Here is a 144,179-nt window from a genome sequence, read left to right as displayed (position 1 = left end):
AGGAAACCATGCTTCCATTTAAATGGTCTATGCATGAATGAATGAAATGCACTAGTGTCAAATAAAACCTTTGCAAGAAAAGAATGAACCATGAAATTACCCATAATAACATTCGAGGAATTTTCTGCTTCAGCTCCATTGACCATCTTCACCATTACTGACTTGGGATTATGCTTCACCATTGCATTTCCTGGGGTTCTGATTGGAGGAGGAGGTGGAAGACGCTTCTGGCTGGTACACTTGTTGGAGTAGTGGCCCTTCTGACCACACTTGTGACAAGTCGCCTCTGATAGTGGACGTAAGTGAGCATGAGGAGCTCCTAACTTAGGCGGCTGGGACTTCTGCTGGAAACCTAGGTTGGGTGGGTGGTAAGATCCATGACCACCAGACTGCTTGAAATGTTGAGGCTTACGAGGCAGAGGAGGAACCTAGAACTTTTGATCCTTTGGAACAATCTAAGCTGAGGACAAAGAAGAATGAGAGTCCCTGAGGCGCTTCCTTGAATTCTCGACCCTGAGAAAAGCCTACTCAGCCCTGAGAGCTAAGTTATAGGACTGATCAAACTCAGGATTGTCGTGTAGAGCAAGAGAAAGCTGCAAATCTACCTTGAGACCGCCTCTAAACAAATAGATCTTGCTCTTCTCATCTGGAACATCCTTCTTGGCATAGCGTCCAAGGTTCTGGAAGTCGATGTTGTATTGATAAAAAGACGAGCTTCCTTGCTTCAGACTCCAGACGGTCGCCTCTAGAATCCTTGAGGTGCTCCCACCATTCCGCTCCTTGACCTTTCAGCTAGAAAGTAGCAAATCTGACATAGTCCTCAGGCGTTACATTGCTGCACTCAACATTCTTACTCATGTTACATAGCCAATCACCCGCATCAAACGGCTGTTCACAACAAGTGAAGGAGTTGGGATGATTTTCTAGGAATTAATTGAGAGACGCAAACTGGTGCTGGTTGTTGAAATCCCTTGTTGGCCTTGATTCCATTGTTGTATAATTTGAAGCAGCATGTGAGTGTTTGCATTGGCCGCAACCATAAAAGCTTTCCACGCTTCTTTATGAGGAGTGGGTTGTGGAGGGACTACCTGCTCTCCGTCACGACCCTGATTTTGGCGAGTTGTTGGACCCATCCTGGAGACGGAAAACAACTTTAGACTACAGATGAAAGATGAAGGTGATATGCTGAATCAAAGGCTTGAAATATTGCAACATAAACTCTTAGCAATTTGCATTCAAACTAGAATTCGTAAGAATTCTTCCACAAAATTAGTGACGACATCGTATGATTCGAAAATCACTTGTAATTGTCAAGTTTGATCTAGAATTCCTCGGAACAAATGTATATCTCACATACATCCGACGAAAGAATTTCCTAGGTGACTAATGGCATTCCCACATGAGAATTTATGAAATCTTTTTGGTTATGCTATCTGGTTGCGGGGCGAGGAACCTACTCAGTGTACTCAACTACATCCTTCCTGCAACTACCAACACACATTCGAGAAGTTCCGCAAATTCATCTACCTTAGACCTTCAAACGCACAACGATACCAAGCCCGGTAGATCATCTGCGCTATCTCCACCAGTATTGGGGAAAAGTAACGACACTATTTGGCACCAAGCAAAGTATATATATGTTTCGATGTCCGCGTCGTGAGATATTAAGAAATCTGAATGATAATGATGTGTTCAAGAATCCCATGGAGCTCAACTGCCATGAAGAAATCAAGTCAGACAGGAGGCACCAAGTCACAACTCCGTTACATCGGTATCATCTAGATTCCAAAATATCCGTGAGATCCAAAAAAAATTGTGAGCGAGAAGAGGATTAGTATTAAAATTCCTAAGTCGTGAACCTCACCAGAGTAGGGAAGAGGAGTAAAAATAATCCTACTCTCCGATAAAACTAGGACTCAAAATATTTTTTCACTAGAGTCGACTCAGCCAAGTCCGATCAGTCAAAGGCTCCTATGGTCGTATGGCTCCGATTACCAACTTGTAATGTCCACAATGCGACACTATCCATATTTGCAGACGAGGCCTTAATATGGATAGAGGCGGATCTTAGCATTTCGCAAGTACATAAATCATCGCAAATACATTTATGAAGAGATGAGTATATGGTTTGGCATACACTCGCCAATTACTTAATTACAAGTCAGACAACATTATTTCAATCATCCATAAGACAGGGTCCGTCTACGGACAAGATAAATAATAAAATGAAATGATCTATCTCGCTAGCCTAGGAGATGACCAAGGTCCTCTACTCATCGCGGTACATCACGTACATGCGCCCACTACCTTGATCAAACTCCCACTGAAGCTGAAAAGCGTCAAATACCTCTAGATCTGCGCCACCTGAACCTGTGGTGTTCTAGTAATATGTGAGCCACAGGGACTCAACAATCTTGCCACCATGATACTGGAACTAATCAAGTTATTGTGTGTGTCCGAATTCTTGCTCCGCAAAACCCTAAAGATTCAAACTCAGGGGAGTGCCCGAAGATCTCTCGCGGGCTCACCTCACCTAACTCGCTACTCGCTGGGGATGGCAGAGAACTCACCTGATGGTGAGGAAGACACAGAACACGACAGTTTACCCAGGTTCGGGCTGCTAAGAAGCGTAATACCCTAATCCTGCTTTGGTGGATTGCCTCTCGTGGAGTTTGGTTGATGAACTAGTACAGTGTTCGAGGGCCTCCGGATGCTGGCTAGCCTTTGTGTGGTGCCAGTGGGCGAATGAATGAATCCCGTCCCCTCTACGAAGTAACCTATTCTCTCTATATATAGTGGCGGCCCCGGTCCTCTTCCCTTATCATTTCAGCGGGAAGGGATCCCACAACGGCCAATTTTGAAAGGGGACACGGGGAACATGCTCCCCTGCCCAAAGGTAGTCTTCGCCTGAAAAGTGGCTGCCAGCACTGCACGGACTGGTCCAGGGGTGACGTCTGTCCTTCTGGCAGGCGGCGATGACCTTGTTGCACCAGAAAGGAAACCTTTGGAAGATGCCTTGGGAACCCCGGTACGTCCTTGTCCCCCTTTGCACTAAAGGGGAAACTGCCCCGTCCTGCTCTCTGCTGCTCGTCTGTCCTTCCTACGCGTCACCCTTGACTCCTAAGGCCGGGTCTGGCCTCCGAATATCCACCGCTCTTGAGGGGTCATGATGAGGCCCCGTGCGAGTCTTGATGTTGTTCCTCCTCGTGAGGCTTGGCCCCTCGCGAGGACCTTGCCTTGAGTGGTGCCGTGCCTGGTTGTGCTTGCCTGATGAAGTGGGCCAGCCCTAGGCCACAGGCAGGCAGGTCTGGGTATCCCCATTCCCAAAACGCCGACAGTAGCCCCTGGGCCCAAGGCGTGCTCCTGTCGGCCTCTAGGTGAAGCCTTGGCGGGCGGCCTGAGGCGCCGCGGGCCCTAAATGCCTGTGGGCCAGGCCGCTGCATGTAACCGAGCTATTAGGAACCTGCCTCGTTGCGTTGGTCCATTATTGCTTTTCCTTATCCCGCACTTGCTCTTCCTCCTTGGTCTCCAACTCCAACCTGCATCTCCCAGATCCAGCACCGGACCATTCCCTTGTTGGTTCAGCGATGGCGCCCGCCGACAAGCATAAACTGGAGACACAAGGTCTTGCCATGGCTCCTCCGCTCGTGGAGTGTGTCCTCTCCAAGGATGTGGATCTTACCCCCGTGCTCCCATGGATTGCGGCAGAGTCCAACGAGCATGGACGAACCCTGATCTGGCCCAGCGCCACTTCAAAGTGACCCGTATCAAAGGTGGTATACCCTTTCTTCCTCCATAGCATCTTCCCCGGGCTGGTGCCTCCTTTCTTCTTGTTCTTCACCGCCATCCCGAACCACTATGGGATCTAGGCCATTCACCGCCGGAAGCACGAGGCTGGGTCGCCCTTGGCGCATCATTCCTCCGTCGGCAGGAGGTCTGAGGCGTCGGACTCGCCCCCCTCTGTGAGGGGCCCTGTTGCCCCTGCCGTCGCCGGGGCGGAGAGGGAGAGAAGATGGGTCAACGTCGAACAGTAAGTGACTCGTCTTGGCATGCCCCGCGCTTCCATCTTCCACGCATGGCTGATTCCCTTTTTTCTTGACGTCCAAGGGCACTGCCTTGCGGGGGCCAAAAAAGAAGAAGGTTGGCATCAAGCCGAAGGCGACTCCTGATGCACCATCAGCCCTCCCCAACGCGTCGCCGCCTACCGAGGAAGATGGGAAGGCTCACGAGGCAACCTCTCAGGCCTTCGTTGCAGAGCCCCCAAGCCCTCGAAGCGTCCCGAGGCGGTCGTGGCGGCACCGTTGCCCGAGGGGCCGGCTCTTGAGGGGCTTCAGTCCACTGATGCGCCAATGCTCGCAATCTCCGAGCAGCCTTTGGAGCCCCCTATCCCTCGTGACGCTGCCTCCCTGACGGCACCGCCCGCGACAGCACTAGAGGCTCCTTAGGAGGAGATCAAGAGGACTTCGGTATACGTCCAGGTCGTCCTGAACAAGGCCTTCGCTGCCCTAGGCATTGTCATGGTCGTGATGGCAGAGGGCTAGAAGGAGGCCAAGTGTGCTCGTGCTGCGCCCGAGGAGGCGCTGGAGTAAGCCAAATCCGCTTGCACTGCACGTGAGGAGGCGATGAAAGGAGCCGCGACGGCGGCCTAACGCAGCGAAGAGGCGGAGTCTCACTCGAAGGCCTTTCAAGAAGAACAAGCCAAGCTATCCAAGGAGCTTCGCCTGCGGGAGGAAGAACTCGAGGCCCGCAAGACCAAGCTCGCCGCCCGGGAATAAGAGTTGTCCCAGGAGGATACTCGCTGGGCGCGAAGCAGGTGTGCTTGAACGAGCAGGAGAAGGAGATCACCTCAAAGAAGACCCTTCTCGATGCCAAGGGGGAATCCCTCACCGCGGCTGAGAAGAACAAGGCCGCGGAGCTGGTCGGCTTCCGTGACGTTCAGCTCAGGATTTACACGACGGTCCACGCCCTCTGCCGGGATGGGTCCGACAAGCCTATGGACACCTCACAGGGTGGCTTCGCCGTGGTGTTGGAGGACACCGTCATCCAGGTGGACAAGATCTTGGACAGTGAGTGTCGCGACCTCTTTTCTGAGGCCGCGATACGCATTTTCAATCACCTTCATCTTCCTGAGCCGGGGTTTGACTTCGTCTCCGTGATCCTGCTGGTCCCTACGTAGGCCCGCGACAGTGCTGCAGAGGCGGTGAAGGGCCCCATGGAGGCGTTGGTGAAGAGATCCGCCCGCGTCGCAGTTCCCCCATCTCCAAATGCCGCTGAAGCCAACGGCAGGGAAGATGACGCCACTAACACCGACGACATGCCCCCTAAAGATGGAGCGACCGATGACGGCGGTTCCTTCTGATTTCTTCCCCCTTTTTTTTGTGCAATGCACACCGTGCCTCGTGGAGGCGTCAAACAAATTTGCGTTTTCAAGAACTTGTTAAGGTCTGTAATAACTGGATGACTGCTTGAATGTTTTCTTCGCCTCGTTGCTTTCATGTTTGTTGTGATACTCTGCGTGGGCAGGGCTCGGCCCATGCATACCTTAGCCGCCATTGAACCGACCCGATTCCAGGACAGCCCAAGTGGTGAGGGGCTATGGGTCCAGTTAGGTTCCTGAGAACATGCTTAGGAGTCCCCCTTTACGTGCGAGCAACACTCATGAGGGGGAACGCGGCAAGGATTTTGATATTTCAGAACACCTTCAGCACACTGCATCGACAGAGCCCGCCCCGCACATACCTCTCCCACCATTGTACTAACCGGATACTAGGACGACCCATGGGGGAAGGGGCTATGAGCAAAGTTAGGCCCTTGAGTCACGATGCTCAGGGGTCCCCCTTGATGTACTAGCGACTCCAATGCCCCTCCCAAGAAACTACAATTTGGGACTCCCGAACTCCTTCAGCACTCTGCATCGACACGGCCCGCCCCCCGTACCTCCGTCGCCGTTGGACCTCCTAGGCGGCCCAAGAGGGAAGGGGCTACGGGCGCAGATGAGGCTCTTGAGTCACGATGCTCAGGAGCCCCCCTTGATGTACGAGTGACTCCAGCGTTGTCCCTAAGAGATTTTAAGTGGCTTATTAAGCACAATAGTCTTTGCGTCGGCAGGGCCCACCCCACGCATACCTCCAAGGTCGTTGAATCGACTGGATTCCAGGACGACCCAAGGGGAAAGGGGCTACTGGCGTAGTTAGGCCCCCCAGTCGTGATGCTCAGGGGTCCCCCTTGACATACGAGCGGCTCCATACCTCCAGTTGTATGTCCCCCGCACTGGGCATGGGCGTAGTCATAGGCGGACTGGGTTGACTTCCTGGCCAACTGTGGGCATAGTCATTGGTGGACTGTGTTGATTTCCTGGCCAATTATGGGCATAGTCAATGGTGGACTATGCTGATTTCCTTGCCAGCTGCGGGCATAGTCATTGGTGGACTGTGTTGATTTCCTTGCTAGCTGCGGGCATAGTCATTGGTGGACTGTGTTGATTGCCTCCGTCTCGCGGAGCATAGGGCTGCCACTAGGCGTGGGGAGACCCCTCCGCGTCCTCGTGGGGGCCCGGGCGTATACAGCCGCAGCTCGTTATTACATGAGAGTGTCACGGTGGGGGTGTATCTAGGAGGTCGCGAGGGCGCTTTGGCCTTGCGAGTGTCCCTACCCCTAAGGCATGGGCGCCTGATTCCTTCTGGGTCTTCACCCAACACGGAGCATAGGTCATCCACTCGGTGTGGGAGTGACCCCTCCGCATCCTCGGGGGTCCCCGGGCGTATACAACTGCAACTCATTATTACGTGAGAGTGTCACGGGGGAGGGGGTGTATCCGGGCGGTCGCACGGACGCTTTGGCCTCACGAGTGTACCTACCCCCAAGGAATAGGCGCCTGATTCCTTTTGGGTGATTGGTAAACCCTGCTGACTTCTTCTTCTTCGGGAGTGAGGTCGGGTGTCTGCTGCTGAGGAAGCCTGCAAGGATAAGCTTCGGCCGGAGCCCCCAAGCGGGCGGTTGACCGCCCAAATATGCAAGCAAGGTAGAACGTTAGGGTTCGAAGTGTGTGCGACAGAAAGAACTGATGGATGCGTAAATGAAAGTGGCGGCTGGGGAGTGCCCTGAACTCCTAGAGGCCACATGGCCCTATGGGCGCCCTCAAATAGAGTGTGTCACAAAGTTACCTGGCAGCAGCCAACAAAATTCACCTGGTGGCTATGCCGCTGAAGTGCCGAGGGTGCTGTCGTTGCCCGATGTCCTGCTTCCACGGTCCGCCGTCTCCCAAGGCTTGGGACCTTCGCTCGGCCCAAGCATCTACTCCTCTTCCTCACCATGCCCCTATAGGCAAGGCATGAGCATGGCTTGCTGTAGCCGCCGGTAGGTAGCAGGCACGTTCCCCAACCCAAAGGGCATGAGGGTGCCGGCGCTCGGGCACACCCTCCGATGGTCAGCTCTTGCAGGCCAGAAGGGGACTTGAGCCGCGACTTTGTCGATTGTGAGCGCATTGCTGTAGATGTGGGGCCGATCGACCGTACCGACTACGATTGGTAATGCAGGGCAGTCCCCGCCTCGCACGACCTGGGCCTCTCCAAAGTTGTTTGACTGCTCTGATGACTTACTCGCGTGAGCTGGGCGGACGAGTGCCGGAGTGCGCCTCGGGTTGTGCTCGAGCGCCACCCTCGCCTCACTGGTCAGGCCGGGAACCTCCACAGCGGGGAGCCCCAAGTCCGGAACCAGGGGGGCGCCGAGTGCGCCTTCCTATGCGATGGGAGGCATGACCCCACTACTGGAATCCAGTTCTTTGCCGTCAGCCAGGACTTTGCCATCTGCTGGCTGATGGCAAAGAACCTCTTTGCCATCAGTTGACACAAGGCAGAAGGCAAAGGGCTGACTGATGGCAAACATATTGTTTGCCTTGTGTCGGCCCTTTGCCGTGTGCCAGCGGACGGCAAAGAGACCCGGGGAAGACGGCAAAGAGGACGAGTGGGTCCCATGCCTGCCGTGTCCGACGGAAGGCTAACTCTGCCATCAGGGGGCCTTTGCCTTCCGCCATGGGGCCCTTTGCCGTCAGGGGACGGACGGGAAAGGGGCCAACCGTGTAACGGCCGTCTACTCCCCCTCGCGCTCACTGTTTCTCTCTCCCCCCATAGTGTCTCTCTCTCCCCCTCACCTCACTCGCCCCGCCGCCGCCCCGCCTCGCTCCAGCACAACCGGCGACCCCCTCCCCACGGCGACCCCCTCCCCGCAGCCACCCCCTCCCCGCGGCCATCCCCTCCCTGCGGCTACCCCCTTCCCATGGCCACCCCCTCCCCGCGGCCACCCCCTCCCGGCGACCCCCTCCCCGCGGCGAACCCCTCCCCGCGGCCCTCCTCCCCCACCACCACACCTCCTCCCTCTGTCATTGGTGAGTTCATTTTTTTGTTGAGTTCATTTTCTTTCATTTTTTTCATTTTTTCATTTCATTGCTTCTGTTAGTTTAGGTTACTGTCAGTGTTAATTAGGTTAATGTTAGTTTAGGTTAATTAGGTTACTATTAGTTTAGTGTTAATTAGGTTATTGTTAGTTAGGTTAATTAGGTTACTATTAGTTTAGTGTTAATTAAGTTACTGTTAGAAGAGGAGGAGGAGGAGGAGGAGAAAAAAGAATAATAATAATAGTAATAAGATGATAAAGAAGAAGAAGAAGAAGAAAAAGAAGAAGAAGAAGAAGAAAAAGAGGAGAGAGGAGAAGAAGAAAGAAGAGGACCCCGACCCCGACACCCCCCCCCACGACCCCCGACGCCCGACGCCACCAACCCCCGACCCTCGACGCCACTGACACCCGACTCCCGACCCCTGATGCCCGACGCCACTGACACCCGACCCCCGACCCCCGACTCCCGACCCCCGACGCCCGACACCACCAACCCCCGACGCCCGACGCCACCAACCCCCGACCCTCGACCCCCGACCCCCGACGCCACTGACACCCGACTCCCGACCCTCGACGCCCGACACCACTGACCCCCGACCACCGACACCCGACTCCCGACCCCCGACGCCCAACACCACTGACCCCCGACCCCCGACACCCGACTCCCGACCCCCGACGCCCAGCGCCACCAAGATTCGACGCCCGATGCCACCAACCCCGACCCTTGGCCCCCGACCCCCGACGCCACTAACACCCGACTCCCGACCCCCGACCCCCGACACCACTGACCGCTGACCCCCGACTCCCGACGCCCGACACCACTAACCCCCGACCCCCGACCCTGACTCCCGACCCCCGATGCCCGACACCCCCGACCGCTGACCCCCGTGGCCACTGACCCTCGACCCCCGACCCCCTACCCCCGACGCCACTAACCCCCAACCCCGGGCTCCTGACACCTCTTTGGCCTCTTGTTGATCGAAAAGACCCCAACCCCCGATGGTAGTGACCCTCGACCCCTCACGACACTGACCCCCGACCATCGATGCATTTAACCTGACCCCGCCCACCGACACCCGACACCTCTTCTACTTACTGTTGAACGGGAAGGTGCTTTTTTGCCTTCTAGAGGCCCACGGGGTCATAGTTTTGTAAATTATGAGTTAGGTCACATATTTTCCGATTATGTTAATTATAAGAACATCATATTTGTGTTGATCGTGTGAATTTCAATGTGCAGTTGTTCGACGACCTCCACGTGCGTTGGACGAGCTCCGCCCTTGCGTTTGTTGGTGAGCACAAATGACTTCTCCTCCTACCCCCTTAATATGCTCTGTCCCGGTCTTCGTGCCGATGAAACTTGCTAGCTATAGGTTTCTTCAATCATGAGTATGTGTGACCAGTATGCGTCTCCCGTTCGAAAGGGCGACATCTACAAATATGCATTTCTTTGCATATTTATAACCGCCATCCTTTCGAATTGTCCAACATTATCCATGGACATCCCGAGTATGTGTAGATTGGGTTCGTTTTCCCGTATTATGTGCTCTGGATCCGATGCAGAATTTCGTCAGTGCGTCCCTGTTGTTCTCCGGGTACACATCCTCTCTGCTTATTGCCGAGACGTGTATCAGGAGAACATCGGGGAGGTGCTGCCGAAATTCTGCGTCGCATCTGGTGTAGAGAATGGGAAAATGAACCCAATCTACACATACTCGGGTGGGATTAGGACCTATCATTACCTATTAGCGTGTAGGTTGCATGGACGTAATAAAACTGACAAACTTTATTAGCGTATGAATATAGATGATGAATTATATATGTATTTCTTGTGCGCCCATAGGTAGTTAGGCAACATGAGTGATCATGCTTGGATGTACACTGGTCACCCTAGTCATAAAGACATGACCCATGAATGGTTAACAAAAACCAGGGAGTTTGTGAGAGACGCATTTGCAAATGGCAAGCAAAAAATATGGTGCCCCTGTCCCAACTCCGACAACTGGAAAAAGCAGAGAGAGTTTGAAATGGGTAAACACCTGCAGAAGTGGGGTTTTACGCCTAATTATACGGTGTGGACTTTTCATGGTGAGTCTGACCAACGTGCCAGAGCTGAGGTGATTCTTCGTTGCACCGACGAGCATGGTACCGGGATTGAAGACATGGTGCAAGACTTTGATGATGCTCGGGATTCGGACGATGAGATGGAGGAATCTGCGAAGGCCTTCTATGAAATGTTGGAGTCTTCACAACATCCTCTCCACGAGCAGACTGAGCTTTGTCAGCTGGATGCCATCGTGCAAGTAATGGCTCTGAAGGCTCAATTCAACCTAGGCAGAGAATGCTACGATGCGATGATGACGGTATTTGGATGCTTTCTACCCAAAGGCCATGTACAGCCTGCAAACCTGTACCAGTCAGAGAAAATCCTCCGTGTACTTAAGATGCCCTATGAGAAGATACATGCCTATGAGAATGGATGTGCCTTATTTAGGCTTGAGTATGCGGCCTTGAACTATTGCCCCATTTGCAATTCTTCCAGGTATATTGTGGTAGACAATGGTATGGGTGAGAAGAATCAGACCAAAATCCCCATTAGTGTACTTCGGTATCTGCCAATCGTACCAAGACTTCAACGTCTTTTCATGGTCGAAGAGACGGCCAGATAGATGACATGGCACAAATTGGGCAAAAGAACCGAACTAGATGCAGATGGGAAAAAGATGCTGGTAAACACTTGAGATGGTTTTGTGTGGAGGCATTTCGATGCATTACATAAGGATAAATCGGAGGATCCAAGGCAACCTTGAGTTTCCATCAGCATGGATGGGTTCAATGTGTATGGTATGATGGCAACACAATACACTTGTTGGCCTGTTTTTGTCATTCCACTCAATTTGCCACCCGGAGAGATTATGAAAAGAAAGAACATTTTCCTGACATTGATAATTCCAGGGCCCAACTATCCGGGGAAGAATATGAATGTGTACATGCAGCCGCTAAAGGATGAGTTGCAAGAAGCCTGGGATCATGGGATCAAGACCTACTATGCGGCTACCAAAACAAATTTCAAAATGCATGTGTGGTACATGTACTCGACGCATGATTATTCGGCGTTTGCGCTATTCACTAGCTGGTGTGTGCATGGAAGGTTCCCGTGCACCACTTGCAAGGCAGCTCTTCCGTTCCATTGGTTGTAGGATGGTCGCAATTTTTCTTGCTTCGACATGCATAGACAATTCATGGATCCTGACAGAAAGTTCACAAAAGACAAGAAGTATTTCATCAAAGGTAGAGTTGTCAAAAACACTGCACCACCTGCGTTGACAGGCCAACAAACCCTTGATTAGTTAAATGCTCTCGAGCCTGATCCTTGCGTCCAGGATACTTCAAAGGGTATAATACGGAACACGTCCGGACTCACAAGTCATGCTTATGGGATCTGCCTTACTTCAAAGACCTCCTTTGCCCACACAACATCGACGTGATGCACACTGAAAAGAATACTGCGGAGGCCATTTTTGGTACATTGTTTAGCATAGAGGGGAAGTCAAAAGATAATCCTAAGGCTAGAATCGACCTGGAGGCTCTATGTGATAGACCGTTGCAAAACTTGCGACAACGGAAAGGAAAGCAAAGCATAGCGAAGCCAAAGGCATGGTTCAATCTTGAAAGGTCAGCTATGAGGGAAATGCTATTGTGGGTGAAAATGCGGTTGATGTTCCCCGATGGGAATGCTGCGAATCTATAGAGGGGAGCGAGTCTTGAGAAATTGAAAATATTTGGTCTCAAGAGTCATGATTGGCACATATGGATTGAGCGGGTAATGCAGGTGATGTTGCGTGGTTTTATCCCTGAGGATGAATGTCTAGTACTGGCAGAGCTGAGCTATTTCTTCAGTTCTCTTTGTGCGAAATAACTATCGCCTAGCGTGGTAGATGAAATGGAAGAGTTGGCGCGGAGTTGATCTACCAATTAGAAAAGAACTTTCCACCGGGCTTCTTTAATCCAATGCAACATTTGATTTTGCATCTCCCGACCGAGGAAAGAATGGGGGGGCCCGTTCAAAATCGATGGTGCTACTCAACTGAGAGGAGGAAGAAGACGCTTCGAGCTAAGTGTAAAACTAAACATATAATTGAAGCATCGATGGCCGAGGCTTTCATTACTAAGGAGGCGGCAAACTTCGTGACAGCACACTACGAAGCCAAAAATCATCATTTTCATAACCCAAAGCCTCGGTACAATGATGGCGATCGAAAAAAAGTTCGATCCAACCTCAGCCTATTCAAAGATAAGCTCGCACCATCCGGTGCTTCGAAAGGGAAATCGTTGGATGTCGAAGAATGGCGGACCATTTCATTGTATATCTTCACCAACCTAATAGAAGTGCGGCCGTACATCAAGTAAGTTATCGGTAAATTATTGTTCCGCAACTTCTAATTGCTTTGAATTACTCTTATTCCCGGATATTTGATATAGTCGATACGTCATCGAAATCTCGGATCAATCGGTCATCGAAAAGGATTCCGTCGAAGAGTATGAGCTTCTCGCAAAGCATGGAGGCGACTATCCCGGTTTCATCTCTTGGTTCAAACAAAGGGTAATTAATTACCATTAAGGGCCCATTTGAGTTCTTGATCTAATTTGCGGCTAATGCATCCATTCTTTCGTATTAAACTTGTAGGATGATGCAGAGTCTATGGACGCCGAGTTGAAACAAGTCGCAAATGGTTTTTACTATAAGGTCCATTCATTTGACAAATACAACATCAACGGGTATCCCTTTCGTACCTTTCGCAAAGAGCTATCTATGTACAACCTAAAGACTACAAATTGTTCTGTCTCTGCTATCGGCGAAGGAGGCACCGAGTATTATGGAAGAGTTGAAGCAATTTATGAACTTCTATTCTATGGTGAAAACCCACCGACCGTCGTAGTCTTCAAATGTTATTGGTTTGAGCCGAGGGAGAGTAGAAGGACTCATGAACATATAGGACTAGTCGAAATCAACCAAAACACCCACTTAGATGTTCCCAATGTCTATATTACGGCTCAACAAGCGATACAAGTTTTCTATCTACCGTGGGCCTACCAAACTGATCCAAATCTCAAAGGATGGGATGTCGTTTATGATGTGCGACCACATTTTAGACCACCTACCCTCAATGAAGAGGATTACGAACCTCACATTAACCCACACACATATGAAGGAGAATTCTTCCATGAAACACGTATGTCCAAGAAACGTTTCAAGAACCGCTGTACTTCACCCCAGAACATTGAAGTAGACAGTGACAGTGAATCCTTCTACGAGCACGACTGTTATTAGTTCATGTCAGGTATTCTACGAACAGATTTATTTTTCTAAAATATATATATATATATATATATCCTAATTATTGTGAAAATTGCTGGATATAATAAGAAATAAAATAAAATGGGGCTGGTTCCCCTCTTTGCCATCTGCCCCCACATCGCAAAGGGGGGAGGGCAGACGGCAAAGAGGGGAGAGAGGGGCTGGTTCCCCCCTTTGCCGTCTGCCCCCACATGGCAAAGGGGGCAGGGCAGATGGCAAAGAGGGGAGAGAGAGGGGCTGGTTCCCCCCTTTGCCGTCTGCCCCACATGGCAAAGGTAGGAGGGCTGACGACAAAGAGGGGAGAAAGAGGGGCTTAGTTCCCCCCTTTGCCGTCAGCCCCCTCATGGAAAACGGGAGAGGGCAGAAGGCAAAGAGGGGAGAGAGAGGGGCTGGTTCCCCCCTTTGCCCCCCTCTTGGCAAAGGGGGGGAGGGGAGACGACAAAGAGAGGAGGCCTGCCGTTACCACTTAACGGGACATTTGGTGTATCTGTCGTCCCATTTAATTTGCCGTGTGCCCCCTCATGGCAAAGAATCTTTGTCGTCCACTTTACAAAAGCAGACGGCAAAGAACCTCTTCATCGGATTTTTTTTGTTGTCTAGTTTGCCATCTGCTGACCGACGGCAAAGCCTTTGCTGTCTGTGGTTCCCTCCAGTAGTGCCTCATCCCTGGGCACGAAGCCCGAAGGCCCAGGGTGCTCCATGGGGAGGAGCTCCTTCTTCTTCTTGCGTGGGCCTCCGCGAGGTGGCTTGTTGTAACAACCGCAAATTTTTGCCAAGATTTTTCTTTAATAAATTTTGCCTGAATTGTTTTCAAATTCTATTCTGGGTTTTCTGTTGATTTCAAAACCTCTCTTATTCTTGGTTTTGTGAATAACTCTTCTATGAGCTAGAGCTTTTTGAAAATTTAATTGTATCTTGAGTGTTGACTCAAATATTTTCTCCACTGAATATTGCAAATAAGACTTTTTCTTTAAATATCATCTTCCAATTCTATTTATTTAAAACTAGTTTTTATTTTCCTAAGGGTCCAGTTTCGAACTACAGCCACCTGTTAACCTCTTCTCAAAACTCCACAATAAGCTTGGCAATTACCTACTATGTTTCTAGATCAATTTTATATAATAATATAGCCAAGTGTTTTGGTAGGATTAAGCAAATTGATTAATTGTACTTTCCCGTCCAATTGTAGATTTGTACTACAACCCCCTAAATAAAGTCTCCAAAAATTCTATCAAAAATTTTAGTACCCAAAGGGTTAATAAAAATGAGTTTTATGCAAAAACCCAACCGATTAATTTTGGTAAAATATTGCTCATTGATATCTTTTCTCTTTTGGTCCTGGAAGGTACTTTGCACTACAACCTCTTCATTAAAGTCTCTAATAATTCTGTCAAAATTTGTAGAGATAAAGGGGTTTATATGAATGAGTTTTCTGCAAAAATATACATTGGCCTTTTGAAATATTTGAGCACCACTTCTTGTTTTATGTTCTCGACCAGATTGATATTTTGAACTACAACCATACTTTTTCCTTTCCCAATGCTCTTGATATTTTTTGTGCTTGTAGTCCATCCTATAAAACCCTTAAGTATCAAATTTCATCCCCATTGGAGTAGTTTTTACTTCTTTTGCATCTTCATTTTGTTTCTCTCCAGAAAGATTTTTACTATAATTGCATCATGAAGTTGTTGAGTTGCTAAATCAAACCTTGACATCTTTGTGCCCGTCCAATGAGGCTTGTACGTGGTAATTTTTGTGGCTAGCAAGTGCCCCTAGATGCCCTTGGCATTCTGTCAAACAACTGTTGTCCCTGACCAGAATTGACATGGAGTTTTTGTTTGTGTGGTGAAGTTGCACCTAGGAGTGAACCAGCATGTCGTGCAGATCCCTAGTAGAGCCATTAGTCACTTTGGAGTGTTTCACCACCAGCCCAAGCCTCTAGCTAGCCGTGGAAATTCGTCGAGCACCTGGCAGGCATGCTAGATCATACTCTGGAGCGTGTTTTTTGCAGCCAGTAGAGCTAGCCGCCGCGTCGCAGCCCCTGCCGCCCCCTCGTTGCCCGTAACAACCTCAGCGTGTGGGCACACTCGCACGAGCTCCTCGTGAGCCCCTATTACCCCTGCTGCCCTTGCCACCCCTGCAGCGCCGCAGCCGCGCTGCAGCCGCACCGATCATCGTCAAGCAGCAGTAGCAGCGCAGCGATGTAGCACCACCCAAGCCCTCCTCGAGTGCCACCTGCCTCCTGGACTACCTCCCTACGACGAGCCACTTCTTCCCTGCCCCTTGGCCGCATCGAGCCGCGCCGGTGCCCTCGCCACTCGCTGTCCCCGATGATCTCATCCATCCCCGTCGTGGCACCGACACTCCGAGGCTATAAATAGGACCCCCGGCACGCTCAGAGTAGCGCAAGTCCTCCCTGGTAGCCGTAGCCACCCCGTCTAGCTCCAATTTGAGGCCAAGACCCCTTCGTTCCCAACTCCGGTGACCTTCGTCCACCACAGACCTCGGTTCGATTCGGTGTTGTTAGCGTGCCTCCTCCCTGCCTGAGCCTACCACTCGAACCCCCTGGACACATCGAAGCTGCCCCACCCCTCGCCATGCACCTAGGACCCCTCCTAGCTTGCGCCTCGTCGGAGCCGAAGCTCCCTCCGGTGTGGAGGGAGAGCCGCTCGCCCTCGACCTCTGCCGCAGCCCCAAGTCTGTGAAATGGATGCGCCTCGGTCCCCTGAGCACGCATGTGCCCTCCACTCCTCGATTGGAGGATCATGTCGCCGGTGTCCCTCCTTCCTTCGGCCAGAGGAGGAAGAAGGAGACACGAGTCAAACCTGCGCGTGGGCCCCGGGCGTCAGCGTCTCTCCCAGCCAGAGCTCGCGCTAGTGGAGACGCCTTCTACCGAGTATGTCTTCTCTCTTGCGCTAGCGTATTTCGTCTGAAGCGTTTTCTTTTCTTTTTGATTATTAACACATATTTTTGACCAAACTTTGACTGGCTATAACTTTTTATAGAAAACTCCAAATGAGTTGATTGTTTTTCGCACCTCTTTCAAATTCTATGTAGTTTATTTTAGTACTTACTTGAAAATTTTCGAAGACAACTTTATGTTCTGTTTTTATATTGTGTTTTAATTAGCATATATTTTTAAATAGGCTTTGAAGAGAGGAGTTAAAACTCGCAAAAGTTTTGTGGTGCACCCTGCTAACGGCAGTCCTCGGCAACGACACTAGAAGAATGTTGTTGTCGTGTCCCTAGCATGATGCCTTTCCGACAACACAGCCAGAACTGCTCCCAGTTGCTCACCAATTAGCAATTGTCTCGCAATGGCCCACCAGCGCGTTGGTTCGCGGCAGTTTTCGAGGGTAGAGTATTGAAGCCAAATTTGTTGGTTCGCCAGGCAGGATGTGAGAGGATACTCTCGAGTATTAGCAGCTGAATGTATCAGATTCAACCACACCTGAAAGATTAATATCTGCAAGCAAAGTATCAGCAGCAAAGTAGTATGATAACAACGGTGTGAGAAACGATCTGGTGACAAGGCAGACTATTCCTAACTGTCGTATCAACGACGCTAGAAGTTGCCCGTAGGCGAGAAATATTCTTCCCCGTCAACGTCGTGCGAACCAGTATTGTAGCAGGTAGTAGCAGTGTAACGAGTAGCAGCAGTGGAAAGGAACGGGAGTAGTGACAACAGTAGCAAGTAGCAATAGTAGCAAGTAACAGCAGTAGCAAGTATCAATAGCAGCAACAGTAGTAACAGCGCTAGCAGCAGAGCAAGTAACAGCAGTAACAGCAGTAAGCAAAACAAGTGACAAGAGCAGTGGGACCAACTCGTAGGCAATGTGTCGGTGATTCGGTTGGATGACATTCATCATGCAACAGCTATAACACGAGAGATATTTGGCTAGCTCCCGTTCGTCAATGTGATGTAGGCATGCATTCCGTGTGTAGTCGTACGTGCTTAGGGAAAAGAACTTGCATGACATCTATTGTCCATCCCTCCCGTGGCAGCGGGGTCCAAAAGGATACTACAGGATATTAAGGTTCTCCTTTTAATAAAGAACCGGAACAACGATTAGCACTTGGTGAACACATGAACTCCTCAAACTATGGTCATTACCGGGAGTGGTTCCGGTTATTGTCACTCCGGGGGTGCTGGGTCATAACACATAGTAGGTAACTACGACTTGCAAGATCGGATCTAAAACACACATATATTGGTGACAACATAATAATTTCAGATCTAAAATCATGGCACTCGGGCCCTAGTGACAAGCATTAAGCATGGCAAAGTAGTAGCAACATCAATCTCAAAACATAGTGGATACTAGGGATCAATCCCCGTCAAAACTAACTCGATTACATGACAGATCTCATCCTACTCATCACCGCCCAGCGAGCCTATGAATAGATTACTCACGAACAACGAAGAGCTTCATGGAATTGGAGAGGGAAGAAGGTTGATGATAACGATGGCGACGATTTCCCCTCTCCGGATCCCAAAACAGACTCCAGATCTGTCCTCTAGATGAAGAATAGGATGTGGCGGGGCCTCCGTATCGCAAACGCGATGAAATCTTCTCTTCTGATTTTTTTCGCGATGAAAGTGAATTTATAGAGCTGAGTTTGGGGGCGGCAGAGACACGTGGGCCCCACAAGCTTGGTTGCCGCGTCCAGGGGGCGAGGCCGCGGCAAAAGGGCTTGTGGACCTTTGCGCAGGTATTTTTCATATTTTCCGGAAAAATTCTCCGTAAATTTTCTGGACGTTCCGAGAACTTTCATTTCTGCACAAAAAGAACACCATGGCAATTCTGCTGAAAACAGCGTTACTCCGGGTTAGTTCCATTCAAATCATGCAAATTAGAGTCCAAAACAAGGGCCCCCTGTCAACACATGAGCAGTTCGGGTATGCAAAACAGATTATTTCTAGAAGGTTTAGAGAATGTCACATGCAAATTTACTTGGAACGGCAGGTAAATACCCTAAATAGGTAGGTATGGTGGACTCTCATGGAAAAACTTTTGGGTTTATGGAAGTGGATGCACAAGCAGTATTCCGCTTAGTACAAGTGAAGGCTAGCAAAAGACTGGGAAGCGACCAACTAGAGAGTGACAACAGTCATCAAGATGCACTGAGTTTGACTAACATGGAGTGCAAGCATGAACAGGATATAAATCACCATGAACACGAACATCATAGAGGCTATGTTGATTTTGTTTCAACTACATGCATGAACATGTGCCAAGTCAAGCCAATTGAATCATTCAAAGGAGAATACCATCCTATCATACTACATCATAGTCATCTCAAAATCTATGTTGGCATTCAAGACAACCATTATAAGCTCCTAGCTAAATAAGCATGGCATCAGAAACTATGATCTCTAAGTTGTCATTGCAAACATGGTTCTCTCACAACAAAGCTTAATGTGGGACAACAAGCTAGTCATAATTACAAAAACAAAATTGATAGAGTTCATACCAGCTTTTCTAGTCTCAATCACTTCATCATATATCATCATTATTGCTTTTCACTTGCACGGTCGAACCTTGTGAACAATAATAAGCGTGCTCATGCAATGGACTAAGCTGAATCTGCAGGTAAACACAAAGTAGAAGACAAAGTAATATGGCTCTTTGAAAGCTAAACAGGTATGCATGCAAGAGCCACTAAACATTGTAACCAATATCTTCTACCTTGACCCAAAGAAAAACAAAACTATTTACATGGGAAAGCTCCCAACAAGCAAAAGAAGAAAGGAAAATATTTTTGGGTTTTCTCAAAAGGACACAAAACAAGAAAATAAGAAAACGAAAATAAACTAGCATGGATAATATAGTGGCAAAGTGTAAACACCGACTAACAAAGTGAAAGCATAAGCATGAATGTAAAGTTGGTGCAAACACGTACTCCCCCAAGCTTAGGCTTTTGGGCTAGCTTGGTCTACTCCCAAGGAGGGAAATAACCAGCTCCGGGATACTCCGGAGCGCACTGTGGATGCCACTGCTGTGCGAGCTCCTCTGGCTCCCACTGATAAACTGGCATGTGGTACTCGACTGGCAGCTCGGGCATGGGCACCTGTGGTTGGGCCAAGCCCCAATACGCGTAGATGTCTGAGGGCATAATAATGTACCTGCCTGCATAAAGGTTGAACAAAGAAGGAGCAGGCAAAGTAATAGTCTGTCGAGTTCACTGACTATATACTAGGTTATAAATCATCCGTCTCCTAGCATCTCTATCCAGAAAATCATGGCGAACCATGCTGTCATAATCCAGATATTTCTCAGGAAGAAGGATCTCTTCTTCCTCGCAAAGTCTAATGGGTATCTCAAAGTGTCTAGCAAGACGAGTAGAATATATACCTCCATAGACGACACCTTTGGAACGGTTTGTGTTCAAGCGCTGAGCTACTATAGCACCTATGCTATAAGTCTTAGTGCTACAAAGGCCTTCGTGAAAAACCGCAAGGTCTGGAGAGCTACGTGATCCAGCCTCCCCACGGCCAATCAAACATTTTCCCACAAATATTGACTAGTACCGAAGCATAGGAAAATGTATGCTAGCAATTCTAGCACGAGACACTCCTCTCTCCTCTCCAACAGCAATAGTACCTATGAAATCCTCTAGGTCCCGTGGACGAGGATCATGAATATCCCCAACATAAGGTAATTTGCATGCATTGCAAATGTCCTGTAGTGTCATGCACTGGGGATATCGTACTACATGACCTCAACCATGGGAGGATTCTTCCTCAGATAAAAGTTGAAGCTTTGAACGAAAATACTGGTGATGAGGAGGTATTGTGAGCACTTATCTTGAATGAACGCGGTAAGACATGCGTTCTCCACCAAGTAATAAAAGTCTTCATAAAGCTTGGCAGCGCGCAAAAATTCATCACTTGGCCACTCGCACGCTCGAACTTCTGTGACTCGAGGAACCACGTACTTGGGGCTGTTCTTCTCATCCTCCCTGGGGTTACGCCTGGAAGAGGCTCTCAAGAACCTCCTCATCTTGATCCTTTTCTAGCTCTGGAAAATTCTGAAATTTTTAGAGATTTCAAAAGAAAAGTGAATAAATATTAACCCAACTCGTAGCAACTACTCCTACTAGTTCTTAGAGACCGTATCACGCGCTAAAACTACTTGGGACCAGCTAAAATCAACATTTCAAGCTCAAGAACACGGTCAGCAAGGTAGCAAGAATATGCGAAGGATAAAGCACTAGAGCAAAAACTAACTGGACCAATGGAGGAGTCACTTACTAAGGAGCAATTTCCCCAAAACGGTTCGGAGAATGATGCTTTGAGAAAGGAGATCGAAAATCACAGCCAAATGAACAAGAACACGAGTTTGAGCTGCGAATTTTTTTTTCTGGAGGAAGAAGAAGAGGATGGGAGCTGGAATGAGTGGAGGGGGCCCGTGTGGGCCCCAAAAGCTTGCTTGCCGCGGACAGGGGGGGGGGTGGTCGCGGTGACACGGCTTGTGGCCCACTGGGGTGGCCCCCAGGACAGCTCTCAGTCCCAATATTTTTCAAATATTCCAGAAAAAATCATACTAGATTTTCAGGACCATCGGAGAACTTTTACTTTCGGGGTATTTTTCTCCGGGACGCTAAAACAGAAAACAGGAAAAACAAAACTAAACCTATCATTGTTCTTCTTAGCAAAAGAAAGTGAAAGCTTAAAACAGAGGTATCACTACAGGAATCAGCTTCTTTGCCGTTTGCCATCACAGACGGCAAAGACTAAATCCCGTAGGGCAAAGAGAATACCACAGATGGCAAAGAATCTCACGACGGGCAACGTTTCTGCGTCAGCCTACGACGGCATCGTACCTTCTTTGTCGTTTGTCCCCCCAAAGCGGACGGCAAAGCTCTTTGCCGTCAGTTTTCCATAGGAGGAGTCAACAAAGTGCTCGAGATGGCAGCCGACAGGCTTTGCCTCCGTTAGGGGTTAACGGAGGCTTTGCCGTCTGCCTCCCCCTTATTCCTTGCCATCTGCCTCCCCTTATTCTTTGCCGCCTGCCTCCCCCTTATACTTTGTCGTCTGCCTCCTTCTCCTCCCCCCTCCACTCTTTGTTGTCTGCCTCCTCCTCCCCCCTCCTCTGTGCCCTCTTCTTTGCCGTCTGCCCACCCTGGAGGCAGATGGCAAAGAGCCTATATAGACACCCCAGGATGCACAGCTGGGTGCCATGTGGCACCTTTGCCATCTGCCAGCTGAGGGCACAAGTCTTTGCGATCAGCTGGCAGACGGCAAAGAGCCCATATATTACCTGTTTTTTTGTTTTATATTATTTCATAGCACACACACACACACACACACACAACACACACACACACATATATATATATATATATTTGACAGCACATTTATATAATTCACCACACATATATGATATATAGTTCACCACACATATACTTGCCAACACATATATATAATTCACCACACATATATGATATACATATAAATCAATGTACATCCCCATATATCGAAAGAACCAACATACAAATTATTGCACTGTTTATCCATATATACATATACATATAGTTCGACATTGTTCATCAACTCAAATGAAAACTAGATGATATACATATAAAGTTCATCCATCGACATTGTTCAACTCCATGAATGCCAGCTTCCATGCATGTAGTATATCCAATCTGCAAAAATGTGAATAAGAAAGTCAGAAGAAGAACAAAATATGATGCTTTTGAGCTAATTATGTCATTTTAGCGGAAAACAAGCTAAGAATATAATATTCATGAGCTAACCAAGGTTCTTATGCCATTTTTAGCTTATTATGGCATTTTGGAGCTAAATGGGTTAATTATGTCATTGTTGGGGAAATTAAAGCAAGGATAATTTGAAGGAGGAGAAGAAAGTAAAGGAGGAGGAGAATAAGAAGAAATCAAGAAGAAGGAGGAGAAGGAGGAGAAGGAGGAGGAGTAGAAGGACTAGAAGGTCCTTGGCCTTCTCCTCCTCCTCCTCCTCCTTCTCCTTCTTCTCTTCTTCTACTTCTTATTTCTTTTCATTTTTCCTCTTTCTTCTCCTCTTCTCCTCTTGTTGGAGCTAAATTACCTAATTATGTCTTTTTGGAGCTATATGGGCTAATTATCCCATTTTAGAGGAAAACAAGCTAAGAATATAATATTCACGAGCTAACCAAGGTTCTTATGCCATTTTGAGCTTACTATGGCATTTTGGAGCTAAATGGGATAATTATGTCATTGTTGGGGAAATTAAAGCATGGATAATATGAAAGAGGAGAAGAAAGAGGAGGAGGAGGAGAAGAAGAAGAAATCAAGAAGAAGGAGGAGAAGTAGGAGAAGGAGGAGAAGAGAAGGACTAGAAGGTCCTTGGCCTTCTCCTCGTCCTCGTCCTTGTCCTCCTCCTCCTTCTTCTTCTTCTCTTCTTCTTCTTTTTTCTTTCCATTGTTCCTATTTCTTCTCCTCTTCTCCTCTTGTTGGAGCTAAATTACCTAATTATGTCTTTTTGGAGCTAGATGGGTTAATTATCCCATTTTAGAGGAAAACAAGCTAAGTTACAATATTCATGAGCTAACCAAGTTTCTTATGCAACTCTGAGGTTATTATGGTATTTTGGAGCTAAATGGGCTAATTATGTCATTGTTGGGGAAATTAAAGCAAGGATAATATTAAAGAGGAGAAGAAAGAGGAGGAGGAGGAGAAGAAGAAGAAATCAAGAAGAAGGAGGAGAAGGAGGAGAAGGACTAGAAGGTCCTTGGCCTTCTCCTTCTCCTCCTCCTCCTCCACCACCTTCTCCTTCTCTTCTTCTTCTTCTTCTTCTTTTTCTTCTTCTTCTTTCTTTTGATTTTTCCTAGTTCTTCTCCTCTTCTCCTCCTATTGGAGCTAAATTACCTATCATGTCTTTTTGGAGCTAAATGGGCTAATTATCCCATTTCAGAGGAAAACAAGCTAACTATATAATATTCATGAGCTAACCAAGGTTCTTATGCCATTTTGAGCTTATTATGGTATTTTGGAGCTAAATTGGCTAATTATTTCATTGTTGGGGAAATTAAAGCTAGGATAATATGAAAGAGGAGTTGAGAGAGGAGGAGGAGGAGAAGAAGAAGAAATCAAGAAGAAGGAGGAGAAGGAGGAGGAGGAGAAGGACTAGAAGGTCCTTGGCCTTCTCCTCCCCCTGCTCCTCCTTCTCCTTCTCTTCTTCTTCTTCTTCTTCTTTCTTTCATTTTTCCTATTTATTCTCCTCTTCTCCTCTTGTTGGAGCTAAATTACCTAATTATGTCTTTTTGGAGCTAAATGGGCTAATTATCCCATTTTAGAGGAAAACAAGCTAAGTGTATAATATTCATGAGCTACCAAGGTTCTTATGCCATTTTGAGCTTATTATGGCATTTTGGAGCTAAATGGGCTAATTATGTCATTGTTGGGGAAATTAAAGCAAGGATAATATGAAAGAGGAGAAGAAAGAGGAGGAGGAGGAGAAGAAGAAGAAATCAAGAAGAAGGAGGAGAAGGAGGAGAAGGAGGAGGAGGAGAAGGACTAGAAGGTCCTTGGCCTTCTCCTCCTCCTCCTCTTTCTCCTTCTTCTCCTCTTCTTCTTCTTCTTCTTCTTCTTCTTTATTTTCATATTTCATATTTCTTCTCCTCTTCTCCTCTTGTTGGAGAAGAATTACCTAATTATGTCTTTTTGGAACTAAATGGGTTAATTATCCCATTTTAGAGGAAAACAAGCTATGTATATAATATTCATGAGCTAACCAAGGTTCTTATGCCATTTTGAGGTTATTATGGTATTTTCGAGCTAAATGGGCTAATTATGTCATTTATGGGGAAATTAAAGCAAGGATAATTTGAAAGGGGAGAAGAAAGAGGAGGAGGAGGAGACGAAGAAGAAATCCAGAATAAGGAGGAGAAGGAGGAGGAGAAGGACTAGAAGGTCCTTGGCCATCTCCTCCTCCTCCTTCTCCTTCTTCTCTTCTTCTTCTTCTTCTTCATCTTCTTCTTCTTCTTCTTCTTTCTTTTCATTTTTCCTATTTCTTCTCGTCTTCTCCTCTTGTTGGAGCTAAATTACCTAATTATTTCTTTTTGGAGCTAAATGGGATAATTATCCCGTTTTAGAGGAAAACAAGCTAAGTATATAATATATATGAGCTAACCAAGGTTCTTATGCCATTTTGAGCTTATTATGGCATTTTGGAGCTAAATGGGCTAATTATGTCATTGTTGGGGAAATTAAAGCAATGATAATATGAAAGAGGAGAAGAAAGAGTAGGACGAGGAGAAGAAGAAGAAATCAAGAAGAAGGAGGAGAAGAAGGAGGAGGAGGAGGAGAACGACTAGAAGGTCCTTGGCCTTCTCCTCCTCCTCCTCCTCCTCCTCCTCCTTCTCCTTCTTCTCTTCTTCTTCTTCTTTCTTTTCATTTTTTATATTTCTTCTCCTCTTCTTGGAGCTAAATTACCTAATTATGTCTTTTTGGAGCTAAATGGGCTAATTATCCCATTTTAGAGGAAAACAAGCTAAGTATATAATATTCATGAGCTAACCAAGGTTCTTATGCCATTTTGAGCTTATTATGACATTTTGGAGCTAAATGGGCTAATTATGTGTTTTGGGGGAAATTAAAGCAAGGATAATATGAAAGAGGAGAAGAAATAGGAGGAGGAGGAGAAGAAGAAGAAATCAAGAAGAAGGAGGAGAAGGAGGAGGAGAAGGACTAGAAGGTCCTTGGCCTTCTCCTCCTCCTCCTTCTCCTTCTTCTCTTCTTCTTCTTCTTCTTCTTTCTTTTCATTTTTCCTATTTCTTCTCCTCTTCTTCTCTTCTTGGAGCTAAATTAGCTAACTATGTCTTTTTGGAGCTAAATGGGCTAATTATCTCAGTTTAGAGGAAAACAAGCTAAGTGTACAATATTAATGAGGTAACCAAGGTTCTTATGCCATTTTGAGGTTATTTTGGCATTTTGGAACTAAATGGGCTAATTATGTCTTTTTGGAGCTAAATGGGCTAACTATGTCATTGTTGGGGAAATTAAGGCAAGGAAAATATGAAAGAGGAGAAGAGAAACTTACCGTAGTGGTCATCAAGGAGGAGAAACACCTAGAGAAGGGTCGTGCGATGCCGCTCGGGAGTTATTCTGTAGAATAGATATTTTGCAATGTCTCAGTTAGCATGATGACACTCAATTATTAATACTAGTTTATAATGAAAATCATCGTGCCAATCGAAGAGAAGACGGGCATCGGCGGAGGGACTTGACCGCTCTTCTCGCACACACTCTCAAGAGTGGGTCGTATTAGTTAGTAATGAAACAGACATTACACACATGATTTGGCTAATGTGAAAACAACTTACCACAAAAAGCTCATACAGGGCCCGTTGACCCGCCTCATTCCGGGACCTCTCCTCCTCAATCAATCGTGCCGTGGTCTGGTCCCTCTCATCAAGAGCAGCCTAACTTGCCAATCTCTCTTACTCAAGAGCAGACTCAAGAGTAGCCTGGCTTGCCAATCTCTCTTTCTCAAGAGTGGCCTAGTTTGCCAATCTCTCTTTCTAAAGAGCAGCCTAAAACACCATTCCTCATTACTACATTAATGATCTATGGTGACACACATAATGAAATGGATGAAAGTGTTCTTAGTCCGTACAACTAACCTCGATGGCAAGTTCGACTGGCCGTGGACGACGCATTATCTCAGGACAGCTGCTCGACTGGCGCGCCTTGATCTCCGGGACAGTGAGTGGACAACGTATTATCCCATCTCCAATGGCTATCGAGCCATGGGGCCTCCCGCCACCAGATATCATCACGAGCTCTGGATACGAAGGTTCCTGGCTAGGGTTAAAGTCATCCCCTTTCGTAGCCTTCCTCGCGTCCCTGTATGCCACGAGCTTCTGGTGGGATGATATGTTGGTTAAGTTATTGGGATCATCCAGGTCAGACTCAGAGAATGCCTTCTCCTTCTTGTACGAGGCAGTATGGCCATACCATAAAGGTCGTATAAGTGTGGCATCTCCGTCTTATTGTGATGCGCCTAAAAGAAAGGAACAAAATATTAGCATCAAGAATAAATTGCATGAATGATGACGCAAATCACATACCCAGTTTCGTCCAAACTGAAGTAAGTTGGCGCTGCCTTGATGGTGTGGCACACCAACCATTTGCCTACACCAATCCTTCGCATTCTCGTGGATGGCTCGACAACTTCATGTGCACCACTCATCAACCAACGCCTCCCAACAATCCATCTTATCCGCACACCATCTCGGGGGCACCTGAGTTATTAGAAAAAAAATTTAGCGCTACGCCTATGAATGAAATCAAGAAAACTACGTAGAAGGACTTAAGAATAGGTAATTTCCTTCATTTATTGCTCCTTCTTCAGAAACTTTCTACGGCAATCCTTCTTCCGCGTCTTAATACCACGCGTGGCATAGTAATCTCGAATAGCCTGCGGCCGAGCCTCGTGGCGCAAGTTCTGTAGTAACCGCCTACACTCGGCCTGAGAACCCTGGCCGCCTCCTCCTCATATCCATCCTCACACCTATAGAATATCTGCAATCAAACGTGAAAACACCGATTAGTACAATAATTAGCTATATTGTTAATTTTAGATTCTGTAAAAGAATAATTTACCCAAAAGCTCGTGATCACCATCTCGGCCCTCGTGTGGCACAAGACACCATCTATAATCTCCTCCGGCGGGGCCTGCGCAGCTTGGTAGTGCTCCCAGGAAAATCCTAGTGTAGGAACCTGACCCTCACCAGGCAACGTGACAAACCCCGGGAAATTTGTCCGGCAAAGCACACCAAGGACGGAGTTCGGCCTGTGGACTCCAAGAGGGTGTACCCATCCCCTGCAGTATGATAAGGTCAACGCATTAGATATTTGAATAAACTTGAAGGCAAAAGCTAAAAAAAGAGTAAATGTACTTACCTATCTCCTTCAGGTTTAATCACCGGCCTCTGCTCGCGGGTAGCCGGCGCGACCGGGAGACGTGTACTACCACGCTTGTACATGGTGGCCCCATCCACCTACACATCACCCTCACTATCCATAAGCTCATCCCCGCCATCCCCGCCCCCTGAGCTACCCGGACCCTCGGTCCAATCCGGCAACTCGGTACGATCCGGCCAGGTCTCCCATCCGGGACTCTCCACGTCGGGTGAAGCCTCCGGAACCGTAGTCTCCTCCGGCTGCTTCTGGGCCGAATGCACCTCGACCCGAGGCTGCTCCTGGACCGGAGACTCATGGGACCAATGCCCGTCAACAACAGGCTCCTAGAACGGAGTCCCCGTAGCCTCCTCCGCAAACGGGTCGACCATAGTAGTCCTATGCTCGGGTGAATGAGCTGCTGGTGGTGGCGAAGACGGCTCAACCGTCCTCCTGGATCTTCCGCGGCCACCACCTCTCCCTGTACGCTTCCCCTTCTTCCCTACCCGACCAGCACCTCTCCCAGTGGGTAAAGCCGCCGACGAAGAAGAACCCACGGGTGGTGTCGACAGACTGTCTGCCAAGGCTCTACAGAGAGATAGGGGTGGAAGGGAAGTACCACCCCTCGTGTGGGGCGCGTGGGAAGAATCCGTCGAGCGATCTGGACCAGTGCCCACCATCTTTCCACACCTGGTGACCTGCCATGATAAAGATTAAAACAAATTAGTACAACATAAAAAAATTGAATAAATGACATGAATAATAATACGTACATGAATAATAAAGATTAAAATATATATAATTTAAGTTGTGAATCTTACAAACTAATAATCATCATCAATAAATGCATCATCATCATCACTATCACGCATGTCTTCATGAATGACGTGCTCGTCGGGTTCAACGGCGTGAAGTTGTGAAAGGTCTTCCTTTAATCGTTGAAGCATTGACAGGTCATCCGCATCAGTAACCTCTACGAGTTCCAGGTCTTCTGGTTCTGGCTCAGGGCTGGAGTCGGATTCATTGTCGCTGTATACTTCCATGTTCTTGGGTGAAGCACGACGGTTGTTGAAATGTTTCTTGGAAAGACGTGTTTCTTGGAAGAATTCTCCATCATATGTGTCTGGGTTAATGTGAGGTTCATAATCCTGTTCATTTGGGAGAGGTGGTCTAACATGTGGCGGCACTTCATAAACAACATACAAACCTTCCAGATTCTTATCCGTTTGGCATGCCCACGGTAGATAGAAAACTTGGTTCGCCTGTTGAGCCGTAATATAGACATCGGGAACATCTAAATGGCTGTTTGGATTGATTTCGACTAGTCCTATATGTTCATGAGTCCTTCTAGTCTTCTTTGGCTGGAACCAATAACATTTGAAGACTACGACGTTTGGTGGGTTTTCACCATAGAATTGAAGTTCATAAATTTCTTCAACTCTTCCATAATACTCGATAACACCTTCGCCGATAGCAGAGACACCACAATTTGTAGATTTCCGGTCGGGCATAGATAGCTCTTTGCCAAAGGTACGAAAGAGATACCCGTTGATGTTGTATTTCTCAAATGAACGGACCTTATAGTCCAAACCATCAGCGACATGTCTCAGTTCGGCGTCCACAGACTCTAAATTACCCTACAAGTTTAATACGAAACGATTGTTGCATTAGCCACAAGTTAGTCCAAGAATGAAATGGTCCATTATTGATAATTACCGTTTGTTTAAACCAAGAGATTAAACCGGGATAGTCGCCTCCTGTCTCTGAGAGAACCTCATACTCTTCGACGGAATCATTTTCGATCACCGCTCCATCCGAGAATTTGGCGACGTAACGGCTGTTTGAAATATCCAGGAATAAGAGCATTTTAAATGAATTAGAAGTTATGGGAAAATGTGCCGAGAACTCACTTGATGTACGGCCGCACTTCTGTTAGGTTGTTGAAGATATACAACGAAATGTTCCTCCATTCTTCGACATGCAATGTTATTGGTTTCAAAGCGCCGGCCGGTGCGAGCTTCCCTTTGAATAGGCTGAGGTTGGACCCACCTTTTTAGGGTCTACATCATTGTGCCGAGGCTTCGGATTATGCAAATGATGATTTTTGGCTTCGTAGTGTGCTGTCACAAAGTTTGCCACCTCCTCAGTAATGAATGCCTTAGCCATCGATACTTCAATTCTACGCTTATTTTACATTTATCTCGAAGGGTCTTCTGCATCCTCTCAGTTTCATAGCACCAACAATCTTGCACGGGCCCACCCAATCTTGCCTCAGTCGGTAGATGTAAAATCAAATGCTGCATTGGATTAAAGAAGCCCGGTGGAAAGATCTTCTCTAACTTGCACAACAACTCTGGTGCAAACTCCTCCATGTCTTCTACCATGCCAGGCGACAATTCTTTCACACAAAGAACATGGAAGATATAGCTCAGCTCCGCCAGCACTAGCCATTCATCCTCAGGAATAAAGCCACGTAACATCACCGACATTACCCGCTCTAGCCATATGTGCCAATCTTGACTCTTGAGACCAAAGATTTTTAATTTTCAAGACTCGCTCCCCTCTTTAGATTCGATGCATACCCATCGGGAACATCAAGTGCATTTTGATCCACAAGATAATTTCCCTCATAGCTGGCCTTCCAAGATTGAACCAGGCCTTTGGCTTCGACCACTTCTGCTTTCCTTTGCCTTCTCACATGTTTTGTAACGGTCTATGACATAGTGTCTCTTGATCGACTCCAGCCTTAATATTATCCTTTGTCTTCCCATCTATGTCGAACAATGTACCAAAAATAGCCTCTCCGATATTCTTTTTAGTGTGCATCATGTCGATATTGTGTGGAAGAAGGAGGTCTTTGAAGTAAGGTAGATCCCAGAAGCATGGCTTGTGAGTCCAGGCGTGTTTTGAATTATACCCCTTGAAATACCCTGGACGCTCTGGATCAGGCTCGAGGGCATTTAATTGATCCAGGATCTGTTGGCCTGTGAACGCAGGTGGTGTCAAGTTTTTGACAACTTTACCTTTGGTAAAGTTCTTCTTGTCTTTTCTGAACTGATGGTCAGGATCCAAGAATTGTCTATGCAAGTCAAAGCAAGAATACTTCCGACCCTCCTGCAACCAATGAAACTGAAGAGCTGCCTTGCATTGGGGGCATGGGAACCTTCCATGCACACACCATCCAGAGAATAGCGCATACGCTGGCAAGTCATGCATAGAGTACATGTACCACACATGAATTTTGAAGTTTTCTTTTCTAGCGGCATCGTATGTCTTGACCCCATTATCCCAAGCTTCTTCCAATTCATCCTTAAGCGGTTGCAGGTACACATTCATCTTCTTCCCTGGATAATTGGGCCCTGGAATTATCAACGTCAGAAATATGTTCTTTCTTTGCATAATCTGCCCGGGGGGGATATTGAGTGGAATGACAAATACAGACCAACAACTGTATTGGGTTGTCGTCATGCCGAAGGGATTAAAACCATGTGTGGCGGCGCAGACTCGAGGATTCCTTGGATCTGCCGCTTTATCCTGATGCAATCCATCGAAATGTTTCCACGCTTCCCCATCCTATGTGTGTACCATCATCTTATTCCCATCCGCATCTAGTTCGGTTATTTTGCCCAATTTGTGCCATGTCATCTGTCTGGCTATCTCTTCGACCATGAAAAGACGTTGAAGTCTTGGTACGATTGACATATACCGAAGAACACTAACTGCGATTTTGGTCTGCCTCTTCTCACCCATACCATTGTCTACCACAAAATACCTGCAAGACTCGCAATTGGGACAATAGTCCAAGTGTGCATACTCCTTCCTAAATAAGACACATCCTTTCTCACATGCATCTATCTTCTCATAGGGCATCTTAAGTACACGAAGTATTTTGTCCGAATGGTACAGGTTTGCAGGCATGACATGGCCTTTGGGTAGGAAGCGTCAATAGTGCCATCATCGTGTCGTAGCATTCTCTTCCCAAGTTGAACTGAGCCTTCAGAGCCATTACTTGTGCAATTGCATCCAGCTGACAGAGCTCAGTGTGCTCATGGAGAGGACGTTTTGAAGACTCCAACATTTCATAAAAGGCCTTTGCAGATTCCTCCATCTCATCTCCGAATCCCGAGCATCATCAAAGTATTGCACCATGTCTTCGATCCCGGTACCATGCTCGTCCGTGCGACGACGGACCACCTCGGCTCTTGTGCATTGTATAGACTCACCATGAAATGTCCACACCGTATAATTAGGCTAAAAACCCTTCTCTGCAGGTGTTTAATCATTACAGCCTCTGTTGTCTTTTTATAGTTGTCGCATCCACGACAGTGTCAATAGGTTCTTTCCTGGCCATTTGCAAATGCGGCTTTCACAAATTCCTTTGTTTTTACAAACCATTCTTTCGTCATCTCTTTCCGACTAGGGTGACCGGTATACATCTACGCACGATCACTCATCTTGCGTAGCTACTAAAGATAGAAGAAATATATTTATATATATTTTAGTATTTATATTCATCGATTAATCAGGTTCGCCATTTTTATTACGTCCATGCAACCTACACGCTAATAGGTAAAGATAGGTCCTAATCCCACCCGAGTATGTGTAAATTGGGTTCGTTTTCCCATGCTCTGCTCCGGATCCAACGCCAAATTTCGGCAGCACCTCCCTGCTGTTCTCCTGATACACGTCTCCGCAATAAGAGGATGTGCATCCGGAGAACAACAGGGAGGCATTGACGAAATTCCGCATCGGATCCAGAGCACAGCATACGGGAAAACGAACCCAATCTACACATACTCGGGCTATCCATGGATAATGTTGGACAATTCGAAAGGATGGCCGTTATAAATATGCAAAGACATGCATATTTATAGATGTCGCCCTTTCGAAAGGGAGACGCATACTGGTCACGCACACTCTTGATTGAAGAAACCTATATATAGCTAGCAAGTTTCATCAGCACGAAGACCGGGACAGAGCAAATTAAGGGGGTAGGAGGAGAAGTCATTTGTGCTCACCAACAAACGTAGGGGCAGAGCTCGTCCAACGCACGTGGAGTTCATCGAACAACTGCACATTGAAATTCACGAGATCAACACAAATATGATGTTTTTATAAGATAATCAAAAAATATGTGACCTAACTCTTATTTTTTTTTGTTTTTTCCTCTTCTTCTTCTTCTTCTTCTTCTTATTTTCTTGTTTCTTTTTTCCTCTTATTCTTCTTCTCCTTCTTCTTCTTTTCTTCTCTTCTTCTTCTTCTTCTTCTTCTTCTTCTTCTTATTCTTATTTTCTTTTTCTTTTTTCCTCTTATTCTTCTTCTCCTTCTTCATCTTTTCTTCTTCCCTTCTTCTTCTTCTTCTTCTTCTTCTTATTCTTCTTCTTATTATTATTATTTTCTTTTTTCTTTTTTCCTCTTATTCTTCTTCTCCTTCTTCTTGTTTTCTTCTTCTCTTCTTCTTCTTCTTCTTATTATTATTATTATTTTCTTTTTTTCCTCTTATTCTTCTCTTCCTCTCCTATTTTTCTTCTTATTCTTCTTCTTTCTTTCTTCTCCTTCCCTTCCTTTTCCTTCTTCTTCTTTTCCCTCTTCTTCTTTTTTTTTCATCTCCTTTCTCCTTCTTCTTCTTCTCCTTTCTCCTTCTTCTTATTCTCCTTTCTCCTTCTTCTTCTCCTTTCTCCTTCTTCTTCTTCTCCTTTTCTCCTTTACTAAACAGGAAACTAACCTAACTAAACCTAAACCAAAACTGAACCTAAACAAAACTAAAACAAAGCCAAAACCTCACTAAAACATATAAATAATTGAAAAAACTATTAAAAAAAGAAGAAAAAACTATCTGAATGCCGTAGGGGCCCCCAGGGGGAGGAGGGCCGCAGGGGGAGGAGAGGCCGCAGGGGGAGGAGGGCAGCAGGGGGAGGAGGGGCATGGTGAGGGGAGCGAGGAGGACGGTGGCGGTGGGCTGGGGCGCTCGGGTGGGGGTGGCGTTGGCGGCAGTGGCGGTGGGCAGGGAGGCCGGAGGAGGGCGCGCCAGCGGTGGTGGTGTCGGGGTGAGAGAGAGGGGTGTCGGGGTGGAGGAGTGGGTGCAGGGCGGCGGTGGAGGAGGGTGCAGGGCGGCCGGGGAGGAGGAGGGGGCACAAGGCGGTGGTGGAGGAGGGGGTGCAGGGCGGCGGTGGAGGAGGGTGCAGGGCGGCCGGGGAGGAGGAGGGGGCGCAAGGCCGTGGTGGAGGAGGGTGCAGGGCGGCCAGGGTGGAGGAGGGGGCGTAGGGCGGCGGTGGAGGAGCGTGCAGGGCGGCCGGGGGCGAGGATGGCGCAGGGCGGCCGGGGAGGAGGAGCGCGCAGGGAGCTGGGGAGGAGGAGGGTGCAGGGCGGCGCAGGGAGGCCAGAGGAGGCCGCGGCGGGGGTGGTGGTGTTGGGGGTGAGAGAGAGGGGTGTCGGGGTGGCCGTTAGGGGGAGAGAGAGGCGCGTGGGGGTGGGGCTAACTGCCGTTAGGGGGCACCCTCTTTGTCGTCCGCCTCCCGTCGGCACAGAGGAGAAAAGTGGACGGCAAAGAAAGAGGCCGTTAGGGGGGAGAGAGGGGCTGCGGGGTGGGCCGCACACCCTCTTTGCCGTCTCCTTGCATGCTCTTTGCCGTGAGCTGGTAGACGGCAAAGAGCTGGCTGATGGCAAATAGTACCTTTGGCATCAGCCTGCTCTTTGCGTCTGGTTCCTGTTAGCTGATGGAAAAGAGGATCTTTGCCATCAGCCAGCAGACGGCAAAGAAGCAGCAGATGGCAAATAATTGTTTTCCACTAGTGTATGTGACTCTTTGATTCATCCATTTCATGGTCATCGAAAGAAATCCGTCAATGGGGTTGATCAAATCCTTGTGACAAAACTTTCTTGAATCGCAAGAGAGAACAGAGAATTTTCGAATAGCCACTAAGTTACCTCAATGGGGATGTGAATCTCCCCAATAAGAAAATCATACTTCATCTTGACACGAGGAATAGGGCATTCAAAGCTCCCAATAAGAATCGATGAAGTTTTTTCGATAGCATTGATGCATTGTACTTGATATCGTTTCTTTGGAAAGTGCGCGGTATGCTCATTACCGTTGACATGGAAAGTGGCATTGCCTTTGTTGCAATCTATAACAGCACCTGCAGTGTTTAAAAAGGGTCTTCCAAGGATGACAGCCATTGCATCGTCCTCGGGAATATCCAAGATAACAAAGCCTCTTAAGATAGTGGTGTTAGCAACCACAACAGGCACATCCTCGCAAATGCCAACAGGGAAAGTAGTTGATTTGTTGGCCATTTGCAGAGAGATTTCAGTGGGTGTCAACTTATCCAGTTCAAGTCTATGATAAAGAGAGAGAGGCATAAAACTAACTCCGGCTCCAAGGTCACATAAGGCAGTTCTTACGTAGTTTCCTTTAATGGAGCAAGGTATAGTGGGCACTCCGGGATCACCAAGTTTCTTAGGAGTTCCACCTTTGAAAGTGTAATTGGCAAGCATGGTGGAGATCTCAAGATCTGGTATCTTCCGTTTATTGGTCACGATATCTTTCATGTACTTGGCATATGGAGACATTTTGAGCATATCAACTAACCGCATCTGCAGAAAGACGGGTCTTATCATTTCAATAAAGCTCTCAAAATCCTCATCATCCTTTTTCTTGGATGGCTTAGGAGAAAAGGGCATAGGTCTCTGAACCCATGGCTCTCTTTCTTTACCATGCTTCCTAGTAGTGAAGTCATTCTTATCGTATCTCTTAGGTTGTGGGTTATCAAGATTAACCGTAGGTTCAATCTCCACATCCTTATCATTGCTAGGTTGAGCATCATTATGAACATCGCTATCCATAGTGTCACCAGGTTCATGTTCATCACCAGATTGCGTTTCTGCATCAGACGCAGAAATATTATTTGGTTCTTCACGTGTGAAAGTATTAGGTGAACTGACATGCAGGTTTCTCTCATCTGCATTAATTCCTTGAGAATCTTGATCGATTCTCTTAGAATCTTGTTCTTCTTAGGATGACTGGGTGCATCTGCATTAATTCCTTGAGAATCTTGATCGATTCTCTTAGGATGACCTTCAGGATACAAAGGTTCCTGAGTCATTTTGCCTCCTCTAGTAATGACTCTGACAGAGTTGTCATTTAATTCATTGAGCAGGTCATTCTAAGCTTTAAGTACTTGTTCTACCTGAGTAGTAATCATAGAGGCATGTTTACTCAGAAGCTTCAGATCATTGACATTTCTTTCAACACAAGCACTTAAATGACTAAGCATACGAGTACTTTGTTCCAAATGTCTGCTAACAGAATCATTGAAACCCTGTTGTTTGGCAACAAACTTGTCAAATTCATCAAAGCATAGGTTAGCAGGTTTATCAAAAGGAATATCACTCTCATCAAACCTACGCAGAGAATTTACTTCCACTAACTGTATCGGGTTATCGAGACCCTGGATCTCTTCGATAGGTGGCAGATTTTTGACACCTTCAGATGTAATGCCTTTCTCTTGCATAGATTTCTTGGCTTCTTGCATATCTTCGGGACTGTGGAACAGGATACCTCTTTTCTTCAGAGTTGGCTTTGGAGGTGGTTCGGGAATAGTCCAAGCATTATCATTGATCAAGATGTTATTTAGTAGATGTCTCTAAAGACCACCTAGATAGTTGTGCCGGTTGTGTTTTTAGGGAACGAACTGTAGAACAAGCAGCTTGTTCTACAGTTCGTTCCCTAAAAACACAACCGGCACAACTATCTAGGTGGTCTTTAGAGACATCGGTAAGTCCGTTATAGAAGATATCAAGTATCTCGTTCTTCTTAAGAGGGTGATCAGGCAAAGCATTCTGTAGCTGGACGAGGCTCCCCCAAGCTTGTGGGAGACTCTCTTCTTTGAGTTGAGCAAAGTTATATATTTCCTCCAAGGCAGCTTGCTTCTTATGGCCAGGGAAATATTTCTCACAGAAGTAATAGATCATATCATGGGAACTACTGACACATCCACGAGCAAGAGAAGTAAACCAGGCTTTAGCGTCATCCTTTAGAGAGAAAGGAAACAACTTAAGGATGTAGTAGTGGCGGATCTTCTCCTCACTAGTGAAAAGGGTGGCTATATCATGTAGTTTGGTAAGATGGGCTATGACCGTCTCAGACTCATAACCGTGGAAAGGATCAGATTCGACTAGAGAGATTATCTCAGGGTCGACAGAGAATTCATAATCCTTATCGATGACAAAGATAGGTGAAGTGGGAAACTTCGGGTCGTATTTCATCCTAGCTTTCAGAGATTTTTCCTTCCACTTAAGAAGTAATTTCTCAGCGTCATAGGCATACTTACACGCAAGAAAATCCTCAGCTATCTCTCCCTCCATAACGTCGCCCTCAGGTATATCAGGCAATTCATATCTAGGAGAGCTAGATCTAGCAGGAGCAAAAGCAGGTTCTATCTCAATAGTATCGGCAGTTTCAGAAGCATCACGAGCATTGGCAGTAACTCTAGCAATATGAGCATCAAGGAATACCCCTAGTGGCACATCAGGCAAACTAGTATCTCTAGCAGTATCAAGCATAGCATCATCAGGCAAAATAGCATCTCTAACATCATCAGGCAAAGCAGTATTAGGCATAGCATGTCTAGCAGTATCAGGCAAAGCATCATAAGCAGTATCAGGCATAGCATCTCTAGCAGTATCAGGCATAGCATCTCTAGAAGTATCAGGCATAGCATCTCTAGCAGTATCACGCATAGTAGCATCATAAGAATCATCAAGCACATGCGACATATCGAGATTTCTAGCAGGAGGTGATGTCGCAAACTTACTCATAACTGAAGGTGAATCAAGTGCAGAGCTAGATGGTAGTTCCTTACCTCCCTCGTAGTTGAGGGCAAGACTTTAGTTTTTGGATCTTTCAGATTCTTCATAGCAATCAGCAGATATAAATCCCAAGTGACTCGGAGAATATAGCAATACTTCCCCGGCAACGGCGCCAGAAAAATGCTGCTAACGGCAGTCCCCGGCAACGACACTAGAAGAATGTTGTTGACATGTCCCTGACTTGATGCCTTCGCGACAACAGAGCCAGAACTGCTCCCAGTTGCTCAACAATTAGCAATTGTCTTGCAATGGCCCACCAGCGCGTGGGTTCGTGGGAGTTTTCGAGGGTAGTGTATTCAACCCAAATTTGTTGGTTCGCCAGGCAGGAGCTGAGAGGGTACTCTCGAGTATTAGCAGCTGAATGTATCAGATTCAACCACACCTCAAATACTAGTATCTTCAAGCAAAGTATTAGCAGCAAACTAGTATGATAACAACAGTGTCAGAAACGATCTGGTGACAAGGCAGACTATTCCTAACTGTCGTATCAATGGCGCCAGAAGTTGCCCATAGACGGGAAATATTCTTCCCCGTCAATGTCGTGCGAACCAGTATTGTAGCAACTAGTAACAGTGTAACGAGTAGCAAAAGTGGCAAGGAACAGCAGTAGTGACAGAAGTAGCAAGTAGCAACAGTAGCAAGTAACAATAGTAGCAAGTATAAGTAGCAGCACCAGTGGTAACAGCAGTAGCAGCAGAGCAAGTAACATCAGTAACAGCAGCGGAGCAAAATAAGTGACATCAGCAGTGGGACAAACTCGTAGGCAATGGGTTGGTGATTCGGTTGGATGATATTCATCATGCAACAGTTATAACACGGAGAGATATATGGCTAGCTCCCGTTAGTCAATGTGATGTAGGCATGCATTCCGTGTGTAGTCATACGTGCTTAGGGAAAAGAACTTGCATGACATCTATTGTCCATCCCTCCCGTGGCAGCAGGGTCCAAAAGGATACTACAGGATATTAAGGTTCTCCTTTTAATGAAGAACCGGAACAACGCATTAGCACTTGGTGCACACATGAACTCCTCAAACTATGGTCATCACCGGGAGTGGTTCCTGTTATTGTCACTCCGGGGTTGCCATGACAAAACACATAGTAGGTAACTACAACTTGCAAGATCGGATCTAAAACACACATATATTGGTGACAACATAATAATTTTGGATCTGAAATCATGGCACTCGGGCCCTAGTGACAAGCACTAAGCATGGCAAAGTAGTAGCAACATCAATCTCAGAACATAGTGGATACGAGGGATCAATCCCCGTCAAAACTAACTCGATTACATGATAGATCTCATTCTACTCATCACGGCCCAGCGAGCCTATGAATAGATTCCTCACGAACGATGAAGAGCTTCATGGAATTGGAGAGGGAAGAAGGTTGATGATGACGATGGCGACGATTTCCCCTCTCCGGAGCCCAAAACGGACTCCAGATCTGTCCTCCAGATGAAGAACAGGATGTGGCGGCGCCTCCCTATCGCAAACGCGATGAAATCTTCTCTTGTGATTTTTTTTCGGGACGAAAGTGAATTTATAGAGCTGAGTTTGGGGGCGGCAGAGCCACGTGGGCCCCACAAGCTTGGTTGTCGCGGCCAGGGGGAGGCCGTGGCAACAGGGCTTGTGGCCCACTGGCCCATCCCCTCCGGTGGATCTTTGCGCAGGTATTTTTCATATTTTCCAGAAAAATTCTTCGTAAATTTTCAGGACATTCCGAGAACTTTCATTTCTGCACAAAAACAACACCATGGCAATTCTGCTGAAAACATCGTTAGTCCGGGTTAGTTCCATTCAAATCATGCAAATTAGAGTCCAAAACAAGGGAAAAGAGTATGGAAAAGTACATACGATGGAGACGTATCAACTCCCCCAAGCTTAAAACCTTGCTTGTCCTCAAGCAACTAAGTTGACAAACTGAAAGAGAAAGGAAAACTTTGACAAACTATGTTTGATCTTGTTGTTGCAACAATGTCTAACTCGTAACTTGAATTTCAGCAAGATCACAAGTTAACCACATAAACAAGTGACACAAAGGTCTCACGGTAAACTAATATCAATGGCATAATCAGCTAGCAAGCAAATAATAATGAGTTTCAGATACCAACAATTCAATCAAAACAAGCATGAAGCAATATGAATACGTGGTATCTCGCTAGCTCTTTGTGAGACCGCAAAACATAAATGCAAAGCACTTTCCAAGATCAAGGGCTGACTAAATATTGTAATTCATAGCAACGAAGATCAAGTCATGGTCATACTCAATATCAATCAAAAGCAAAACATAAAAATGACACAGGTGCTCTCTAATTGGTGCTTATACAAGAAGAGGATGACTCAATAGGAAAATAAATAGCCATGCCCTTCGCAGAGGGAAGCATTGATTTGCAGAGGTGCCAGAGCTCAAGCTTTGAAAACAGAGATAATAATTTTGGGTGGCATGCTTTCATTGTCAACGGAATGACCAAAAATTCTCAATATCTTCCAGGTTACTCATGCTATAGGCGGTTCCCAAACAGAAAAGTAAAGTTTTAACTCCCCCACCACCAATCAATCACATTCCACGGCTAGCCGAATCCTCGTGTACCGTCCATACTAACATCAATCTGGGGGAGTCTTGTTTTACAGTTATGTTTTCGATTTAAGTGTGGAACTGGCATTCCAATTACCGATCCCTTTCTCGTGAATGACAGTGAATAAACACATGTCGAGGATAACACGCCTAACATGGAAGATACCAATAGCCCCCTGTCACCACATGAGCGGTTCGGGCATGCAAAACAGATTATTTCATGAAGGTTTAGAGAATGACACATGCAAATTTAGTTGGAACAACGGGTAAATACCGCAAATAGGTAGGTATGGTGGACTCTCATGGGACAACTTTTGGGTTTATGGAAGTGGATGCACAAGCAGTACTCAGCTTAGTACAAGTGAAGGCTAGCAAAAGACTGGGAAGCGAGCCACTAGAGAGCGACAAGAGTCATCAATATGCAATGAGTTTGACTAACATGGAGTGCAAGCATGAATAGGATATAAATCACCATGAACACGAACATCATAGAGGCTATGTTGATTTTGTTTCAACTACATGCATGAACATGCGCCAAGTCAAGCCACTTGAATCATTCAAAGGAGAATACCATCCTATCATACTACATCATAGTCATCTCAAAATCCATGTTGGCATTCAAGACAAACCATTATAAGCTCCTAGCTAAATAAGAATGGCATCAGAAACTATGATCTCTAAGTTGTCATTGCAAACATGGTTCTCTCACAACAAAGCTTAATCTGGGATGACAAGCTAGTCATAATTACAAAAACAAAGTACATAGAGTTCATACCAGCTTTTCCAGTCTCAATCACTTCATCATATATCATCATTATTGCCTTTCACTTGCACGGTCGAACGATGTGCACAATAATAAGCGTGCTCGTGCAATGGACTAAGCTGAATTTGCAGGTAAACACAAAGGAGAAGACAAAGTAATATGGCTATTTGAAAGCTAAACAGGTATGCATGCAAGAGCCACTAAACATTGTAACCAATATCTTCTACCTTGACCCAAAGAAAAAGAAAAGTATTTACACGGGAAAGCTCCCAACAAGCAAAAGAAGAAAGGAAAATCTTTTTGGGTTTTCTCAGAAGGACACAAAACAAGAAAACAAGAAAATGAAAATAAACTGGCATGGATAATACAGTGGCAAAGTGTAAACACCGACTAACAAAGTGAAAGCATAAGCATGAATGTAAAGTTGGTGAAAACACGTACTCCCCAAGCTTAGGATTTTGGCCTAGCTTGGTCTACTCCCAAGGAGGGAAATAACCAGCTCCGGGATACTCCGGAGCGGACTGTGGATGCCACTGCTATGCGAGCTCCTCTGGCTCCCACTGATAAACTGGCGTCTGGTACTCGACTGGCGGCTCGGCACGGGCACCTGTGGTTGGGCCAAGCCCCAATATGCGTAGATGTCTGAGGGCATAATAATGTACCTACCTGCATAAAGGTTGAACAAAGAAGGAGCAGGCAAAGTAATAGTCTCTCGAGTTCCCTGACTATATACCAGGTTATAAATCATCCGTCTACTAGCATCTCTATCCTGAAAATCATGGCGAACCATGCTGTCATAATCCAGATATTTCTCAGGAAGAAGCATCTCTTCTTCCTCGCGAAGTCTAATGGGTATCTCAAAGTGTCTAGCAAGACGAGTAGAATATATATCTCCATAGACGACACCTTTGGAATGGTTTGTGTTCAACCGCTGAGCTACTATAGCACCTAGGCTATAAGTCTTAGTGCTATAAAGGCCTTCGTGCAAAACCGCAAGGTCTGGAGAGCTAAGTGATCCAGCCTCCCCACGGCCAATCAAACATTTTCCCACAAATAATGACAAGTACCAAAGCTCAGGAAAATATATGCTAGCAATTCTAGCGCGATACACTCCTCTCTCCTCTCCAATAGCAATAGTACTTATGAAATCCTCCAGGTCCCGTGGATGAGGATCATGAATATCCCCAACATAAGGTAATTTGCATGCATTGCAAAAGACCTGTAGTGTCATGCACTGGGGGATATCGTACAACATGAACTCAACCATGGGAGGATTCTTCCTCTGATAAAAGATGAAGCTTTGAACGAAAATATTGGTGAGCACTTATCTTCAATGAACGCGGTAAGACCTGCGTTCTCCACCAAGTAATAAAAGTCTTCATAAAGCCCGGCGGCACGCAAAAATTCATCACTTGTCCACTCGCACGCTTGAACTTCTGTGACTCGAGGAACCACATACTTGGGGTGGTTCTTCTCATCCTCCTTGGGGTTATGGCTTGAAGAGCCTCTTAAGAACCTCCTCATCTTTTTCCTTTTCTAGCTTGGAAAAATTCTGAAATTTTTAGAGACTTCTAAAGAGAAGTGAATAAAGATTAACCCAACTCGTAGCAACTACTCCTACTAGTTGTTAGAGACCGTATCACACGCTAAAACTACTTGGGACCAGCTAAAATCAACATTTCAAGCTCAAGAACAGGGTCACCAAGGTAGCAAGATTACGCGAAGGATAAAGCACTAGAGAAAAATCTAATTGGACCAATGGAGGAGTCACTTACCAAGGAGCAATTTCCCCAAAACGGTTCGGAGAATGATGCTTTGAGCAAGGAGATCGAAAATCATAGCCAAATAAGCAAGAACCGGAGTTTGAGCTGCGAAACAATTTTTTGTGGAGGAACAAGAAGAGGATGGGAGTTGGAATAAGTGGAGGGGGGCCCTATGGGCCCCACAAGCTTGCTTGCCGCGGCCAGGGGGTGGCCGCGGTGACAGGGCTTGTGGCCCACTAGGGTGGCCGCCAGGCCAGCTCTCAGTCCCGGTATTTTTCAAATATTCCAGAGAAAATCATACTAGACTTTCAGGACCATCGGAGAACTTTTATTTTCAGGGTATTTTTCTATGGGACGCTAAAAACAGAAAACAGGAAAACAAAACTTAACCTATCATTTTTCTTCTAATCAAAAGAAAGTGAAAGCTTAAAATAGAGGTATGTGACTCTTTGATTCATCCATTTCATGGTCATCAAAAGAAATTCGTCAATGGGGTTGATCAAATCCTTATGACAAAACTTTCTCGAATCGCAAGAGAGAAGGGAGAATTTTCGAATAGCCACTAAGTTACCTCAATGGGGATGTCAATCTCCCCAGCAAGCAAATCATACTTCATCTTGACACGAGGAATAGGGCATTCAAAGCTCCCAATAAGAATCGATGAAGTTTTTTCGATAGCATTGATGCAATGTACTTAATATCATTTCTTCGGAAAGTGCACGGTATGCTCATTACCATTGACATGGAAAGTGACATTGCCTTTGTTGCAATCTATAACAGCCCCTGCAGTGTTTAAAAAGGGTCTTCCAAGGATGACAGCCATGGCATCGTCCTCGGGAATATCCAAGATAAAAAAGTCTGGTAAGATAGTGGTGTTAGCAGCCACAACAGGCACATCCTCGCAAATGCCAACAGGGAAAGTAGTTGATTTGTCGGCCATTTGCACAGAGATTTCAGTGGGTGTCAACTTATCCAGTTCAATTCTACGATAAAGGGAGAGAGGCATAACACTAACTCCGGCTCCAAGGTCACATAAGGTAGTTCTTGCGTAGTTTCCTTTAATGGAGCAAGGTATAGTGGGCACTCCGGGATCACCAAGTTTCTTAGGAGTTCCACCTTTGAAAGTGTAATTGTCAAGCACGGTGGAGATCTCAAGATCTGGTATCTTCCGTTTATTGGTCACCATAACTTTCATGTACTTGGAATATGGAGACATTTTGAGCATATCAACTAACTGCATCTGCAGAAAGACGGGTCTTATCATTTCAATAAAGCGCTCAAAATCCTCATCATCCTTTTTCTTGGATGGCTTAGGAGGAAAGGGCATAGGTCTCTGAACCCATGGCTCTCTTTCTTTAAGATGCTTCCTAGCATTGAAGTCATTCTTATCGTATCTCTTAGGTTGTGGGTTATCAGGATTAACCGTAGGTTCAATCTCCACATCCTTATCATTGCTAGGTTGAGCATCATTATGAACATTGGTGTCCATATTGTCACCAGGTTCATGTTCATCACCAGATTGTGTTTCTGCATCAGATGCAGAAATATCATTTGGTTCTTTAGGTGTGACAGTATTAGGTGAACTGACATGCAGATTTCTATCATCCTTCTTCTTCTCCTTAGGATGACTGGGTTCATCTGCATTAATTCCTTGAGAATCTTGATCGATTCTCTTAGGGTGACCTTCAGGATACAAAGGTTCCTGAGTCATTTTGCCTCCTCTAGTAATGAATCTGACAGAGTTGTCATTTAATTCATTGAGCAGGTCATTCTGAGATTTAAGTACTTGTTCTACCTGAGTAGTAATCATAGAGGCATGTTTACTCAGAAGCTTCAGATCATTGACATTTTTGTCTACACAAGCACTTAAATGACTAAGCATACGAGTACTTTGCTCCAAATGTCTGCTAACATAATCATTGAAACTCTATTGTTTGGCAACAAAGTTGTCAAATTCATCAAAGCATAGGCTACCAGGTTTATCAAAAGGAATATCACTCTCATCAAACCTACGCAGAGAATTTACTTCCACTACCGGTATCGGGTTATCGAGACCATGGATCTCTTTGATAGGTCGCAGATTTTTGACATCTTCAGATCTAATGCCTTCCTCTTGCATAGATTTCTTGGCTTCTTGTATATCTTCGGGACTGAGGAACATGATACCTCTTTTCTTCAGAGTTATCTTAGGAGGTGGTTCGGGAATATTCCAAGCATTATCGTTGATCAAGATATTATTCAGTAGAGTCTCAGCTTGTTCTACAGTTCGTTCCCTAAAAACAAAACCGGCACAACTATCTAGGTGGTCTTTAGAGGCATTGGTAAGTCCGTTATAGAAGATATCAACTATCTCGTTCTTCTTAAGAGGGTGATCAGGCAAAGCATTCTGTAGGTGGACGAGCCTCCCCCAAGCTTGTGGGGGACTCTCTTCTTTGAGTTGAGCAAAGTTATATATTTACTGCAAGGCAGCTTGCTTCTTATGGGTAGGGAAATATTTCTCACAGAAGTTATAGACCATATCCTGGAGACTACTCACACATCCAGGAGCAAGAGAAGTGAACCAGGCTTATGCGTCATCCTTTAGAGAGAAAGGAGACAACTTAAGGATATAGTAGTGGCGGATCTTCTCCTCACTAGTGAAAAGGGTGGCTATATCGTGTAGTTTGGTAAGATGGGCTACGACCGTCTCAGACTCATAACCGTGGAAAGGATCAGATTCGACTAGAGAGATTATCTTAGGGTCGACAGATAATTCGTAATCCTTATCGGTGATAAAGATAGGTGACGTGGCAAACTTCGGGTCGTATTTCATCCTAGCTTTCAGACATTTTTCCTTCCACTTGAGAAGTAATTTCTTAGTGTCATATGCATCCTTACACGCAAGAAAATCCTCAGCTATCTCGCCCTCCATAATGTAACCTTCAGGTATATCAGGCAATTCATATCTAGGAGAGCTAGATCTAGCAGGAGCAAAAGCAGGTTCTATCTCAATAGTATCGGCAGTTTCAGAAGCATCACGAGCATTGGCAGTAACCCTAGTCATATGAGCATCAAGGAATACCCCTAGTGGCACATCGGGCAAAGTAGTATCTCTAGCAGTATCAAGCATAGCATCATCAGGCAAAATAGCATCTCTACCATCATCGGGCAAAGCAGTATCAGGCATAGTATCTCTAGTAGTATCAGGCATAGCATCTCTAGCAGTATCAGGCATAGCATCATAAGCAGTATCAGGCATAGTACCTCTAGCAGTATCATGCATAACATCTCTAGCAGTATCAGGCATACCATCTATAGCAGTATCAGGCATAGCATCTCTAGCAGTATCAGGTATAGTAGCATCATAAGCATCATCAAGCACAGGCGACATATCGAGATTTCTAGCAGGAGGTGATTTCACAAACTTACTCATAACTGAAGGTGAATCAAGTGCAGAGCTAGATGGCAGTTCCTTACCTCCCCTCGTAGTTGAGGGCAAGACTTTTGTTTTTGGATCTTTCAGATTCTTCATAGTGATCATCAGATTCAACCACACGTGAAAGATTCGTATCTGCAAGAAAAGTATCAGCAGCAAAGTAGAATGATAACAACGGTGTCAGAAACGATCTGGTGACAAGGCAGACTATTCCTAACTGTCGTATCAATGGCGCCAGAAGTTGCCCGTAGACGGGAAATATTCTTCCCCGTCAACGTCGTGTGAACCAGTATTGTAGCAGGTAGTAGCAGTGTAACGTGTAGCAGCAGCGGCAAGGAACGGCAGTAGTGACAGCAGTAGCAAGTAGCAACAGTAGCAAGTAACAGCAGTAGCAAGTATCAATAGCAGCAACAGTAGTAAGAACAGTAGCAACAGAGCAAGTAACAGCAGCAGAGCAAAACAAGTGACAGAAGTAGTGCGAAAACTCGTAGGCAATGGGTTGGTGATTCGGTTGGATGTCATTCATCATGCAACAGTTATAACATGGAGAGATAGGTGGCTAGCTCAAGTTCGTCAATGTGATGTAGGCATGCATTCCGTGTGTAGTCATATGTGCTTAGGGAAAAGAACTTGCACGACTTGCAGCGGGGTCCAAAAGGATACTATAGGATATTAAGGTTCTCCTTTTAAAAAAGAACCGGAACAACGCATTAGCACTTGGTGAACACATGAACTCCTCAAACTATGGTCATCACCGGGAGTGGTTCCGGTAATTGTCACTCCGGGGTTGCCGGGTCATAACACATAGTAGGTAACTACAACTTGCAAGATCGGATCCAAAACACACATATATTGGTGACAACATAATAATGTCAGAGCTGAAATCATGGCACTCGGGCCCTAGTGACAAGCATTAAGCATGGCAAAGTAGCAGGAACATCAATCTCACATAGTGGATACTAGGGATCAATCCCCGTCAAAACTAACTCGATTACATGATAGATCTCGTCCTACCCATAACCGCCCAGCGAGCCTACGAATAGATTACTCACGAACGATGAAGGGCTTCATGGAATTGGAGAGGGAAGAAGGTTGATGAAGAACAGGATGTGGCGGCGCTTCCGTATCGCAAATGCGATGAAATCTTCTCATTTGATTTTCGCGCAGGTATTTTTCATCTTCTCCGGTGGATCCCCTCCGGTGGATCTTTGCGCACGTATTTTTCATATTTTCCAGAAAAAATCACCGTAAATTTTCAGGACGTTCCGAGAACTTTCATTTTTGCACAAAGACAACACATGGCAATTCTGCTGAAAACAGCGTTTGTCCGGGTTAGTTCCATTCAAATCATGCAAATTAGAGTCCAAAACAAGGGCAAAAGAGTTTGGAAATGTAGATATGATGGAGACATATCAAACCCCACCTCTCTACATTTGGAAGGCAAGCATCCTGAACCTACTTATAACTTCGTTATGTGTGTTTGCTTGGTGAAAGTAACATAGAGTTATGCTATATTTGTGGTGTTATTTCATGTGGCAAAATTATGCATGTGGTTTCATGATATTGAAGTATGGTTTCTATGATTGTGGTGCATGGACAGTGGTCACCCTTTCCTACCCTACATGCCTACCAGATGGGATTCAGTGAGAGTCAGTGTCTTGTGGAGACACGACTATCGGATTGACATCTCGTGGACGAGAGTGCTCAACAAAGCATGCATGTTAGGTGGGTAGTGGCTCTGTCTACACAGGGTTTGTGTTAATCATGCAGGTAAAACTTAAACCTCCTAAGTCGACCATAGATCGAGTCATGTCAGTATGTCTCCTTATTTGCGTGCTACCATAGCTTCCTCGATAATGGATTCGGTATAGTCAGTTGCATACATATTATCAGTCACCACGAGTAGAGGGGCCGGGATGAAGGTATCGACGTCCGTGGTATAAATCCAGTCATACGGTCAGGGAGCATGGGTGTTTCCGGTCTGGGACCGGAAGGGAGGGCACTCCCCGTGAGCGCACGGTATAATTATTTTTGACCCCATGCTAGTCCAGGTCAGAGCCTCCCTGTCTTATGGTGTTACCTTGGCAGCGTAGTCCGGGTGAATCTGGGCTTCGCGGAGGTAAAGCGGGTGTGTGCTGATTCTGAGCGTCCACTTCTAAAATGCCGTGCAAGGGATTAGTCATGATGGCTATTGAAAACCGTGAACTATGGGTAAAGAGTACACCCTTTGCAGAGTCAAAACATTTCGAGTAGCCGTCTCCATGGTCAAGGACGTTGGTTGACAAGTCAAGTGTCGGTCTTCAGAGGTAATTAAAGGAGTATGAGAGTAATCGGGAAATATGGTGGACGATGATGAATATTGTTATCTATGGACTAACCCTTATGATTTTTATTGTTGGATATCCCCTGGGACGGTTCTACCTCCTCGGTATTCTTTATCATCTCATATAAGCCCTTTACGTGGTGTCGCTGACACGCCCGACCGTGGCATGTTTGTTATTATTTCATATAAGCCCTTTATGTGGTGTCGCTGAGACGCCCGATTGTGTCATGTTTATTATCACATATAAGACCTTTATGTGGTGTCGCTGAGACGCCCGACCGTGGCATGTTCATTATATAAGCCCTTTATGTGATGTCACTGAGACGCCCGAGTGTGGCATGTTTGTTATTATTTCATATAAGCCCTTTATGTGGTGTCGCTGAGACGCCCGACTGTGGCATGTTTTATATTCCATCTGATATTAATACCCTTATTGATTGCTTAATGAAGTTTAGTACGATTATAACTTCACTACTAATGCTTGATTAGTATTTTGGGTTAACGCAGTATTATAGCATCATTATGAGTGTATAATTAACGCTGCAAATTATATGTTTGTTCCTTGATGTTTGTGAGTACATTCAAAGTACTCACTGGCTTCTCCCTGGCTATTGTCTTGGCCAGATTGCAAGCTTGGAGAGGAGTTTCTTGACGATAAGATCTAAGCACAGGCTTCAAGGACAACAGCCACGTGAGATAGGAATTATCCCGGTCAACTGTTCCTGTGGGAAATGGAGTCCTAGAGGAGTTGGAGATCCCAGTAATGCTTCCGCCATCAACCAATAGAAACCCTTTTGATGTACTCATTAGACCACCTTGGTCTTGTACCTCAATTTGTATTCTGCTTGGACACTTGTATCAAGGAAAGGTGTTCCAGCTAACAGTATCCCTGGGGCTGGTATACTTAAGGGCCCTTTGAAAGGGAAATTAAATTCCCCGAAAATACGGTCCCCACACTCGTCTTGTTCGTCGTCTGAGCGTTCCTCTGCCGCGATGTTGTAGGCACGCTCGAGTGTACAGATGGCATCCTTATCGTCGTAGGTGATGGTGATGACGCCGCCCCTCCCTAGCATCTTGAGGACGTTATTGCCATTGTGGGTCACTACCATGAACTTGGGGACAGCCGGGTACCCAAGGACCGCGTTGTATGGCAGGTGGATGTGCGCGACGTCGAAGACGATGATCTTAGTGTGGTAGTTCTTGCGCTCACCGTAGGTGACTGGCAGACGCACCTGCCCGATGGGCACGGTGGACCCTTCCATGACTCCTGAGAAGGGCTTGGTCGGCATGAGTTGTTGGTACGACAGCTGGAGTGTTTCGAAGGTCTCGACCGAGAGGACGTTGTGCATCGCTCCACTTTTGATAAGGGTCTTGGTGACAAGGACGTTGCTGATGGTTGGGGTGCACATCATGGGGAGCTTGTCGGCCATGAACGAGCACGTGAGCTGATCACTTGGGTCGAAGGTGACGGTGGTCTGGGACCAGTTGAGGGGGTGCATCGGTTCAGGCTTCGGGAGAGCAGCATACACCTCCCGAGCAAACTTCGTGAAGGCGCGGTTCGAGGCTGGGGTCTGGGCGCCGCCCAGGATGGAGGCCACCGCCCTGACCTCCTGGCAGCCCCCATCCCCATCATTCTTCCTATCTTCATCCCTCCTTCTGGGTGGTGGAGGCAGCGGGGGCAGTCCAGCCTCACGAGGGTGAGCCTCATGAGGCTGACCGCGTCGTTGCCCCTCCAGAAGCTCGTCACACCACCAGACGTCCCGAACCTAGTCGCGCCAGCGGTCCTCCTGAGGCTGGCCGCGTCAACAGTCTTCATGAGGCTGTTCATGCCAGCCCCTTACGTGGCTCTCGGTCATCCTAGCGGCCTCCACTGCAACCACCGCCGCACGCGGGGCCTCTATTTCCCCGTTAGGGGCGCCTGCTGAAGTGCTTAGCACGAACTAGTCGGAGCTCATGGCACTCGGAGGTATCATGGCCACTGGTGCCGTGGAAGATGCACGTTGCCCCCCATGACGGACGCTCTCCCCATCGGTCATAATTTGCCTCATGCTCGGCAGCGAGCACCAACGGAGCCTTGCACTTCGTCTGCTTGGCCTTGATCTTCTTCTCTTCTGGTTTCGCCGCCTGAGGTCCGAGGAGCGACACGCGACCTTCTTCAGCCCTGGCGCACTTGTTTGCCAGGTTGAACTTCTCCAGTGCAGTGCTCATTTCATCACTCATGGCGAGCTCCTCCCTCATCTTGAGGTCGGTGACTCCTTTCGAGAAGGCCGAGATGATGGCCTCATCCGACGCCTTGGGGATCTTGAGGCGCATGAACGTGAAGCACTGTATGAACTTCTGCAGGTTCTCCCCCTCATCATGCTTGATGTGCCGCAGGTCGTTCACTTTGGGAGCGCGGTCGCGGGTGCCCAGGAAGTTGGCGATGAAGCATTCGCATAGATTATCCCAAGAGGTGATGGACGCCCTTGGGATGTTCAGGAGACAAGAGAGCGCACCGCCCTTGAGCGCCATGGGGAACCATCACGCAATGACCTTGTCGTCCCCTCCTACCGCCCTGATACTTAGCGTGTATAGTTGTAGGAACTTGGCCGCGTCCAGTGTGCCATCATATCGTGGGGGTAGGTCGGGCTTGAACTTGTAGGGCCACGCAGTTGTGTAGAGCTCAGGGTTATGGCAAGGCACACCAATGGCCCGACTGGTGCAACACACGCAAGGGCGACCTGGTCCTGTTATTCCAAGGGACCTGCTTCGAGCGGGGCACGCTGGCGGTGCGCGATTTGGAGTTACAGGAGGGCGCGCGCGTCGGCGTGTGGCCGAGGAACCACCTAACACCTTGCTTCATCTCCTGGACCCGACCTGGGTTCGCAAGGCCGGTCGCGGGGACACGCTTCCTGCCTAGCCTCGGGGTCCACACTGCGCCGTGGAGGTGGGGGTGGCGCGTCTTGCTCTTCGTCATTCGCCAGAGACGGTTGGGGTCGAAACGAGCAGGAGAGCGTCGTGGAATCACCGGCAACAGCGACGAGCTCCTCAAAGCACTGGAGCCAGTCGTTGTGGCGGTCAGGGGCGGGCTGGTAGTGGAGCAGCTCGGTGGCCATGGCAAGCGTGCGCCGGCCACGCGGCATCTCCGACCGGGCGCGCGAGGCCGACCCGGAAGCCCGGGCGAGCGACATGGTGGCAGTGCGGCCGTCGGGCTGCTCGGTGGCCGGCTGGGAGGAACCTTACTATGGGCGATGGTGACCGACGCGCGCCGGCGGGGCCCATGGGTTCCGTCTGAGCAACACGGGTGGCGCGGCACTCGGCGCAAGCCCGACGAGCGTCAGCCATCAGAGCGGCGAAGCTTGGTGAAGGCGGATCTTGGAGGAAACCTTGACAGGCCCCTTACGTCGCGCGCCAAATGTCGGACTTTAGGCTCCGCAAAACCATAAAGGTTCGAACTCAGGGGCATGTACGAAGATCTCTCGCAGGCTTGCCTCACCTAACTCGCTACTCGCTGGGGATGGCGGAGAGCTCACTCGATGGTGAGGAAGACACATAACACGACAGTTTACCCTCGTTCGGGCCGCTGTGAAGCGTAATACCCTACTCCTGCTTTTGTGGATTGCCTCTCATGGAGGTTGGTGGATGTCGGATTTCAGGCTCTACAAAACCCTAAAGATTCAAACTCATGCACGTTAATGAATATCTCCCGTGGGCTTGCCTCACCTAGCTTGATACTCGGCGGGGATGGAAAAGAACTCACTCGATGGCGAGAAAGACGCAGAACACGACAGTTTACCTAGGTTGGGGCCGCTGGGAAACATATTACGATACTCCTGCTTGGCTGGATTGCCTCCCGTGGAGGTTGGTGGATGAACTAGTACAATGTTCGAGAGCCTCCGGAGGCTGGTTCAGCCTTGTGTGATACCGGTGGGCGAATAAATGAATCGGGGGGTCCACTCTACGAAGTAACCTACCCTCTATATATAGTGGCAGCCCCGGTCCACTTCCTTTACCGTTTTGGCGCTAAGGGATCCCAAAATGGCCAATTGCAAAGGGGAATAGGGGAACATGCTCCCCTACCTACAGGTGGTCTTCGCCTGCAAGTGGCTTCCAACGCTGGAGGGACGGGTCAAGGTGTGATGTCTGTCCTGCTGGGGGGTGGCGATGGCTTCGTTGCACCAGAAGGGAAACCTTTGGAAGATGCCTTGGCAACCCCGGTATGTCCTTGCCCCCTTTGCACTAAAGGGGAAACTGCTCCGCCCTGCTGTCTGCTGCTCGCATGTCCTTCCTACACATTGTCCTTGACTCCTGAGGTTGGGCCTTGCCTCGGAATATCCGCCGCTCCGGAGGGGTCCTGATGAGGCCCCCTGCGGGTCTGCAAGTCGTTCCTCCTCGAGACTTGACCCCTCGCGAGGGTCTTGCCTTGAGTAGTACCACGTCCAATCGTGCTTGCTTGATGAAGTAGGCCAGCCCTGGGCCGCAGGCAGGCAGGTCTGGCTACCCCCATTCCTAGAACGCTGATAGTAGCCCCCGGGCCCACGGCGCACTCAGGTAGGCTTCTGGGCGAAGCCTTGAGGTCGGCCCGATACGCCGCGGGCCCTTAACGCATTACGGCCAGGTCTGGCGCGCGTCACGCGGTTGGTGTTGGTTCCCCTTGACTTTTGTCTCCGCTCGAGTTATCAGGAGTCTGACTTGTTGTGTTGGTCCATTATTTCATTCCCTTCTCCCACACTCGCTCTTCCTCCTCGGTCTCCAACTCCAACAGGCGTGTCCTAGATCCAGCGCCGCATCGCTCCCTTGCCAGTTTAGCGATGGCGCCCACCGGCAAGTAGAAGCCATAGGCGCAAGGACCCGAACCCGCTGCTCCTCTCCTGGAATGCGCCCTCTCCAAGGACGGGGATCTTTGTGCCCGTGCTTCCAAGTCCAACGATCACGGGCGGACCCTGATCTGGCCTAACGCCATAGAGAAGCGACCCACGTCTAAGGTGGTATACCCCTTCTTCCTTCATAGCGTCTTAGTCGGGCTGGTGCTAACGGGGATATAGCCCTAGGGTAGGGTCATAGGTCTGACCTATACGTCCTACCTACCGACACCTTATTATTAGTTTAAGGATGACAAGGGAAATTCTGACTGGATCGCGACAACATCTAATCCACTTGCTACTGATCCACTTGGACAAGTACATTTTATCCACTCGGATGATAGTCAACCACTCGACCGTATGACTCACTCGGGTATGCAAATGCCAACCGTCGGCAAGGCAGTCGAATCATAGAGGTGGTTCGGTAGTCCGCTGACATTATGGCATCAATGCCCCATCTTGTAACATAAGAGGTGAGGGGGTGGTGCACTCTATATAAGCCACCCCCCTCCACATAGCTGGGGACCAGCTTCTTCTCCCCCGGCGGGTTCATTCTTTCCCTGGAGCTTTGGCTCTCTTTATACCATGTAAATCATCTCCATGACAGATAAAACAAAGCCTCTTCGAAGCACGAAACGTAGGGTTGTTATCTCCACTTTAAGAGGCCCGAACTCGCTAAAATCACCGTGTCACGCATTTGCATCTCAATAGATCATGCTCCTTTATCCTACCCCTTTCTATTGTCGGAATCGTTACCACGACAGTTGGCACCCACCATGGGGCATGGTGTCTATCGAGCCATGATGCAGACGGTTTGTATCCTTTCTTACATCTATTTGGTATTTTTGATGTGTCTCACTTTTTCCAAGAACAGGCTTGTCTTCGGCCTCCTATGCGAACACTGTAGCATGCGATCGTCGCGCTCCGCCGTCGTGCAACGAGCTTGCCGACCCAGCGATGTGATGTCCTAGTTTCAGGCTCTTCCGTTGAGAAATGTGCTAGCCGTCCCAGCGTCGAGCTTGCGTGCTGCCCTCGCACGCTTGTCGTCCGGCGCCGCACTCGCTGGCTCAGTGCCACGCCCCCCGCTATACAATGTGCTCGGCGGCCTAGCACCACGCTCGCCTGCCCACATCGTGCGCTTGCTACCTCGTGACACACTCGCCGGTCCTCACCTTGCTGACAGCAGATGCATGCGTAAGTGCATAACCCACTAAGGCTGCCCGTAATGGGAGTATCATAGATAGTATCATGCATGCCAACTAAGAAATTTTGATGAGGTGGCATAGAGTTAAATGAAGAAAGAGAGGGTTAAGTATCATATCATGATACCGTATCATATTAAATGATGTGATACTATGTGTCTTGCATGACAATAAATGAACCATCCTATGATACTAACATATGATACTATGCATTACGGTTGTGGTATCATACACAAGTATCATATGCATGATACTAGTACATGATACTACTCATTATAACCAGCCTAAGGCAAGCCCGCGTCATGGGCTAGTTGCCCGTTTCATGAAGGTACTTTATCACCTCATTAAGACACCAATTAGTGAGGATTTCAAACGCTAGTTACCTTATTACTACAGCCAATTAATGGATGTCGTGCAGGACTCCGTCTAGAGCTCTTCCTCTGTGGGTGCGTGGCCTCTTCCCATGTCCCACTATGCGTGATTAATTAGTGTGTCCATACGAGATAATGAAGCCATATATGATGGTCTATTCTCTTGGCATGCTCCAATGGAGCCGACTGATGCATGCATGCATAGCTTCTGTATGGCAGTGCATCCGTACATTCAACTGACAAGTAGCATCCCTGCATGACACTTAGTTTATGAAAAATGTATTCGCAGCTATGCTTTCTACTAACTTGCAAGGTCACGCGTCTTCGTCACTTCGCAAGACATGTCTTCGCCACTCTCCAGCTCCGCGCGTCGCCACTCGGCAAGACACGTCTTCGCCACTTCACAGCTCCGCGCATCGCCACTCGGCGATACACGTCTTCGCCAGTCCATGCGGCACGACTACATCACTCGGCAGCTCCGTGCGCCGTCACTCAGCCGGATGTTCCTTTGTCACTCGGCAGCTCCATGCATCGTCACTTAGCCGGATGCTCCATCTTCACTCGGCCACCCCGCGCGCCGCCACTCCGACGGATGCATCTACTTCACTCGACCGTCCCATGCGTTGTTAGACATATAAGATATTCTACACACACTGCATTCAGTTAAATAATTATTTATGCATAACCGAGTGTCAAGTAAGTCGCATATGACGTTCACTCGAAGGACACGCCACTGAATGTACTTCTGCGCTCGGTTCTTTATCCTCATGTTGGATCCTTCACTTTCATGAGTTCAGTCGGATCCTTCTCCCTTTAGACTCTTGCTAGTTCTCACCAGCAAGCACCTGGCACACCTACCGGGTGTATATGGGTGCAATTTACATCAATCATTTCAACACACATTAGATTACTTCGATAACTGTTTATGTTAGCTTGTGTTATATTTCATACAGAAGCTACCTGGACGCCTGTGTGCGTCATTCTCGACGACATGCTAGACTCGATTGCTCCGCCCACCGTCACTTGGTCGGGCGTCTCCACGACAACATTCTCAACTCGGCCTCCCCGTGCACCATTACTTGGCCGCTCCGCTCACCATCACTCGTCAAGATGCTCTTTCGTCGCTCGACCGCTTCGCGTGCCATCACTCAACTGAACGCACCTTCATCACTCGGCAGCTCCGTGCATCGCCACTCGACTGGACGCTCCTTCGTTACTCGGTCGCTCGACGCACCGTCACTCAATTGTATGCTCCTTCGTCACTCGATCGCCCCACGCATCACCACTCGTCGAGACACATCGTCATCACACGGCAGCTCCGTGCATCGCCGGTCGACTTGATGCTCCTTCGACACTTGGCCGCCCCTCACGCCATCACTTGACCGGACGCTCCTTCATCACTCGATCGCTCCGTGCGTTGTCACTCAAGGGGACGCTCCTTCGTCACTTGGCGGCTCCGCGCACTGTTACTCAGTTGGACGCTCCTTTGTCACTCGGCCACTCCTGCGCCATTAGACAACTAAGTCATTCTTCAAACGCTACATTCAATTAAATGGTTGTTTCCGCATCATCGAGTGTCGAGGAAGTCGCACAGGATGTTCACTCGGAGGCCACGCCTCCGAGTGTACCTCTGCGCTTGGTTGTTTATTTTTATGTGGGAACACTTCACTTCCTCTTTGTTTGGGTCTAGTACTCAAACGAGTTCAGTCGGATCCTTCACTTGCAGAAGTACAGTCGGATCCTGCACAAGTACAAGCACCTGGCACACCCAGTTGGTGTCTATGGGTGTTATTTACACAAACTATTTCGGAAAATATCAAATTACTTTGATAAATTTTTATGCTGGCTTGTGCTATTTTTCATACACAGGTTATGTCATCACTCGATGCATCTATGCGCCATCTTCGTCGCTACTCAGGCTCAGTCGCTGCAACGATCATGCATGCATTTTAACATGTTCGGAAGCCGCTTCGATGACGTAGAGTACACGGCCGCCCTGCGTGCCATTAGTGGGTCGGACGCCTCCTCGACATACATCACTTGGCTGCCCTGCGCGTTGCCACTCAGCCGGACTAGTCTACCTCACTCGGATGCCTCGCGCATCACCACTCCGTGTGGCACGTCTTCATCACTAGGCAGCCCCGCGCGCCACCGCTCGGCCTAGCTACGATTCCGTATTGCCTAAGTTAAAACTACTTCCACTATGGACACGCTCCACACTCGGGAACTTAACTGTGACTCTGTATCGCCTAAGTTAAAACCAACTCCAAGTGCGGACATGCTCCACATTCGGGGGCTTAGCTGCGACTCCATATCGCCTAAGTTAAAAACAACTCTGAGTGCGGACATGATCCACACTCGGGGGCGTAGCTGCGACTCCGTATTTCCTAAGTTAAAAACTACTCTGAGTATGGACATGCTCCACACCCGGGAGCTTAGCTGCGACTCCGTATCGCCTAAGTTAAAAAGAACTCTGAGTGCGGACATCCTCCACACTCGGGAACATAGCTGCGACTCCGTATCGCCTAAGTTAAAAACCACTCCGAGTACGGACACGACCCACACTCGGAGGCTTAGCTGCGACTCTATATCGCCTAGGTTAAAAACTACTCCGAGTACGGAAATGCTTCACACTAGGGGGCTTAGCTCCGACTCTGTATCGCCTAAGTTAAAACTACTCCAAGTACCGACACGCTCCATACTGGAGAACTTAGCTGCGAATCTGTATCGCCTAAGTTACTAACAACTCTGAGTGCGGACATGCTCCAGACTCGGGGACTTAGCTGCGACTCCGTATCGCCTAAGTTTAAAACTACTCTGAGTACGGACCCGCTCCACACTCGGAAACTTAGCTGCGAACCCGTATCGCTTAAGTTAAAAAATACACAGGGAGACTTGACTTTGAACCACAAATCATATAATGCAGATTCAACAACCATTCAACGTGACGAGCACTAGAAGGCTTAAACCCTCTTTTGGACTCATCTAGTCTGATAGAGGCTCGGGAACTACACCCAGTGGGTGCACTGACCGTGCCCCCATCGGAAGAGAAATACAAAAAAGAAACATTCTGCTTGGTCAGGTCCAGCAACAACATTCAAGTTCAACAGATTCAACAAACTCCAACCGACTACCACCAATCAGTCAGAGTCTCAATATGTTGTTGGTCACTCGGATCTACTTCAATTCTCAAGTTCACTCACACGTACTATTCAACGGAATCGATCAGGGCAAATGATGAAGACTTCAATCGACGCAAAATTCTGCAAGGCCCTGAAGCACGTTCAAGTTCGGTCTGCTGTTACAAGATTTACATCGACACCTTCACCACTCGGACCCTAATCCATTCGGGGCTAATGACGGGGATATATCCCTAGGGTAGGGTCATAGGCCTAACCTACGTCCTACCCAAGGGCACCTCATTATTAGTTTAAGGACTACAAGGGAAATTCCGACTGGATCGCGACAACATCTAATCTACTTGGTACGGATCCACTCGTACAAGTACATTCCATCCACTTGGATGACAGGCAATAACTCGGCCGTATGACTCACTCGAGTATGCAAATACCAATAGTCGGCAAGGAGTCGAAGCATAGAGGAGGTTCTGTAGTGGGATGACATTATGGCATCAATGCCCCATCTTGTAACATAAGAGGTGAGGGAGTGGCGCACTCTATATGAGTCACCCCTGCCACATAGCTAGGGACCAGCTTCTTCTCCCCCGATAGGCTCATTCTTTCCCTGGAGCTCTGGCACTCTCTATATCATGTAACTCATGTCCATGACAGATAAAACAAAGCCTCTTTGGAGCACGAGACGTGGGGTAGTTATCACCACTGTGAGAGTTGATGGGGACATGTACCTAGGATAGGGTCACAGGGCTGACCTGAATGTCCTACCCAAGGGTACCTCATTATTAGGCCAAGGGTCACACAGAATATTCCGACTGGATACACAAGGCACCTAAAAAGTCACTCGGTACACAAACACTCAGACTACACTCCCATCCACTCGGCAGGATTCCAGTCGACATCAAAGAACAGAAGTCGCCTACGAAGGCCAACAGACATACGTTCAACCAACGGACTTCAGTAGCATTTATTACTTGCATAAGTTATCAGTAACGTATATGTTTAACTCATATCGATCGAGCCCTTAGATGTTGAGGCCTTGATGAGGGGTAGCGCACTATATGTAAGCCACCCCTCCCGTCTAGCACAAGGGTTCGCACCCCCTGTATTACACAATCCACACTGCAAAAGCTCCCGAGCACTGAGACGTAGGGATGTTACCTCGAAGAGAGGGGCATGAAATCATACATCTTTTGTACAAGCTTGCCGTAGCTAGGACTATTCCCTCCCCATTTGTGCCCTACACCTCTACTGTCACGTTCCTTCCCATGACAGTTGGCACCCACCGTGGGGCAGGAGTCTAAGCGATTCGTTCATGGGTGGTGAGATCCATTTCGGAGCCCTCATCTTCTTTGCCGACGACTCGTCATGGCTTCAGGAAGCGCCACTCGACATCAAGGCGCTCCCAAACCATGGAGCAACGCACTTCCATGCAAGCACCGTCGGCGTACTCCTTCTACAGCCGTCGACTCCGCTGTCGGCCCTTAACTTTACTATTCATCATTGCAAGTGATCGAGTCGCTCTAGACTCCTGCGGTGGTTGAAGCACGCAGTGGCTCGTGAGATGTCATCTGCGTCGACCCCTCAAGTCGTAGCCATCGAGCCTGCTGTACCCCTTCAGGACCCAATCCAATCGGTGTCAGATCAGTCTGACGTTCCCTCCAAGTGTGAGATCTGCAACCCAGCTGCAGAGGTCTTCATGGAGGGCTCCGTGGAGAGCCCGCCTGGGTTTTTTCGCCGCGAGCACAAGGCCGGCGAACCAATACTGAGGTCGTCGTCGTCCTCCAACTTCTGGTCGGCCTCAGCGACAGCTCTTCTCTGGCGGTCATCACGACAATACTGAGGTATGTCGTACTCCGATACTTAATGTCGCAGCAGCAGCCAAGATAGCATATTCATTTTATCCGTCAGATATGGAGGCAGGTAGAGGCTTAGAACAGATTCGCACTTTGCTCCAAGCAGCACAACAGCAGAACTCAGTTGGATCGCAATTGCTCAATAGATTACATAGTAATTCACCAAGAGCAGATATAGTCCATTCAGTTTACAGTCCAGGTTTGCCCCATCATCGCACAGATGGGCGCCACCGAGAGTATGAGCACCGAGACGAGTGTGAGAACCAGTTTCCCGCTCGTTATCACCGTGATGACCACCGTCGAGTGCATTCTCCTCCACGGAGCAACTCATATGTGTTCCAACACTATGATGACCGACACCAATTCGATGACGAGCGGAACCCCGGATTTGAAGCAAGAGATGTACTTGCATAGAGAAGGATCAACAAAGGCAGAGCCTACAGAGATGGTCCCTATAGAGATCATCTGAGTGGAAATGGTACTGCAATTTCTGGTCCCGAGTGTTTCAGCAGGGCAGTCCGCTCTGCCGACATTCCCCCAACTTCAGGTTGGCGGCTGGAGTCAGTAAGTTCACAGGAGAGTCCAAGCCCGAAACTTGGCTGGATAATTATCAAGTTGAAGTATAAGATTGGCAGCGGTAACGACAATTTTGCGATGAAGCACTTGCCCCTGATGCTGGATGGTTCGGCCCATGCGTGGCTGAATCAGATGACACCTTCAAGCATATACTGTTGGAAAGATCTGGCCCAAGTGTTCATCAAGACCTTCGAGGTCACTTGCATGCGCCCAGCCGGCCTTTCTGAGTTACAACATTGCGTACAGAAGCCGAGTGAGTCCTTGCGCGATTACATCCAGCGCTGGACCAATCTCCACCACACTTTGGAGAATGTTACCGAGCACCAAGGAGTCTGTGCCTTCAAGGCAGGTGTCAGGTATCAAGAACTATATCTGAAGTTTGGTTGGATAGGCGACATGTCAATGAGAAAAATGATGGAAATAGCCACCCATTATGCAAATGGGGATTGAGAAGACCGCCTCCGTAGAGGAAAAGGTAAAGCAGTCGACAACACTCACGCCAACTCCAATCGGAAGCAGAAGCGGAAGGTTGAAAATGCTTCACTAGGAGAAGCAGCTGCTCTAGCGGCGGGAAAGTTCAAGGGAAAGTCCAAGGCACCGTTTCCCCCTAAGAATTCCAAGATGCAGTCAGATGTTTTGGATCAGCTGTGTGTCTTTCACATGAAGAAAGATGATGAGGGCAATCCAATATTGCCAAAACATACCACTCGACAGTGTCGACTGTTAATCGAAGAGTTCAAGGAAGGTCAGTCCAGTGAAAAAGACCCTATAGAAGAGAATGATGAAGATAAAGATGACTTCCCGAAAGATAACGCAACTCTGGTGATTTTTGCTCATGTACAGAGGAAAATTCGACTGAAAGTCATCAATAGAGAAGTCAACATGGCAGTACCTTCCACCCCAACATATCTGAAGTGGTCGCATACCCCCATCACGTTTGATCAGTCGGACCATCCAGTTGTTGTTCCGACTCCAGGTGGCCAGGCTCTGGTGGTCGACCCAGTTGTCGAGGGTGTTCGACTTCGTAAAGTCTTAATGGATGGAGGGAGTGGGTTGAATATCCTATATGCAGAAACTCTCAAGGGGATGGGCATTCCGATGTCCCGACACAGCGAGAGCACCATGTCCTTTCATGGAGTTATACCAGGGCAGAGGGCCAAGTCACTCGGCCAGATCGGGCTAGATGTTGTTTTTGGCTGTGACAGGAATTTCCGCAAAGAAAAGCTGACATTTGAGGTGGTGGACTTCCAGAGTGCATATCATGCTATTCTGGGTCGTCCTACCTATGCACGTTTCATGGCCCGACAATGTTACCTGTACCTGAAGATGAAGATGCCAAGGCCTAAAGGGGTCATCACTGTTTCCGGCAATCGGCACAGAGCTAAAGACAATTTACAACAAGGGTTAAATATTGCGGAATAGTAGATGGATAGTAGAGTTGGAATAGTACCGGAGGACTCCAATCCAGCCGACCTAATGCGTTCCAAGAACCCTGCTTCTGAGTCCACTTTTTAGTCGGCAGGTGAGGTCAAGCCTGTGCACGTCCACCCGACGGATCCCAATGCTGCTCCGAATATCATATCCATGACACTCGACAGCAAATAGGAAGCCGAGCTCACCCAGTTCCTCCGTGAGTACAGGGACATCTTTGCATGGAAGCCTGCTGATATACCGGCTGTACCCAGGGAGCTGGCTGAGCACCGTCTGCGATTCGATCCAAAGGCGAAGCAAGTCAAGGAGTGTGTGTGACGATCTGCATCAGAGAAGAGGAAAGCAATCGACGAGGAGGTGGCGCGACTCATGGAGGCGAAATTCATTCGCGAGGTTTACCACTCCATGTGGCTCACGAATGTTGTCATGCTTCCCAAGAAGGACAAATCCCATCGCATGTGTACCAACTTCAACAACATTAAAAGGTATGTCCAAAAGACCACTTCCCGCTCCCCTGCATTAATCAGATTGTCGATTCAACTGCGGGATGCGAGCGTTTGTATTTTTTGGATGCTTACTCGGGTTACCATCATATCCGTCTGTTTGGTCGAGACGAAATAAAAATAGCGTTCATGACCCCTTTTGGGTGTTTCTGTTATATCACCATGCCTCTTGGTGTGAAGAATGCCGGTGCAACCTTCATGCGCATGATCCAGAAGTGTTTGCTCAACCAGATTAGTCGTAACATTGAAGCGTATATGGATGATATTGTGGTCAAGTCACACAAAAGCTCCGACCTGCTGACTGACCTAGCAGAGACATTTGCTAATTTAAGGAGGTAATACATCAAGCTAAAACTAGCCAAGTGCACTTTCAGTGTTCCTGGCTGCAAGTTACTCGGTTTTCTCGTTTTCGAACGAGGGATCAACGTTAACCCCGAGAAGATCCGCGCCATCGTCCGAATGCAGAGCCCTGTGCGAGTGCATGACGTACAAAAACTTATAGGTTGTCTGGCAGCATTGAGTCAGTTTATATCTTGTCTCGGTGAGAAGGCACTGCTTTATAACGACTAATGAATATGTTAGATGTATTCGAGTGGAATGATGAAGCAGAAGTAGCATTTGTATAGCTCAAAGCTATGTTTTCCACCCATCCGGTGCTTGCTGCTCCGCACAGTAAAGAACCACTGCTCCTATACATTGTAGCCACTTGTCAAGTCATCAGTATAGTCCTGACTATTGAGAGAGAAGAAGAAGGTAAAGCCTACAAGGTCCAACGTCCAGTCTATTATATTTCAGAAGTGTTGACTCCTTCAAAGCAAAGGTACCCCCATTACCAGAAGCTTCTTTACGGAATTTATTTGCTAGCAAAGAAAGTGGCACATCCAAGCAAAGGTGTTCATCAAGACCTTCGAGGGCACTTGCAAACGCACTGCCGGCTGTCGGGACCCCAATCCTGAGTCATAAGAACCTAGCCTGTAACACATCACATCACTTTGCGGCCTCACGCATGGTAAACTCCACGGCTGCCACCTTACCTCGGCTGGGACCGTTTGCGTCTTTTGGCTCACGTATATGAATATGCTGCTAGCGTTTAAACGACAAAGAAACCGGGTCGACATGACTAGTTATAAACCCAAGCGGTACATCCGTACAGGGACAGGCATACATAACCGAGCAAAGTAGGTTTTAGATCAACAGCGTGTATAGACGAGTCGTAGGAAGCTACAAGGACTCCATTACACCGCGTGACATTTCCCCGAGGGGACAGGCACAACAACAAAGAAGGATACAGGCCGGTCAATCAATGTGTCTACAGGAGTAGCAAGCTACCAAGGCTCGATAGAAGCACAAAGAGGCATTTTCCTGTAAAGAGTACTACTAAAGGCACACAACTAGGTGTCGAATCTCACACATATAATGCATTTCATAACATACACACAATATGCATGATATGTGTAGATAAAACATGGCATCACAACATAACTCTATGACTGAAGCTTTTATTATGGACTCATAAGAATCAACATACTGTGTTGTTACAAACAGGGGTCCCGTGACCCAACACTCAAGTCATACAAACAACAAGCGGAAGCAAAACATGTCTGGGTACAGACATCTACTAAAAGTGGCTGGAAGAGCCTGAAAAGCTACTACGACCCTACCAAAGGAGCCAGACCTCTGTCTGGGATTCCCAAGCTATTCCGGTCAACATCGATCACATCACGTAGAACCTTTTAATGAGTCTAAGTCTTCTCTGCAAAAACATAAATAAAGCAACCGTGAGTACAAAGGTACTCAGCAAGTCTTATATGAGAACTATCTACATATGCATCATGTTTCAGTGAAAGGATTGTGGGGTTTGATTGCAGCAAGCTAGCTTTGACTCTTGGCTAACCTGTACTATGACTACAAGTTCTTTCTTTGAGTTGGGATAGCGCACACGAGTCCACATATTCACCAATGCAATACACCACTATGGATCCAGTCTCGTCTCCCTACGAGAAAGCCTTCCATAGCACTCACACTTATTTTGCATGTTTTAGAGTATTCTTTTGAGTTGTCTATGTACCACATAATGCTTCCAAGTAGTCCATATCTGAGGACGCGGCTATTCGAACAGATTGATTCACCCTGCGGGGGTATACTTCTTAACACATGCTCTCACCACTTAGCACCATATGCACGTCATGCATCTCGGCAACCATCAAGCGGAAGCACTGGCGTGGGTGTCGGCCATGATCGTTAACCACACAAGACCCTAGTCCAGGTTTATTGCCTATTTGAGACTGAACCCGCAAGGAAGTACGGCCGAGGTTTCCTCTACGGCCCCAAACGATGTGCGCAGGGTTCCCAAGCCCACCATCCGGGTGCCACTTGGTACACCGTGCCACTGTGTATCTACCACAGAGAAGCCTACCCCGTCGGGCAGAGCTAAACACAGCTACCAACACTTTTCCTACAAACACCAGAAACTAGTTGCAACTCCTAGAGAGAGATCTAGGCGATTAATAAGCCAAGAGGGTCAATTAAGTATCCCAATGTGTGGTAGTATCTTGTGTTGGATAACATACACAGAACTCGGTTCTTAAGGATGATCCCAATGAGACAACCCACCATGTACTCCTACATGGCCTCTCATCGCTACCTTTACCAAATCGGATTCACACTTTACTCTCACACTGTAGGACATGATCACAACCATTCTGATTCGTCATCCAGATGAATCATACCCGACACTCTAAGCATAGCAGGTATTGTAAGCAAGCATGGATGAGTAACCACAGCAAGGCTCAAGCAGTAGCTACTCATGCTAAGTGGTTTCAACTATTTACTATGACAAAAGTAGGTCATGCAGAGGAATGGGTTCAACTACCGATTACATGTATAGTTGAATCGTGTTTGTCCTAATGCAGTAAAAAAGGGCAGGAGCGAGAGAGTGGGTTTACATCAATATGCTCAAGGGGGTTTGCTTGCCTGACACGTCTGAAGATAGCAATGAGTCTTCATCAATGTCAATGATTAGATCGTCGGAACCATCGTCTACCGAGAGGGAACAACACCGGCTAACAAGAAAGGAACAACAGTTACTTCATGGAAATGCAACACTATGATGCATGTTCAAGAAATGGAGATGAAATGTGACAGGGCTAATATAGCTACCAATTCTTAGGTTGAAACTGGATTTGAATCAGGATTCAAACATCACTTCAACAAGGTATTTTCTGGATACCCTTTTACTTGATTCGACCTGATGCTTAGGTATAACTTGTTTTTAACATGCATGAAGATGGCAATTTGAGGTACTGCTTTTGCTAGCTCAAAGTTTGATCATAGTAATTGAAGTGGAATTCAAATAGGAATCAAATTCCAACTCCAAACTATTTATTAAATTTACCCTATTCATCATTTTGCCTATTTGGTGTTGTTAACTTTCTCAAACCAGCATGAAAATTACATAATCAGATTCTTTGGATTTTTCTGATCCTTTTTCATATATAAATTATTTTCATCCGAGTTATATTTTAATTTCTATGATTTTTACAAGTTTTAGCAATTTCCTGGATTTATTTTATAATAGAAAATCAATTACTGCGTCAGCATTGCGTCAGCAGTCAACTGGCCTGGTGAGAGTCAAACCTGATGTGTGGGGGCCACACGTCAGTGAGCCAAGACTAATCCCAAGTTGACCCGCACTAAGTGGGGTTTGACCCATGCATGGGGCCCTCTGTCTGTGGCTCTGGGGGTTAGTTAGGCTAATTAGGCTCGCCACGTCAGGGGCTGCCGGAGCCTGACCGGCGGTCACCACGGGCGCGGCGAAGTCTCGCCGAAATGGGCCAAAAACGCGCTATACGACTTGGATTCGAGGGCCGAGAGCACTGGGGCTTAGCCCAGCCTCGACCTCGTCTGCCATACCCATCCAGGGCGAGGGAACATTGCCAGAGTAGGGCCGGCGACGTGCTCTCGCGGTGGCCGGAGCTCGGCCGACGCGGGGAGCGGGCTACCGGGCACGATAGAGCGAGGGAGGAGAGGGAAAAGGTTCAGGGGCTCACGAGGAACCCATTTACAGTGATTGAGAGGTCGGGGTTGTTCCCTAGCCGGCGGATCGACGTCGGGAAGTTCCGATGGCCGACGAAGAAAATGGCGGTGGCGGCGGCGACATGAGGGCTTCGGGCTTGATTCTGTCGGCGAGGAGGAGAAGGGCATCGAGGCGGTCCTTCTGGGCTTCACGGGGAGGCGAGGGGTGTCCGGGGACCGGAGAGGCGAGCCCGAGCTCTAGCTCGGCAATGGTGGCAACGAGGGAAAGCAGAGAGAGAGAAGGGGGGAACTGGAGAGAGGAGAGGAGGAGATCGGGACGGCTCAGCGGCGTGGAGATAAGGGAGAGGAGGGCGACGAGGCAGGCAGGCAGGGAGGAGGTGGGAGCAGGAGGTGGCGCGGCCAGCCCCGTGCTCATCTTCCCCTCTGCCTACTGGCAGGAGGAGGAAGATGACAGGGGAGCCCCTAGTGGGCTGGGCCTGCCAGATGAGCGCCAGGTAGCTCTCTCTCTCTCTTCTTTTTATTTCTTTCTAGCATTTAGATTTAGGTTTTAAAATAAATTGTTTGATCAAAAATAGAACCCTAAAATGTTATTATGTGACAGAGACAATAATATCCAATGCCACATAAAAGTTTCAACATTTTTGAAACTTTAAAAATAGAAGGAATCAAAATAATTCCATTCCAATTAGCTATTTGGTCAACTCAAAAATACTTTCTCAAAAGTTCCTGTGACCTAGAATTTTGGTTTGAAAAATTTATTTTATGTCACTATGTTTCCAAGTATTTGGAAAGTTTTCTTGGTCCCTTTTAAGGTATTAGTTTTATTGCCTTGTTGTCAATTTTTCAAATCATTGGGGTTTTGATCACTTCCTAATTGTAGATCATCCCCATTGTATTAAGTTGATTTGAATGCATGCATGAATGCTCACTGATGCAACTAACTACAAGCTATAATCTAGGGTTGTGACAACTCAACCCCACTAAACAAGAATCGCGTCCCGAGATTCAAGCGTAGTCGGGAAGAGGAAGAGGGGAGACTACACTATCACAATCTTCACGATCTATTTGCTCCTCTCGAGGATATTGATTCATCTCATCATGTTGATCTTGACATCTTTGTCTTTGAGATCTTCATCTAGCTCGAGACAAAAGAACAGGAAGGCTCTACAAGATTCGATCTCCTCAAGATCGAGCAACTCAAGATCAATTTTTAAAATGAGACGTGGAAACGTCCCTTGAGCTGAGACACTATACACATAACATGGATGAGGAAATGGGACATATTACAGAGGTTCAATTGGTAGGCAACAAATCCACGCTTAAATTAGATGGAGACGAGGGTTCAAAGCAGCGAGGATTATGTTACACTTCATACCATAACGGGGCACCTTAGAAGATGACTCATAGAGGTATTCCTTTAAGTGGCAAAAAGAATTAGTTTTGATCCAAATATCATTGAAACTATTCATACCAGAGTAAGGCAATTCACAAATGATTGTTGGACGAATTTGAAAGAATGGCATACTCAGTTGGAAAGAAACTAGAGTTATAGAACAACTGGGCGAACGAAAGGCACATTCCAAGTATTACCGAGGATATAACCTAGTGTATGAGCGTGCTCTCAAGAAGTTGAGCATTTCCTTATTCATAAAAGTTTACCAACATCCGTGCCAAGGATCCTGGTGACACATCATACTACCCTGATGAATAATGGTGGAGGATGCAGATGCAAAGGAAGACAACACTTCGTCAGATTTCACCTTAGCTGTGCCAAGGGAAAGAAATCTGGTTGATCGACCGAAAGATATTTAGCACTCCGCTTCTAATGTTGTCCTTGATGTACTAGCACAACCCAATTATAGATCATGCTTGATATCTAGCACATCAAGTATAGGTCGGAATTCGGGGCATCAAAGGGAGTCCATGAGGAACAACTTCCAAAATAAGTCATACAAAACCTCACGGAAGATGGCTAAGATTGCTGATGCAAGATATTATAATATCAAGTCTTCCGGCTAGGTGTGTTAGCCACAACATCACTTTACCGGGTTACATAGAGACCAATATTATAATTCTTGGCGAAAGTTCCAACCATTTTAACTGCCTGAGATTCAGCTCCGGTTGGTGACACGATGCTTTAGACTCAGCATGTCTGAAAAGAAAGTTTGCAACACAAATCGACGGGATAACATTGGAAGATTCTCAGGAAATGAACTACGGAGGACAACTCCAAAACATGAGCTGGATTGCAAGACCCACGTGAACACACTGCCCAAGACAATCATGACCACATGAAAAGTCTTACAACAAAACATTACCGAGTTCTGGATGGGAACCATCATTGCGGGTAACGAACCTATGTGCAAGTCCGTCTTGGCCCTTCGGGAATAACACCTAACTTATTTTCCTTGAACAAATCAATCAGTGGCTTGGTGTGCTAGGAGATACATATGGAATGGAGGTAGCTAATCTCTCAGACCATAGAAAACTTCGCACGTGCATGACTGACTTGAGATGATTCCGAAGAAAACAAATTAACTTTTCTCGAATTCACGGCGACAACTTGCATCAGATGCACATGAATTAGAAGAATTCACTTCTTACACCTAACATATACCTCGTGCAGGAGACATGAAGACAATGTCTACAAAGTTTCCAGGACTAGCTTAATGTCCAACATATCATGGAAAAAATGAGAATGTTGCCAATGGGCTCAACAACAATTCATCAAGATACCCATATAAATTGATTTCCACAACTATGTGAGCAAGATAATAGCATTGGTCAGATCAAAGAATAAAATAGTGTAGGCTCAAGGAAAACCCTGAGTAAGACACCGTTACGAAAATCTTTGGTTCTGAGTTTGATTTGACAATAGCCCATACTCAAATCAAAATTGAACAAGATAATATATGCAACAATTGATCACACGAATCAACCGATGGAAATATCATCTTTCTTCAAACTCACACAACAGGAAAAATATCCTTTTTAAATGAGCTAAGTTTAGGCGAAGCTTTTATCTTCCAACTCCCCAAGTTGTTGTTTAGCTTAACCAACTAGCTCGAGGTATCCAACACGAATTCTTGGAGAAGATGGCTTATAGAGAAACCAACTTTATCACGAGCTCTATCATAACAGTCAGGAAACAACCTGGTAATACTTCCGAGAAGATATTCGGGAAATCACGAACCACCGATATGTTATTAAGCTCAGGAACAATCTCGCTTTTCAGGGCAAGATGATGTGATCAATAGAGCGAGGGATTGACAAAATCCAAACTCATTAATCGAAAAGTGCACCATGAAACGTGGACTAGGTAGCACGCTCAGTCTTAGGATGACGATTCAGTCACCATCACCATAAGAGTGAATTTATAGTCCATTAACTACTAAACAATGACATTGCTAGGAGTATTGAGTTCACACATCATGGTTCACTTGTCGATATTACGGTTACAACCAACAGGAAAACCAAGGGATGAACAATGATAGCGAGAAGTATCACTACATCAAGAGTTCCTAAGAGATGGTGCAATTCTCACAACACTCTTGACAAAAAGAGGGTAATACTCCAAGATAGAACAGAACAAAGGCTAGGTTGGCATTTTGATTTGTAGAGTATAACTACTTTGACCCAATCCAAGAAATGGATGAGGTACTGGAGTTTACATCTCCAGTCAATTGGAAATAACACAACTTGACAAACTACAAGAATAACAGACATCGATGACACAAATGCACAACTACTCTTGACTAACCTCTCAATGATGAAGGTCAAAATACAACTAGATAGGGCCAACTCAAGAGCACATGGTTTCTTGAGTTGTGGATGCATGGGTAGCATGTCGAACAGGTTCAACATAATTCTTCCAGATAACCCATGCAGAAGGGCGAAGTAGGCAGAATCATGATATGGAGTAGAGAACTCATCACGAGCACTCTTGTTATGATCTTTAGTTCATGGAGAACTTCTGTCAAAGATGATTCATGGTGTTGGAAGAATGATATACCATCAACCTTGGGAACTACAACAAGGTTACTAATCATTCTAAAGGAACTAGCAACACTATCAACAGAGATGAACAGAATGATCCTTGGATTCAAAGACCCAGAAATAGAATACCTAAAAACTAAATAACATCATGAGATGTTTCCGAAAATGATGGCCAGAACTATCGCACTGGAACATAGAGCACATCTAGAATATTGGGTGGTTTTCGAGGTGACATGGTTTCCTAATACTTCAACAATAGGTCGATGTAATAAAGTATCTCATCACAATGATTAGTGTGCTTTGTCTGGCCAAAATGACATTAGAAATAAGAGGAAGGATTTTGCAATTGCATCAGATTGTTTAGAAACCTTGGAAACCTCGGACAACATAACGGCTGTACGGGCATGAAATATGAGGCAACCTGCAAAAAAACTAGCAACATAACATTGAATTTTTATGGAGACACTGATCCTTGAAGATAAGAACTTTCCTATAGGTCTCCAACATAGTAACTCGTCATCCTAATGAATAGATAAGAAAGCCTAATTCTTAAACCCCGTGGAATAAAGAGGAGGATGACTCAGAATAAGAATGACACAAGGAAAGGAGTAAAAAGAGCCTTGCGGTCCCTTCCACAAACAATTCCCTTATATAACTAAAGAGTTGCTAGACTCAACATCGACCAGTTTGGCTTGGTTATCCTACAGGCAGTCAAGCTCAGATACCAAAGCTGTCGGGACCCCGATCCTGAGTCATAAGAACCTAGCCTGTAACACATCACATCACTTTGCGGCCTCACGCACGGTAAACTCCATGGCTGCCACCTTACCTTGGCCGACACCGTTTGCGTCTTTGGGCTCACGTATATGAATATGTTGCTAGCGTTCAAACGACAAAGAACCTGGGTCGACATGACTAGTTATAAACCCAAGAGGTACATCCATACAGGGACATGCATACATAACCCAGCGAAGCAGGTGTCGATCAACTGCGTGTGTAGACGAGTCGTAGCAAGCTACAAGGACTCCATTACACCGCGTGACATTTCCCTGAGGGGACAGACACAGCAGCAAAGAAGGATACACGCCGGTTAATCAATGTGTCTAGAGCAGTAGCAAGCTACTAAGGCTCGATAGAAGCACAAAGAGGCATTTCCCTGTAAAGAGTACTACTAAAGGCACACAACTAGGTGTCGAATCCCACACATATAATGCATTTCATAACATACACACAATATGCACGATATGTGTAGATACAACATGGCATCACAACATAACTCTATGACTCAAGCTTTTATTAAGGACTCATAAGAATCAACATAGTGTGTTATTACAAACAGGGGTCCCGTGACCCGACACTCAAGTCATACAAACAACAAGCGGAAGCAAAACATGTCTGGATACAGATATCAACTAAAAGTGGCTGGAAGAGCCTGAAAAGCTACTACGACCGTACCAAAGGAGCCAGACCTCTGTCTGGGATTCCCAAGCTATTCCGGTCAACATCGAACACATCGCGTAGAACCTTTTAATGAGTTTAAGTCTTTTGTGCAAAAACATAAATAAAGCAACCGTGAGTACAAAGGTACTCAGCAAGTCTTACGTCAAAACTATCTACATATGCATCATGTTTCAATGATAGGATTGTGGGGTTTGATTGCAGCAAGCAAGCTTTGACTCTTGGCTAACCTGTACTACGACTACAAGTTCTTTCTTTGAGGTGGGATAGCGCACACGAGTCCACATATTGACCAATGCAATACACCACTATGGATCCACTCTCGTCTCCCTATGAGAAAGCCTTCCATAGCACTCACACTTATCTTGCATGTTTTAGAGTATCCATTTAAGTTGTCTATGTCCCACGTAATGCTTCCAAGTAGTCCATATCCGAGGACGCGGCTATTCGAACAGATTGATTCACCCTGCAGGGGTATTCTTCTTCACACATGCTCTCACCACTTAGCACCATATGCACATCATGCATCTCGACAACCTTCAAGCGGAAGCACTGGCATGGGTGTCGGCCACGATCGTTAACCACACAAGACCCTAGTCCAGGTTTATCGCCTATTTGAGACTGAACCCGCAAGGAAGTCCGGCCGAGGTTTCCTCTACGACCCCAAACTATGTGCGCAGGGTTCCCCAGCCCACCATCCGGGTGCCACATGGTACACCGTGCCACTATGTATCTACCGCAGAGAAGCCTACCGTGTCGGGCAGAGCTAAACACGGCCGCCAACACTTTTCCTACAAACACCAGAAACTAGTTGCAACTCCTAGACAGAGATCTAGGTGAATAATAAGCCAAGAGGGTAAATTAAGTATCCCAATGTGTGGTAGTATCTTGTCTTGGATAACATACACATAACTCAGTTCTTAAGGACGGTCCCAATGAGACAACCCACCATGTACTCCTACATGGCCTCTCTTCGCTACCTTTACCAAATCGGATTCACACTTTACTCTCACACTATAGGACATGATCACAACCATTCTGATTCATCATCCAGATGGATCAGACCCGACACTCTAAGCATAGCACACATTTTAAGTAAGCATGGATGAGTAAGCTCAACAAGGCTCAAGAAGTTGCTACTCATGCTAAGTGGTTTCAACTATTTACTGTGACAAAATCAGGTCATGTAGAGGAATGGGTTCAACTACCGATAACATGTATAGTTGAATCGTGTTTGTCCTAATGCAGTAAAAGAGAGCAGGAGCGAGAGAGTGAGTTTATATCAATATGCTAAAGGGGGTTTGCTTGCCTGACACGTCTAAAGATAGCAATGAGTCTTCATCAATGTCAATGATCACATCGTCGGAACCATGGTCTACCGAGAGGGAACAACACCGGCTAACAAGAAAGGAACAACAATTACTTCACGGAAATGCAACACTATGATGCATGATCAAGAAATGGAGATGAAATGTGACACGACTAATATAGCTACCATTTCTTAGGTTGAAGCTGGATTTGAATCAGGATTCAAACATCACTTCAACAAGGTATTTTCCGGATACCCTTTTAATTGATTCGACCTGATGCTCAGGTATAACTTGTTTTTAACATGCATGAAGATGGCAATTTGAGGTACTTGTTTTGCTAACTCAAAGTTTGATCATAGTAATTGAAGTGGAATTCAAATATGAATCAAATTCCAACTCCAAACTATTTATTAAATTTACCCTATTCATCATTTTGCCTATTTGGTGTTGTTTACTTTCTCAAACCAGCATGAAAATGCCAGAATCAGATTCTTTGGATTTTTCTGATCCTTTTTCATATATAAATTATTTTCTTACGAGTTATATTTCAATTTCTATGATTTTTACAAGTTTTAGCAATTTCCTGGATTTATTTTATAATAGAAAATCAGTTACTACGTCAGCACTGTCAGCAGTCAACTGGCCTGGTCAGAGTCAAACCTGACGTGTGGGGGCCACACGTCAGTGAGCCAAGCCTAATCCCGAGTTGACCCGCACTAAGTGGGGTTTGACCCACGCGTGGGGCCCTTTCTCAGGGGCTCTCGGGGGTTAGTTAGGCTAATTAGGATGGCCACGTCAGGGGCTGCCAGAGCCTGGCCGCTGGCGACCACGGGCGCGGCGGATGCTTGCCGGAGTTGGCCAACAACGCGCTATACGGCTCGGATTCGAGGGCCGAGAGCACTGGGGCGTAGCCCAGGCTCGACCTCGTCCGCCAGACCCATCCAGGACCAGGGAAGGTGGCCGGAGCAGGGCCGGCGACGTGCTCTCGCGGTGGCCGGAGCTCGGCCGACACGGGGAGCGGGCTACAGGGCACGACAGAGCGAGGGAGGAGAGGGAAAAGGTTCAGGGGCTCACGAGGAACCCATTTGCAGCGACGGAGAAGTCGGGGTCGTTCCCTAGCCGGCGGATCGACCCGAGGAAGCTCCGATGGCCGACGAAGAAAACGGCGGTAGCGGCGGCGACAGGGGGGTTCCGGGCATGATTCCATCGGCGAGGAGGAGCAGGGCATCGAGGCGGTCCTTCTGGGCTTCACAGAGAGGCGAGGGGTGGCCGGGGACCAGAGTGGCGAGATCAAGCTCTAGCTCGGCAATGGCGGCAACGAGGGAAAGCAGAGAGAGAGAAGGGGGGAACTGGAGAGAGGAGAGGAGGAGATCGGGACAGCTCAGCGGCGCGGAGATAAGGGAGAGGAGGGCGACGAGGCAGGCAGACAGGGAGGAGGTGGGAGCAGGAGGTGGCGCGGCCAGCCCCGTGCTCATCTTCTCCTCTGCCAACTGGCAGGAGGAGGAAGATGACACGGGAGCCCCTGGTGGGCTAGGCCTGCCAGATGAGCGCCAGGTAGCTCTCTCTGTCTCTTCTTTTCTATTTTCTTTTTATTTCTTTCTGGCATTTAGATTTAGGTTTTAAAATAAATTGTTTGACCAAAAATAAAACCCTAAAAAATTTATTATGTGATAGAGATAATAATATCCAATGCCACATAAAAGTTTCAACATTTTTGAAACATTAAAAATAGAAGGAATCAAAATAATTGCATTCCAATTAGCTATTTGGTCAACTCAAAAATCCTTTTTCAAAAGTTCCTGTGACCTAGAATTTTGGTTTGACAAATTTATTTGATGTCACTATTTTGCCAAGTATTTGGCACATTTTCTTGGTCCCTTTTAAGGTATTAATTTTATTGCCTTGTTGTCAATTTTTCACATCATTGGGGTTTTGATCACTTCCTAATTGTAGATCATCCCCATTGTATTAAGTTGATTTGAATGCATGCATGAATGCTCGCTGATGCAACTTACTACAAGCTATAATCTAGGGCTGCGACATCGGCCTTTCCGAGTTACAACATTGCACACATAAGCCGAGTGAGTCCTTGCGCAATTACATCCAGCCCTGGACCACTCTCCACCACAGTGTGGGGAATGTTACTGAGCACCAAGCAGTATGCGCCTTCAAGGCAGGTGTCAGGTATCGACAACTATATCTGAAGTTTGGTCGGTCTGGCGACCTGTCAATGAGAAAAATGATGGAAATAGCAACCCGTTATCGAAACAGGGAAGAAGAAGACCGCCTCCATAGCGGCAAATGTAAAGCAGTAGACAACACTTACGACAATTCCAATCGGAAGGAGAAGCGGAAGGTTGAAAATGCTTCACCAGCAGAAGCAACCGCTCTGGCGACGGGAAAGTTCAAGGGGATGTCCAAGGCACGAATTCCCCCCAAGAAGTCCAAGATGCAGTCAAATGTTTTGGATCAGCCGTGTGTATTTCACACGAAGAAAGATGATGAGGGCAATATGATATTGCCAAAACATACCACTCGACAGTGCCGACTGTTAATCCAAGAGTTCAAGGAAGGTCAGTCGAGTGGAAAAGACCCTGAAGAAGAGAATGATGAAAAGATAGATGACTTCCTGAAAGTTAACGCAACTCTGTTGATTTTTGCTGACGTAGAGAGCAAAAGTCGACTGAACGTCATGAATAGAGAAGTCAACATGGCAGTACCTTCCACCCCAATATACCTAAAGTGGTCGCAGACCCCCATCACGTTTGATCAGTCGGACCATCCAGCTGTCATTCTGACTCCAGGTCGCCAGGCTCTGGTGGTCGACCCAGTTGTCGAGGGTGTTCGACTTTGTAAAGTCTTGATGGATGGAGGGAGTGGGATGAATATCCTATAAGCAGGAACTCTCAAGGGGATGGGCATTCTGATGTCTCGACTCAGAAAGAGCGCCATGTCTTTTCATGGAGTTATCCCAGGGAAGAATTCCAAGTCAATCGGCCAGATCGGGCTAGATATTCTTTTTGGGTGTGACTGGAATTTCCGCAAAGAGAAGGTGACGTTTGAGGTGGTAGACTTCCTGAGTGCATATCATGCTATTATGGGTCGTCCTGACTATGCATGTTTCATGGCCCGACGATGTTACGTGTACGTGAAGATGAAGATGCCAGGGCCTAAAGTGGTCATCACTGTTTCCGGCAATCAACACAGAGCTGAAGAGTGTTTACAACAAGGGTCAAAGATTGCAGATCAGCAGATGTCTGTCGTAGAGTTGGAAGAGTACCGGAGAACTGCCGATCCAGCCAACCTAATGCGTTCCAAGAAGCCTGCTTCTGAGTCCGCTTTTCAGTTGGCAGGTAAGGTCAAGCCGGTGCACCGTCCACCCAACGGATCCCAGTGCTACTCCGACTAACATATCCACGACACTGGACAACAAATAGGAAGCCGAGCTCTCCCAATTCCTTCGTGAGAACTGGGACATCTTTGCGTGGAAGCCTGCTCATATGCAGGGTGTACCCAGGGAGTTGGCTGAGCACCGTCTGCGAGTGGATCCGAAGGCGAAGCCAGTCAAGGAGCATCTGCGATGATCTAGATCAGAGAAGAGGAAAGTAATCGGCGAGGAGGTGGCGCGACTCTTGGAGGCGAAATTCATTCGTGAGGTTTACTACTCCGAGTGGATCGCGAATGTTGTAATGGTTCCCAAGAAGGATAAATCCCTTCGCATGTGTATCGACTTCAAGAACATTAATAAGGTCTGTCCAAAAGACCACTTCCCGCTCCCCCGCATTGATCAGATTGTCGATTCAACTGCGGGAAGTGAGCGTTTGTCTTTTTTGGATGCTTACTCTGGTTACCATCAGATCCGTCTATTTAGTCCATACGAAATACAAATAGTCTTCGCCACCTCTTTTGGGTGTTTCTGTTATATCATCATGCCATTCGGTCTAAAGAATGCTGGTGCAACCTTCATGCGCATGATACAGAAGTGTTTGATCGACCAGATCAGTCGGAATGTTAAAGCGTATATGGATGATATTGTGGTCAAGTCATGCTAATGTTCCGACCGGCTGACATACCTAGCAGAGACATTTGCTAATTTGAGGAAGTACGACATCAAGCTAAATCCAGCCAAGTGCACTTTCGGGGTTCCTGGCGGCAAGTTACTCGGTTTTCTCGTTGCCGAACGAGGGATCGATGTTAACCCCGAGAAAATCGGCACCATCGTCCGAATGCAGAGCCCTGTGCGAGTGCATGACGTACAAAAGCTTTCAAGCTGTCTGGCAGCATTGAGTCGGTTTATATCTCGTCTCGGTGAGAAGGCACTGCCTTTATACCGACTGATGAAGAATTCAAACGTATTCTTGTGGAATGATCAAGCAGAAGCAACATTTGTAGAGCTCAAAGCTCTGTTTTCCACCCAACCGGTGCTTGCTGCTCCACACAGCAAAGAACCACTGCTCCTATACATCGCAACCACTAATCAAGTCGTCAGTACAGTCCTGACTGTCGAGAGAGAAGAAGAAGGTAAAGCCTACAAGGTTCAACGTCCAGTCTATTATATTTAAGAAGTCTTGAGTCCTTCGCAGCAAAGGTATCGCCATTACTAGAAGCTTATTTATGGAATATATTTGACACCAAAGGAACTGGCACATTACTTTCAAGATCACTCTATATCAGTCGTGAGTGATGCCCCACTATCAAAGATCCTTCACAATCGGGATGCAATGGGTGGAGTGGCTAAATGGGCCATGGAATTGTTATACTTGGACATCAAGTTTGAAGCAAAGAAAGCCATCAAGTCTCAGGCCCTTCCTGATTTTATGGCCGAGTGGGTGAACAGCAACGGCCAACCCTGATTCACTCGGCGCATTGGACTATGTTCCTCGATGGATCTAAAATGTTAAATGGGTGAGGTGCTGGTGTGGTTCTGGTGTCTCCAAAAGGAGACAAGCTTAATTATGTCCTCTAGATTCACTTTGACTCCTCCAACAATGAAGCCGAGTATCAAGCTTTCCTTTACGGCTCGTGTATGGCAGTTTCACGCGGCGCCCGAGGCCTAATGGTCTACGGCAACTCAGATTTGGTGGCCAATCAGGTGATGAAAGAGTGGGATGTCAGGAACCCCACCATGACTAGATACTGCAAGGCAGTGAGGAAGTTGGAGAAGAAGTTTGAAGGTTTAGAACTCCATCATGTACCCCGACTGAAAAAACCAGGCAGCTAATGAATTGGCTAAGATCGGATCCACTCGGAAGCCTATACCCAACAATGTGTGTTTGGAACACTTGCACACTCCGTCTGTGCAAGAATACCCTTTCACTGAAGAGCCTCAGCAACCAACAAGTGCTTCCAATCTGAACAAAGTCGATGTTCGTGCAATCGTCAATCTGTGGTAATTAGCCCCGACTAGACAGTACCGTATATTGCATACATCTTAAGGCGAGAGTTGCCACATGGTGAAGACGAAGCCCGACACATTGTCCGCAGGTCAAAGGCCATCACAGTGATGGGTGATCAGCTCTACAGAGAGAGCATGACCGACGTAGCTCAACGATGCATCTACCCTGAGGATGGCCAACTGATTCTAGAAGAAATCCACTGGGGGACCTGTGGTCATCATGCGTCCTCTCGGGCCATTGTTGCCAAAGCATACGGATCTGGATTCTTCTGGCCACACGCGAATGAAATGGCCAAAGACCACGTCGACCATTGTGAAGGCTGTCAGTTCTACTCCAACTTGTCCCACAAATCCGCATCTGCTCTAAAGACTATCCCTCTCATCTATCCATTTGTTGTCTAGGGCTTAGATATGGTCCGGGCTTTCCGGACAGGTCAGACTGGGTTCACACAGTTACTCGTTGCAGTCGACAAGTTTACCGAATGGATCGAAGCTAAACCAATCAAGAAGCTGGATTCCCGCATAGACATCAAGTTTGTGAAAGAGATTACATTCTGAGATGGAGTTCCACACAACATCATCACCGATAATGGGTCAAACTTCGACTGAGACGAATTCACACGTTTCTGCACTAACCAAGGGACCCGAGTGGATTATACATCTGTTTCCCATCCTCAAACAAATGGCCAAGCTGAGCGAGCTAATGGATTTATCCTCCAAGGGTTGAAGATTGTCTCATGTGAGACCTTGAGTATGCCGCATGTGCTTGGGTGACAGAACTACCTTCTGTTCTCTAGGGTCTGAGGCAACCCCGAACCCATCGACTGGACGAATGCCTTTCTTCCTGGTGTATGGAGCTGAAGCCGTTCTACCGAGTGACTTACTTCATAGTTCAACACGAGTGGACCTATATTCAGAAGTTGAAGCCGAGCAACCACGTCAAGATAGAGTAGATCTTTTGGAGGAGGAACGCGAGATGGCGCTGACTCGTTCGAAAATTTATCAACAAGACCTACTGCGTTTCCACTCAAGGCATGTTAGGAGTCAAGCGTTTGAAGAAGGCGATCTGGTGCTCCGAGTGGATCAACAACAACCACATAAGCTAGCTCCTGCTTGGGAAGGGCCTTTCCTCGTCACCAAGGTGTTGAACAATGGAGCTTATCGACTGTACAATCTCCAGAAGAGGATCTCCGAGCCGTGTGCATGGAATGCAGATCTGCTCAAACGTTTTATGCTTGATCACCGGTTGATCTGATGTAACAGATGATGTTTGCTGAACAAAGTTGCTCGTCAAAGTCATAACTTCTTCATTTTTTGTCGATTCCGGTCGAGTGGCTATAGACCTAAATCCTTCTCCGAGTGAAGAGCGATCCTCACACTCGGGGGCTTAGCTGCGAACATGATTCGCCTAAGTTACAAAAGCTTTCCGAGTGAATAATAACTATTCACTCGGATGCTGAGCTGCAAACCAGTTTTTCGCCTAAGTACAAAACGTACTCCGAGTGAAGTGCGATCCTCACACTCGGGGGCTTAGCTGAGAACCTGATTCGCCTAAGTTACAAAACCCTTCTGAGTGAATAAAAACATTCCACTCGGATGCTTAGCCGCGAACCAGTTTTCGCCTAAGTAGAAAACGTACTCCGAGTGAAGAGTGATCCTCATGGTCGGGGGCTTAGCTGCGAACATGATTTGCCTAAGTTACAAAACCCTTCGGTGTGAATAAAAACTATTCACTCGGATGCTTAGCTGCAAACCTGTTTTCACCTAAGTACAAAACATACTCCGAGCGAAGAGCGATCCTCACACTCGGGGGCTTAGCTTTTAACACGATTCGCCTAAGTTACAAAACTCTTTCGAGTGAATAAAAACTATTCACTCAGATGCTTAGCTATGAACAAGTCTTCGCCTAAGTACGAGACGTACTCCGAGTGAAGAACAATTCTCACACTCGGGGGCTTAGCTGTGAACACAAGTCACCAAAGTAAAGATATAACCCGAGTGTAAAGGAAACTTCACACTCGGAAACTTAGCGGCGAGCAAATCGCCTAAGTCAATTTTTTTTCCCAAATGAATAGCAATCTATTCACTCGACGGAAACCAAGCAGATCTCACAAATCTCAGAAGCGGATAAATTCAAAAGAGCTCGACACGGATTGAAGTCATCCGTGCAACCACAAAGTACATGGGTTCTACACCCGACCGAAGTTTAACGGTACATCAACCACTCGACATACCGAGGAAAATTTAAAGTTTTTAGGGATAATGGTAGTTTTGACTTGCTAGCTCGACGAAAGTATCAAGATCAATTCCATCAGCAATGCTAGTCGCAGCGCTGATGAAAGTCTCCATAAAATTTTCGAAGTGCAGATGTTTTCTTCCATGCTTGGACCCTGTCAAGAACCCGACCCAAGTGGTCCATCACAGCCTCCATATCAACAAGGAACATATCCTCAGGCCAAAATTCCTTATCAATCCCCCCCCACAGCTGCTCGCACCTGAGTGAGGTATCCTTCAACCTTCACGAGACAACAGTTGAGGTGGTACATATCTACGGTCAAGTCATCAGGAATGGGCATGTTAATGGTGTCCAGGTACGGCTCCACCTCGAAGGTCTCTTTCTCGAAGTTCAGAGAGAATTCTCTGGAAGAAGAAAAACGAAGCATCAGTCACATTTCATTCGGCAAAATTTGTAAAAATAGACTCGGCAAAGAGAACGTACCAATGAGGGATGCAAGCATCTTCGCGAGGAAGTCTTTTAGAAACTTTTCTACGGCGTTTCCCGTCTTTTCCATAGAATCCAGCTTCTTTGTCCACACATCTCTTTCTTTCCTCATTTTGTCATTTTCTTCCACCAACCTATTAAAGTCCGCAAGCTTCTTCTCATTAGGTTCGGACTTCTCCTTAAGCTTTGCAAGGATTTGATCCTTGTCTTCAAGCACCTTCTTCATAGCATCTTACTCCAGATGCAGCTAGTTCTTCTCAGATTCTATCTGGGTGTATAGCGAGCCAATCTCGCAAGCCTTCTGAAAAACATCAACAATTTTTTTTAGTCGACGCTTCAACTTTTTTCTACTTCTGAGTTGAAAAATAAGTTTAAGTCGACACAACTATTGTTCTACTTCCGAGTGGACAAATAAAATTCATTCGACCAATTAGCGTCCCGCCGCACCCACCCAAGTTCTTAAGACTAATGTCGTTCGTAAACGATCGACACCTGTCTCGGGGACTACACCCAGTGGGTGCACTTAGCGTGCCCCCACTGGATATAAAACTACTCGGCTAGACCGGTCTTGCCCGAGTAAAACATTAACTGATTCCCAATTAGACCCCTGCTGAGTCAAGCACTCCACAACGGTCTCAGGGACTACACCCAGTGGGTGCACTGAGAGTGCCCCCACAGGATACAAAAACACTCGACCAGGTCCGGCCTGGCCAAGTCAAAAACAGAGCGGAACTCTCCAGTTTCCGCGGCTTATTCTCAATATAATATTGCGCGACTCGTTTGGTTCCCGTGGGGTTGTCGGAAGGCCCGGTGAGGCTTTCGATCCACAAGCTTACCGTTTCTTCATAAACTTCCTCAGGGTGCGACGGAGTGGAATCTTCAGAACCAGAGTAATGCCACATGGCATGGTCCCTCGTCTGAAGGGGTTGGATGCACCAACTAAGGAATGTCTCCCGCAGGTCCATTCCAGTCAGCCCATTTCTAACCAAGCTGATGACCTCACCCACTAACAACTCCACTTCTGCCTTCTCATCCTCGAATACAGTCAGTATTATAGGGGCAGTCGGCCGATCTAAGGTGAAAGGAGGAAGGCCAGTCGAAATGTTCGGGAATGTGATATCATTGTAGTAGGACCATGTTGACTGCAAGTTTCGGACTGATTCAGGAAGGGTCATTTGGGGATAAGTGCTCGTACCCCTTTTCTGAATCCCCAAACCATCACACAACTTGATGAAATTGGTCCGAGTGTACCGTGGGTTCGCTTTCTTCACCGTTTGGGACCGAACACTGAATATGTGCTTGAACAACCTCAGTGAGGAGGGCAGCGTAGGAAACAATCGCACAGAGTCATAAACACAAAAAAGTATGCGATAGTATTCGGAGGAAGGTGGCGAAGTTGTATCCCAAAGTAAAAGAGGAAGCCACGGAAAAAAGGATGTGGAGGCAGATAAAAACCTTGTTCGACATGTGTGAGGAGAAGGAACCGCTCCCCTCGCGAGGTGCCGCCTCAAGCTCCCCTTGTGGTAGTCTCCTGGAGTTCTCAACCACCATCCCATTCTCCCCGAGATCTAGGACGTCCTGTTTCTTCACGGTGGAAGAGACAACATCCCCCTATATCCATCCTGGCGGCACATCAACCCGACATGGCTTCCTCCCCTTGCCACCCATCTTGGCACCCTCGAGATTGGAGGTTTTTCTCTTCGCCATGGCTACGATGGTGAAGGAAAGCCTGAGCAAAGTTTGTGGGACGATGGTGGAGGAGAAGCAAGAAGAGATCAAAGATCAAGGCATAGCCGTAACCCTAGCCGGAGCCACATTTATATAGACGACCAACTGAGTCACTGATTGGTGGGTCCCCCAGATCTCAGCTTACCGCGATATCAGAGGAGACGTGACGCGTGGTGATGATGACGGCGTGATAATCGAGGCGTCGTTGCTCCACTTGCCGTGACAGTTGCATCATCCTCGCGAGGCGCGCGGAAATCAAAATTTCGAATCCCATGAGATCCGGGCCTTCCATAGTGATCCGTCATATCAAAAGACACCGTCAGTCACTCGGAATAATTCGAAGCATCTAAAATCACTCGGACACACTTCGTAAAATAATCGATCAAGGCGAATGACGAAGATTTCAGTCGACCCGAAATTTTATCAATCCCAGGAAAAAGACAAAGGTCAGCACGACTCGACAAGAACTCGCGTCGGCTCCATCGTCACTAGAACCTCGATCCATTTGGGGGCTAATGATGAGGATATGTACCTAGGGTTGGCTCACATGCCTGACCTGAATGTCCTACCCAAGGTTACCTAATTATTAGGACAAGGGTCACACAAAAGATTCTGACTGGATATACAAGGAACCTAAAAAGTCACTCGGTGCGCACAGACTCGGACTACAATCCCATCCACTCGACAACCTGTGTGCACTCGGCAGGATTCCAGTCGACATCAAGACTAGAAGTCACCTACGAAGGCCAACAGACATACGTTCATCCAATGGAGTTTAGTAGCAATTATTACTTGCATACATTATCAGTAATGTATATCTTTAACTCATATTGATCGACCCCTTAGATGTTGAGGCCTTGATGAGGGGTAGCGCACTCTATATAAGCCACCCCTCCCCTCTGGAACAAGGATTCACACCCCCTGTATTACACAATCCACACTCTAAGAGCTCCCGAGCACTGAGAAGTAGGGCTGTTACCTCCAAGAGAGGGGCCTGAACTCATACATCTTGTGTACAAGCTTGCCGTAGCTAGGACACTGCCCTCTCCATTCGTACCCTACACCTCTATTATCAGGTTCATTCCCACGACAAGAGGCCCGAACTCGCTAAAATCACCGTGTCACCCATTTGCATATCAATAGATCATGCTCCTTTATCCTACCCCTTTCTATTGTCGGAATCATTGCCATGACAGTTGCCTCCTTTCTCCTCATTCTTCACTGCCATCCTGAATCACTACGGTATCCAGGCCCTTCATCTCTAACCCAACTCCATCTTGCTTCTGTTTGTCTTTGCTTTCTACTGCGAGGCCTTCGTAGGCGTGTGGCCTTCAGTAGCCCTCTTCCACCATTTCTTCAGCCTCCGCCTGCACGTTGGCACCCATTTGTCGGCATGTGTCTCATTCGTAGTGGCCCAGAGCGGCAATTTGTTCCTGAAAGCCGGGAAGAAGGTGGAGAACTTCATGCATCGTTGGGTTCTCATGAGCCTCATGGCACCAACCCTCATATGGAGAAGACTTCTGCTTGGAGCTCAGGGAAGTTCTGTGACCCTTGGGCTGTGCCCATCCTGGAGCGCTTCTCCCGCGACGTCAACACCAGGAGGCTGACAAGTGGGATGTTAGTGAATGAATTCTTGGCGCAGCGCCTGGCGCCCCTTCAGGCCCATTCCAGGCCCCTCTAGGACTACCGGCCTGGTGACGACGAGCTCAGGCTCCGGTCCCAGGACCTTCCCACTGAGGAGCTAAACAGGGTTGTGGTGATCTTGCTAGGCGGTAACCCTGGTGACCTGCCCGACGCTCTGGGTCCGATGTACCACCTCGACGATAAGGCCGACCGGATTGCTACGATGCATGTCTTCCATGAGTGGGGGCTCTTCCCGGCCAAGGGTTGTGGTCCGGTGGAGGTATCGTCGGACAACACCTCCGACGGGGAAGCCTCAGAGAAGACCGTCGAAGACTGCCCCGCGAATGCGCCTGTCCAGTCGGAGGCCATCCTTCTACGCCAGCTTGAAGACGATGATGCCACCGACAAGGTCTTCGTGGTGATCTCCTCGTACCCGAACAAGACCTCCAAGGGACCCACGTCGGCCCCGCGCGCCACGCGGTCCGCGTGTGTGCTCGCCCCCAGAAGTGCGAGGCTGGGTCATCCTTGGCACATCCCGCCCCCCCCCCCCGAAGGAAAGCCTGAGGCGCCAGGCTCGCCACCCTCCGCGGGTGGCCTTGTCGCTCCCGCCGTCGTGGGGGCGGATAAAAAGAAGAGACTGATCGACCTCGAGGAGTAAGTTACTTGTCTTGGCATGCCTTGCGCGTCCATCGTCCGCACTTGGCTGATTCCCTGTTTTGCCTAATATACAGGGGCGTCATCTCGCTGGGGGCAAAGAGGAAGATGACGGGCATCAAGCCGATGGTGACTCCTAACACATCGCCGGCCCTCCCCAACGCGTCGCCGCCTGCCGATGGAGAGGGGAGGCTCACGGGGCGACCTGCCAGGCTTTGTTCGTCACACCACCCGAGCCCCCGAAGTGTCCTGATGCTGTAGTGGCGACGTCGTTGCTCGAGGGGCAAGCTCTTAATGGCCCTCAGCCCGCTGATGCTCCAATGCTCGCAAACTCCGGGCAACCTTCGGAGCCCCATGTCCTTCGTGACGATGCCTCCCTGACGGCACCGCCCATGACAACGCTAGGGATTTTTCAGGAGGAGATCTTGAAGACTTGGGTATTCCCCCAGGGCGTGCTGAACAAGGCATTCCACGCTCTGGGCAAGGTCACGCTCGTGATGGCAACTGGCGAGAAGGAGGTGAAGGCCGGTCGCGGAGCGTGTGAGGAGGAGATGGAAGGAGCCGGTGCGGCCGCCAAACACTGTGAAGAGGCGGAGGCTCGCATGAAAGCCCTCCAAGAAGAACAATCCAAGCTAGCCGAGTAGAGTCCCCCGAGGGAGAAAGAATTCATGGCCCGCGAGGCCAAGCTCGCCGCCCGGGAAGAAGAGTTGTCCCAGGAGGAATCTCGCGTGGGCGGGACGCAGGCACGCTTGGACGAGCAGGAGAAGGAGGTCGCTTCGAGCAAGACGCTTCTCGATGCCAACGGGGAAGCCCTCGTCGCGACCGAGTGGAAGAAGGCTACGTAGCTGGTCGGCTTGCATGGTGTTGATCTCAGGCTTCGCACGACGCTCCGCACCCTCTACCGGGACGGGTTTGAAGAGCCTCTGGCCACCCCAGAGAGTGGCTTCGCCGTGCTCGCGGCATAGCATTTCATGGCGTTGGAGGATGCCGTCATCCAGGTGGACAAGATCTTGGACAACGAGTGGCATGACCTCTTCTTTGAGGCCGCAACACGCGTCTTCAGTCACCTTCATCTTCGCGGGCCGAGATTCGATTTCGGCTCCATGATCCTGCCGGTCTCCACTAAGGCCCGCCATACACTGCGGAAGCGGTGAAGGGCCCCGTGGAGGCATTGATGAAGAGGTTCGCCCGCGTCGCAGCTCCTTCATCTCCGGATGCCGCTGAAGCTGACACTGGGGAAGACGACGCTTTTGACGCCGATGAGAAGCCCCCTGAAGATGTTGCAACCGGCGAATGCGGATCCTCCTGATTTCCCCCCTATTTTTTCCCTGCAATGCACATCGTGCCTCGGGGAGGTTTCAAACTTATTTGCATTTTCAAGGACTTATTAAGGCTTGTAATAACTGGCTGACTGCTTGAATGGTTTCTTCGCCTCGTTTCTTTCATGTTTGCTGTCATACTCTATGTCGGCAGGGCCTGCCCCGCGCGTACCTCTGCCGCGAGTGAACCGACCGGAAACCAAGCCGTCCTAAAGGGGGAAGGGGCTACGAGCACTGCTAGGCCCCTGAGTCGCGATGCTCAGGGGTCCCCCTTGACGTGCGAGCAACCCTCATGAGGGGAATGAGGCGAGGATTTTGAAACTTCATAACACTTTCAGCACTCTTCGTCCGCAAGGCCAGCCCCACGCTTACCTCCCTCACGATTGGACCGATCGGTAACCAGGACGACCCAGAGGGAGAAGGGGCTATAAGCATAGTTAGGCCCCTGAGTCGCGATGCTCAGTGTTCCCCCTTGACGTGGGAGCGACTCCGACGTCCCTCCTAAGAAGCTGACAATTTGAGAACCCCTTCAGCGCTCTGCGTCGTTAGGGCCCGCCCCGCGCATACCTCTGTCGCGATTGGACCGACCGGAAACCAGGACGACCCAAAGGGGGAAGGGGCTACGAGTACAGTTAAGGCTCTTGAGTCGCGATGCTCAGGAGTCCCCCTTGACGTACGAGCGGCTCCAGCATTCTGCCTGAGAGATTTTAAGTGGTTTGTTGAGTGCACTAGGCTGTGCATCGGCAGGGCCCGCCCCGCGCGTACCTTCTCCGCCGTTGAACCGATCAGAAACCAAGATGGTCCGAAAGGGACGGGGCTACCGGCGCAGTTAGGCCCCCGTGGCACGATGCTCAGGGGTCCTTCTTGTGTGTCCCCCGCACTAGCGTGAGCGTAGTTGCAGGTGTACTGGGTTGATTTCCTGGCCAGCTGTCGGCTGAGTCATTGGTGGATTGTGTTGATTTCCTGGCCAGCTGTGTGCTTAGTCATTGGTGGACTGTGTTGGTTTCCTAGCCAACTGTGGGCTTAGTCATTGGCAGACCGAGTTGATTGCCTTCATCTTCTCCCCAGCGCGGAGTGTAGGGCTGCCACAAGGCGTGGGATGGACACCTCCACGTCCTCTGGGTGTCCTGAGCGTATACAGCCTCGGCTCGTTATTACATGAGATTGTCATGGTGGGGGTGTATCTAGGACGTCGCGAGGGCACTTTGGCCTCACGAGTGTCCCTACCCCTGAGTCACTGGCGGACTGACCTTCTCCCCAGCGTGGAGCATAGGGCCGCCACTAGGCGTGGGATGGACCCCTCCGCGTCCTCAGGGGGCCCTTGGCGTACACATCCTCAGCTCATTATTACGTGAGAGTGTCACGATGGGGGTGTATCTGGGAGGTCGCGAGGACGCTTTGGCCTGACGAGTGTCCCTGCCCCTGAGTCATTGGTGGAGTAGTTCTTGTGGGTCATTGGTACACCCTGCTGACTTCTTCTTCTTCAGGAGTGAGACAGGGTGTCTGCTGCCTCAAGAGGCCTGCAAGGATAAGTTTTGACCGGAGCCCCAAAGCGGGGGGTCGACCATCGGAAGACGCAAGCAAGGTAGAATGTTAGGGTCCGAAGTGGGTGCGACCAAAAACAACTGAAGGATGCTTAAATGAAAGTGGAGGCCGGGGAATGCCCCGAACTCCTCGAGGCAACGCTGCCCTGTGGCGCCCTCGGACGGTGTAAGCAAAAAAGTTACGTTGCGACAGCCAATAAAAAGGTCAACTGGCGGCAATGCCGCTGAAGGTCCGAGAGCACCGTCGTCACCCGATCTCCTACTTCCACGGTCGCGATCCTCACGGCTCCGCCGTCTCCCGATGATTGGGACCTTCGCTTGGACCGAGCGTCTCCTCCTCTTCCTCGCCGAGCCCCAGCAGGCAAGGCATGAGCATGGCCCCTTGGAGACGTTGGTAGGTGGCAACCACGTTCCCTAGCCCGAAGGGCATGAGGGTGCAAGAGCCCGGGCACACCCACCGATGTCAGCTCGTGCGGGCCAGAAGGGGCCTTGAGCCACAACTGTTTTGATGGCGAGCGCGTTGATTCTGATGCAGGGTTGATCGGCTGTGCAGACGACGGCGACTGCGATTGGTGGTGGAGGGCATTCCTCCACTCGCACGGCCTGGGCCTCTCGAAGCTCTTGGATTGCTCTGATGACGGACTCACGGGAGCTAGGCGGACGTGCGCTGGACCTCGCCCTCGGGTTGTGCTCGAGCGATACCCTCACCTCACTGGTCAGGCCCGGGACCTCCCCGGCGGGAACCCCCCGCCCTGACCCAAGGGGGGCACCGAGCACGCCTACCTATGTGATGGTAGGCATGACCCCATCCCCATGCATGGAGCCCGAAGCCCCAGGGCGCTCCGCGCGGAGGAGCTGCTTCTTCTTCTTGTGTGGGTCCTTGTGAGGTGGCTCGTCTTCTTCATCGTCCAAGTGTTCTGCCGGCGCTGTGCGGTAGGCCGGTTCGAGTGTACAAACGACATCCTTTTAGTCGCAGGCGATGGAGATGTCACCACCGCTCCCTGGCATCTTAAGGACGTTGTAGCCCTGCTGGGTCACTGCCATGAACTTGGCGAGAGCCGGGAACCCAAGGATCGCATTGTACGGCAGATGGATGTGTGCGACGTCGAAGACGATGATCTCAGCGTGGTAGTTTTTGCGCTCGCCGAAGGTGACTGGCAGATGCACCTTCCCGATGGGCACGGTGGACCCCTCCGTAACTCTTGAGAAGGCCTCAACGGATAGGACGTTGAGCCCCGCTCCACTATCGATAAGGGTCTTGGTGACGAGGATGTTGCTGATGGTCGGGTTGCACATCATGGGGAGTTTGCCGGCCATGAATGAGAAACTGAGGTGATCACTTGGGTCGAAGGTGATGGTGGTTTGGGACCAATTGAGGGGGCGCATTGCTAAGGGCTTTAGGAGAGCGACATTCACCTCTCGAGCGAACTGCTTAAAGGCGTGGTTGGAGGCCGGGGTGTGGGCACCGCCCAGGATGGAGGCCACCGCCGTGATCTCCTGGAAGCCCCCAGCCCCATCATCCTGCCTGTCTTCATCCCTCCTTCTGGGTAGTGGAGGCAGCACAACCTCACGAGGATGTCCGCGTTGTTGCCCCTCCTGAGGGTCGTCCCGAGCCTGGTCGCGCCAACGGTCCTCCTGAGTCTAGCCGCGCCAACGGTCTTCATAAGGCAGTTTAGGCCACCCCTGACGCGGCTCCCGGTCGTCCCAGCGGCCTCATCTACGACTACCACCGCGCGCGGGGCCTCTGTCTCCCCGTCCAGGGCGCGTGCTCAAGTGCTCGGCATGGCCCAGTCGGAGCAATTGACACTCGGAGGTATCATGGCCGGTTGTGCCATGGAAGACGCACGTTGGCCCCTCTCCTGACGGACGCTCTCCCCCTCGGCCGTACTTCGTCTCAGGCTCGGCTGTGAGCACCGCAGGAGCCTTGCGCTTCGCCTCCTTGACCTTGGTCTTCTTCTCTTCTGGTTCCGCCGCCTAAGGCCCAAGGAGTGACAGGTGACCTTCTTGAGCCCTAGCGCACTTGTTTGCCAGGTTGAACATCTCCACTTCAGTGCTCATTTCATCACTCATGGCGAGCTCTTCCTTCAACTTGAGGTCGGTGACTCCATCGGAGAAGGCCGAGATTATGTCCTCGTTCGATGCCTTGGGGATCTTTAGGCGCATGACCATGAAGTGTTGTCAGAACTTGTGGAGGGTCTCCTCTTCCTGCTGTTTGATGCGCCACAGGTCGTTCACGGTGGGAGCACGGTAGCGGGTGCCCTGGAAGTTGCCGACAAAGCGCTCGCGTAGGCCATCCCAGGAGGTGATGGACGCCTTTGGGAGGTTGAGGAGCCAAGAGAGCATGCCTCCCTTGAGCGCCATTGGGAACCAGCATGCCATAACCTTGTCGCCTCCTCTTGCTGCCCTGATGCTCAGAATGTTGAGTTGCTGGAACTCGGCTGGGTCCAGGGTATCGTCGTAACGCAGGGGTAGGTCCGGCTAGAACTTGCAGGGCCATGCAGTTGGGTAGAGCTCACGGGCGATGGCGAGGCACCCCATCAGCCCGACGGGTGTAGCACGCGGGAGGCGCGACCTCGTCCTGTTACTCCACTGGGTCTGCTTCGAGCGGGGCAGGCTCGCCGCGTGAGACCTGCATCACCGAGAGCGGGTGTGCATCGGCGCGTGGTCGAGGAACCACCTAACAGCTTGTTCGTCTCCTGGCCCTACCCTGGGCTCGCCATGTCGGTTGCGGGGACGCCTTCCTGCCTGGGCTCGGGACACGCGTCACGCCGCGGAGGTGGGGGTGGCGCGTCTTGCTCCTCATCATTTGCCAGGGATGGTTGGGGTCGAAACGAGCAGGAGAACGCCGCGGAATCACCGGCAGGGGTAACCATCTCCTCGATGCGCTGGAGCCAGTCGTTGTGGCAGTCAAGTGTGGGTCGATAGCGGAATAGCTCGGTGGCCATGGCCAGCGCGCGCCGGCCATGCAACATCTCCGACCGGGCGCGCGAGGCTGACCTGGAAGCCTGGACGAGAGACGGAGTGGCGGTGCGGCCGTCGGGGTGCTCGATAGCCGGCTGGGTGCAACCTTGTTGTCCTTGAGCATCAGGGCCCATGGCAGCGTTCACCATGGGCGATGGTGACCGGTGCGCTCCGGTTGGGCTTGCGGGCACCGTTTGAACAACGCGCGTGCCACGGCGCTCGGCGCGAGCCCGACGAGCGTCAGCCATCACAGCGGCAAAGCTTGGTGAAGGCGGAGCTTGGAGGAAACCTTGACACGCCCCCTACCTTGTGCGCCAAATGTCTGATTTCAGGCTCCTCGAAACCCTAAATATTAGAACTCAGCGGCGTGAACGAAGATCTCTCGACGGGGATGGCAAAGAACTCACTCGATGGCGAGAACGACACATAACACGTCAGTTTACCCAGGTACGGGCTGCTGGGAAGCGTAATACCCTGCTCCTGATTTGGTGGATTGCCTCTTGTGGAGGTTGGTGGATGAAATAGTACAATGTTCGAGTGCCTCCGGAGGCTGGTTCCGCCTTGCGTGATACCGGTGGGCGAATGAATGAATCGATGGATCCCCTCTATGAAGTAACCTACCTTGTATATATAGTGGCAGCCCTAGTCCTCTTCCCTTATCATTTTGGCGGAAAGGGATCCCACAATAGCCAACTTCAAAGGGGAACAGGGGAACATGCTCCCCTGCCCAAAGGTGGTTGATACGTCGCAAAAGTATGTATAATTTCTGCTTCTTCCATGATCTTTTGGGTGACATTGTTACATGTTTTGCTACACTTTTATATCATTTTAAAAATATTTGAACTAACCTACTAACTCAGTGCACCCAGTGCCAGTTTCTATCTGCTGATGTCTATTTTGTAGGGACTTTTACCCAATTTTCTAAAGCCCGAAAAATCCCGAGAAAAATATATAAAATCAGCGTACCAAAAGCTTCCAGATCACCGAAGATGGGCCAAAGGGGGCCAAGGGCCGCCCAGGTGACCTGTGGGCGCGACCTACCCTCGGCCGCGCCAAGAGGCTGCCTGGGTGGGTCCAACCTCCTCCGGTGCCCTCCTTTGTCTATATTTACTACTCCGAGAGAAAACCCTTCCAAAAGATCCAGAATCACGAATTTCTCCATCGTTCCATCGCCGCAGCGCTTCTGAGATTGGGAGCGTCAGGAGACCTCTTCCCGGCACCCTGCCGAAGGGAGGATTGACCTCCGGGAGCTTCTCCATCGCCATGGACCCTTCCCGGACATGCTGTGATTAGTCCTCCTTGGACCATGAGTCCATGACCAGTAGTTTTGTGATGTCTTCTCTCCAATCTTGTGCTTCCATTATTAGCTCTTGTGAGCTGCCCGACATGATCAAGGCATCTATGTATTTCTCTTGCTATTGTTATGCTCGGTTTGTTTGGATCGGATGGATTATGAGATTATGTTCAGATTGTTATGAGTTATATATTTGATTACCCTTTTATATTATGTTCCTTCGTGATTCATGCTTGTTCTCCATTGCTATTTATTGCTTTGGCCAAGTAGTTGATTGTAACTCCAAGAAGGAGTGTTATGCATGATTGTGGGTTCATGCCCCTCGATGTCTAGCTTGAGTGACAGAAACATGAGACTAGGGGATGTGCTATTGCCACCAGGGAGAAAACAACAGTGCTTTGTGACCACGGTTGCAAGGATTGTTTACCTTACGCATAATTCATTAATGCAGTTGTCCGTTTCTTTGAGTTTACACTTTGGGTGGGGCTCGGAACTTAATACCGGCGTGATGTTCTGGATAGATTTCTCAAGGTGGATAATTAGTAAGTAGATGCTGGTGAATAAACGGTCTACTTGTCTTGGCGTACTGCCCATTATTATTGAACCTCTAACTATCAAGTAGCATAATTAGCATTGCGGTGTGTTCATAATTCTGTAAATTGCCCAACTGTAATTTGCTTACCCAAGCATAGTTGTTTATCGACTTTTGGGGGAGAGACATCACTAGTGAACATCATGTGACTCCGGTCTATATCACCATCATTGTTTACACCTGCATCATTTACCGTTTTCGTTTACTTTTCCGTTGCAATCACTATTACTATTCCCGCTTGTGTATTGATCCTTTGCAAACTACAAAGCCGGAGAGATTGACAACCTCTTTGTACGTGTTGGGAGAAAAGTTATTTGTGTGTGTGCAGGTCCACGTCTTCTGCTAGCACCCGGGGTGGAAGACACCTATTTGTTGATCCTAGGAGTCCTCCTGGTTTGATAAACCTTACAGTATTCATGTGAGGGAAAACTTGATGCTGACTACATCTCAACCTTCCACTTGGGGTAACCAACAAGGTGCGAGAAGTATGTACATCATCTCGTCATCAAGCAACGTTTTTTGGCGCCGTTGCCTGGGAGTCGACTCTTTAAGATAGGAGAGTTGCACACTACCTTTTACCTTTGCTTTTAGTCTTGTTAGTTTTCTTTCTAGTTTTTGCTTTAGAGTCTTATACCAAACCCCCCAAAAAATTAGTTGTTTTATTCTTGCTTGTTGCTGCTAGTATGGGTTCCACTGAGAACACTAAGTTGTGTGACTCCACTAGTTAGGCTTATGGAAAACTTCACTCTTAGTTCGCTGCTTGGGGAAGGCCGCTTTGCCATACCCGTGGTAGAGAAGTCTCCTCCACCTACTGAATGTATCCCATTCAAAATAGTACTTGGGCTAATTGAAATAATTAGGAATGATTGTTATGCAGGAGATGGAAGAGTCAATCCTAGTATTCATTTCTTGAATCTTACAAAACTTTGTGAGTTGCTTAAGATTTCAAGTTTGACAAGAGATGGAGTCATGAGGAAATTATTTTCCTTGTCCCTGAAAGGAAAAGCATTGGAATGGTATAGGCTACTAGATGATTCTCCACTACGGGATTGGGAAGAGATTCACTCTCTCTTTTACTCCAAGTTTTATCCTCTTCATGAAGTCCATGTTGATCATGGTAACAATGCATTATGTGATACTTATATTGTTGAGTTTATTCATGATGCCACTGAAAATTATTACGAGAAGGGAACATATGCTTATAGATATTTCAATAATCTCAAGTTCCCTCTCTTTATGTTGAAGGTTTTGAAGCTGCACTTGCTTTGCCTTCCTATGCTTATTGCTTTGTGCTTCAATGAATTATTCTATTGCAATATTGCTATGCATAGGAAGCATGTTAGACTTAAATGTGTTTGGTATTTTCTTCTTGATGCTCTCATTTGTTCTACAATTCTTATTGCTACGAGAGCATCATTAAAATCCTAAGCCTATCTTCATGGCTATAAAGAAAGAGCCCTAGGGAGACAACCCTTGTTATCTTTACTTTGAGTTTTTACTTTCAGTTTTAGTGGTCTTGATGCTTGTTACTACTGTAGCAACATCATTTTATCTTTATTTTCAAGCTTTGTGCCATGTTATAGCCGCCGATTGCAAGAAACTTCAAAAATTGTGACATGCTGTCGAGAAACAGACTCTGTCTTCCTGACGGAAAGAATCGCTAAAAATCACCAGGTCATCTTTTTGATCTGAATTTGTTTGACAGCATGCTATATACAATTGCCTTTCTGGCATCTGTTCTGTTTTTTTGATTTGAGTTGCAGAAGTACCCCGAATAAATTATTTACTACCTGTTATTCTGTTTTTCACAGATTCTGCCACGTTTTGCATTTTCATCATTTTGCAAATCTTAAGCTTGCTTTTTCCTTTGCAAAAACCTTTTGGCAATCATTACAAACAGTAGCTTTTCATGGAAATCATTATTTCCAGTAGGTATTTAATTATTTTATTAAGGGTACTAACCACTCTAATCAGCTTATGATGAGTTTCGTATGAAGGGAGTTTTCAATTGTGCGATGGGAGATGATGAAAGAAGATACATGAGTGTCAAGCGCTCAATCTTGGGGATGCCCCATGCACCGCAAGAAATATTGAAAGATACTCAAGCATCTAAGCTTGGGGATCTCCCCATGCATCCCCTTCTCTATCAACAATCATCAGTTCGTCCATCTCCATGTTATTTTTTTATCACTTCATATGTTATGTGCTATGCTTGGAGCGTCCCGCTCTTTACTTTTTAGTTTCTTCTAGTTTTGCTTACTATTCATAACAAGTCGGAACTTGGCCTAACTTGTTTGGGAGAGAAACACACTCCATTCCACTCTAGAACACAACATAGGTTTTCATGCTTATGTTTTTGTGTGTTCGTTATCTTTACATAGCTACTATCATGCTTAGCTCTTAGTTTTCATGCTTATCTTTTTAAGAGATTTTATTTAGGTTTATTTTGGAACTCTCCTGAGTTATCATGCTTATCTTGTTTAGAGAGTTGGCTCATTGCACTCAGTTGTGTGTCTTGTATGATTAGGTAATTAAGGTTGCTATTTAAGTATACTAGTAACTTGCAATAGTTTTGAGGTATTGATTTGAGTAATGTTTGGACTATTCGTGCCAAGAGCTTGAGCCTATTAGTGATAGGTGTCGTATTTTAGGAAATCCTTGTGTTGTTCAAAACTAAAAATTAGTTGAGAACTCTAGCTACTAAATTGATCGCTAACCTTTGGAGGGGTTGGAATATATAGAGTACCCTCACGTTACCATGAGTCGAGGATGCGCAAGGATAACCAAACCGCCAAACACTCCTCCTCGGGGTACTTGTCCCTTTGTGAACCCCCTAACTAGATAGAGAGTTACCGATAATAAGTGTATGAGTTCTTCGGACTAATGTGAGTATTCGATTGTTGGCACTTCCACCATCCATATTTTTCTAGCCTCTTCGTTACCGTGCATTGCCCTCTATCACATTGAGAGTTGGTGCAAATTTCGCCGGTGTATCCAAACCCATGACATGATACGCTATGTCATTCATAAGCCTCATTATATCTTTCCATAGCCTTTCCGAGATACATTACCATGCAACATCCACCAACTCATGACTTGATCTTCATGGCATACATGCTTTTGCTTGATCATAGAGCCGCATGATAGTTGCGTCTTGCCAAAATTATTTCTAAATGATGCACTAGTATCATTGCATATCCTGCTACACCGACAGAGGCATACATTTGCATACATGATGATATTTTTCACTTGTCTTTATGTTGAGTACTTCTTATAAAGTGTGATGATCTTCTTTTTATTCTTGTAAAACATAGAGTGTTGCCCTTAAGTGAGGGAAAGATCCCAAAGAGGAGAAAACAAAAGATCCCCAACAGGACAAAACAAAAGATCCCAAAGAGGACGAATGAGAGATAGATAGAAAGAGCCAAAGAGGCCACAAAAAAATAAAAAAATAAAAAGAGAAATAAAAAGAGAGAAGGGGGCAACACTACTATTCCTTTTGAAAGATCCACACTCATACTCCATTGCTATATTTGTACTACATAGAGATTATCATTCATGCATAACTATGTGGGGACCCTTACACTATAGAACTTGGTTTGCATATTCCAATGATGAGCCTCCTCAAATGAGCTCTAGATCTTCATGAGCAAACAAGTTGGATGCACCCCCACTAGTTTCATTGAAGATCTTACCTTAGCTCATATGTGCATCCGTTACATGGCAATCTCTACTCCTCACATCATATCTATAATTTGTCTTTCTCTCGCCTATGGTTGTCCTCATTGATGTGAGCCATTCACACCTTTTTGTCTTCCTTCCCCATCATTATTCTATTTTCCATCCTAAGTGCCAACATATCTTGCTTACGCTCATCCATTGCATGAGTGCTCAAAATCAATAGGGGGAGGATCATTTTGACTTGTGCCTGACTTGTGGTCTCGGGATGAGTCAAAATAAGATTCCGAAGGAGACCAAGTGTGAGGTTTAGTAGATTAAGTTCTCAATTAAAAAAATATCTTATGATCTCAACCATCTCCCACTTCTTGCACGGAAACACCATTTGGAGACATTCGAGTCACGGACATCGAGAGCTCTTGCACCTTTATGTTCTTACTTTGCTAATTTCAATACTACATATGGACTCTTGCATGTTATTATCTTGACTTGAATTGCATATATCACTTGCTTTATTTTGAAGTTCTTATATGTGTGTTAACATGTCACCACATAAATTATTGTGTTATCATTAATCTACTGGAGGATGAGCAAAAATTAAGTTGGGGGATGTCGATACATCCCAAATGTATCTATCATTTCTGCTTGTTCCATGATCTTTTGGGCGACATTGTTACATGTTTTGCTACACTTTTATATAATTTTACACATATTCGGATTAACCTACTAACTCAGTGCACCCAGTGCCAGTTTTTGTGTGTTGATGTCAACTTTTGAGGGGCTTTTACCCAATTTCCCGACGCCCAAAAAATCCCGAGAAAAATATATAAAAATGAGCATACCAGAAGCTTCCAGATCACCGAAGATGGGCCAGAGGGGGGCCAGGGGCCGCCCAGGTGACCTGTGGGCGCGTCCCACCCCTAGGCCATGCCAAGAGGCCGCCTGGGTGGGTCCCACCTCCTCCGGTGCCTCCTTTCGCCTATATTTACTCCTCCGAGAGAAAACCCTTCTAGAAGATCCAGAATCATGAATTTATCCATTGTTCCGCCGCTGTAGTGCTTCCAAGATCGGGAGCGTCAGGAGACCTCTTCTCGGCACCCTGCCGGAGGGAGGTTTGACCTCCGGGCGCTTCTTCACTGCCATGGACGCTTCCTGGACGTGTCGTGAGTAATCCTCCTTGGACCATGAGTCCATGACCAGTAGCTATGTGATGTATTCTATCCAATCTTGTGCTTCCATGATTAGCCCTTGTGAGCTTCCCTACATGATCGAGGCATCTATGTAATTCTCTTTCTATTGATATGCTCGGTTTGTTGGGATCCGAAGGATTATGAGATTATGTTCATATTGTTATGAGTCAGATATTTGATCTGCAGGCAGGTCTCGGTACCCCATTCCCAGAACGCCGACAGTGGATGAACTAGTATAGTGTTCGAGGGCCTCTGAATGCTGGGTGGCGTTTGTGTGGTGCGAGCGGGCGAATGAATGAATCCCGTCCCCTCTATGAAGTAAGATACTCTCTCTGTATATATTGGCGCCCCCGGTCCTCTTCCCTTATCGTTTCGGCGGGAAGGGATCCCACAACGACCAATTTTGAAGGGGGACAGGGGAACATATACCCTTGCCCAAAGGTAGTATTTGTGTGCAAAGTGGCTGCTAGTGCTGCAGGGACGGGTCCACGGGTGACGTTTGTCCTCCTGGCGGGCGGAGATGGCCTTGTTGCACAAGAAAGGAGACCTTTGGAAGATGCCTTGGGAACCCAGGTACGTCCTTGCCCCCTTTGCACTAAAGGGGAAACTGCTCCGTCCTGCTGTCTGCTGCTCGCCTGTCCTTCCTCCGTGTCACCCTTGACTCGTGAGGCCGAGTTTCACCTCGGAATATCCGCCGCTCCGGGGGGGTCCTGATGTTGCCCCTTGTGGGTCTTGATGTTGTTCCTCCTCGTGAGGCTTTCCCCTCGTGAGGACCTTGCGTTTAGTGGTGCTGCGCTAGATTCTGCTTGCTTGATGAAGTGGGCCTGCCCTAGGCCACAGGCAGGCATGTATGGGTACCCCCATTCCCAGAACGCCACCAGTGTGTGGCAAGGTGAAGTGTTGAGGTTGCATCATCAATAAGCATATATGGTGGCTAACTTACGAGAACATAATGTAAAGTGAGTGGTCTATGCATCACAGTCGTGAGCTAAATAATGATCTCTAGGTGATCCTGAACACCTACTTACGTCACTCATAACCCCACCGTGTCCTCACGAGAGAGACAGTCACAGTTACACACACAGTTGGCGTATTTTAATTGACTTTACAACAAGTTATCTGTAAAAATATGTTAAACTAAGTTTCCAAGTTGCCACATAAACACTAGTACAACTTTCCGAAAGATATTAACCCAGCATGGGTGCTCCAACTAGTCCATCACAAACTACCACAAGTTGCATAGGAAGCCTCGACCACAGAAAACTCATGATCTCCTTGGATTCCTTAGAGGAAAACGTGAACCTTGATATAGCTCAAAGTATCCTTGTAATCCTGTTACACAGGATATTCCGTGAAGGTAAAAAATCCAGCAAGACCGTCCCACGTGGCGAAGACCCCGATAACATACGCGTATCTCAGTCTCAGGACACGTCGGATAAGCTACGCGCACGGGGGCGTGATAGAGAGCACACAATTTTCCTTGGGTTGGCCCCGCACACTGCTTGCGTTGGACCAAGATATTCCCTATGCTTTTTAATTATTAAGTTTTTACAAAATGGAGTACCAAAGTTGGGTCGCGCGAGACAAGTGTTAAACCAAAATGATTATTAGTCCCATAACTACACCAAGCGTGTTAGGAGCACTCGATATGGAAGATAACACCGGTAATCGAAACTAGGGCGGCAAAAGCGGAACAAAATACTGAGCAAAAGGCCAAGCCTTCCGCCTTTTTCCAAGTATATAGGTGCATTAAATAGAAGTAATAAGATGATATTAAAAACATCCATATTCACACACGGATCATCTTGCAATTGCAACTAGCAATGCTATAAGATGGTTGAGCAATCCCTAACGGGTACAATGAGTCGTCTAAGCACAACGAAATTAGAGACGATAATAAGGTCACAATCATCTTGCCTCATACTTCTTCTAACGGGTACAATTGTTCCTCTTCAAGAACATACTCAACGGGATCCTCACACTCATTCTTATCACCACATGCAACCCAAAATAAAATACACATACAATGAACACACAACAAGGTACAATGCTTCAAACAAAATGATGCAAGAGTATGGGTATGAAAGGAGCATGGCAATGCTAACGAGTCATCTTTCTCTTGCATGTTTTAAGATGTTGCCATTATGGATAGAACCTCAAGTTTATTTGTCTAGGAATGCATGAATAGGACAAAAAAATGGACGCACCAATAAAAAAAGGTGCAAAAGCATATAAGGAACGTCGCTAACTGAGCTATGGATCTCTTGGAATTCACAAAACAAGATACCGAAGGCAACAATGACTAAACAACATTTGAGAGGGGCTATGGGTAATTTCTTGGCACTCCAAATATGCCACTAGATTTGTCACAAAATTCTAGGTGACATAGACCTAAAGATCATGCAAAACAAAGAAGCACAACTCACAGAAAGCACACAAAAAATCAACAACCAATCTGTCCACAAACAGCAACATACCACTTTGTTCATCTGAAAACTAGTAGCTACATCCACTCACAAGTTCAACTAAGACATGAATATGAGGTTATCAAAGAGTACAATGACCCCTACCTAAAAACAACTAGCATATGTTCATGAAACAATGGCAATCAAGCTCCTAATATAGCAAGAAATATCACAGATTAGGACTTAGTGAAAACTTCAGTTACACTTGCAGTTTTTAATATGATGGCATGTTGACAGCAATAAAACACAACTCTACAACAACTTTCATGGAAAGAAATATAACAGGATGACAAATGGCAACAACAACTACAAACCACTCCCACTAAGCATCAGGTGAAACTGCATAGAATTCGTTGTAGCATCCTTTAAACATGGCATGAAAATAACAACATATTCTCGGGCTTAGTCAAAACAAGGGGGGTGCAAGAGTGCATTTTTTAACAGATTGACATATTGGAGAGCAAAACTACCTAAGATGTAAGGCTCATTCTTGCAAGCCAATTTCACATTATGATAGAGGTTAACATCAACTACAAATCATGGCATTGGACCAACCACGAAGGAATAATAGATTCATGGGAATCATCAAGACAACATGGCAAGAAAATAACAGGTTCAACACTTAGAAATATTTGAGCATATGAAGCAATAATATTATCTTAGTATGTTGACAGCAAGATTCCCACAAATCAACAAGATTTTCATGGCAAAGACAATTACGAGGGCCTAGTATTCTAAAAACACTACCGCATTCAAGTTGACAAGTTTTCCAAAAGGAGCAAGGATTATTTCTCATGAAATTCACAAAATGGCATCTTATCAGAAAATACCCATATGTGGATTCCTAGGATTTTTCCAACACAAAATTATATATCATACCCATATGTTGCAATAGGAAAATCTCACACAAATCAATTCGAAAAAACACTAGCAACTTTGTGTAGACCCAATTAGGCATATCCCAATCTAGACTCTCCCAAAAACGGACATGTCGACAAGTGGAACTTACCCTGAATGGAAAAACACAAAAAATAGATAAATAACTTAAATTAAAAAGAGGAAAAATAAATAAAACAATATGGGGCCACTAGCATACTCACCACGCTCCCAAGATGCTGACATGTGGGCCTGTGGACCCACTGGCAGTGCTCGAAATAAAATGGGAAAGGGGGTGCGCCGGTGGGAATGAAACATGGGACCTCCTCACTGAGTGGGTTTGGTCAGACCAGTAGGCTTGGGAGACCTCTTGATTGATGAGGGGGGTGGCTCCTATTGAACTAGCTGAGGCACTGGTTCCTAGATCTGTTGCACACAAACGAAGGCGACGATGCAGGCGAGTACAGTGGGGATCACCGGAGACGATGACCACATGCGGGGTTGCGGGATCCCTCCTGGGATCCATTCCTGGGGCTGCGGGGACGCAAGAGGGCAAGCTGCATGGCTCTCGAGCTCGATCTTGAGCTCGGCTCGAGGCCACGGTGAGGCACTACAGCTGACAGGGAGCAGGGCAGGTGCACGAGCACGAGCTGGCGAGCCGAACACACAAGCAACAAGAGCAAGAGAAAAAACACAAGCTAGCCGGAGCTATGAGGGCACGGCGATGGCGAGGCTAGTTCCACGCGTACATGAGTCTAACTATGAGATGGCGAGGGGGAATGGAAGGGGGGGTCATACCTCCATAACTACAACACACAGCCGACATCGAAGGGGCTTCGGGACAGCGACGGCGAAGCGGAGATGTTCGTTTGTCGGGGCTGTGGGACCGGGTGTACCCAGGCCCACCGACATGCGGTCCAGGGCCAACTGTGCTTTGCGGGCCTCAGGGAACTCCCTATAAAGGCCCGGGGACACGACACTCATGAGCTCCCCTCCTCGTCCACGCCCACTCGTAGGAACCAACGTCCTCGTCGGGTCATAGGAACGTTCCCTCTTGGCACAAACGTGTGTGCATCCAGTCCACTACATGTTCCATGTCGTGTGCCATGACGGGTTACAAACGTCATGAACAACATGATCATGCACCTATCCGCAAACATCCTGCAACCATCAAGGTTGGCTTTGATACCAACTTGTAACGTCCAAGATGCACACCCGCCGGTGGTCGTTACTCCTGGCGGGATCTAGACTGGCCCCACGGATCACTACTATTTTATTTTGGCACACTTTGTCCACACTCATGCGCACCCGAGACCAACTTCCCGGTTAGTCACCCATCCTAGAACTACTCCAGGCCAAGCACGGTTAACCTGGTAGTTCTATTCGAATGGTCTCCAGGAAAGGAAGGAATTCCTTATTGATATGAGTAGTCTATCATCCCTAATATGCGAGGCTATCACACAAGGCGAGCTGCGGGTTCTCGAAAAAAACCCCAAAGGTTTCCCAATTGGTGCAAGAGGACGAAGGATAGGTGCTCGGCAGGATGGATGTCACCCCCGAGCCGACCAGTGTGTAACTAAGAGAAGGTTCTTCGAGGCGTAGACCGCCTTTATCACGGCGGGCTGCAGTCTTGTCCCCTTTCAAAATGCGTGTTTGTAGCTTCCGTTCCCACCGGATGTGTTATCGGTGGAATAGGACCAAGGCATGGATAAAAGAGAGGCTCGACCTCCATAGAAGGGGATCTGAAGTCGTCCGTGTTGTATTAGAGCAATGGACCCCTGAGAAGATCGACCGTCATGACGCGCTTCATTCGACGACGAGACTCACCCACGAGAACGTCGCCTTGTGAAGTTCCATATCACACGAGATTGAGGGTGCCCATCTGCTGCACTACCCTCTCATGTGAGGGCCCGCCCTCGCGAAGTTCTCGCTTTTTGGTTTGTGTGGTAAACTTTGTTATTTCCCTTCAAACTTATGTTATTCGCTTGGAATGCTTGAGACCTAGTTTGGCGCTTCGTCACTGCGAGCACTGTGCGACGGGTGATTTTTACTTGATTGTTCCATGAAGGAGCCTGGCACGGTGTTTGTTATCGGGTTTGTCCCTGCACCGCGAGTAAATCCGAGTGATTGAGCTCTCAATGAAGGGCTTGCGCCTGTATACGTCACCTCCTCATGTCCTCTATGCCTAAGATCTTTGTGTAGTGACCTAATGGCGGTCACGCAACGTGTGTTGCCCCCCTTCGTGTCATAGGTCCCATGAGCATGTTGATGAACAAAGGATGATGCATAGCCCACCAGAAGGCTGAGAATAGGAACTCCTGAGCCTTGTGGCTCGGGTATCATACCCCTTAGTCAATCACCACCCGTGACCCTCTCACGTAATAACGAGTTTGGGCTGTACATGCCTGGGGCCTCCCTAATATGAAGCCCATCACGGGTTGCATCGTGGCCTCGGGAGGGGGCTCCGCCACGCCCGAGTGGATGTCACCATGCTCCGTGCTAGCGGAATTAATATCAACCCGTGACTATGCCCACGCCCAAGTGGAAGCCCCATGCATCGTGCTGGGGAGGATCGTTGGAGATCCATGCCCGCCAGGTCCCCCTTGTACATCGTACGGGAAGGGTCCACACATGGTGCATGTGCTCGGGTTCATCCATATTGCTCCAACAAACCTAAGCGATCGAGCTCTGTCTCGCGGGCTCACCCCCGTACACATCACCACTTGAGGTCCTTGGTGTCTAGATGTCGCGCGACACCCAACGGCAAGCGGGTGGGCGCTCGGAGCTCTGACCAATTTTCTCGTATGAGAGTCAGTTGCGCATCGGGGTGGAGCGCCTCAGCATCGTGACTTAGGGACTTCACTAGCCCTCTAGCCTCCCGCCCCTAGTATATGAGTGGCGGCTGAGATATGTGTAGAGTTTGGGCCCTGTCAACGTAGAGTTCAAGGACCTCATCATGGAGCGGGAGTTGCTTTGCGTCAAGGGGGGTGCGTGAGCATCGCGACTCACATACTTCATACGTCCTATAGCCTCTCACCCCCTCGTAATCTAGTAGCTGCTGAGATACATGCAGTGTTGTGCCCCGTCGATGCAGAGCACAAAGGCTCCACACGGTGAGTATTAGGACCCTCAAGCAGTCGCTTGCGGGTCAAAGGGGGTGCCTAAGCATTGCGACTCAGGACCATCACTGGCCCTGTAGCCTCTCACCCCGTGGTAATCCAGCGGCGGCTGACATACGCGTACGGTTGGGCCCTACCTACCCAAAGTGGAAAGGCTCCACACGATGAGTATTAGGATCCTTTGGGAGTCGCTTGAGCATCAAAGGGGGGCGCCCGAGCATCGCAACTCAGGGACTTCACTCGCCTTGTAGCCTCTCACCCCTGTCAATCCAATGGCGGTTGAGACGTGCGCAGCGTTGGGCCCCATCGACGTAGAGCACCAAGGTCTCCACAGGAGAACATAGGGTCTTCAAGGGAGTTGCATGCGCGTCAAGGGGGGGCCACCTTAGCATCGCGATTCAGGGCCTTCATTGGCCATGCAGCCTCTCACTCCCTGGTAATACATTGGCGGCTGAGATACACTTAGGGTTGGGACCTGCCAACATAGAGATTCAAACCACCCAAGGAGGAATACAGAAGTCCTCAAACATGTCGCTTCTGCATCAAGGGGGGGCGCCTGAGCATCACGACTCACGGACTTCACTGGCCGTGTATCCTCTCACCTCCTCATGATCCAGCGATGGACGAGATACATGCAGGGTTGGGCCCTGCCGATGCAGAGCACAAAGACGAGCAAGAGAAAAACCAAGCACGGAAATAGTCACTATGAGTCACAAGCAATTATTACATGATTCAAATTGTTCCCTACAAGCCTAATGCCTCCTCGAGGCAAAGATGATCTATTTCACGGCATGGCAAGGGGCTCCTAGCCAGACTCCTCGTCATTGTCGCAGGAGAACTTCTCGAGCAGTGTACGCACGTGGCCACCCACGACGGTCGCCAGATCACAAACGGGACACCTGAGGCATCGGGTCCATCACCCCTGTGAACTCGAAGCGAGGATCGCGAAGGAGGAGATGGCTGAAGATGCAGGTCGCGGCCATGGAGAAGAGGTCGCAACACTTCTCCTCGAGGATATTGTCCGCCTTTTTGATTGCACCCTCGACCTCCTTCACGAGCTCGGAATAAAACTCGGCTTAGCCGGCATCCTGAGGAAGAAGGGAAGACTCGAGCCTCAACGTGCAGATGGAACCCAGCACCTGGCGGGCCCTGAGGTCCACAGAAGAGAGCACGACACGCTGTGCTGCTACATTCGCATCGGTAGCGGCCGACGCCCCTCCTCCCGGGAAGCCATCTTTGCATTGGTGTCCCGAGCCTCGGTTACCTCGCGCTGGAGCACCTCCATACACCCACGCTCCATGACCTATTCGGTTGCCGCCCTCCCTAGCTTGGAGTCGCGATGGCAAGTGCCGCCTCACGGGTCTTGGTGGCCTCCTGAAACGCCTTGAGTCCGACTTCTGCTTTATCGCAGTGCTTGATGAGCTATTCCTTCTCGGCGAGGGCACACGCGTAGGCGGCCTTGGTTTCGGCTGTTTCCGGCTCTCTGCACAGATGGCCTCGGCCTTGCCTTTGACCTCCTTGTCGGAGGCATTAAGTGGGCTCCTCCCCTTGGCCAAGCTCATGCGCTCCATGACAAGACGCACCTCGGCATCCCAAAAATTCAGCTCGAGTTGGGGGAGCAGGTTCAGCGCGTCGGTCAGAGCTCCGTGCGCAGAGAAATCCGTTTGGGCCCAGCGGGGCATGGGCTTGCGGAGTCGCCGCAACCCCAGTATTTCCCACTGCCATGGCTAGAGTGACCTTGACCCCCTCTGCGTGGGGTACCGGTGCTCTAGGCCTCACCTGCTCCGGGCTTCCACAACATGCTCACGAGGGTGATCGCCCCCGCTTCTGCATTCCTCGCAGAGACCTTGGCCCTGACATTTGGCACCGGGGGCTGGACCACCGCGACCTGGGTCGGCAGTGTCGATTTCGGCGCCGTCACGGCCCCAACAATGGCATCTCCCTGCCGCATGGGGGAGAACCTGGATATGTAGAGACGCCCGTGCGCCCGGGCTCAGTGCCCCGCATATACGGGCTACCTCCACGCCTGACGATGCCCCGACCAAATGATGTAGGCGCTCTTGAGACGTACACAACCTTCGCCTCGATGATGGTCTTCTTCGTCTTATTTTCCTCGCCGCCGCCAAGAAGCCTGCACCAGAGAATAGACGGTGTTAGTAGGCCAGTCGTAGATGAATAGCACAAGGGCAGGCCAAGGTACTTACTCGTCGTTGGCGGCCCACTTCCTCGTGCGTCATCTCGCTATCACCAAAGGGGCGCTTGGCTTGGTCCTCGGCGGGCTTCCCCCAGCCTACCTCGTCCGAACTCGGGGAAAACACAGCCTCCGCCGAGGGAGGTTCGACACTATCGTCGGGGGCTCCCGCCCTTGACCGCTCGACCACTGCGGGGCCCAACCCCACTCCATCTGCGGAGGTCGCGAGCTGAGGGCAAACCGTCTGGTGCCGCTCCTCAGCAACTGTGTCGTCCCAAAGGACGGGTAAGGATGGATGGAGGTTGGGCGGTGGAATCCGGCCGGCGTCCTCCTCCTCCTCCTCCTTTGTCGGCTCCAAATCTTTGTCGCTGTTGTCCCTATTTGAGGACGAGACTGCGATGGGGGAACCCTCGAGTGGCCCTACGAGCCCCCATCATTGAAGATGGACATCTCCGCGACCATTTGCTCCACGACATTGAAGGCATACAAAAACGACGTGGCACGAGGGAGGTCCTTAGGGCAGGAACCCAACAGGGCCCCCAAGACTCCGTCCAGCTCGTCGTGCGTCAAGCCATCGATGTCCGGGTCTCCAACAATGGTGAGCTCCAACAAGGGGTGCGAGTGTGCCTGGAGAGGGGTGATGCAGTGCCCCAAGAAGTCTTTGATGATCATCGCCCCCATCAGGTGGGCTTTCGTGAGGGAAGCATCCGTTCGAGGATGGGTCCCGCCCATGGGTCAGTAAGCTTCTTGTGGCTCCACCTGGGGGACCGCTCTAGCAGAATTAAGGGGATAGCCAAGAACGAGCTCTCCCGACATGCGTCCATGAAGACCCAGCGGCTCCCGTATCCTTCTACCTTCTTCTCGGTCTTCAGGTGGGTGCCCGCACCCCCAACATCGGCAAAGGAGATGCATGTGGAGCGCTGGCCCGGTGCGGTGGACCACAGACTGACAAAGTGACGAAAGAGCGCCACCGAGGGCCTCACGCCCACGAAGGCCTGACAGTAGAAGGTGAAGACAGCCAGGAGGTGGACAGAGTTGGGCTGGAGGTTCAGAGCCCGGATCTCCTAATGGGAAAGGATGGCGTAGATGAAGTCGGAGAACAGCGGGACCAACCCGGCGTAAACGCCGTGAAGGAAGAAGGGTAGAGAGGCCGCACCAAGCTGCTCAACACCGTTAGGCTTGGCGAGATGGCAGTTGCCCACCACTCGTGCATGTTTTCCGCCATGAATGGGAGCACCAGACCCAAATCTTCCAACTTCGAGACATGGAATGGCATGAGGGCAGGACCGTTGGTGGCAGCGCTCGCGGGAGGCACTGCGGCCTTCTTGCGGGCGGGCACCATTTGTCGTCGGAAGCCGCGAAGGGGGCGAGGAGGCGACTTGCTAGAAGATTGGATCTGGCACACCTTAGCACGGAAGGAGCGGTTGCATGTAGGTGAGAATGGCGTGGAAGAGAGTAATGACAACACCAAAACCACATATGGAGATATATGCTCTAACAATCTCCCCCATTTTCGTAATTGATGACAACCACTTCAAGAGAGTTTATACAAGGAAATAAGCATAACCAAGCGCACACATACACAGAAATAATGCATGCATGCAAGATGTAAATGCTTACGCAATAAAAGCAAAACCCTGTAAACATATCCAAAGTAAACTCTCTAAACTTCTCCCCCATTGGCATCGATTGCCAAAATGGACGAAAAGTTTGGAAAGACAATATAGTAGGTGGTCCTCCAAAAAGTGTGTACTTCTTAGCAAATGAGTGTAAAGAAATACACAAATACAATGATAAGTAGTTGGAGGAAAACAAACTATATTGAGGACCCAAAGATTGCAAATACAAGGATCGTATGCCACAAAGACATACAAAAATAGAGGCAAGCAATCAAAAGATACCAGATGGAACAAACAATCATATGGTCCTTCGAACCACATGAATAAAAGATAGTATGATAAAGGCAACAAAGTGTTTTATCAAAACTAGAGTAGCTCCCCATGATTTGTGCACTCATAAGTAATTTTTGTATTTGATACAAGTGCACAAAATAGGATCGTTGCTCCCCCAAAATTAATAAAAACACAGAACGAGTGCAAGAAGATAGATGATACAATAAGCATATCACTTGCACGAAGCAACTTAAGAATAGGCTCAACCAAAATAATGTGTGTGAGTCATGGCAAAGCACTTGAGAAGACTAAGATAAGGATGAGCATTACTCATCATCATAGTCTTGATGAAATGAGACACAAAGTGCAAGACATATCATTCCCACACACACCTACTAGAAAATGGGTTCACAAGCTTACTAATAAACAAAATAAGAACCAACGCTTGTGACAACCCATGGTGAAGATAGGAAATAAGAACCTTGACAAGAGGAGGGATACCAATCGAAATGGCAAAACCCTCGTCAACACAAGCATGAGGAAAAATAATCTTCACGGCCAAAGAGTGCATCAAGATGTAGGAAAATAAGATACGCACTCAAGACAAATCCTTTCAAGAAGCCACCAAAAACTGAAAAAGGAAATGCAACGGTGGACGTGAAAGAAAAGAGGATATCAATTAGAGATATAACTTCTCTCATGTGTAAAAGATTCTAAGTAGAAGACAATCATGATGATATATATCCACAAAGAAGGATGTACACACGAAATGGTTACAAGAAGGAACAAACAAGATATCCAAAAGGAAGTCATAAATATATCAATAAGATCTTTGCTTGGAAGCATAGCACATGGCCTAATATTTTCTTATTGTACAATATGAACTTCCAACATACGAACATCAAAGACATCCCAACTAGGAATAAGACATCATCGTTCGGATGCATTGAGAAAGGAAACAAGTACTACAAGAACGAATCGAGAGATTCATGCCATGATGCAACCTGGAAAAGAAAAGACAGGTTTGGGCCTTTGCAAGAAACGAATGCATGAAGTAGATACTTGTTACCGAGACAACATCGGATTGATGTAGTAGATAGTTGTTCGTTGGTCATCCTAACTTGGCTCCAATAATAACTTGGTCTCAACACCTTCCTTATAGGTGAGCCGAGCATCCAATGCATCTCCAATTGTTCCTGGAACAACAAAACAAACAAAATGGTACCCAAGCTCATTGGGACCAAAGAGTTAGGAAACCAACAATACATAGGACAAACTCCACATACATATGTGCACATAGATATGAATTTGAATTTTGTGCACACTTTAGCCAATTTATGACAAGGTGGAGTTTTCCCTATATCTTGGTTCAAAGAAAGAAAGCAAGCAAAAGAAGCTATATATAGTAAATATGCATGCTCAAGGCTCTCAAGAATCAATTCAACACAAAGTTGATAATACACCAAAACACAAGGTATCAAGTGATAATAAGATACCAAACGAAAAACTATCACTTGAAGGATATCAATGAAAAGATACCTCAAGGAATGAGATATCCATTGGCACATGCCAAATAAAAGGAAACAAGATACCAATTGAAGGAAAACAAACACGAGGTATCTAGTTTCCAAAACAGAGCTAGGTTCCAAAAAACCAAACCCTCGACAAATTTTCATGATGGAACAAAGCATCATAAGGAGCAAGACTTTCCTCCCTTGAACACACACTTGATGGGAATCACAAAAGTTTATGATGGGCGAATAAAGAGAGTGTTCTAAAGAAAATAGGATAGCTCCCCCAAGGGATCTTCATTATATAGAATTTGCATTTAAATACAAAATGCACAAGATGGGATCATCACTTTCTCTATATCTATAAAAACACTAGACATGTTAAAATAGATCCACAAGACGCAAGGAAGACAAACGAAACACAAATCCCAATGTAAAGACGATTAGCAATGCCTACCACATGATGGGAATACCGATTGTCAAGGACAAGAAGTACTTTGGAAATAATACTCATTGGTAGATTGCAAATATATCCAACATCATCTTTACCCATAAAACGCAAGCAAATTACACTTGTAGAGCTAACATGCCACCTAGGAACAAGATAATTCACAAAATATCAACACTAAGTGGCAATACCTCAAATGTACACATTTTCTAGGCTTGTAATATGCACGTAGCATATTACTCCCCCATAATGTGATAACCCAACAGTATTAACAAGTGGAAAATTAAAACCAACAAGAGATAATTAATGGACCATATAGAATTTGAATTTATCATGAGTAAGACATACCACATAAAAACTAGATAATCTTGAAATATCAATACTAAGTGGTATTCCCCTTGTATACACATTTATAGTATTGTGAGGTGTGTAAAGAACATCACTTCCCCCACAATGGGATAATCCAATAATCTCTCACAAGAGCCAAGAAAGATACAAACAAGATGCAAAAAGGCTCAATACAAGACCCACATGTACATGATGTGCAAACCAACATACACATACTCGATTACTCAAGATAAGCAAGTTGGAAGCACAACATATACAAACAAATGCAAGGTACAAAACCACAACTTGCAAAGGGGCAAGTAACTAACAATGTAAATAGTTTAAGTACAAGTTACCGTAAGGAGGCACATTGGATATAAGATAGAAACACTATAATCCAAATGACTTGGCTTGAGATAATATGAATGGTGAATACCCCTTAATTCTTCATTAGGTATCAAAGTCTCCAATGTCCTCCACATTCACCTATTGATGAAGTTTGAGCTTGTTGGTCCCCAACCACGTTAGGTCCTAAGAGGTTAGTCACAATAGGCTTGGCAACCCAAATGGTACTTTTCCTGACACCACTTTGAGTACCAACAAACTTGGCAAACACATTGCCAACCTTATCCTTCCCAAGAGAGTAGATATCATCAATAATGATTGGGTTGGATAAATTACCTCTCGTGCAAAAAGAAGCGAATTGGCCCTTCTCACGATATAAGTAGCAACATCTACGCTTTAATTTCTTCCCTATTGATTTCTCAACATGTGGAGTGTTGGCTTGGGTCTTCTTGGGAAGGGGGCTTTCTTCAACTTGTAGTTGAGTATATGATTGAACTTGTGGCCGGTTCCCTTGTTGCTTGTGACTTTGGGGCTTCTGCTTTAGTGGGAAAGATCTAACATGGTGCCCTTCAATTTTGCACTTGAAGAAAATAATCTTGGCCGACTTCTTGACTTGTTCTTGTCCCTTCTTCTTCAAGCTTTTGGACTTATTTTCTTGTTGGAGTTGAATCCAAGTCCATCTTTGTCATTTGGGGATTTTTTCCCACACAAGACATTGTTGAGTGTGGACATTCCTTCATGACTCTTTTCCATGTCTTTCTTCAAGGAAGTGACTTGGGCCTTGAGCTCTTTGATTTCCTCTATATGGTTACTATCAACAAAAGTACTAGAGGAAGTATAAGCTTCATTTTTTGAGGAACAAGGCATGGAAAGTAATTCATCACAAGATGTAGCAACATTATGAGTAGATGAATTACTAGGACTAGCACATGGCAACATAACTTTCTGACTAGAAGTAGTGCTAATGTCCACATGAGGCTCACTCGATGTTACCTTGGTAGTAATAGCCTCATGAGCTAATTTTAGCACATTATGGGATACTAGAAGATCATCCTGAGAGCTTGTGATCATTACATGACTTTCTTCCAATTTGCCATAGTTGCTAGATAGCAACTCAAGTTGAGCCCTTAGCTCAATATTCTCCTTTAAAATGGATGCTTCACAAGAAGTAGAGTTAGTAGCACAAGCATCATTATTAACAGTAAGAGGAGAAGGCAACTTGGCAAGCTATTTAGTATATGAAGCTTCAAGTTGAGCATGAGACTCGGTGAGTTCGATGAGCGAACTCTTAATAGCCCTTGAGCCATTTTCGAGGTGCTCATAGTCCTCAACGAGTTTAGCATGTGCAACTTCAAGGTTATCGTTTTTAGTTCTAAAATCATTAGCCACCTCGAGAGCTATATCATGGGATTCCTTTAAGCTAGATAATTCCATAGCAAAGGTTTCCTCAAGAGATTCCTTGGTGGTTTGTTCATTTTCAAGAGCTTGATATAGCTCCGCGATCTCGTTAGCGTAATCACGCTGATGACCTTCTGTTGTCTCAATGGTGGCCTCATGATCCTCGAGATGAGCTTCCAACTCCTCAATGTATTTTTTGCCCTCAGTGGCAATATACATGATTTTCAAGAAGTTGGAACAAGCAAGTTTATTTTTATAAAGAGATTTAAAAATCATTTCACCCTTAATTTTTAAGGATGCAATAATATCACTCTCTTCATCATTATTCTCATCCTCATTATCATCAACATCATCATCATGAGATACATTGGGATTCAAAGTAGGAGATACCTTTGAAGCCTTAGCCATAAGGCAAAAGTGAGTAACAATAGATGATGATGTAGGATCCCTTGAAGCATCATTAAGGCCACATCTTGTTCCATGGAGTGATGAATTTCCTCTACATTGTTCGCACAACAACTCAATGAAATATATACATTTTTATCATGGCAACAAGATATAGGAAGCATATCATCATGAGTTTTAGTCAAGCAGTTTTTACATGATATGCAAGGACTATCAACAGAAGCATGTAAAACATTTAGAGTGCTCGAAGTCTTAATGCGCAAAGATGAAGCAATGCAATAATATAGTGATGAAGGATCATCAACAATAAGCCCACTATCATCATTGCAATGATCTCCACTGCTCACCATATCATTACGTTGTGGCAATCCACATGTAGGTGAACTAGATGAAGTTGAGAAGACCACACAACCGGAGGTGAAGGGAGAACAATCATTCCCACAAATCTTGGACATACCATATTTATCTTGAAGCTTTGTCCACAACTCATGAGCATCTCGGAATGGCATGAGTTGAAATATAACTGCATTGCTCAAAGCATCAAAAAGCACATTGGAAGATTGAGCTTTGAGATAAGAGTTTTTCTCATCCTCTAAAGATATATTTTGAGAATCCTTTGGAGGAGAAAAACCCATATCTACAATTCGCTCTAAATTTGGATCCAAGACCCGAAAGTGATGAAGCATGCGAATTACCCAAACATCAAAATTTGTTCCATCGAAACTAAGAGTGTCAGTGAATCCTAAACCCCTAGTCGGCATCCTTACTCTCTAGGTGGTTAAACCTAATAAAGAGATACCTAGCTCTGATACTAATTGAAAGGACGTGGATGTCTCCTAGAGGGGGGTGAATAGGCGCTTTAAAATAATTACGGTTTAGGCTTCAACAAATGAGGAATAAAACTAACGTTTAATATGTCAAGCACAAAACCTAAAACAACTAGGCTCACCTATGTGCACCAACAATTTATGCTAAGCAAGATAAAAAACTAAGTGATAGCAAGATATATGACAAGAAACAATATGGCTATCACAAAGTAAAGTGCATAAGTAAAAGGTTCGGGTAAGAGATAACCGAAGCATGCGGAGACAATGATGTATCCCGAAGTTCACACCCTTGCGGATGCTAATTTCCGTTGGAGCGGTGTGGATACACAATGCTCCCCAAGATTCCACTATAGCCACCGTAATCTCCTCAGACCCTCGCACAATGCAAGATGCCGTGATTCCACTAAGGGACCTTTGAGGGCGGTCACTGAACCTGTACAAATGGCAAACCTTGGGGGCGGTCACCGGTAGCCGTACAAATTGCTCGGGGCAATCTCCACAACCTAATTGGAGACCCTGACGCTTGCCCGGAGCTTTACACCACAATGATTGAGCTTCAAGACACCACCAAGCTTCTAGGACGCCAAAGCATCCACGAAGAACAACCTCTAGGGTACTAAGTACCAAAACGTAATATGGCTTCTCAAACTTCACTTCCACGTATCACCGTGGAGAACTCAAACCGATGCAACTCAAGCAATGGCAAGAACACACAAAGTGGTCAAGTCCCTGACACTCAAATCCGTCCACAACAAAAAAAGTTATGGCGAAATATGAGTGGAAGAACAAGGAGCTCACAAAGAACTCCAAGATCTAGATCCAAGGGGTTCCCCTAACATAGAGGAGAAAGTGATTGGTGGAGATGTGGACCTAGATCTCCTCTCTCTTTTCACTCAAGAACTAACAAGAATCATCGGAGGGATTCAGAGTTAGCAAGATCTAAGTAGGTCAACAATGGGGGAAGAACACAAGCTCATCAGCAAGATCAGTCCAAGGGGGAAGAAGACCCCCCCCCCCCTTTGTATAGTGGGGGAAGAAATCAGACCGTTACCCCACTTATAGCCCGAGCACATCGGTACTACCGCTAGCCCTGGCGGTAGTACCTCTAGAGAAAGTCTTCGCAATCTTTTCAGTACCAGGATTTGGAATTATCTTCAGATCTCATGGCAGGGAAATTCTATGTGGAGTACTTCTTTAGCTGCAAGAAAAGACTTCCATCACGCCTTCTTCATTGAAGTGGTCTTCATTGCTTGCTGGAACATATGGACTGTAAGAAATGCCAAAGTTTTTCATCATCAGCAACCCAGGTTCAGAACATGGAGGGCTGGCTTTATTCAGGATATTTCACTCCTAGCACACAATGTTAGACCTATTTTTAGGGATGATCTCCTTAGATGGATAGCATTTTTACCTCCTTGAGGTTTGTATCTCCCCTACATCTCTTGTACATTGTTACCCTCCTTTGTAACTCCTTTGTACTACCTCTGTACAATAATATTTGTTGCTGGAGACAACTAGATTAGTTCTCTCCAACAACAAATATTTAGGAACAGAGGGAGTACATATTAACTCCTTATTAAATACATAGAAAAGACTGTGGGGTGTTTCCCTATAGTAGCCGGTCAAAACAAAGTCCGACGAAGAACAACCGCTAAGAGAGAGGTACTACCGTCCCGAAGCGGTACTACCACCCACCCGGAGCGGTACAACCGCACCTAGAGCGGTACTACCACTAGGGAGCGGTAGTAAGAAATTACTACCGCTCCGTAGGCGGTACTACAGCTCCGGGGGCGGTGCTACCTCTACAGGAGCAGTACTACCGTTGGCACGAGGAGCGGTACTACCGCTGGATACTGAATCTGCTCTAACTTTCGCATACGGACTCCGATTTCAGTGAAACCAAGTTTGTTGGAAAGCTAACGACATGGGATAACACAATCTTGATAGAAATATCAATAAGAACAGAGTGAGAAAAGGCCCATAAGAAAATGGTGAGAACCCTTCTTCGAATAAGACCGTTAAAAACTCCCAACATCGAAAACATCTTAGAAGATACATATGGACTCCGTTTTCAATGAAATCGAGCTTGTCATGAAGATGACCATAATCTCTAAAACTCACACAGAGAAACACCAAACGAAAACCAAGAAGTATGATGCAAGGATGCAAATGGTTTGAGCTCTCAACGAACGATACGATCAAGCTACCCACTTGAGAGCCCTCCTTGACAGTACAACAATCTATCCTAAAATAGAAAACCTATCAAGGGCAAACCTATACCTTGCACCTCGTCCTCTTGAGCTCCATGATGATGGTCTTGGATTCCTCAAGATGGACCACCTTTCTTGATTGCGTTGGATTGATGAAGACTTGTTGATTGCTCCCCATACTCACTATGGGTGAGACACTCTTCAGCATATCTTCACAAGTCCATTGCCACCACAATGGACGGCAAGCTTCGAGCATGATATCTCCGTGTTGATCCACTTGAACTTGCACACTGCAATCTTGATGACGATCACCACTTGACATCATCCTTCATGGGTTGTATGAGATCTTCCTCTAGACGCAAGCCCATGGAGACACACCACACCATTGGTTCACTTGATCCCTCTCGGTACATCTTGTACGCTTTGTATGAGATCTTCCTCTAGACGTAAGCCCATGGAGACACACCTAACACCACATAGAACTTTCGCGAAGACCATGAGTTAGTACACAAACACGTAATGGACAATGCTTACCATACCATGGGATCACTTGATCCCTCTTGGTACATCTTGTATGCTTTGTGTGTTGATCATCTTGATTTACTCTTTGTCTGAGGTCTTGATCAACCTTGTGTCTCTATGACCATTCTTTGGATAATACGTTGAATACCATCTTGGTCATCATATAAACTCCTTGAACCCAACAGATGGACTTCAAGAAGTGCCTATGGAAAATTCCTATAAATATAACTTAAGGCAACCATTAATCCATAGGAATTGTCATCAATTACCAAAACCACATATGGAGATATATGGTCGAACAGTAGGTGCCCGCGGGCACACACGGAGAGGCTTTCCCCTTTGGTGTTACGGGAACCAAGGCCAGTTGTGGGTTCCCAACTCAACCCCAAAGGTTTCTCAATTGGTGCAGGAGGACCAAGGCTGGGGGCTCGGCTCGACGGAGGTCACCTCCGAGCAAACCTCTGCGTCACTAAGAGAATCGTTTGTAGGAAAAGACTGTTGGAAATATGCCCTAGAGGTAATAATAAATTGGTTATTATTCTATTTCCTTGTTCATGATAATTGTCTATTATTCATGTTATAATTGTATTAACCGGAAACCGTAATACGTGTGTGAATACATAGACCAGAACATATCCCTAGTGAGCCTCTAGTTGGCTGGCTCGTTGACCAATAGATGATCACGGTTTCCTGTTCATGGAAATTGGATGTCATTGATAACGGGATCAAATCATTAGGAGAATGATGTGATGGACAAGTCCCAATCCTAAGCATAGCACAAGATCATCTAGTTCGTATGCTTAAGCTTTTCTAATGTCACCTATCATTTCCTTAGACCATGAGAGTGTGCAACTCCTAGATACCATGGGAGTGCTTTGGGTGTATCAAATGTCACAACGTAACTGGGTGATTATAAAGGTGCACTAAATGTATCTCCAAAAGTGTCTGTTGGGTTGTACGAATTGAGTGTGGGATTTTTCACTCCGTGTGACGGAGAGGTATCTCTGGGCCCACTCGGTAATGCATCATCATAATGAGCTCAATGTGACTAAGGAGTTAGCCACGAGATGATGTGTTATGGAATGAGTAAAGAGACTTGCCGGTAACGAGTTTGAACAAGGTATAGGGATACCGGCGATCGAATCTCGGGCAAGTGTCATACCGGTAGACAAAGGGGATTTTATACGGGATAGACAGAATCCTCGACATTGTGGTACATCCGATGAGATCCTCGTGGAATATGTGGGAGCCAACATCGATATCCATACCCCGTTGTTGGTTATTGGCCGGAGAGATGTCTCGGTCATGTCTGCATGTTACCCGAACCTGTAGGGTCTACACACTTAAGGTTCATTGATGCTAGAGTTGTGATGGGAATCGTGTATGTGGTTGCCGAAGGTTGTTCGGAGTCCTGGATGAGATCCTAGACGTCAGGAAGAGTTCCGGAATAGTTCGGAGGTAAAGATTTATATATGGGAAGTTTAGTTTCGGTCAACGGCAAGGTTTCGGGATTTATCGGTATTGTACCAGGAACACCGAAATGGTACCGGGGGTCCACCTATCGCCGAGGGCCACATGGGCCGAAAGGGGAGAGGAACCAGCCCCTGGTGAGCTGGTGCGCCAAGGGGAGAAATCCCCAAGACGCAAGGGGCCAAACCCTAGGGCGGGGAGGGCTGCCTTGGGTGGCAAGCCACCCCTAGGGCGCCTCCACCTCCTCCTCTAGGGCTGCCACACCACCTCCTAGGGTTTCCCTAGGGGTCGCGCACCCCCTCTCCCTCCCTCCTATATATATGCAAGGTTTTGGGGCCTCTAGACATATTATGTGATCACCCCATAGTGCATCCCTACCTCCACCTCTTTTTGCTCCTCTGCGGTGCTTGGCGAAGCCCTGCCGGAGAGCCACATACTCCACCGCCACCACACCGTCGTGCTGCCGGAGTTCTCCCTCAACTTATCCTCCCTCCTTGCTGGATCAAGAAGGAGAAGACTTCCCCGGGTTGTAGGTTTTTTGAATGCGGAGACACCGTACACTTGGTGTTCGGAACGGATCTTCCACCATTTGAATCGCCGCGAGTACGACTCCATCGACCGCGTTCGTAGTAATGCTTCCGGTATGCGATCTTCAACGGTATGAAAATGTTGTACCCGTTTGCTCATTGCTGGTTTCTCCTAGATAGAACGTTGTTTGATGTAGCAAAATTTTGAATTACTACTACGTTCCCCAACAGTGGCATCCGAGCCAGGTTCTATGCGTAGATTCTATGCACGAGTAGAACACAAAAGTTGTGGGCGATGATTTTGTCAATCGATTTCCATTACTAGTCCTATCTTGCTTCGTCGGCATCGTGGGATGAAGCGGCCTAGACTGATTTTACACGTACTCTTACGTGAGACTGCTTCCACGGCCCGATATGCACTTGTTGCATAAGGTGTTTAGCGGGTGTTTGTCTCTCGCACTTTAGTCGGATCGGATTTGATGAAGAGGGTCCGTCTGAAGGGAAAATAGCATTGGCATATCAACGTTGTGGTTGTCACATAGGTAAGAATCGTGCTTGCTATAAACCCAAATCAGCCACGTAAAACTTGCAACAACAATTAGAGGACGCCTAACTTGTTTTTGCAGGGTATGCTATGTGATGTGTTATTGCCAAAAGGATGTGATGTTATATATGTGATGTATGAGATTGATCATGTTCTTGTAATAGGATTCACGACTTGCATGTCGATGAGTATGACAACCGATAGGAGCCATAGGAGTTGTGTTATTTTATTGTATGAGATGCAACACCATGTGATTACTTTACTTTATTGCTAACCATTAGCCATAGTAGTAGAAGTAATAGTTGGCGAGACGACTTCACGGAGACACAATGATGGAGATCATGGTGTCATGCTGGTGACAATGATGATCATGCCGTGCCCCGAAGGTGGAGATCAAAGGAGCAAGATGATATTGGCCATATCATGTCACTATGTGATTTGCATGAGATGTTTATCATGTTTCTATATCTTATTTGCTTAGAACGACGGTAGTAAATAATATGATCCCTCTCTAAAATTTCAAGAAAGATGTTCCCCCTTAGTGTGCACCGTTGCAAAGGATTGTTGTTTCCAAGCACCACGTGATGATCGGGTGTGATAGATTCCAACATTCACATACAATGGGTGTAAGCCAGATTTACACACGTGAAACACTTAGGTTGACTTGACGAGCCTAGCACGTACACACATGGCCTCGGAACACGGGACACCGAAAGGTCAAACATGAGTCGTATGGATGATACGATCAACATGGAGATGTTCACCATCAATGACTAGTCCGTCTCACGTGATGATCGTACACGACCTAGTCGACGTGGGTCATGTATCACTTGGATGATGAGAGGGATGTCTATCTGAGTGGGAATTCATTAAATAATTTGATTAGATGAACTTTATTATCATGAACATAGTCAAAAGGTCTTTGCAAATTATGTTATAACTTGCATTATAGCTCTAAGGTTTTTGATATGTTCCTGGAGAAAACTTAGTTGAATGATGATAGTAGCAATTATGCGGACTGGGTTCGTTAACTGAGGATTGTCCTCATTGCTGCGCGAAAGGCTTATGTCCGTAATGCACCGCTCGGTGTGCTGAACCCCAAGCATCGTCTCTAGATGTTGCAAACATCTGACATACACATTTTTGATGACTGCATTATAGTTCAGTGCATGATGCTTAAATGACTTAGAATTGAGGCGCTAAAGATGTTTCAAACGTCGCGGGAGATACAAGATGTTCCAAGAGATGAAATTGGGATTTCATGCTCGTGCCCTTGTTGAGAGGTAAGACACCTCCACCAATATTCTTTGTCTACTAAGTAAGGGAGAAAATCTTAATCGTTAAGCATGTGCTCAGATTGTTTGAGTGTCACAATTGCTTGAACCAAATGGAGTTGATGTTCGAGATGACATAGTGATGGTTCTCCAAAGTCATTGCCACCAAGCTACGAGAGTTTCGTGATGAACTATAAAATATCGAGGATCGATACGATGATCCTTGAGTTGTTCGCGTAGTTTGACACCGTGAATGTAGAAATCAAAAGGGAGCATGAATCGTTCATGGTTAGTAAAATCACTAGTTTCAAGAAGGGCAAGGGCAAGAACGGATACTTCATGAAACGACAAACTAGTTACTGCTCTAGTAAAGAGACCCATGGTTGAACCCAAACCCGAGACTAAGTGCTTCTGTAATGAGGGGAACATTCTGTAAAGAGGAACTACCCTAGTTACTTCGTAGATGAGAAGGTTGGCAAAGTCGACAAAAGTATATTGGATATACATGATATTAACGTGTACTTTACTAGTACTCCTAGTAGCACCGGGGTATTAGATATCGGTTCAGTTGTTCAGTGTTAGTAACTCGAAATAAAAGCTACCGAATAAACGGAGAATAGCAAAGGCCAGGTGACAATAAGTGTTGGAAGTGTTTCCAAGGTTGATGTGATCAAACATCGCACGATCCCTCTACCATCGGGATTAGTGTTAAACATAAATAATTGTTATTTGGTGTTGTGTGTTGAGCATGAATTTAGTAGGATTATGTTTATTGTAATACGGTTATTCATTTAACGAGAACAATGGTTATTCTATTTACATGAATAATATATACCTTCAATGGTCTTGCACCTAAAATGAATGGTTTATTGAATCTCAATCATAGTGATACACATGTTCATAATATTGTTGCCAAAAGATACAAAGTAGTAATAATAGTACCATTTACTTGTGGCACTGCCGCTTGAGTCATATTGGTATAAAATGCATGAAGAAGATCCATGATGATGGATCTTTGTACTCACTCATTTTTGAAACGTTTGAGACAAGCAAACCATGCCTATTGGTATGAACGCATGAAGAAACTCCATGCGGATGGATTGTTTGGACTTACTTGATTTTGAATCACTTGAGACATGCAAATCATACCACATGGGCAAGATGACTGAAGGCCTCGTTTTGCACTGAGATGGAACAAGAAAGTAACTTGTTGGAAGTAATAAATTTTGATGTGCGTAGTCCAATGAGTGCTGAGGCACGAAGTGGATATCATTATGTTCTTACTTCACACACGATTTGTGTAGATACTATTATATTTAATTGATGAAACACAAGTCTGAATTATTGAAAGGTTCAAGTAATTTCAGAGTGAATTTGAAGTTCGTCGTGACAAGAAGATAAATATGTCTATGATGTGATCGTGGAGGTAAACATTTGAGACAATGTGAACATTGTTTCACGTCAAAAATGTTTTCTAAACTCATGCCAGCTGGAACACCATAGTTTGATGGTGTGACCTTATGTCATAGTCATGCCCTATTAGATATGGTGCATACTATGGTGTCTCTTATCAAATTACCACTATCGTTTATGGGTTAGGAATTAAGAGACAACTGCATTCACTTTAAATAGGGCACCACGTAACTCTGTTGAGATGACACCGTATGAACTATGGTTTGGAGAAACCTAAGCTGCCGTTTATTAAAATTTTGGTGCTGGGATGCTTACGTGGAAGAGTATCAGCCTGATAAGATCGAACCTAAAGCGGATAAATGCATCTTAATAGGACGCCCAAAACAGTTGGGTATACCTCCTATCACAGATCCGGAAGCAAAGTGTTTGTTTTTTCTAGATGCGAGTCCTTTATCGAGGAAAAGTTTCTCTCGAAAAAATTGAGTGGGAGGATGGTGGAAACTTGATGAGGTTATTGAACCATCACTTCAAACAGTCTGTGTAGCAGGGCACAGGAAGTTGATGATAGTGATCATGAAGTTTCAGATCAAGTCACTACAAAACCTTGTAGGCCGACAAGGATGCGTACTACTCTGGAGTGGTACGGTAATCCTATCTTGGAGGTCATGTTGCTAGACAACAATGAACTTACGAGCAATGGAGAAGAGATGGTGGGCCCGGATTCTGACAAATGGCTCAAGGCAATGAAATCCGAGAGAGGATCCATGTATGAAAACAAAGTGTATACTCTGGAAGAACTACTTGATGGTCGTAAGACTGTTAACTACAGATGGATCTTTAAAAGGAAGACAGACGATGATGGTGAAAAGTCACTATTAAGAAAAGCTCGACTTGTCGCAAAGATGTTTCCGACAACTTCAAAGAGTTGTCTACGATGAGACTTTCTCACTCTTAGCGATGCTGAAAGTCTGTTGGAATTACGTTAGAAGTTACTGCGTCATTTATGAAATCTTGCAGATAGGATGTCAAATATTGTTTCGTCGACAGTTTCCTTGAGGAAAGGTTGTATCTGATACAACCAGAAGGTTTTGACGATCATAAAGGATGCTGACAAGTATGCAAAGCTCCAGCGATCCTTCTATGGACTAGAGCAAGCATATCGAAGTTGGAATATACGCTTTGATGAGACGATCAAAGATTTTGGTTTTATACAAAGTTTAACGGAAACTTGTATTTCCAAAGAACTGAGTGGGAGCACTATAAAATTTATGTAGTTGATACATTGTTGATCGAAAATGATGTAGAATTTCTGGAAAGCATATAGGGTTGTTTTAAAAGTAATTTTCAAAGGAAAACCTGGATTAAGCTACCTGAACATTGAGCATCAAGATCTATGGAGATAGATCAAAGCGCTTACTAGAACTTTCAACGAAATGCATGCCTTGACAAGTTTTTTGAAGGAGTCCAAAATAGATCGACAAAGAAGGAGTTCTTGGCTGTGTTTCAGGTTGTAAATTTCAGTAAGACTCAAAGCTCGACCACGGTAGAAGAAAGTGAAAGGACGAAGGTCGTCCCCTATGCATTATTCGTAGGCTCTGTAGTATGCTATGCTGTGTACCGCACCTGAAGTGTGCATTGCCATGAGTCAGTCAAGGGGTACAAGAGTGTTCCAAGAACAGATCACTGGACAGCGGTCAAAGTTGTCCTTACTAACTAGTGGACTAAGGATTTTTTTCTCGATTATGGAGGTGGTAAATGAGTTCATCCTAAAAGGTTACGTTGATGCAAGTTTTGTCACTAATCCGAATGACTCTAGGTAGTAAACCGGATTCATATAGTGGAGCGGTCATTTGGAATAGTTCCAAATGGTACATGGTATGTGCATCTACAGGATAACATAGAGACTTGTAAAGCACACACAAATATGAAAGGTTAAGACATGTTGACTAATAAACCTCTCTCATAAGCAAGACATGATCGAATCCCAAAACTATATGGGTGTTCGATACATTGCAATCACATAGTGATGTGAACTAGATTATTGACTCTAGTGCAGGTCGGAGACTGTTGGAAATATGGCCTAGAGGAAATAATAAATTGGTTATTATTATATTTTCTTGTTCATGATAATTGTCTATTATTCATGCTATAATTGTATTAACCGGAACCCGTAATAGATGTGTGAATACATAGACCACAACATGTCCTTAGTGAGCATCTAGTTGGCTAGCTCGTTGATCAATAGATGGTCACTGTTTCCTGATCATGGACATTGTATGTCATTGGTAACGGGATCACATCATTAGGAGAATGATGTGATGGACAAGACCCAATCCTATGCAAAACACAAGGTCGTGTAGTTCGTCTACTAAAGCTTTTCTAATGTCGAGTATCATTTTTTAGACCCCGAGATTGTGCAACTCCCGGACATCGTAGCAGTGATTTGGGTGTATCAAATGTCACAACGTAACTGGGTGATCATAAAGGTGCACTAAATGTATCTTCCAAAGTGTCTGTTGGGTTGTACGAATCAAGACTGGGATTTGTCACTCCATGTGACGGAGAGGTATATCTAGGCCCACTATGTAATGCATCATCATAATGAGCTAAGTGTGCCTAAGGAGTTAGCCACAGGATGATGTGTTACGAAACGAGTAAAGAGTCTTGCCGGTAATGAGATTGAACAAGGTATAGGGATACCGACGATCAAATCTCGCGCAAGTTTCATACCGGTAGACAAAGGGAATTGTATACGGGATTGAGAGAATCCTCGACATCGTTGTTCATCCGATGAGATCATCCTGGAATATGTGAGATCCAACATGGATATCCATACCCCGCTGTTGGTTATTGGCCGAAGAGATGTCTCGGCCATGTCTCCATGTTTCCCGAACCTGTAGGGTCTACACACTTAAATTTCGGTGACGCTAAAGTTGTTATTGGAATCGTGTATGTGGTTACCGAAAGTTGTTCAGAGTCCCGGATGAGATCCCGGACGTCACGAGGAGTTCTGGAATATCCCGAAGGTTAATATTTATATATGGGAAGTTCACTTTCGGTCACTGGCAGGGTTTCTGGATTTATCAGTATTGTACCGGGATCATCGAAAGGCTACCGGGGGTGCACTGGGATGGTCCACCTGTCCCGGAGGGCCACATAGGCTGAAAGGCGAGAGGTACCAGCCCCTGGTGGGCTGGTGCGCCAAGGGGAGGAAGGCCCAAGCCGCAAGGGGCCAAACCCTAGGGCGTGGAGGGCTGCCTTGGGTGGCAAGCCACCCCTAGGGCACCTCCACCTCCTCCTCTAGGGCTGCCGCACCACCTCCTAGGGTTTCCCTAGGGGTGGCGCATCCCCTCTCCCTCCCTCTAATATATATGCAATGTTTGGGGGTTGCTAGACATATGACTTGATAACCCCATGGTGCAGCCCTACCTCCACCTCTTTCTCCTCCTCCGCGGTGCTTGTCCAAGCCCTGCCGCAGAGCCGCATACTCCACCGCCACCACGCCGTCGTGCTGCCGGAGTTCTCCCTGAACTTCTCCTCTCTCCTTGCTGGATAAAGTAGGAGGAGACGTCTTTGGGCTAAAGGTGTGTTGAACGCGGAGACACCATATGTTCAGTGTTTGGATCGGATCTTCCGCGATTTGAATCGCCGCGAGTATGACTCCATCGACCGCGTTCGTAGTAACACTTCCGCTATGCGATCTTCGATGGTATGGAGATGCTCTACCCCTTTGCTCGTCGCTGGTTTCTCTTAGATAGATCCTTGTGTGACGTAGGAAAATTTTGAATAACTACTACGTTCCCCAACAAAAACCACCTTTGTAAGGGCGGGCTGCAGTCTTGTCCCCTTTCAAAATGGACGTTGTGGATCCCCTTCCTGCCAGATGTGTTTTGATGGAAGAGGACCAAGGAGAGTGTAAAAGAGACACCCGACATCCATAGAAGGGATCCGATGTCCTGCTTGTTGTATCACGGCAAACATCCACCTTTGTACCATTCTTCCACCTCGGGCAATATTTCCAAGCAGGAGTAGGCTTTTACACCACAGGGTGGCGTGGACCTGGGTAAACTGCCGCATGTTCTAGCTCGCCGTCCTATCTCGCGCCACCATAGAGTCGCCTTAAGGTTGAGAGGCTGAACATGGTTGGAGAGCGAGCGCACCCAGTGTTCGAACCTTTCCATGGGTCCGTAGAGCCTTGATTTTGATACAGGCGAGCTCCTATCTAAGACGATGAGGAGGAATACCTCGTGGGAGAGGGGGCTCCGCCGTGCTAGCACCACGCATGCTCGAAGTCGAAGGCAGGGCGACCATCGCTTTGATCCAGAGCGGTAGAAGAAGCCGAGGATGGAGCGAGGCAGCTAGCCAGAGCTTGAGTTGTTGCTCGGTCGGGTCATGGCGGGTAGGCCGTGGGTGTTCGTGAGGCGGCTTACCTGAGTGGTAGCGCGAGGAGGAGAGGGATGAAATGGGGCGAGGGTTGACCCTAGGGTATCGGGGATGCTTTTAAAGGGGCTACGGGCAAGCTCCGACCGACGTGACTGCTGTGGATGCACGTCGTATAGAGGAGGACGACACCCACGCTGCTCGACTGCACTGCACGTGCTGTGCTGCTGCTTCTTACTAGCTGGGCCGCTGCGATGGAGAGAGGAGGCCCAAAATACCTTCTCCACCAAGGAGAAGCCCTTTCCATTAAATGTAAAATCGAAAGGAAAAAATCGACAGCAAGCTAGAGGAGGTTTTAGACAAAACGAAAAATGTTTTGCCCACCTAAAAATTGGCCCTATTTAAGTGCAGTGGTTTGGTAATTTTTAGAGACATAAAAAAATAATGCACTTACTTTAAACATTGTCACTATTTTGTAAGATTTTTAAAAGAGGAGAAGAATATACCACCCCTAGAGCTTGTTTGTGAAATAACAACAAGTTACATGTAGCACTTGCAACATTTTAGGGAAGGTGTTTGGTAAGGTAGGAAACCACCACATTGCATAAGTTGAAATAAAAGAGAGAGGGAGGAATTTTCAAGTATTTAAATGGAATTTTCTTTAACCGAGATCAAACTTTCAGGAAATTGATAGACTTGTTGTGATTCTCGTGCTCGTTCTCTTCAAGAATAGCAACTGGATGCTCATGATTGGAAAGGTGTGGCCGGAGATCAATGTCTTGGAAGTCAACTATTCGCTTAGTAGTCTTAAAGGACCTCTCGAGCTGAGATACATGAAAGACATCATGCCCATTGGAGAAATTGGATGGAAGCTCTAGCAGATAAGGAAGGTCACCTCTTTTCCCAACAATCTTGAAAGGACCAACAAAGCATGGAGCGACCTTTCCTTTGATGCTAAAACGCTCAGTACCCTTCATGGGAGAATACTCGAAGATAGACAAAATCATAGATATGGAAAGCCAAGTCATGATGTTTGCTATCATAGTAACTCGTCTGACGGGATTGAGCAACTTTGATATTATCCCGAATGAAACGACACATTTCTTCTGCTTCAGTGCCAAGAATCCGACGCTCACCAGTTTCACACCAGTTGAGCGGGGTACGACACTTTTACCTAGTATATTTCAGGTATAGTCCACATAGAGCCTTGGCTATAGGGTTCTGAGGAGAAGTCCCTCGATGCCGGAAGGAACAGGATTGGCTCAAGCTTCAAGCAAGAAGACTCTACATTTTAAATTTGTGTGAAATCACTTTGAGTCCATAGGAAAGCCAATACTATTAAAAGGGGGTGAGGTATTATGATTAATTGGTTGCTCCATTCCTTAAAGGTAGCCACCAAAAAAAGTCAGCCATTCTTCCACAAAATATCTTCGTCCAAAGCTAAACCTGCAAAATCGATGCCACCATTTATTTCCATTCGTCCTACTGATACGTCCATTTTGCATCATGTTTTCATGTTGATATTTATCGCTTCTTGGATTGTTATTTTACTTCACCGTACAATTCTTATTCCTTTTCTCTCTTATTTTGCAAGGTTTACATGAAGAGGGAGAATGCCGGCAATTGGAACTCTGGCATGAAAGTGGAGCAAAGTTGAGATACCTATTCTACGCAACTCCAAACACCGTAAAAATCAACGAGGAATTTTTTCCCGATTTATCAAAAATACTGGGCTGAACAAGTGCGAGAGGGGCACCAGGGGGTGCCCACAAGCCTGCACGGCGCGACCATCACCCCACGTCGTGCCATGGGGGCTTGTGGGCAGCCCACTGGCCCACTGGCCCCCCTCTTTTGCTATATGGAGGGTTTCGTCTAGGAAAAAATCAAGGAGGAGGTTTTTCGTGGTTTCGCCGCCACCACAACGCGGATCTTGAGCAGAACCAATCTAGAGCTCCGGCAAGACGATCCTGCCGAGGAAACTTCCCTCCCAGAGGGGGAAATCGTCGCCATCGTCATCACCAACACTCCTCTAATCGGAGGGGACTCGTCGCCATAAACATCTTCATCAGCACAATCTCATCTCCAAACCCTAGTTCATCACTTGTAACCAATGTCCGTCTCGCGACTCCGATTGGTACTACTAAGGTTGCTAGTAGTGTTGATTACTCTTTGTAGTTGATGCTAGTTGGATTACTTGGTGGAAGAGTTTATGTTCAGATCCTTGATGCTACTCATTACCTCTCTGATCATGATTATGATTATGCCTTGTGAGTAGTTACTTTTGTTCCTGAGGACATGGGATAAGTCATGCTAATAGTAGTCATGTGAATTTGGTATTGCTTTGGTATTTTGATATGTTGTATGTTGTTTTTCCTCTACTAGTGTTGTGTGAATGTCGGCTACATAACACTTCACCATTATTTGGGACTAGAGGAAGGCATTGGGAAGTAGTAAGTAGATGATGGGTTGCTAGAGTGACAGAAGTTTAAACCCTAGTTTGTGCGTTGCTTCGTAAGGGGCTGATTTGGATCCACTAGTTTAATGCTATGGTTAGACTTTGTCTTAATTCTTCTTTCGTAGTTATGGATGCTTGCGAGAGCGGTTAATCATAAGTGGGATGCTTGTCCAAGTAAGGGCAGTACCCAAGCGCCGGTCCACCCACATATCAAACTATCAAAGTAACGAACGCGAATCATATGAACATGATGAAACTAGCATGAAAGAAATTCCCGTGTGTCCTCTGGAGCGTTTTTCCTCCTATAAGACTTTTTCCAGGCTTGTCCCTTACTACAAAAGGGATTGGGACACTTTGTTGCACCGTTGCTACTTTTGTTACTTGTTGCTTGCTACGAATCATCTCACCACACAATCACTTGTTACCGACAGTTTCAGTGCTTGCAAATATTTCCTTGCTGAAAACTACTTGTCATATCCTTCTGCTCCTCATTGGGTTCGACACTCTTACTTATCGAAAGGACTACGATTGATCCCCTATACTTGTGGGTCATCAAGAATCTTTTCTGGCGCCATTGCCGGGGAGTGAAGCGCCTTTGGTAAGTGGATATTGGTAAGGAAACATTCATATAGTGTGCTGAAATTTATTGTCACTTGTAACTATGGATACTAATCCTTTGAGGGGCTTGTTCGGGGTATCTTCACCTCAAACGGAAGCACAAAGAGTTGCTCCTCAACCTCTTGCACCTACTGAAAATATTTGCTTTGAATTTCCCTCGGGTATGCTTGAGAAACTGCTGGCTAATCCTTTTATATGAGATGGAGCATCACATCCGGACTTATATGTAGATGAGGTTTGTGGTTTATTTAAGCTTGCAGGTGTGCCCGAGGATGAGGTCAAGAAGAAGGTCTTTCCTTTATCTTTGAAGGATAAGGCGTTGACATTGTATAGGCTATGTGATGATACTGGATCATGGGACTACAATCTGTTGAAATTGGAATTTCATCAAAAGTTTTATCCTATTCATTTAGTACATGGTGATCGGAATTATATTTACAATTTTTGGCCTCGTGACAGAGAAAGCATTGCTCAAGATTGGGTGAGGCTTAAATCAATGCTATATTCATGCCCCAACCATGAGCTCTCGAGAGAAATTATCATTCAGAACTTCTATGCTCGGCTTTCTCCTGATGATTGCACCATGCGTGACACTTCTTGTACCGGTTCTTTATGAAGAGAGATATTGACTTCAAATGGAATTTATTGGAGAGAATTAAACGCAACTCTGAAGATTGGGAGCTTGAAGAAGGTAAGGAGTCAGGTATGAATTTCACGTTTGATTGCGTTAAATCCTTTGTTGAGACAAATAATTTTTGTGACTTTAGCGCTAAGTATGGACTCGACTCTGAGATAGTAGCCTCATTTTGCGAATCCTTTGCTACTCTTATTGATCTCCCCAAAGAGAAGTGGTTTAAATTTCATCGTCCTTTAGAAGTCAATGTAGTTAAACCCAGTCCAGTTGAAGAGAGAGTCATTAGCTATAATGATCCTGTGGTCCCCAGTGCTTACATTGAGAAACCACCTTTCCCTGTTAGGATAAAGGAGTTGAACCTAACATTGCTATTATCAAAGATCTTCTGTCTGAAGAAGTTGAGGGACACAATATTCACTTCTGTGAAGATGCTGCTAGAATTGCTAAACCTCACGTTACAGACAAAAATAGACCTGTTGTTGGCATGCCTGTGGTTTCTATTAAGATAGGAGATCATTGTTATCATGGTTTATGTGATGTGGGTGCTAGTGTTAGTGCAATACCTCAATCCTTATATGATGAAATCAAAGATGAGATTGCACCTGTTGAGATAGAGCCTATTGATGTCACTATTCAGCTTGCCAATAGAGATACTATCTGCACTGTGGGAATTGTTAGGGATGTTGTAGTCTTGTGTGGTAAAACGAAGTGTCCTGCTGATTTCCTCGTTCTTGCTACCGAACAAGATAGCTTCTATTCCATCATATTTGGTAGACCTTTTCTCAATACCGTTGATGCTCATATTGATTCCGAGAAGCAAACTGTCACTGTTGGCTTTGAAGGTGTGTCACACGAGTTCAATTTCTCTAAGTTTGGTAGACAACCTCATGAAAAGGAGTTTCCTAGTAAGGATGAAACTATTGCGTTATCCTCTATTGCCGTGCCTCCCACTGATCCCTTAGAGCAATACTTGCTTGAGCATGAAAATGATATGAATATCGATGAAAGGGATGAGATAAATAGATTTGTACTAGAACAATATCCTATTCTTAAGAATAACTTGCCTGTTGAACTGCTTGGGGATCCACCCCCACCAAAGGGTGATCCTGTGTTCGAGCTTAAACAGTTGCCTGATACCCTTAAGTATGCCTATCTTGATGAAAAGGAGATATATCCTATTATTATTAGTGCTAGCCTCTCAGAGCATGAAGAAAAGAAGCTACTAAAAACTCTAAGGAAGCATCGTGCTGCTATTGGATATACTCTTGATGATCTTAAGGGCATTAGTCCTACCCTTTGCAAGCACAAGATTAAAACAGATACTGAATTCGAACCAGTTGCTGATCATCAAAGGAGATTAAATCCTAAGATGAAAGAAGTAGTGAGAAAAGAAATACTAAAGCTCCTGGAAGCATGTATTATCTATCCTATTGCTCATAGCGATTGGGTGAGTCCGGTGCATTGCGTTCCTAAGAAGGGAGGCATTACCGTTGTCCCTAATTATAAGGATAAATTGATCCCACAGAGGATTATTACCGGCTATAGAATGGTGATTGATTTTAGGAAGTTGAATAAAGCCACTAGGAAAGACAATTACACTTTGCCTTTTATCGACCAAATGCTAGAAAGGTTGTCCAAACACACACACTTCTGCATTTTAGACGGTTATTCTGGTTTCTCCCATATACTAGTTGCATAATCTGATCGGGAGAAAACCACTTTCACCTGTAATGCAACTGCCACCTTAGACGTATGCCTTTTGGCTTATGTAATGCAACTGCCACCTTTCAAAGATGTATGATGGCTATATTCTGTGACTTCTGTGAAAAGATTGTCGAGGTTTTCATGGATGACTTCTCCGTTTACGGGTCCTCCTTTGATGATTGCCTCAGCAACCTTGATTGTGTCTTACAGAGATCTAAAGACACCAATCTTGTCTTGAATGGAGAGAAGTGCCACTTTATGGTTAATGAAGGCATCGTCGTAGGACATAAAATTTCTGAAAGAGGTATTGAAGTCGATAAGGCTAAGGTTGATGCAATCGATAAAATGCCATACCCCACAGATATCAAAGGTATAAGAAGTTTCCTTGGTCATGCTGGTTTCAATAGAAGGTTCATCAAAGAATTCTCTAAGTTTATAGGCCTCTTACCAATCTCTTTCAAAAGGATATTCCTTTTGTTTTGGACGATGATTGTGAGGAAGCCTTCGAAGTACTTAAGAGGGCTTTGATAACTGCACCTATTGTTCAACCGCCTGACTGGAACTTGACTTTTGAGATCATGTGTGATGCTAGCGATTATTCTATTGGTGCTGACCTAGGGAAAAGAGTTGATAAGAAGTTGAATGTTATTCACTATGCTAGTAAAAGTCTAGAAAGTGCCCAGAGAAACTATGCGACCACGGAGAAGGAATTTTTAGCAGTCGTGCTTGCGTGTGAAGAGTTTCGGTCTTACATAGTTGATTCCAAAGTCACTATTCACACTGATCATGCTGCTATTAAGTACCTCATGGAGAAGAAGGACGCTAAACCTAGACTTATCAGATGGGTTCTCTTGCTACAAGAATTTGATTTGCACGTTGTCGACAGAAAGGGTGCTGATAACCCAGTAGCAGATAAGTTGTCTAGGTTGGAGAATGTTCTTGATGACCCACAACCTATTGATGATAGCTTTCCCGGTGAGCAATTGACTGTCATCAATGCTTCACGTAGTGCACCGTGGTATGCAGATTATGCAAACTATATCGTTGCCAAATACATACCACCTAGTTTCAAGTACCAGCAAAACAAGAAATTCTTCTTTGACTTGAAACATTACTTTTGGGATGATCCTCACCTTTATGAGGAAGGAGTAGATAGTGTTATTAGACGTTGTGTACCTGAACATGAACCAGGACAGATCCTACAGAAGTGTCACTCCGAGGCCTACGGAGGACACCATGCGGGAGATAGAACTACACACAAGGTATTGCAATCAGGTTTCTATTGGCACACTCTCTTAAAGGATGCCCTTAAGTTTGTCTTGTCTTGTGACGAATGTCAAAGAATAGGTAATATTAGCAAACATCAGGAAATAACTATGAACTATTCACTTGTCATTGAACCATTTGATGTTTGGGGCTTTGATTATATGGGACCTTTTCCAAAATCCAATGGGTATACTCACATCTTAGTTGATGTTGATTATGTCACTAAGTGGGTAGAAGCTATCCCCACTAGTAGTGCTGATCACAACACCTCTATCAAGATGCTGAAAGAAGTTATCTTCCCTAGATTTGGAGTCCTTAGATATCTAATGACCGACGGTGGTTCACACTTCATTCATGGTGCTTTCCATAAAACGCTTGCTAAGTAGGATGTCAACCATAGAATTGCATCTCCCTATCACCCTCAGTCCAGTTGTCAAGTAGAGCTAAGTAATAGAGAGACTAAACTAATCCTGCAAAAGACTGTCAACAGGTCTAGAAAGAATTGGTCTAAGAAGCTCGATGATGCATTGTGGGCTTATAGAACTGCCTATAAGAATCCCATGGGCATCTCTCCATACAAAATGGTCTATGGGAAAGCATGTCACTTACCTCTTGAGCTAGAGCATAAATCTTATTGGGCAATCAAAGAGCTCAACTTTGATTTCAAACTTGCCGGTGAGAAGAGGTTATTTGACATTAGCTCGCTTGATGAGTGGAGAACTCAGGCATATGAGAATGCCAAGCTGTTCAAAGAGAAGGTTAAGAGGTGGCATGATAAGAGGATACAAAAGCGTGAGTTCAATGTAGGTGATTATGTCTTGCTATATAACTCTCTTTTAAGATTCTTTGCATGCAAGCTTCTCTCTAAATGGGAAGGTCCCTATGTTGTTGAGGAAGTATACCGTTCCGGTGCTATCAAGATCAACAACACGGAAGGTAATTGTCCAAGAGTGGTAAATGGGCAGAGAATCAAGCATTATATCTCAGGTACTCCCATTAATGTTGAAAGCAATATCATCAATACCATCACTCCAGAACAATACCAAAGGGATATTTATCAGCCTGTTTCAGACTCCGAAAACGAAGAGGTATGTGATTCGGTAAGAAAACAGAGTCCAAAACTTCTCGAGTAGGAAATTTTCTACGTTTTTGAATATTTGAAAAAATACAAAATTGGAAGTAGTCCAGAAAGTGCGCGAGGAGGCGACAAGCTTGCACGGTGCGGGCCCACCCCCAGGTCGCGCCGTGAGGGCTTGTGGCCACGTCGCGCGCCTCCCGGACTCTGTCTTCGTGTAGGGGACTCCTTATGGTATGAAAAAAATCATTATATATACTTCTGTTTGGTCTGACCTCTGGATCACGCAGATTTCCTTTGTTTTTCATTTCGAGCCTGTTTTCTGGCACAGACCTAGGTCTAGATGTCATCCCAAGAATCTGTGGGGGAGAACAACCTCCGTCAAATCTATGCAGAAGTTCATGCTGATCTGAAAAGGAAGGAGGTCATGGAGGCTAAGGAAAGGCTACCTCAAGAAACCAAGGGCAAAGCTAAGGAGAAGGATAAGGCATGGGACGATGTTCAATCTGTTCTCAACAAGGAAGAATTTGAAGAAGTGGATTTCCTCCAATCCTACCTCTACGTACTATCTCCATCTTTGATTGAACTCTTGAGGTTTTGTGAAACAACTCGTGCTCGCAATACTTGTCTCACTCGTGAAGTTTTTTTGCTGGAGAAACATATCACAGATCTCCAAAGTATAAATCAAAGACTGATGGCCCTCTTGGAATCAAAGGTTGCAACAACAACACCATCATCACCACCAAAGTAAGACAACTGAGCATTGGTATGGGCAATCCCCTTGGCATTTTCCAAGCTTGGGGGAGTTGCCCCGGTATCGTATCACCATCACATCTTTTGCCTTTACCTTTGTTTTAGTTTTCCTTTTCAGTTTTCTCTTTCTCTAGTAGTTTTAAAAGTCTTAGTGTTTAGGCTTGAGTTTTGCTTTGTGTCACTCCCGATGTATTCTTGCTCGTGAGCCTTGTAATAAAGAGTGTCTTAGTTGAAGGGATTTGCCTCTTGCCATGATCAAAAGAGTGAGAATACATCAAAAGCATGAAAGATCATGTAATGATCCTATGGGAAGTGATGGCTTCACGTATAAAAAGAATGAGGATTGAAACTTGTTGAGGGTAGGCAAACGTATACCTTGGTCAGGGTTGCAATTAATAGGAAGTGATAAAGAACGAGAGGTTCACATATGAATATACCATCTCTGACACCATCTATGATTGTGAACACTCACTAAACTATTACATGCCTAGAATTAGATGTTGGACAAGGAAGACAACATAATGAATTGTGTTTGCTTGGCTCTGAACAATGTTATATGATTAGAGATCCCTTAGCATGTGACGATTGGTTCCACCTCATATTAGCCAAACCTCCCGCACTAAGTAGAGATACTACTTGTGCATCCATAAACCATCAACCCAGTTTTGCCATGAGTGTCCACCATACCTACCTATGGATTGAATAAGATCCCTCAAGTAAGTTGTCATCGGTGCAAGCAATAAAAATTGCTCTCTAATATGTATGATCTATTAGTGTGTGGAAAATTAGCTTTATACGAACCTATGATGAGGAAGACATAAAAGCGACAGACTGCATAATAAAGTTCTTTATCACAGGGGGCAATATAAAGTGACGTTCCTCCGAACCAAGAGGACACGCATCCAAACCTCAAAAGCGCATGACAACCTCTGCTTCCCTCTGCGAAGGGCCTATCTTGTACCTTTACTTTTTTCCCTTGAAAGAGTCATGGTGATCTTCACCAATTCCCTATTTCGCCTTTATCTTGGCTAACGTCATCTGCTTGGGAAAGATCTATATTCATATGTCAACTTGGAGGTAAGCATTCATGAATTATTATTGTTGATATTACCCTTGAGGTAAGAAGTTGGGAGATAAAACGATAAGCCCCTATCTTTCTCTGTGTTCAGCTGAAACTTTGATCTCATGAGTACCACGTGAGTTGTAGCAATTGTAGAGAACGAAAGAATGATTGAGTATGTGGATTTGCTTTACAAGATCTTATTTGACTCTTTATTATGTTGTGATAAATTGCAATTGCTCCAATGACTAAAGGCTATTGGTTGTTACTTCTCGGTAAGGTCCTTGATCCATGCTTTACTTTGTGAAGGAATTATCACTTTAGCATGAGAGATTATATGTTGGTATTGCTGTTCGGATCTTGACCATGATGCACACATGTCCGTATCTTGTTTTGTCGACACCTCTTTCCCTAAACATGTGGACATATTTATTGAGCTCGGCTTTCGCTTGAGGACAAGCGAGGTCTAAGCTTGGGGTAGTTGATACGTCCATTTTGCATCATGTTTTCATGTTGATATTTATCGCTTCTTGGGCTGTTATTTCACTTCACGGTACTATTCTTATGCCTTTTCTCTCTTATTTTGCAAGATTTACATGAAGCGGGAGAATGCCGACAACTGGAATTCTGGCCTTACAGTGGAACAAAGTTGAGATACCTATTCTGCGCAACTCCAAACACCGTAAAAATCAACGAGGAAGTTTTTCCCGATTTATCAAAAATACTGGGCCGAAGAAGTGCCAGAGGGGCACGAGGGGGTGCCCACAAGCCTGCACGACGCGGCCACCCCCCCAGGCCGCGCCATGGGGGCTTGTGGGAAGCCCACTGGCCCACTAGCCCCCCTCTTCTGCTATATGGAGGGTTTCGTCCAGGAAAAAAAATCAAGGAAGAGCTTTTTCGTGGTTTCGCCGCAGCCACGAGGCGGAACTTGAGCAGAACCAATCTAGAGCTCCGGCAGGACGATCCTGTCAGGGAAACTTCCCTCCCGGAGGGGGAAATCGTCGCCATCGTCATCACCAACAATCCTCTCATCGGAGGGGACTCGTCACCATCAACATCTTCATCAACATCATCTCATCTCCAAACCCTTGTTCATCACTTGTAACCAATCTCCGTCTCGCGACTCCGATTGGTACCTGTAAGGTTCCTAGTAGTGTTGATTACTCTTTGTAGTTGATGCTAGTGTGATTACTTGGTGGAAGAGTTTATGTCCATATCCTTGATGCTACTTATTACCTCTCTAATCATGATTATGATTATGCTTTGCGAGTAGTTACTTTTGTTCCTGAGGAGATGGGATAAGTCATGCTAATAGTAGTCATGTGAATTTGGTATTTGTTCGGTATTTTGATATGTTGTATGTTGTTTTTCCACTAGTGGTGTTATGTGAACTCGACGACATAACACGTCACCATTATTTGGGCCTAGAGGAAGGCATTGGGAAGTAGTAAGTAGATGATGGGTTGCTAGAGTGACAGAAGCTTAAACCCTAGTTTATGCGTTGCTTCGTAAGGGGCTGATTTGGATCCACTAGTTTAATGATATGGTTAGACTTTGTCTTAATTATTCTTTTGTAGTTTTGGATGCTTGCGAGAGGGGTTAATCATAAGTGGGATGCTTGTCCAAGTAAGGGCAGTACCCAAGTGCTGGTCCACCCACATATCAAACTACCAAAGTAATGAACGCGAATCATATGAACCTGATGAAAGTAGCATTACAGAAATTCCCGTGTGTCCTCGGGAGTGGTTTTCCTCCTATAAGACTTTGTCCAGGCTTGTCCCTTGCTACAAAAGGCATTGGGCCACTTTGCTGCACAGTTGCTACTTTTGTTACTTGTTGCTCGCTACGAATCATCTCACCACACAATCACTTGTTACCGACAATTTCAGTACTTGCAGATATTTCCTTGCTGAAAACCACTTGTCAGATCCTTCTGCTCCGCATTGGGTTCGACACTCTTACTTATCGAAAGGACTACGATTGATCCCCTATACTTGTGGGTCATCACCTACCGATTTTACACTTGATAGATCATATGCCAAACCCTACCACGGTACCACCAACTTTCACATCGGTGCCATCGAGATTCAGTGACCAGCTTTCTCTTGAGAAATTTCAAGAATCAAAATTTTCTAGTTTCAAGTCGGTCTCACCGAGATTTGGAAATTGGTCTATGTCATCGTATTGGTACCACCGAGATTCCTATATCGGTCTCATTGAGAATTCAAAAGTTGCCACATTTAGTGCAACTTGGTACCACCGAGATTCATTTTGGTGTCACCGAAGTTGGATATAATGTTGTAATGGTTGGATTTTGGGGATGCCTATATATACCCTTCCACCTACCTCTCATTCACAGAGGAAGCACTCGGAACACACTTACACTTGCCAGGTCCATTTTTCTGAGAGAGAGCCACCTACTCATGTCTTGATATCAAGAGATTCCATTCCAACCAGTTGAACCTTGACTTCTAGCCTCCCCAAGTTGCTTTCCACAAGATCAATCTCTCCTACCCATGCCAAATCTATGAGAGAGTGATTAACCATTGAGGAGCTTTCTTTTGAAGCACAAGAGCAAGGAGTTTATCATTCTAATGCATCTATTACTTTTTGAGGGTGGTGTCTCCTAGATTGGTTAGGTGTCGCTTGGGAGCCTCCTACTTCGTGTTGTGGAGTTGAACCAAGAAGTTTGTACGGGCAAGGAGACCACCTATTTCGTGAAGATCTACTGTGAGTGAGGCTAGTCCTGTATGGACGAAAGCTGTGGTGAAATAGACAAGGACGCTTCTTCGTGGACCCCTTGCGATTGGAGCCCTCAACGGAGTCTCTCAGTCGTTACCCTCCATGGGTTGAAGTCTCGACTAACATGGATGTACAATAGTGCCACCTATAGAAACCATGCCCAAAATTACCGTGTCAAGTTCTTTGTGTTTGATCTTCTTAAACAATACTCCTTACTACATGTGCAAAGTCCTTACTTTCCACTACCTTGTTTGTTGACTAGCATGAAGGTGCACTAGACTATTTAGAATGCTAAAATCTACCAACCAGTAAAATTGGGAAAAAGGCTAGGATTTTAATTTATGCAAGTAGTCTATTCACCCTCCTCTAGACACCTCTTATATCGATCCCACAATTGGTATCAGATAAGGGTCTCCATAGCCTTGGTTTAAACACCATTGGAGCAAGATCGATGTGCCTAGTTTGGGGAATATTAGATGTATAGTGCCTATTCTTGAAGGGGAATATTATAGACAATGGAAAGATGAAATGCTTGATATATTTGATGTGTTCCATTTGCACAAGTATGTTGAACATCCCTATGAGCCTCCCATTGATCCTTTACATCCTTCTCAAGATGACGAACTTGATATGCTTGGTCATCTTAAAACTGTAGATCTAATCATTACAGGACTGCCAAGAAATGTGCTTAATCAATTATAAAATTTTGAGTGTGTCGGTGTTATGGGAATGGGGGTACCTAGACCTGCCCGCCTACGGCCCAGTGTTGGCCCACTTCATCGATTGAAAACCAATAGGCACGGCATCCGTCAAGGAAAGGCCCTCTCGAGAGACCGAGGCTCGCGAGGAGGAACAATAACAAGACCCATAGGAAGCCTCCTCAGGACCCCTCCAAAGAGGCGGATATTCCGAGGCAAGACCCAGCCTTAGGAGCCAACGATGATGCGGGGAAAGGGCAGGCGATCAGCGGATTGCAGGATGGTGTAGTTTTCCCTTTAGTGCAAAGGGGTCAAGGACGCACACAGGTCTCCAAGGCATATCCCAAAGGTTTCCATTCTGGTGCAACAAGGCCACCTCCGCCCGCCGGCAGGATGGATGTCATCCCTAGACCAGCCCCTGCTGCACCGGCAGCCACTTTGAAGGCGAAGATTACTTTTAGACATGGGGAGCATGTTCTCTTGTCCCCCTTTGAAATTGGCCATTGTGGGATCCCTTCCCGCCGAAATGATAAGGGCCGCCAGTATATATAGTGGATAGGTTACTTCGTAGATGGGATCCGATCCGATTCATTTCATCTTCGCCCTCCGGTATCACACAAGGCCAAACCAGCCTCCGGAGGCCCCCGAACACTATACTAATTCATCCACCAACCTCCACGAGAGGCAATCCACCAAAGCAGGACTAGGGTATTACGGTTCCCAGCGGCCCGAACCTGGGTAAACTGTGGTGTTCTGTGCCTTCCTCACCATCGAGTGAGTTCTTTGCCATCTCCGAAGAGTAGCGAGCTAGGTGAGGCGAGCCCATGAGAGATCCTTGTACACGCATGGGAGTTCGAATATTTAGGGTTTTGCGGAGCCCAAAATCCGACATTTGGCGGGCAAGGTAGGAGGGGTTTCAAGGTCTTCTCTAGGCTTCATCTTCCCTAAGCCTCGCTGCTTCGATGGATCACGCCCAACAAGCTTCCTCGAGCCTTGTCGAGCTTGCTTCTAACCGTCCTACCACGGCGTCCGGAAGCACGTGTACTGGTGTTATGGTACCAGGCGACTTGTACGAGATCATCAACATCGTCTCCACCGCCGCATGAACTTCGAGTCTTCAGGGCACACCTCTGCCCATCATATCAATTACACATGCTTCCATAACTTCCACACCATCCATTCAGCAATCTTACAGCGTACCTTGCTTGCATCTTTGGGTGATCTCCCCCCCCCCCCCCCCGCTCGGGTGCTCCGGGCGTTGCGCGTCGCCCCATTGCGGGACCTGGGGAGGCCCTGCAGGCTCCCCGGGGCCACAAACAACGGTATGAAATGGGTGGCGCTTGAGCGTCAAAGGGGTGCTCCTAAGCATCAAGCCTCAAGGGCCTTACCGGTCATAAGGCCACCTTCCACCCTTGATATCGTCCACGGACATTCGGTCGTTATCTGGGGTGGCAGGGCTTGACCCTGTAGCTGCGATTATACATCCGATTGCAAGCAACGGTGGTTGGGAAATTTGCAGGACTGGATCTTGGCGATGCAGAGCTCCTCGAGCGTCAAAGGGGGCTCCTGAGCATTGCGCCTGAGGAGCCTTACTGGTCACAAAGCCACTTGACCACCCTGGTGTCATCCATGCACATTCGGTCAGTATCGGAGGGGGGGTGTCGTGGACTTGCCTCGTGTGGCGCCTCACGACAGCAAGGAAATGCGCGGGACTGGGACCTGTCGACGTAGAGCACTAGAAAATCCCTTAACCAGACTTAGGAGAAGGAGGAAACATCGCGGAACCGGAGCACCCTCGCGTTCGCCCTACAATCCCCACAGGACCCGCACCAACTCGCGGCACCTCTGCATCGTCCTTCAATCCTTCCGGAACCTACTTCATCCCGTGACACTCTCACGTAATAACGAGCCGAGGCTGTATACGCCCAGAGCCATAGGCAATCAACACAGCCCACCAATGACTTCGGGTATCAGGCGCCTCTGCCTCGGGGGTAGGGACACTCGCGAGACCAAAGCATCCTCGTGACCTCCCAGGTACACCCCCCACTGTGACACTGCCACGTAATAACAAGCCGAGGTTGTATACGCCCAGTGCCCAATGAGGACGCGGAAGGGGCCCATCCCATGATGAGTGGCTGACCTATGCTCCGTGCTGGGTAACGGAGGCAATCAACACAGTCCACCAATGACTATGCCAGCCTATGTGCCGGACGCGGCGTTTGCTTTGTTCTTCCTGGATTTTGAACTATCTTCTGCTGGACTTAAATTTGTCAATTTTAAAAGTTGATGTTGGCAAAACAATTAGGGGGGGGATTTTCTATTGCACTTTCTCGTTTTCCGGTTTTGAAGCTTCTTTTTCTGGATGATTTTTTCTGAGGAGCCGAACGCTCTGCACCGCGCCTATGGGCCAAGGAGCGACAGAAAGGACTTGTCATCCAAGGGGCAAACATTTTTGGTGATCAACCCCCGCTGGGGGTCCGGATCAAAGAAAGATATCACCACGAAGAGTCTCAGGAGGTGTCAGGGCGTCCTGGGGCGATGGCCAAAGGTACGGGAAGAGGAATCATTCGAGTGCCAAAGGCGGCTCCTGCGCATCGAGCCTCAAGAGCCTCACTGGTCATAAGGTGCGGGACCAGGGCCCATAGACACAGAGTGCCGAAAGGATCTTCACCTTGTCCCACCTATAAAGCAGTAGGTACTCACGAGGAGCTGCCGGAAGGGTCGACGCAAACCCATGAGGTAAGTACCCTGCTATTCCGGTCTCTGTAAAACCCATGAGCATTTGTACACTAGGGTGTGTAAGAAGATCCATCTATGCTTCACCTCGCCTAGCCTGCTAGGCGATGGGAACGATGAAGAACTCACTCGCAGGCGAGTAGAACTCGGAACACAATAGTTTACCCAGGTTCGGGCCGCTGCGAAGCGTAAAACCGTACTCCTGCTTTGCTGGATTTCCTCTCACGGAGGTTCATGACCAAGCTAGTACAATGCTTTTGTGCCTCCGGAGGCCAAGTGGCTTGGTGTGTTCCCCTAGGGTTATGATCATCTGATCCCTCTCTCAGGTATCCTACCCTCTCTATTTGTAGTGGAGGCCCAGGACCTGTTCCCTTATCGTTGGCGGGAAGGAATCCCACAACGGCCAGCTTCGATGGGAGAAAAATGGAACATGCTTCCCCTGTCAAAAGTGGTCTTCTCCTGCAAAAGCCGCTGCCAACGCCGCAGAGGTGAGCACAGGTATGACGTCTGTCTTGCCGGCGGGCGACCAGGGTCTTGTTGCACCGGAAGGGGAACCTTTACGAGATACCTTTGGAGTCCTAATTCGCTCCCACCTCTTTTGCACTAAAGTGGGAACTGTCCTTTCCTTCTATTTTCTGATCACCTGCCCTTTCCTGGCATCACCCTTGACTCCTCAGGCCTAGCCTTACCTCATAATATGCGCCGCTCCGGAGGGGTCCTCAGGAGGCCCCCCTGCGGGTCTTAACGCTGCTCGTCCTCATGAGGCTTGGCCCCTCACGAGGGCCCTATTCAGGGTGGTGCTGTTCCTTGCCGATCTTGTGTTGATGAAGTGGGCCAGCCATGGGATGCAGGCGGGGCAGGTCTAGGTACACCCATTCCCAGAACGCGGACAGTAGCCCCCAGGCCGAAGGCGCGCCTGGGTTGGCTTCTTGGCAAAGCCTTGAAGACGGCCCGAAATATCGCGGCCCCATTTGCGTGCGGTTCAGGCGTCCCTCGTGTCTCGAAGCTGCGCGACGACGCCCTCGCTCCTGAAGATGCCCCGACGGTGCCAGGCCCCGACAGTGAGATTCCCAACAGTCGCGCAAGCCATCATTTTTCCCATTGAATGAGACTTCACTCAATAGCCTTAGCGGTTGTGTCCGATTGATGGACAAGTGAGGCGACGTGGGCGGCAACGCTTCCGTCAGCCCACCTCGCGGACTTCGAGAATCCTGCGACGCACATGCTCTTGCGACGGTTGGTGGCTAGGGCTCGCAAATAAATAAGCCCAGCCCCCTGCAGGGGGAGGCACCGCAACCTTGAGCTCCTTCTCTGCTTCACCGATCCACCGCGAGGAGACTAATTCCCCTCCTCTGCTCTTCATCTTCATGGCATCCCCTGGAGATGGCTCTGGCCGGGGAAAGCGTGTGGTGCCTCCTGCGCCTTCGTCCGCCATTGGGGGCGGTGGCGGAGGGCCTTCGGGGCTTTCGAGCTTCCGCTCCCGCTGGGTGATGGCTGACGAGTAAGTCCTTCGTTGTGTTTCCTTTGTTTGTTGCTCTATGTGTTGTCCTTGGGTTGATCTTCCTTCTTCTTTAGCACGCCCTCCTCCAAAAGGCCGAAGCTCGGTGAGCTCCAGGAGGAGGTGGTAGAGCTTCGGCCCGGCTTGAGAGCGTCCAGGCCGCCCTCGACGCCGCTCGCCAAGTCGAGGCGGAGGCCAAGGAGGAGCTAGCATCGCTGCAGCAGCAGGTCCGGGAGGTGGCGGACGCCCTGCAGGTTTCCTAGGACGAGGCATCATACGCCAGGCTGATGGCGTCCCTGAGCGCCCTGCAGTTTTCTGGCATCACTGACCGGGCGGTCTCCGCGACGCGTAGGTTTGCGGGGAGGGCCCCGGCGCTGCCCAACGTGAGGAGCAACGAGGGCTACCTCGTCTTCTTCCATGTGGTCGTGGAGGTGCTGGAGGCTGGCGTCCATCGCGTGGAGGAGGACAGCGCATACAACGTGTGCGAGCTTCTGGGCCTCACCCCCTAGGAATTGGGGACTGAGCTTCTAGAGTCATTGGTAGACTGTGTTGTACCCAGCGCAGAGCTAAGGTATTCCACTTGCTGTGGGGTGGACCCTTTCCGCATCCTCCGGGGGCCCTCGGCCTATGCAGCCTCGGCTCGTTATTACGTGAGAATGTGACGGGATGAAGTAGGTACCAGAAGGATTGAAGGACGATGCAGAAGTGCGACGGGTCGATGCGGGTCTTGCGTGCTTGCGCTCCTTCCTGGGAGGCCTATTAAGGGATTTTTATGACCCTACGTTGGCAGGTCCCGGTCCCACACATACCCCTGCCATCGTGAGGCACCTCACGAGGCAGGGCCCCTACACCCCTGGATGCCGACCGAGCCTGGACGACACCTAGGTGGTCAAGTAGCTTTATGACCGGTAAGGCTCATGAGGCGCGATGCTTAGGAGCCCCCTTTAACGTTCGAGCGGCTCTACGTCACTAAGACCTAGTCCCACACATTTCCCAACCACTGTTGCGTGTGACCGAT

This window comes from Hordeum vulgare, chromosome 3H (assembly GCF_904849725.1).
Source record: "Hordeum vulgare subsp. vulgare chromosome 3H, MorexV3_pseudomolecules_assembly, whole genome shotgun sequence".
NCBI lineage: Eukaryota > Viridiplantae > Streptophyta > Magnoliopsida > Poales > Poaceae > Hordeum > Hordeum vulgare.
Note: the sequence above shows the minus strand (reverse complement) of the source record.